This window comes from Rhea pennata, chromosome 5 (genome assembly GCF_028389875.1).
Source record: "Rhea pennata isolate bPtePen1 chromosome 5, bPtePen1.pri, whole genome shotgun sequence".
NCBI classification, from domain to species: domain Eukaryota; kingdom Metazoa; phylum Chordata; class Aves; order Rheiformes; family Rheidae; genus Rhea; species Rhea pennata.
This window is the reverse complement of record NC_084667.1, coordinates 61,155,089-61,299,267: the sequence shown is the minus strand read 5'-3', so window position 1 is coordinate 61,299,267 and position 144,179 is coordinate 61,155,089. Positions and strand designations below refer to the sequence as shown.

At 42.0% G+C, this 144,179-nt stretch overlaps 1 protein-coding gene across 1 annotated transcript; it reads left to right on the top strand.

Moving 5' to 3' along the window:
• The first annotated feature begins 24,284 nt into the window (after positions 1-24,284).
• On the top strand, positions 24,285-93,416 carry JAG2 (jagged canonical Notch ligand 2). The gene is given in 27 exon segments (XM_062577132.1): positions 24,285-24,389; positions 24,392-24,607; positions 24,938-25,261; positions 50,991-51,045; positions 56,705-56,959; positions 58,098-58,158; positions 68,562-68,692; positions 69,081-69,200; positions 71,323-71,436; positions 72,319-72,432; positions 73,028-73,141; positions 73,638-73,684; positions 73,970-74,143; positions 76,467-76,617; positions 76,916-77,080; positions 77,681-77,794; positions 79,281-79,394; positions 79,784-79,897; positions 80,891-81,007; positions 82,026-82,053; positions 83,103-83,188; positions 84,408-84,521; positions 84,694-84,809; positions 86,531-86,776; positions 87,219-87,350; positions 88,333-88,489; positions 91,111-93,416. Coding segments are annotated over 27 exon segments (3,957 nt in total). The 3' UTR covers positions 91,584-93,416.
• Positions 93,417-144,179: the final 50,763 nt, after the last annotated feature.

The window sequence follows — 144,179 nt, the reverse complement described above, 5'->3', positions numbered from 1 at the left end:
ATGAGTTGTTTCTCCCATTTGCTCCTTTCTTTCATCTCTCCCAATTCTCCCCATTGCCCCCAACACTCCATACTCCTGCCATGCTGCAGTCTCCTTCATTCAGTGCTCTTTCACCTGCCCTTTTAAGGAATGTCAGCGCTCCTCCTCTCGTGTCAACTGCTGCTCCTGCTACTTTGCCTGCTAGAAGCAGGAAGGTCACAGACACACCAGAAACACCCATCTCTCCCATCGATGATGGGATCTGAAGAACTTGACCTGACCTGTTGCCCTCTTTGTGCCTCCTGAGAGCTTGCCAGTAGGGGCTGAGAGCAACAAAACAGCTCTTGCCAGCAGAGAAGTTGAAAAGACTCAGTGCCTGTAAAACTGGGGAAGACCTTGGTTGAAAACCAAAAAAAAAAAAAAAAAAAAAAAAAGAAAGAAGAAAATCTTTCTGAAGAAAATCGTATCTGCAGCTTTTCTCAGTCTCTCCATGGCAACGTAGGATATCACAGAAACCAGCACAAGCTTCATCAGGGCTTGTGCTTGAAGAGCCGCTGATCATGGTGCTTGCAGACCACCCAAAGCCGGTGGTACTGCCCTGAGAGAGAGACACCAGGCCACCTCACTGTGGCCTTGCAGGAAACGTCCTACCTGAAACATGACAGTGCTATGATTATCCGTTATCTGAATAGTGCCTGCTAATATTTGAGTCAGGGTGTTGGCCATTCGCTACATAAATAATTTTGCTTAAACAAACAGCATCTAGCTCATTGTACTCATTATAGGAAATATCTTGAATAAGGCAAATACTGAGGTTATCTGAGTAGATATGTCTTATCTAAGGCAAATGGCTATTTTTAGGGGGGTCATCATTGTTGACTGATTAAAAACAATTCTGATGGGATGTCTGGTGTGTACTTATCCACAGAAAGGCCTCACTTTTCTGGGGAGCCTTTGAGAGCAAAACCCCACTTTCCTGGTCTCTTGCCCAACTTCTATCTCCCATGCAACTAACTGTTATCTCAAAGCAAATGTAAAACAAAGGTGGAGAACCAACAAGAACCTTGCAAAATGGGGTGCTGAATCACAACCAGGCCTCTAGTCATTACAGCGATACAAATAAGTGTGCATAGCCAAACTTACTTGCTATCTTACCATCCTGGCAATTTTCCATCTTTATTTTACATTCTGCGATGTTACTGTGTCCATTTTAAGATGTAACTCACGTTAAAGCTAGCAAATCTTTCAAGTCAACAAACCTTTATTTTAACTGACTTTGTACTTTATAGTATCAAGCTGAAGTTGTGGTTTGAACATAATGACTTTGTGCCAGCTGTGGTTGCTCATCTCCTCCTTGTGTCCTGACACTCCTATTGAACCCAAGCCAATTAATTGGCACCTCTCAACCCCTTTTCCCCTCCTGGCCCCAGTGCACATGTACATGCACACTCAGCAACCCCGAGAAGTGGCACGGCTGTCTCAAGCAGAAAGTAACTAATGCAATAATCCCATCAAGACTTGATGTCAGGGGACTTCACTTCTGCTCTCCACTTCATGTGGAATGCATTCAGGTGCTTTAAAGGTTGGTGATAAAGTATCAGATTAAGATTAATGAGTATCTCACACTGGATAGCCAGAAAATGAGTAGCACACAGTAAAAAAATGCATAAAAGTAATTTGACACACACGCTTCATGTAGACTGAGCTATGGTGGGGGCAGGGAAAGAAATTGATTCTCCAGTCTGGCTTTCAAACACCTTCCTTCTCAGACTGTCTTTTCTCCTCCATGGTCTGACTCACCACCTGCCTCTAACTTAAGCAGCCAATGCAACATCCCTCCAGCAAGCCCCCAGCCCTGATGATGGCAGCCCTCTGCCTCTCCTGGACTTCAGGAGGGAGGTTGTATGCAGGATAGGAGGGCAAGACTCTCGCTGCTTGTATTATGGTCAACTGAGCCTCAAACTGGCAGAGACTGATATTCAGTTTTATGCACATGAGCACCGCTCTCTCCTGTGTAGCTGCTCAGAGAGGTAATACTGTGGACATGCATAAGGATCTCCTCAAGGTTACTTCTTCAGGGCAAAGACCAGTATAAGGTCCTTCACCAAGACTGTGAGCCACCTCCAGCCCAGAGACCCACAAACCACATCAGCAGAGCTCTCAGTCCAATGAGCCTTCCTGAAAGGTAAGACCCCATTAGCCAGGCAAGAGCACTGGGCTACTGTGGCCACTTGCCTTCTGGGCTGGAACTGCCCAGGAGTTGAGGAAAGAAACTCACATCTGCCATGGCCAACGAGACAGATGCACCCAGCTTGGCTGCCCAGCCTTAGAAGTCATCAAGTTGTTCCCAACAGTGAAGGGATATAAGCTGCTCAGGGAACATCTCAGCTGCATGCCAGCCTTGGCCAGATGGTGCAGGGTCTTGACTACAGTCAGTCATTGAATTTAGTTAAGGAGATTGTTTTCAATTAAATGGACATTTTCTAAGCTGATGAGTAATTTGAAGGTGATTTCTGTTTTTGATGTCTTAGTACATAGTGCAGTTAGCTTGTTTAAATGACTATTTTTTTAAATCACTGAAGTAAGACTATTCACACTGTTTCTTCTCTGCTTTCAGCACTACCATTCTTTCATGGCTACATTATTTTTATCTGATTACTGCTTATTTTGCCTGCCCCAGCCTGATCAGAATCCCCTGGAGTAACAGCATGCACACATTCATCCTTGGCTTTGTAGCAGAAAGGTTCAGATCTAGAACAGGGGGTAAAGACTTTCTTTCTCAGAGTATATAAAAAAAGAAGTTCATAGAAAAGGTAATGATAAGGACTTAAAAATCTAAAATACTTGTCATTTTACCTTCCCAAGGTGAGATTTTCTGCCACAGGTGATTCAACACAATTCAACATAAACTTAGGGACCTGACTCCAGTTTCATTCACCTCATTAGAAAACAGAATAAATTCATTCTATTCAGAGGAATTAAAGCATTTCAAAAGGGATTGGAGGTCACCAGTAGGCGTATGAAATCTAGGCAAATTTACATGATGTAGGAGTCCCCAGCTTTTCAGCCACAGTGTAGCTACTAAGTGAATGATCAGCAGTTCATTATATTAGTGTTGGCACGCAGCATGATATACCAGATGACTGAGTAACACATTTTAAATGATTACTGTGAATTAGATTTAGCTCACACTCTCACTGAGGGCTGCTCACCATTATCTTCTACAGAGATCTTTTCTCACATTAGCTTCAGGAGACAGTGTACTGAAATGATCTCTCCCCGTAGATGGATAGATGTAGAGAGAGAAGGAGAAGTGGACAGATAATCCATGCCGAGCAAGGCCAAGTTGGGCACTGGAGAAAACAGCTCCTACGTAGACTGGCAGCGTTTCAATGTCTCTTTGCAGCATCTCCTACCAAGGGAGGAAACTGCTGCCTGTCTCTGGGCTCCCAGGTTAGTTCATCCTGGGACACTGCAAATGAGTAACTGCTGCCTACATTTTCACCTCCTCCTAACATCAGGAGAGTTTGGGGGTCTATTTTGCTGTTGTGTACCATGTTTGTGAGGTGCATTCCCTCGCTTCCTGCTCTCATGGTTTTACCCTTTCATGTACTGATTATGTGAATATTGCCTTACCTTTATCCTAGCCAAACGTTTTTTTCTGGACTCTAGTGTATATCACTTAATAGCATCCCCACACAGCCATGTGGCAGCTGAACACATGGCTCATGAAATGAAGGCAGTAAAGAAATGGAAAGATGCTCTAGGCTGTGGTCACATCTCCCACCCGAGGAGACTTAGACACTTATAAACAGAAGTTCATGCCAGATCCTATACAGTCAAGGCACTGAAAACATACCAAAACCCAGAGAGCCTAGGCTGATTTTTCTGATTTTTCTCTGTTTCTCATTACTGGCTCAAAATAGCATTTTTCTCACAGATGACACTAGTATGAGTTCTCCACACGAGTAAAGACCCAGAGCACAAGCTAGCAGGATCTCTAGCCGAGATAAGAATTCACAGCTCTGTACATCAAAACAGCTAGCTCTCAGATACCAGGCTCATCTAGATCTGCACAAACCACTCTCCTAAATACTCATAGAGAAAGAGCAGCATCTGTGACACAGCAGTCTGCTGCGGAGGAGAATTGCTAATGGGCTTCTTTATCTCTTGGCAAAAGCTGCTGGTGATCATGATTTCCATTTCCACCAATTGCTACCTCCCATTAGACCAATCTGCCTCCTGCAGCAAAGTAGACAAGATATTTGCAGTGCTGGTACACTCAGTCACCTCGGTGGCCTAGCTGGGTCAGCTGTATGGTGCAATTTATCAGAGAAAGCTCTGCAAAGAAAGGTAAAAAAAAACATGATTAGAAAGCCAGCATTATGATTTATAGATATTTTTGTGTTTTCTTGGCTTTTTCCTCATACCTTCTTTATCCCTCAGTTTCTTGCTTTGTGCCCCTCCTCCCAGTTGTGCCTGGCTTGTTGCTAAGCTCTGAGTCGAAACCTGTGCAGCTCCTGGGACAACGTGCACCATTTGCGATTGATCTGATGGTCACAAGGCTCCCTCCAGATCCACAGAAGGACTTGGAAACACCTTAAATTTTACTGCATCCAGTATTCAGGCCTCTTTTTCAGAATCAGAATTTACAGCTCCAAATTGGGCACTTACCCCCTCCCAACTGTGTTCTGACCTGTTCCTGTTTGCAGACCCTTCCTTCCCAGGAGGCATCCTGGAGGAAAATTCAAGCCTGCTGGCAACAAGATTGCATTTCTTAAGCTACAGATTCACATCCATTTTGTTTGGCAGTGAAGTCAGCTGGGTCAGTCCAGCTGATGGATGGGATGTTCAGGGTATGGGAGCCTCAGGGGAAGGGTGGACTCTTTAAGGTGATCATGTTGTCATCTACGTCACCAGATGAGCCCCAGCTGCAGATCCAGCCATGCACCACGTGTCTTTTACCCACACAAAAGCTGAGTGTGAAAGACCACTCTCCCGAGAAAATTGCACTGCTCCTTGGTTTTCGCTTTCCATGCTTGGCTGTGACTAGTGAGAAAGGGCAATAGAGGATGGGGTCCTGAAGAAGTCAGCTCTTCTGCAGAACCAGGCTTTGAAGAACCTCAAATGTCAGTGGTGTTTAGATCTAGGGACCTACTTCAGTCTCTTATGAAGACAGAGACTGTTTGCAAGTCTCGACTGAAAAATCCCAAAGTTAAGACTTTCTGTGTTTTAGGTTTTCATTCTGGAAGGAGTTTAGCTCTTAATCTTTCCTTATTGAGCAAGAAGAGCCATGATCAGTCCCTTCTCCTTTGCTCCTATTGTATATTTTCCTTGGAAAAATAGTGATCTCCTCTTGACGTTTAGATATAATGGTGACCAGCACATCACGAAGCCCTTAGAAAAATAAATTCACTTTGACTATGGTAAACTAATTGGGAAGCTGATTTATTTTCTTTAAAGCTTGAGGCCCCGCCTATCTGGTGTCTGGGTTGGTTTGAATAGGATTCAGGGCCCAACATTCAACCTGTGCTTTGAAAAGGTTCCCACAGAGCATTTGCTTCGTTCAGACTCTGAATGTGATGGCCAGTTACCAATAAGTGAGTCAGTGAGGTTCTGTGAATCTGTTTATCAGACAGTAACAATCATTTGTGGAAATGTCTTTTGTAGCAACAGAAGAGTCTATTTGATGGTAGCACTGACTAATGTAAATGAGGATTAATTAATGTTTTCCTGCAGTGATGTTGGCACTGATAGTGCCTTATTCATGTAATTTAATTTCTATTGACAGGCTGCTAATGGAAATGGATAGCAATGGGTGTCTCTTCCATCAGGCATGCTCTGCCACAAAAATAATTCTCCAAACTGACAGTTGGACTTGTTCATTGCGGGAAACGTGAGGCAGTAAAAGGGGACTATTTGGAAACTGGAAACAAAGGAACTTATTGTCTGATTCATAGCAATTGTCTCCCAGGTATTTGTACTAGGGAGAATTTGGGTGTTCAGGTCTTATTTGGGCTCATCTGTGACCAAAGCTTAGGTTTAATTCTGCCCCAAATTGTTCCTTTACAGGTTCACACTGGGAAGGAGCTGTTTAAAAATGGGAAGGGTGATGCATAGGCAGGCTCAGGGCTCCAGAAGGGGAGAGCTTTGGCTCCTATCTTCTGCCTCTCTCTTTCCACAGCCTGGCCTCACAGTGTGCATCTGGTCTGGGGCAGAGAGGGGCTCAATGCCCAGGAGATGCCCAGGCTGTGCAAGAAGAAGGAAGGGTGTAGCTGGGAGAGACCAGAGTTAATATGCACTAAGTTAAGTCCTTCCTGCACCATAGATAAATCCTGCCCTTACAAATACACAGAAGTCTATGCAATGAGCAATGAGATACACAGGTGGGATTGCTAGGAGTTTCCTCCTGGATAGTGGAGCTGGGCAGGTACTTAGAGGGCACTGGTGACAGAAAAAGCATTTAGTTCTCCAATATGAGAGAGCAGGAATCAGAAACACGGCTTCTCCTGCCGTGAGGAGCTCTTCCGCCAGAGAGCCCTCCAGGCAGGGTGTTAAGTCCCCACTTTGAACAGGTCTCCAGTTTTCAGTTCAAGAGATATTCTAAACTAATAACCAGAAATAACTAGTGTTTAGAGATGTTTTGAGTTCAGCAAAAGACTTCAAGTTGAGGTCCTCCTATGGACGGAGAAAAACGAATCAGTTTTCTTGTGTTCAGGATTCAAGTCAACTTAAACTTTGCAACTGCTTTTCTTATGTTTTGAAGTACAGTTGAAAAAGGAGTCATATTTCAGTGATCTGAGGGAACTGCAGCTCAACAGAAATTATGGAAGCAGAAAGATAGATGGAAATAAACCCATGAAAAATGTATTCCCTCCAACCTAGCTAATTCATGCACAAAATTCACATACAAAATAATGATTTCTGTTTTACATAACTTATTACTTCTTGAGCAAAGATACAATTTCTAAGTGTCCTTTTGGCTACAGGAACTGCCAGTGAATTTCCAAAGGACCATGATTTTATGCTGTATCCAGAAAGTCCCATACAAAGCTGACTGAAAGGTCAGTGGGGAATTACCGCCACATCAGAGGGATTTCTACTGGAAGTAGGACTGGAGAGTCCTACATATGCCACCATTGGTCTCCTTGAGCAATTAAATAGCAGGAAAACATCTTTAAATGTCTCCATATCTTTAAACAGAACCACACATCTAACACTGAAGAAGGTTTAGCTGTGATGGTCTTTCATATGGTCACCCTGAAATACTTAAGGTCACTTTTTGGATCATATTCCTGCTCATATGACAGCCAATAGAATAATACCTCAACATGTGAAATATGCCTGGTCATAATAACAACTGGGAAGGGTGGAAAAAGAGCAACATACTAAGTTGCCAAAACCAACCTTGAAACAAGACACAGCAGCACCTTCTGTGAGAAGCACGAGCGGTACAAGGCAGGAACACCATAGCCTGTAACTGCCCTGGGTAATTCTGCTTGTCCTCACATGTAATGGGGCCTGCAGCTCTCCTCCTAATCTGATCACTCATTTACGTGTTCCCCATTAGCATTTGCTTAATCCTCATATCTTCATTGCTGTCCTTTCAAAGGGAGAGCAAGAATCTCTCCCCTCCAGGTATGCTGCTGATATCCCCATTTTCTAACCAAACCAAAGTCTCTAATCTGATGCTTGTTGTGCTTTGCCTGCATTTCAGCGAGAACTAGCAAAGTTCAGCATCTCTGAAAATGCTTTGCCATCTAAGCTCAGGCACCCAGAACTGGAGGATAATGAAGGCATAAGAGACCATGCAGTTCAAATGGACCAAACTGTGTTACCCCACATATGAAAATTTGGGACTGAGTGGGATCAGCTGTGTTCAGAGCTGTGATGACACCATCTACAGGCATACTGCACCCTGTTTAACCCTTTACCTCGGTGGTAGTAGCCAAGCTGGGGCAGCCCAGCCACGTTCTTGGTAGGTGAAGCTGTTGCTGCTGCAGCTTCAATCTTATAGGAATTTATTCCCAGTAGCTTTCTTGGATATCTCCTTGCTGCTGGGGGTGTTGGACCCCGATTCCTACTGTAGCCACACTAAGTGAGGGAGGCAGAGGGATGAGGCCCGTTCCGCTGCACGGTGTGGAGGCAGAGCGGTGAGCACCCAAGGAACGCATGCTCTGACCCATCTGCTGCCAAGCTCAGGGCTCCCATTTCTCAGGGTAAGGTCCAGCCATTAAACAACAGGCAGCCTGGACTGAGGGAGGGAAAGATGTTCTTCATCCCTCCTCCAACTGATGCCAAATCAAAAATAACTGAGGCTCCTGTGGCCGGCAGGAGATAAGAACGGAAATGGCTCCCTAGCCTAGTGGTTATGGCATCCATAAGGAAAGCACATTGCATCCAAAATTAAACAGCTGCTAAGAGGGTTCAGGGAACAGGAACAAGAGTGCAGGGCTTTCCTCTCCTAGGTGAGTGCTCCAGCCACTAAGCAAGGCCAGGTTTGTATGAAGAAATAATAACTCTCATTAGACAAGCTCACACAGCTAGTGAAAACAGGCAGGTTTCCAGGCCTAAAAGCCCTTTTTGGGTCTAAAAGAGAAGCAGCAGTTTCAGGCTAAGTATATTTGAGAACAATTGCTGGCGTTTAATTAGGTTAATTACTTAAACAAGGTAAGTGAAAAGGGTTAGCACCCGCAGTGAAGAGAGGACTATTAGCAGAGTGATAAGATTAGAAGACAAAGAGCAAGAATTACTGCCAAAGGAATAGAAAGTAGCTAGCTTAAGGTAAGGGCTCAGGTAAAATGTTAATGAAAGCCTACTAAAAGCCTACTGAGTCCATGGCTTTTTGCATTCAGCAGAGTTATGAATTCCAGTTTGAGGCCCGTCTTTGTCACAAAGGTATTTCTCTCCTTTGTCCTCCCGTCCTGCAGGCATCTGCCTTCTTGCACACAGTCCTAAGCATCTAGTCTGTGATGCTATATAGGTACAGTGCCCCCTCCCAAAAGGCAAAGGGAAGGAGTCCTGAACTGTCTCTTCTTATAGAAATGCCCTAATTAGGTGATGACAGAAAAAGTGGCTCACTTCACCTCCCTTTTTTTCCCTGCCTAGTGTGAGAAGCTGAGCAGCAGCCCTGGTCCCTTTTAATGAGGCAGGTAGAGGTGGTTGTACAGCAAAGTTTTTCTTTCCTTTTTGCTTTTTCAGCATGCTCCAGATGCACACTGGAGCTGCCATCTGCATTGGGCCCCTCGATCATCCTAAACATCCGCGAGGCTTAGGCAGCAGACAGGCAAGTGTGGCCTGGAGTGCTTAAAAACAAGCAGAAATGCCCAGCGGGGCTGCGGGCGTGCAGGGGATGTGTAGGAGCGGGCAGCCTGTCTGGGTGCCTGGTAGAAAACACAGTTGTGTTTTCCGAGAGCCTTGATGATCCTCGTGTGCTCTGGCCATGGCAGTTTTGTGGTACACCCGGAGGGCTGCCCTGGGGCTTTCCTGCAGCATTGCCAGGGTGCCCAGACAGGAGCTCGTGTGTGGCAGCTCTGTCCTTCCCCGTGGGATGGTCACAGCTCCAAGCACTTGCTCAGAGGCTGGGTACCCAACTGCTCGGTGGTGCGCCCTGCATCACAACCGTGTGGCCTTGAAACTCATCACACAGATGGTGGGGGAGGGAGGTCAGGCAGTTCTTTGATCGTGTGGAGGAGTTTGGGAGTTTGTTTGTTTGTTTGTTTGTTTTTTGCATTGCAGATTTGACCTTGGGTGCTTCCTCCAACATCCTATTTTTAGCATCTATATCCTTTGCTGAACGTAGCTGCAGAGGCACTTGCAGCAGTCCTGCACTAGGTTACGACTTGTGGAAATTGTGGCTGCGTTGAGGCTGCCAGATGCCTCTTACTGAAACAGTTGCTCCAATGATGGGAGGTGCTTTGTGCAAATGGCTTTTGTGCTGCTGCAAAAGTCTGCATTTTGGGCTTTGACAAACAGCTTACAAACCTTTTCCGTATGATTGACTCCTGGGAGGTGGAGAGCTGAGCTTCTACTTGCATGCCTGCCTGCTCACAGTGTGCTGGGGTATCAACAATTTCTTTTTTTTACCCAAGCCTTTAGTGCTTGCTAGGCCAATGAACTGACCTTTGCAAATTCTTTCAATGAGGTATCTGTTGAGATGTGACCTGCAGAGCTCCTCACTTCCGGCTGGATCTGGCAGGAGCACTCAGTAGCATCTGAAAAGCATGCTTGCTGATCTTATTGCAGTAACAGAGTGTCACCGAACATCTTCAACACTCCTACCCCACGTAGACTCCGTATCTGTTTCATTTGCAGAGCACAATAATTGTATGTTTTGCATGTGAAGATACCAAAGGGAGCCTGGCACTGTTCAGCTTGCAGTGTTTCACTGCAGGTTTTTATTCAACTCTTCCATCCCGGGAGGTAAACAAACAGCCTATTTAATAAGTAGCAAAATTCTGTCAATACTGGTAGTTGCTATGGTGAGAATTCCCGGCGCTGCGCTGTGCGCCGTGGTCACTATAGGCAGACAAATGTGGGCGTCTCGGATCACAACACTCTGTTTACCAAGGCAGGTTCGAAATGCATCGGAGGGCAGGAGCGGAGATTGCTGGGACGCACAGCCTGCCAGGGAAACTGTCAGAAACAAACACGCACGGACCAGATGCGGTCCCTGCCAGACCTAGGAATGATCAGAAAAATAGCTCAGGGTGGCAGCACCAGGTTCATCACTGATAGCTTTTTGGTGGCCTTTCCCCTGTATGGGTGTCTTGGGGGCAATTCGCAGCTACCTGGGATCCAGAGCACAAAACCTCTCAGCAGAGGAGCCAGCAAAGGGGCTAAAGGCCAGCAGCAGATGCAGCAATATCTGCTCTTCCAGCCCGGGGAGGGGGGAAGGTGGTACGGTAGAGATGCAAAGGCTGATACCGAGGCGAGGTGCTTGCTCTGCCTGCTGCATCCTCTCCATGCAAGGAAGGTTTCAGTCTCCAGGGCTGTCAAACCATCAGCTTGCACTTGGTTTGACAACAAACTTGCTTAACATATACGGTTGCATTTAAAGAAAATAAGAGATTAAAAAATGTATATATAAAGCTGTTGGAGCAAGTAATGTCCACAGATGCTTCCTAGAAGTAAAATGTTATTTTGTGATCTGGCACCAATGCTTTAGAAGCCTATAAAAGGTAAAGTTGGTACTACAGCCAGCCGTTTGTACTGTACAAATAAGAGCTGTGAATATATTCTGGAAGTAATGTCAAAGAGGACCAGATGGGAAATGAGCAGCATTCATTCTAATTTAACAAAGACAGCTAACCCAGAATGTGCATTAACATTTAGCATTTTTAGTCTGCCTCCATTCAGAAGAGATTCTCAATATTTCCAGGCAAAGGGAGTTGAAGCAATACTATCATCTCCTTTGTGAATTACTGTTCTTTCATAATTGGGCAGGTCTGGCATTCAAAGCTAGGTGTAAGATGTTTTGCCTGGAAATACATGCACGGACACAGCACACCCACAAAACGCTGCATTTGGGCATGCAGCCAGCTGTACGCGTGTTGGTCCGTGTAGGACGGATCCCAGGGTTTTGGAGGCCCTGGGCCCGTTGCTTGTCTGCAGGGGGGTGAGACACCCCTCATATGGGTCAGTGGTGAGAGAAGACTCTGCTAGATGTACAGCTGCTCTGACATGGGAGCTTCTGTGCCCTGGCTGGGGGATGTCTTTCTAGACCGGGGCTCAGTTTGCACATTAAAGTAATGGCAGGTCCAATTTCCTCTTTCTATGCATAGATGCATAATAGTTTTTGTCACACATTACTTTGAGGACTAAAATTGAAGGATGTTATAAGGCCACTAAATCCTAGCTGTAAATTTTAAAAATAAAAACTCTTGGTTTTTGGCTCTTCTAGGACTGTAAGACAAGTAGGACAAGTCTGTGTCAGGAAAGGGAGCAATGTGTATAGAAAACTAGGATTTTTTTTCATGTGTTTAGTAAAACTTCTTATCCTGTTGTTAAAGCACTATTTCCACTCTTTTTCTTTTTTCTTCTCTTAAAATATATAGAGGGGATTAATTACAAACTACATCCTGAACTTTATTCAACTTGAATTCTTTCTATTTATTTGAAATTTTTCATTAATGGAACCTCTCTCAACTTCCAGGCTCCTCATATAACTTTTGGGGGGTTTTTTGAAGTCCCAAACTGCAAAAGCTCTGTGAACTCCCAAATTCAGCCACATCAAAGAGCCAAAGTTTTGCAACATTTTGCTCAGTGGAGCTTTGCATTCAGTTATGAAGGCAGTAGTGCAACTTCAACATGCCATTAACAACCAGGCAGTCACTCGACTCCAGAAAGCTCTTTCTTTGTCAGGGAGAAATGTATGGACACAACCTGTACTGATTCCCACTGCTTTTTTGCTGCATTTTTTTTTTTTTTTTTTTTTTTTTGAAGCCCTGCTTCAGAGCTTCCCTTTTAAAAACACCAAAATGAGAGAAAGCCTGAAAATGATTTGAGGTCAGATGAGACCACCATCAGCATTCTTTCTGACCTTGAAAATCTGTGAATCTCTTCAAAATGCACAGCTCTAACTGTGAGCTGGCATCACACACAAATGTTTCTTGTATGATAAGCATCTGATTTAATGGATCCTTTCGGTCCCTTCACTTTTTTTATGTGGAACCACATTTGGAGCTGCTACATGTTACTCTTGGCCAGTGATCTGTGTCTGCAGGGCACAAATCCTCTTTATGTCTCTCTCAGTATATGCACAATACATCCAGCTGGTATGTGAGGAAGCCACTTTCAGAAGCAGAATGGGATCTCCAACTTTCCAGGCGAATGCTCTGCCCTTGATCTCAGGGAGCAGCTGTGCTAGCCCGGCTCCACGGGGAACTCTGTTGCACTGGGGGCATGTGAAACCCAGCAGCATTCCCAGGCTAATGCCTGCAGCCAGCGCAGATCTCTCCCGGAAGATTTACCCAAATCCTCTCTCTTCCCAACTCTGCAATCCTGCCCCATGGGTCCCTGTACCACTTCCTACAGGGTTGCTGTGCTAACATATATTTGCTTTATAATTCACCTGACTTTCTCAGCACCCCTGCGCACAGTGAATATAATGCAATGAAGCCTGCTGGAATTGGTGTTACCCTGTTTCACTACTTGCTTCGTCACTATTTGAAGTGCTGAGCAATTGGGTGCGAAGGTAGCTATTGCGAGTGAAGTGAGGCACTTGCTTTGAGGTTTGCATGTTCACGGCGTTGTGAGCCTATAAAGCAGTTTTGAACAACGTGAGCCTGCTGCTCTGTGAACATGCTAGGGATTATCATGGCCAGAAACAAAAATCTAGGGTGGAAAAATCACTGAATCCTCTACCACCTGCAACCCCCTGTTCCACACTGTCAGCCTCTGCAGAATGAAGGTGCTAATATTCATTATAGCTGGAGTAATGACTTATGATGGCTCCTGAAATCACTACCCTTGCTGGCTAGGGCAAAGAAATCTTTACAGGCAAGAAAGACTAATAATCTCTTTCCCTTCTTCCTTCCTCTAAAATCCTCCCTCACTCCTCCTCTCATGGAACATACACACTTTTAAAAAGGCTTTTAAATAATCTCTTGTCCCTTAACAAAATTACAGAAGCAGTTTCCTTTAATAGCACTCTTCTTCTTGGTAATCTTGTTTTAGCTACAGGTTTGGATGTGAGAGCACTGGCAGATGAATCATCTGTCACTCCTCCTGGTTATTTTGCCTGGCTCCAGGAAGAAAAAATTCTGTTTGGGCACAAGGTCTCCTGTTCGGAAGATGTATGCTTTTAACTAGGAGTGATAAAAAATTTATTTGAATGGTTAATCAGGACATAAACAGATGAATTGTGAATGTGCTTCTGATTCAAGACAAAGGATTGTATGATCCTGGCTCAGAGTCACTTACTTCAAATGAATTGAGCTGTCTTCTGCAAGCTAGGGATCTGCTTCTGCCATCACCTTCATGCAAAAAGCACTGGATGGCACCAGCCAAAAGAAAGGTCAAAGACCGATCCAGATGCAAGCGTTACTGGGGACAGAGCGCGTAAGTATTTCAATCTGAGAGCTCTGCAGTGGTTAGTCACTTCTCTGATAACCATGGTTATACAAAAAAAAAAAAAAAAAAAAAAAAAAAAAAAAAAAATCAAGACTTTCAACTATAGCCATTTCTGTATCTGGTCACTTTTAGAAGTGTGGTTTTGCCCCATAATGTAACTGTGAAGAAGTGGTACCCCACTCTCACCAGCGCTCCAGACCTCCCAATCCACATGCTCTGAAAAAGGAGTGGGGCCGTAGCTGCAGGCCTTTGGTGACAGAAGTGTTTACTTCAGCTGGCTCGTCACACCCACATGAGCTACTTTCTCTGCTTTCTTGTGCATCAGCTACAGAATTTTATCCTGTTCCCATCTGTTTGTAGCCTCTCATGACACTAGTTTGCCTAACCCAAGAGCTTATTCCCACAAGGAGTAGTGTGGTCCATGGGAAATTTTTGTGTCAGTGCCAATGCACAAGATATAAAGAGCACTGCTGGCAGACCTGGCAGTTTTTAAGTCTTTTTCCTTGTAAACCGAGCATTTCATGCAGAAGTCACCTACATACAATGAACACACAGAATGAAAATTTTATTTATCAAAATAAAAGAGGCTGGAGGTGTCCATGAGGGAGGAGATAGATCACATACATGCACACATCAGATCAAATTATGCACCAAGCAGCAATTCAGATAAACACATTAGTAACCAGAAAAAAAAATCTATAGGAATGGCATAGCTGTTGGTCATCAGTTTTATCACTGTTACTGTGTATGCACGTTATGGGGCCTTTGGTCTAGAAGAGCTTCTCCTATGCAGCTCCTCCATCGGCAGCACGACCTGCCTGATGCACATCCTCAGACCCCATTGGTGAGGTCCCCCCAGCTTCCTGGTGCTGGCTGAACACGTCTCGGCTGTAACTGCACCTCTGCCATCCATGGCTCTACCTGCTTCAAAACAGCATGGAAGCACGTCCCTGTAGCGCCTTCAGTGCCATGACAAACACTTCTCTCAGCATTGCTTGTTCTCTCATTTTCTCCAATACCTGCCTGTGCAGAAGCGTGTTATGTTTTGACAGAGCATCTTAAGATGCATTTGGATTTTTCCACATCCATGCTGCCTTTTGCACACTCAAAGTGGTAGTCTGGAGAACTGAAAAAAGCCCAAGGCCCCATCCTTTGGCCTTGTATGAGTCCCAGGCAACATCACCCTTGCAGCAGGAGGCTCTGCTGGGCCTGAAGCGAGGAGCTATAAGCCACAGTCCTTTCTGCTATCCTCTGGGCAACCTGGATCTCTAGACTGGACATTCAGAGCCAGTGTCTTCCAAGAAGTCACTACAGAGAGCAGAGGCTAAGGTTAAGATCCTTGCTAGGCCTCAGTCTGCTGCAGGTACCTTTTAGCAGTGCCACATGCAAATCTGCATTTCCTTAGGTCCAGTTGCTTTACTTTCAAGCATACTGTTGTTTCACAGTGTTCCCGACGTGACAAAGTACCACAACAAAGAACAAGCACTCCTGCTCTAGCATGGGGTAGATCTTCCAGATGACTAGAAGCAGTGGACAACATCAGCTGAGGACGCTGCTGTGCAAGACTCGTATCAGTGAGGAACGTGTGACCACTACTCCACTGAACAGAGTGCCTGTGGAAATGAGGCTTTCAACCAATCAAGACTGAGCTGTAACTTTAAATGTCTCCTATTTTTCTTCTGCCAGTTATTCTACTTTCCAAGTTACTCACATTTAACTTTAACAAGCTGTGAGCTGATCATGGCCAATCCCACATCGCTAATGTGGTGAAAGGAGTATCTCTGTATGTAGAGAAATATATCATTCTATTTATGCACATACATCCCATAACTGAATCTGTTGCATCTATTCACTGAATATGTACATGTCTGTCTGCATCTCTACTCATTGAATATATTCATTCTGAACAGACTTGCATATTATATTGCATTTTTCCCGAGTTCTGCTATCTCCCTTTGGCAACACAACAGTATTTCATGGTCAACACAGTCTGTTCTGCCAAGGGGTCCAGATGCATGAGAGAGATGTCAGGCCTCCATCTTCTGACAGTAGACAATCCAAGACGATGTTAAAGAAGTATCTATCTGAATCTAGACTGAGTCTCAATTAAATAATCTTCTAACTGCATCTTGGATAATTTACCTATGAATTTTCCATGGGGATTAGAGATTCAATATGAGTTGGCTAGAACCAATATATCCAGAGTCGGTTTTCTTAGCATTGGTCAGATGATTTCATATCTGAAAGGAGGAAGAGAAAATTCCTCCCATGCATAAAGTATTGGCTATTTTGGGCACAAGTGGCATGAGTTACTTATACCTTTTTTACTGCAAATGATTACATGTCTGTGTAGGTGGTATCACTGTGAAGTTTTTGACTTTCTTGACCTTGGGTGGATGTTCCAAGATAAAGGGCTGGTCAATAGAGCTAACATCCAACTCATAAAACAGAAAAACCATCTCCTGTGCCCTGACCTGCTGAATTTATGCAACTAGAATCTACAAGGACTGGTTTCAAAAGCAAGCAGGTAAATACAAGCATCAAATACTTGGACAAAGACTTACAAACTAGTGGAAATACATTATTCACAAGAAAGTCATAGGAAGGATGAGAAGAGGATAAAGGATCTCTTGATGAAGTTATACACACAGCATAAGGGATATATAAGAAGAGATTAACACCATAATACATAATCAAAATGAGAACTGATTCTGATTCTAACCAAAGAGAAGGAACTGCTTATAACATGCAAGTGGAATGCAGCTTGGGTGAGAATGACCATGAAACAACAGAGTTCATGAGTTGCAGGAAAGGAAGGAAGGAGAACAGCAAAATAAATACAATGGACTTCCAGAAAGCATATTTCAAAAGACTCATAGAACTGATAATCATGAGAAACAAGTCTAAGAGAAAAGGAAATTCAGGAAAGTTGGCAGCACCTTAAAGAAACAATGGTAAGGACACCATTCAAACAACTCCAGCAGATGAGGGAAAGCAACTGTCATAAGAAACAATTCCCTTAAGTCATGATCACTTCACTGACCTCTAACACAAAAGTGCCTTCAGAAAATGGAAATTACATTCACTTGTATGTAAATATGAAAGAACAGCCTGGAGATGTAAGGACAAAAATCAGAAAAGTCAAGATATAACAAGAGATACAAGATCATAAGGGCAAAAACATAAATAAATTAGTAGTGACATGAAAACCATGGGAAGAACTACCCAAAAGGGAAGGACAGCTATGAGCAAATGAAGTGAAAGTATTCATAGTCTTTTTTACTTCAGTATGCAGTAAAAAGATCACTTGCACCCAAACAGTTAATGGTTAGTACCACAGATGACAGAGAAAGAACTCAGTCTAGAGAGGAGAAAGAACAAGCAAAGAGTATTTAGTTGGATTAAATATTATGTGCTTAGCCTGCTTGTTGAAGCAATCGAGAGCAGCTCTCTGAGAGCTCACAGTGTACCAGCAAGGTGTCATAAAACAGGAAAAGGGAGATGTAATGTCTTTTTTGAAAAGGGAGGAGCTGAAGAATAATGCACAAGCCAACTTAATTTGAATTCCCAGAGAGAACTGGAACAAATAAAGAAATGTTCTCTAAGCATCTGGAAAATAACAAGGAAATAAGAAACAGCTAACACGGTTTGTTAAATGACCAGATATTTTTCCATCACTTGGGTAGCAGGGTAGGCAAGAAGCAGGAGATGCAATATGTCTATCCTTTATTAGAGGTTCTGACATTCACATGATGTTTTCGTAAGTAAACTAAAAAACATGGCCTAAAAGGTCAAAAAAAAAAAAGAAGAAAAAAAAGAAAAAAAAAAAGCCAGAAAAACTGTCAGACTGTAAGGAGGTATGAAATAGGATCTATGAGGTCTGTCTCCAGTCCAGAACTACTCAATATTTTCTTTACCATTTTAGCTTATGGAGTACAGTCCATACTTATTGATTCAGCTGGTTCTCCAGTGCCTGAAGAAGCTGCATGCATGTTGGGGGACTGAACCAGAATTCAGAGTGATCTTCACAACCTCAGAAAAGATTGGCTGGGGAGAGGGGGGAATGAGAAGGGGGTGGGCAGAAGGATGCTATCCATTAGGGATAAATGCAAAATTAATTTAGAAAAAAGGTCAACATGCAGGACAGGAAACTACATTCTTGGGAACACCTCAATGGATAGTAAATGAAACAAGTCAACAATATCAAGCTTATGACAAGAAGAAAAGAAGAAGAAAGGAAGTGTTACACTTGGCTGTATAGCCAACAGTGACTTCTGTCTGGTCTTTGATGTATTCGTCTCAGCTCACCCAGCACTGCTAAGATCTCACTGGAACTCTGTGTCTAATTTTGGGCACTGCATCTTTAAAAAGTTGTAAAACAACTACATAGACTGCAGTAGGACCACAAGAATGATCAAGGGTCTAGAAAACACAATCTACCAAAAAAGACCGAAGAAGTAGCTTTTTTTCCAGTGTAAAAAAGAGACAACAGAGGGAGACATAGTAATAGTCTTCAAATAAGGGGTAGCCACAAAGAGTAAGGGAATATGCTGTGCTCCAAATCCACTGCACATAAGAAAACGTGTGATCAAAGTGCAACAATACAAGGTGGACAGCAGCATACATTTTCTGAAGGTAGGCCACTAAAACAGATTACCTCAGCTAGGAATTTTCTATCCAGGGATGCTTTTAAGAAGAGGTTGGATACCCATCTCTTAAGAAAGAGGCAACTACTGTTTCTCCTGCCTTGTGGAATGGGATAAACTAGATGATCTCTACACATCCCTTCTAACCTTATTTTCTATGATTCAGAAATTCAGCACCCACTTAGAACTGGGCAAATAGAGACATACGAAAGGGCAGTGCCAAGTACCCAACTCATTTCCTGGCACAGATTCCATCCAGCATAGCTTTACTATTAGTAGCCCAGAAGGAAGACATACACATGCACCACCCTATACCTTCTCCACCTTGTCTTCTCTTAGACTATACCAGCAGTTAATCCTAAGTGAAATAATTCCCAGGTCTTGTATTAGAAGGCATTTTAAAACAACATCTTTGCACTCCAAGTCTACTTTGCTTCCATGAAGAATCCACATATGCACATATACACTCATTAAACAGATTACATAGGCCATACAAATCCAATAGGACTCTCTTCAATCAAAATGAAGAGAGGAGACATAGCCTTCTTCTGCCAAGTCCACAACAAAGCTCAAAATACCTTTCTCCAGTCAAGTTTCATAAAGAAGAAGAGATAAAGAAAATCCTTCACTGGTTACCCTCCAGCTCTCTTCCTGAGGAGACTTCTCCATTCATAGTATCAGCCCATAACAGGCTTCTCATGGAGGATGCAAGAGAGAAATTAATTCTTCACAGCTGGTTCTGTCCTGCAAAGCCTTGCACTCAGGACAGGCAGCTGTAGCCTTTCTAGCCAGAAAGGGAGGGTTAACTCCTACCCTGCCAAGTTGCAGATGGAAAATATCCAAATTTTGCCTTTAACTTTCCCAAGTGGACACATTCTGTCCTGGGTAAATCACACACATATATATATGTTTACATATACACACACTGACAAAATTCATCCATATACCTCTGAAGTCTCTAAGGCATGGGGACAAACTCAGTCTCTTCCTAGCTACTAAGCCTCTCCAGGGATATTTTATGCAAAGAGTTTAACCTTACTTCCAAAGGATTTGCATACAGGCATAAACCTTACACAAGCACACAGGCAGAGATCGAAAGCAAAAATCCCAGCCCCAAGGGCTGGGAATAAGGAGGTGCAGGATGCAGGTGCTCCACCCTGCCTCGGGAATGGCCATGAGTGAGGTCCTCCCCTGCCAGAGGGACTGGTGTTCTCCAGTCGCATCCCTTGCACAGAACAAGCAACTGCTGACTGCAGGCTTAAACCCCGCTGGAGGTGAAGCAGGAGCTTTCCCAGCCCTATTTGGAGCAAGGGGGCTGCAGCAGGTCGGGAGAGCGCCTGGCCAGATGCAGGAGGAGCAGGCAGGGTGGTGGGGGTGGCTGACAGGCAGGCTGGGCTGCAGGTGTGGGTGTAACAGGAGACACTTGGCAGCCCTGGGCCTGGAGCAGGCCTTGGAGAGCGCAGCTGATCGCTAATGAGCTATGGAGCCTTTGGCCGCTACGGCGCTCGTTTGGCATAGGGGGAGCCTGCGGCTGCCCCGTAGCAACCCGCGGGAGCAGCATCCGAGTCCAGAGCCCTGGAAAAAACACGACCAAGAGGTGGGAAAATCCTGCAATTGTGCCCCTGGAAGCACAACAGCTCGGTGACTTGTTTTAAGCATCCAAGGCAACCCAAGAGCTGTGCAATACCTTTTGCTCTCATCTAACTTCACCTCCCCCAAAATCCAAGCAGAAGAGGCAGCCCCAGTAGCAGGCCGAGGCGGGGTTGGACAACCTCCCTTTCGAGCGGGTCCCCTGGGACGGTCTGACGCACGTTGTACGAGCTGCAAGGGAAGGCTCCTCTTAGGCTTGCGCACAATTCAGCTCTGGATCTGGCAATCAGGCTTGTTTAAAAGCTGTAAGTTCATATGTTAAGAAATATTTTTGCTACGTTTCCTGAAAACTGTCACTATCTGTGCATAACTATAATGAAACAACTTTGCATATCTGCAGAAGAAAAGAGTGAGATTCCATGGCACTAGAGAAATAATATTAACTACAGCAAAACACAGCAAGGGAACTACCGAGCTCGGACTGAAAACAGGGTTGCAATAGCAAGAGGAATAAAATGAAAATCTGCTTAAGCAGAATGAGAGAGCTGGCCTGGAAATAGCTGCACCTTCCCTCTCTCTGCTCCTGTTACACTGAGAAAAGACATATTAAAATTGGCATCAGAGTTTTCGAGTGAAATATTTGCAAAGGAGAAAGCAAAGCACAAAAGGAATATGCAGCTTGCTCAAGATAACAAAGAAATTCTGTGATACAGCAGGTAACCGAGCTTGGCTCTGTCGAGACCTAGCATATGCTGTAACTACTGGATCATCTTTCTTCTGTATTACATTTGCTTAGCTTAGTGATAAAAACACACGTCTTCCTCCGCAGGCATATTGACCGCATAATGCTGAATGCAGATTATGAGGCTTTATGTTTGTTTATGACGATACCTGCAAACAAAATACCTGTCTTGCAAAATGTTTTGGCTGCTCTCCATTGCTAAATAATCATTAGGCAGATAGTCTAAGAAACTCCTTCCCTTCAGCCACCAAAAAAAAAGTAATTAAAAACTAAAGAGCATTTGCCCGTCCATTTGGAAGCCAGAAAGAAGCGCAGCTCAGCCAGCATATGGGCCCAGTAGAGCTTCTGATTAGAAAAATATAGCAACTTTAAAATATCACATCAGACCAACACGCTCACCCTCCTTCAGCTCCCCCTGCTTTCTCTCTGCCTTTTCCTAAAGGCAGTTATACCACAGGTTATCTCGACCAAAAAAATGCTTGAATGCAGCTATGTTGGGAGGCACAGTTTCAGAAGGACGCAATTAAAAGCAATATTCACAGCGGCACTTCAGAGAGCTCCTGTCTGAGCTGAGGAGGGATAGCAGGGAAAGTAAAGGATGCTTCCCAAGGAGCGAGCGAGGCGCGTAAGGACGCCGGAGGGGTAGGCTCGGGACAGTCAGGAGATAGGAAACCGGAGCAGATTGCGGCAAGTGGGAAACGTGGGTGGAAAGGGAGAAGCAGGTCTGTAGGTGGGGAAGCAGGGAAGCAACAGCAAGGGGAGCAGGGCGGACAAGAGGATTTTGGAGCGCAGCTAGCCAGCTGGCACGTATATAGCAGCTGCTGCTGTGTCAGCCTAGGAGAGTAGCTGCAGCTGCACACTGGCCATGAATAGCAGAGGAGCAGCGTGCCGGCTGGCTGCTGGAGGGACGGGAGGCAGCCGGGCGCTGAAAGGCAAGGGGGAGGCTCGCTGAAAGGTTTTCAGCGCAGGAGAACATGACAGCCCTTTGATTTCCGAGAGGTTTGTTCTCCAATTGTCCACCCCGCTGGATGAGCAGTACTAAGGAGTTAAAATGGGGTGGGGAAAAGGGGGCAGGGAGAGAAAGAGAAGAAAAACTTAGGTCCTAAGCGCTGATCTGGGCTTTGATAGCATATCCGTAGCATGCAGTTGTCTGGATGTATAGCTTTCATAGTTGTCAGCAAGGATCAAAATCACAGGGTGCTTAAACTAAGGGAAAAATCTCTGCTCCATTACTCTCATAGTTGCTTGAACCACCACTGGAGGAGGACATGATCCTACCACTTGGCCATCTGCTCTGCATATTGCATATGTAACTGAGAACGCTCTATAAGCAATCCTGTGGGTACTCCTTCGTGGCTGTGTGTCCAGCACGCTGTGTGCTGCTACAGGAGTGTGGGTGCATGCACCCTGCACGCTCCTCCACCACCTGTGCTGGGCATGCTCCTCCACGGCAGTGGCGACACTCATGCCATGTGCTCCTGCACAGCTGTGGGTGCATACATACGTGGCTCTGGGTTCTCCTGCCATGCATGTTCCTCCGTTGCTGTGTGTGCATGCACCATGCATGCTTCCACGTAGCTGAGTGCATGCCTACGTGGCTGTGGGTGCTCCAAACCTATGTGCTCCTCCACAGCTGTGTAAGCATGCACCACGCACACTCCTGCCTGGCTGTGGATGCCCCCGTGCTGTGTCCTCCTGCATGGCTGTGGGTGCCAAGATCATATGTGCTCCCACACGTTTGTGAGTGCAAGTCTACGTGGAGTGAGCACTTCCAATCCACACGCCTCTCTGCTGCTGTGAGTGCTCAGACTGCGTGCTCTTCCACGGCTGTGGGCGCTCTCACCCCATGTGCTCCTCTACAGCTGTGGGTGCCCCCACCCCCTGTGCTTCCTCCACGGCCATGGGTGAACGCTCCCTGTGTGCTGCCACACAGCTATGGGTGCTCCCACTCCACGTGCTTCCTCCAGGGCTGTGGGTGCAAACCCCCCAGGCGCCGCCGCACAGCTGTGGGTTCTCACACCCCACAAGCTTCTCTGAAGCCATGGGCACTCCTACCCCACATGCTTTCTCCATGACTGTGGGTGCACACTCCCTGTGTGCTGCCACACAGCTGCAGGTGCTCCCACCTCATGTGCTTCTTCCAGGGCTGTGGGTGCACACTCCCCGGGTGCCGCTGCACACCCGTGGGCTCTCCCATCCCATGAGCTCCTCTGTAGCTGTGGGTGCACACTCCCCAGGCGCTGCTGCACACCCGTGGGCGCTCCCACCCCATGTGCTTTCTGCACGCTCCCGGAGCTCTGCCGCACATCCGTGGTCGCTCCCACCCCATGTGCTTTCTGCACGCTCCCCGGGTGCCGCCGCACACCCGTGGGCGCTCCCACCCCTCGTGCTTTCTGCAAGCTCCCCGGGCGCCGCCGCACACCCGTGGGCGCTCCCACCCCTCGTGCTTTCTGCACGCTCCGCGGGCGCCGCTGCACACCCGTGGGCGCTCCCACCCCTCGTGCTTTCTGCACGCTCCCGGGGCACTGCCGCACACCCGTGGGCGCTCCCACCCCTCGTGCTTTCTGCAAGCTCCCCGGGCGCCGCCGCACACCCGTGGGCGCTCCCACCCCTCGTGCTTTCTGCACGCTCCCGGGGCGCCGCCGCACACCCGTGGGCGCTCCCACCCCTCGTGCTTTCTGCACGCTCCCCTGGCGCCGCCGCACACCCGTGGGCGCTCCCACCCCTCGTGCTTTCTGCACGCTCCCCGGGCGCCGCCGCACACCCGTGGGCGCTCCCACCCCTCGTGCTTTCTGCACGCCCACGGGGCACTGCCGCACACCCGTGGGCGCTCCCACCTCATGTGCTTTCTGCACGCTCCCCGGGTGCCGCCGCACACCCGTGGGCGCTCCCACCCCTCGTGCTTTCTGCACGCTCCCGGGGCGCCGCCGCACACCCGTGGGCGCTCCCACCCCTCGTGCTTTCTGCACGCTCCCGGGGCGCCGCCGCACACCCGTGGGCGCTCCCACCCCTCGTGCTTTCTGCACGCTCCCCGGGCGCCGCCGCACACCCGTGGGCGCTCCCACCCCACGAGCTCCCCGCGGCGGCCCCGTTAGCGGCCGCCGCGGGCGCGGAGCGGCGCTGGGGGGGAGGCGCCGCCGCCGCCGCCGCCCTTTCGGAGCCGGAGCCGGAGCCGGCGCGGGAGCGGCCCCACCCGCCGGCGCGGGGTCGGGCCGCCCCCCTCATTAATATGAAGGCGGCGGCGGCGGTGACTAATGGGCAACGAAGCTGTCACTCCGGCACCTACTTGTTGGGTGTCCGCGGAGCCGCGGCGCGCAGAGGGCGAGCGGAGCCGGCGGCGGGCAGCGCAGCGCGGCGCCGCGGCGGCGGAGGAGCGCTCCGGGCGGCCCCGGCGGCAGCCCATGCCCTGCGGCTCCCCCGCCGCCCATGCCGCGAGCGGCCGCCGGTCCGCGGCCGGTGCTGGGCTCGTGTGAGGCGGCCGCGCGGAGCTGCAGGCATGCGGGGCGCCGGGCGGCGGCCGCGGAGCCCCCGCGCCGCCGCGCTCAGCCTGGCGCTGCTGCTGGCCGCCTGCGCGCAGGTAGGGGCGGGCGGCGCGGCCGCGGGGCCACCCGTCCGGCTGATTATTTATTCCCTTTTCTCCACCCCGCTCTCCTCGACCCCCCCCCCCCCCCCCGCAACACGCGGTTTTTCAAAAAAAAAAAAATCTTTTTTTTTAATGCATATATTTTTAATGCATTTTGCCGCTCGCCTTCGTGCGGCCGGCGCGATTAAATTCGCCGCGGGTTAAAGTTCCCACGGCGGAGCGCCGTCCTCCTGGAGGCGAGCCGCCTCGCCGTAACGCGGCGGCGGAGGGGCTCCGCGGCGCTCCAATAACGAGGCTGTCTCCCCTTTTGATTTTTATTTTTAGGTGTCCCAATCCACGGGCTATTTCGAGCTGCAGCTTAACTCGGTGAGGAATGTAAACGGAGAATTGTTCAATGGGGAATGTTGTGATGGCATGAAAAGCCCCCAGAACCTGGACTGTACCCGGGACGAGTGCGATACTTACGTGAAAGTCTGCCTAAAGGAATATCAGGCCAAGATCACTCCGGTTGGACCCTGCAACTACGGATTCGGATCTACCCCCGTTCTTGGCGGAAATATTTTTTATTTGAACAGCAACAAATATTCCCATCAAGGCAAAAACCCCGAGACGGGCAGGATTGTTATACCTTTTCAGTTTGCATGGCCGGTAGGTTGATTTATAATAATTATTTTGTTCCCCTCTGCTCCCCGCCTCGCCTGGAGAGGGAGCGAGCAGAGCTGCGGCCGCCCTGCCCGGCGGGGCACGGCCGGCCGCGCCGCCCGCCCCGTCCTCCGCGGCCGCTGCGCGGGGAGCGGGCGGCGGCGCCGAGCTCGCCCCGCGGTCGCGGAGGCAGCCTTGCAACAGGTTGCAGCCTGCGGGCGCCGGGCGGTCGCGGGGTCCGGCGGGCAGGAGCCGGCGCGGAGGCAGAGCCGCGCCGCCCGCGCGGGGGGAGGCGGCGTTAATAGCGCCGGGAAGGGGCTCGGGGGGTGTCGGCGCTCGCGGGAGCGGCGGAGGGCGGACAGAGCGCAGCCGGGGAGCGGATTGCGTGGCAGGTTCGCTCGTAAGGCTGCAGGTGTGGAAGGACGCTATGCGCAAAAAAAAAAAAAAAAAAAAGGAGTATAATAATAATAACAATTATTATTATTTTAGAGAAAGCGGGGGCGCGGTGCCTCCGCGGCCGCAGCGCCCGCGCGCCGCCCGGGCCCGCGGCGCGGGGCGGCCGCCGGCAGGGGGCGCCGCGGGGCGGCGCGGGGCGGGGCGGCGCGCGCCGCAGGTGGGGCGCGGGGCGCGTGCCGCGGCTCGCGAAGGGCGCGAGCTGCCGCTCGCCTCCCGGGGCGCGGGCGGGGCCGCCCGGCGGGGCGTGGTGCGCGCGCGCGCCCGCGGCGACCGTTGGAGCGGGGGTGGGAGGGGCGGGAGCCGCCGCCAGGCGTGTGGGCGCGAGTGGGGGGCCTCCCGCCTCCTTCCCCCCTGGTCCCAAACAGAGCGCCCACACCTGTGTGGGGCCGAGAGAGGCTTCCTGCGGCCCTCGGATCCTTGGAGGGAGGCTGGAAGCTGCGCACCCCCCTCCCCCCCCCCCCAAACGCGCACATATAAGGAGGGGAGGAAGAAAGTGTCCAAAGCTCTGCTGTGATCCTGGCAGAAACCTGATCTGGGGCTGTGCGCGGGGCGGGGGAGCGAGAGTGGCAGGAGCTGCTTGCCTCTGCGCCGGGGGTACTCATCCTGCCCCCGCCGCCCTCTCCCCTTCCCTCCTCTCCCCCCGGGATTTGGGGTTTCTGCGTCCTCGCAGCCGTAAATAAGCTCAGCTTGTGTCTGCCTGCGCGCTCGCCGAGGTAGACCCGAAGGGGGTGCAGACAGAGCTTGGTAAACCTGTCCGCGGAGGGCAGGGATGTGGTTGCCCCTTGGGGGTGTCCGGGGAAGGCGGGCGGGAGGCAAGGCCACAGGCAGGTACGGTCCTGCAGGCAGTTCGACAGCTGTTGCTGTCGGCCCTTCCAAGTGGGCCACGGGGTGGAAACTGGCAAGTTCGGAGGCGCAGAGGAATGAGGATGGTGCAATGCCCTAGTTAAGGAGGGAGCCGAGCGTTGGAGCTCCCTGCTACCAGGCGATCCTCTTTGGTGCCTCAGGAGGAACAAACGAGTTGGTCTTAACCTGTCTCTATGCAAAATACATAGCTCGCAGGATCTTTGTTACTTTGAAAATCGCTGCTAGGGATGGCTGAGGAACAAAATTTTTCACTTGTGTTTCTCGCTTAAAGGAAACCCCTCTTGTAAAACAATCTTCCTGTGCTGCTAGAGACCCTCCATCCTGATGTTCACGCACCTCAAATTAAGAACAGACCTGTCATTTGAAGGTAGTTTTGTTAGACACTTAATAAATGTGTAGAAAGGATAAATTTCTGTTTACATTCTGACTGCCAAGTTGGAGTGTATTTGATTGTGTTTGTTTGTCCTGTGGCCTGTTGAACTTGCAAAGGTTCCTGTTAACAGGAATAGTCAATACTGTAAAAACACAGTATTTAGAACTGTCTTAATTTCCCTTTGATCTTTTAACTTAAGTTCCCCCTCTCCCCTTTGTTGATCATGTAATACAGGCTTGGTGAAATCATAAACTTCTCTTCTTAAGCAAGAGACTTCGGTAACACTAGCATCTCAAACTTTATCTGCATGAGGAAGTGGAGGTAACTTTAATCACACTATTATTTTGCCAGTTTCTGGTATTGTTACTTGAAACAAGAGGAGAGTTTGATAATCCTTACAATACAGGTCCCTAAGCCTGGCCGACTTGGGTTTTCTCTGTTGGAATAAGCACATTCCTACCTTGCAGCTGCCGGATATTGTTGTTTTATGCTCATCAAGTCCTAAAAAAGGCCTGTTTGACCTACCTTTTGCAGGTAAATTACCACAGTGTCTCTAGTGTACAATACTGTCTGCTGCTCTTCTTGTTTCATTGCCCCCAGCATTTTAAAAGATAGTTAAAGTCTTTGGTATCTTTCTTTTTACCATTTTTTTGAAGCTGTTGAAAAGCAACCTGTGATTTTTTTAGTGTGACTGCAGTTTAGTGGGTGGCTGGCTGGTTTTTTTTGTTGTTTTTTTGTTTTTTGAGGGTTTACTGAATACTCTCCCTGCCCACCCTGATTCTAAAAATAAATTACAGTGTAGTTGTACTGTGACTTTAAAAACAGGCCATGTATTGCACTCTTCAGATGAATTTATGGAGAGAAGTCCCTCTTGTATGTTGTAGTTTTATCTTGAACTCTGAATGTTCAGTGTACTGATGGGAAATGCAGCATCATTGTCACAACTGCATATGAGACATACGAGCTCTGCAAGTAGAGGCTCAACTGTAATGCTAATCTAACATAGCTTGCTTTTTTGTGGATTGTGTTTCAAGGTCTACTTTCAACTTCTTGAGGAAATTTTAAAGTTCTCAAATAGATCACTCTAACCAAATTTGTAAGCAAGAAGCAACAGTATGGACATAATGTTTTCGTAAGGCCTTTCTTTTCCTATGAAACAGTAGTGAAATTGATACTGCTTATTGAATATGCTGAGAGACAAAACTAGAGAGTCAGAAAGCACGTCCTTCACTCATGAAGCAAATTTGCTGCGATGCTGACAGTGAGCAAAGAACTGCAGCATTTTTGGATTTGAATTTCTCAATGTTAAAAAGACAATCTTAATGAAAGCCATCATTGGCATACATGGACTTCTTCTGGAGCCTTATCTCAACATTGACTCTGCAACCTAAGGAGACTAATTTACAGAAAATCTTAAGCAGTTCATATGTTATGTTCTTTTGTTACTGTGATGTCCTAAGCTAATGATGGCTGTAATGCAAGCTTTACTTCAAAAGGTGTTTGTTTGTCTTGATTTCTTTTCAGTAAGTGTTTTAAAGTATTATAAAACATAGCAAGTTATGTACTTGGTTGTTTTTTTTTAATCTTACATGATAGATGCTCTGAAAGTAAGACAAGCATCCATTCTATAAAGCTAAAATACCCAACTTAAGTGACTTCTATAGTTGAATCTGCAGCATCAGTTATGCAGCTCATTCCTCTTTCCTGGTGTGTGGTGTATCCTTTTTTTGTAATCATTAGTCTGATCTCCAGTTTGCAAGGGGAGGTTGGGATATTGCCAGAAAGTTCTCAAAATTGCTACCTTGGGATACATCAGCCGCAGAAATCTGGCAGTGGGAGAAGTTGAGAAACAGCTAGAACAATGTAGCTGTCTCTTTACCCACCTACCTCAAATTTTTCCTTTGCCTCCTGCTGTAAAAATTGCAGAGCCTAGCACTAGTTTGAGATTGTTAACAAATACTGTAATTAAAGTTTGTGCAACTTCAAAACAAAAAGTAGACAGAAGAATGCCGGTATCTTTGAAGCCTTAATTCTAATCATTCATACAATTTAGATTGTAAGTCCTGAGCATTTTTTTCTAACCCTAAGCTTTTTATTCAGGTACTAAAGCTTCAGGTGCCTACTCCTGACCAAGTCAGGAACACTTCACACAGCAGTATTTATCAATAGCCATTAGGTTATTAGCAGTATGTTAGATTCTGGTTTAGTAAAAAAGTGATTACTTTGAAGGCTGCTTCTGAAGAAAATGTTTTAAAGATAAATGCATTCTTCTGGATGTATTATGGGGAACCGTTCTTGCATACTTTACAAGATGGCATGAAATGGAGTTATCATATGTATACATGTGTGTGGGTTTGTTTTTGTTTTTTCTTTCCTCCGCTATACCCTGTTCCTTCCCTCAGGGAATTCACAGCTTTTCCTTTATATGACTAATTAACTGAAGTAATGGATGCCATGCAGGAGTTGTTCTGACTAGTTGTGGATGTTGAAATCATGTATTACAGTATGCATAGTTACCTTGCCTCAACCATCTCCCCTTGGTTTTTGAGATTATAGTGTCACAGACAATGTGGAGTGTATTAGTGCAAAATATGTTGAACTCTGCAGATGAGGATGCTGGGCTTTGGAGATAAGTAGTTGAACTCCAGTGATTTCACTTCACTTTCTCCTTGCTGCTCATCTGACCTTTGTTTATGACTATGTGCACCTACCTGAGAAGGAGTGCTAGGGGTGCACACTGCCCTCAAGTTGTTGGAGTAAAGGATCCTGTCCCCACTAGAATGTGACTTGTTTATTGCTTTTGTAAGCACTGATCTCAAATTTTTTCCTTTTTAGACTGCAACTGTAGCATGAATCTCTAAATTTCTGAAGTGCTGTTGACTTTCAGGTAGTTTAAAATGTGTGAATATATGTGAATTTAATATCCAGGCTCTGTTTGGATTTCATTATGTGCTGTCCATGTTTTGGTCTCATCCAAATGCTGGCAGTATTCAGTTTTGAGCTAAAACAAACCAGGTTATGAACTGTCAAATACATAAAGGTATTGAAAGGATGACTTGGCTGCAGCAGTAAATGCTGAACTTCTTAGAAAGCACCCCCCCCCCCCACACACACACACACAAAACAAAGCCTAGGGAGGAATACTTGACCTTACAGCTTTTGTTAAGAAATAAGTGGGTTATTCTGGGATTTTTAGATGTTGCCTACTTCAATATAATCCTCTCCATCCTTCAGTTAGAAGGATCTGAGTTAGAACTATCAAGGCAAAGTTAGGCCCTGGAAGGCATTTGGCATTCAGTGAGAACATTGTTTGGGATCCTTGGTTTCGTTAGGTAGTTTAACTGTGGAAAATGTTGTCTTCTGTTTGATTGGAAGATACACAGTTGGTCTCCTCTCTGCATTAACAGAAAAACTACTACTTTCTGATCAGGATTTTGATGCTTTGTGATGAAAACATCATGGATTAGATTCTTCCATGCAACCTGATAGAGTGAATATGCCATCTGCCACTTTGAATGATGACCCATCATGACAGTTATCCTTAAACTAGGGAAGTTAGACCACATAGTACTCAAAGCAGTACTTGTCCACAGCTGTGTCCAGTAAGTGTTGTACATACCTTTCTTTTTCAAAAGATTAGAATTTCACAAGTGAAGCATCTTTTAAGTGATAAACACTGAGCTTTTCCTCTGACTCAATTTTTTCCTCCATTGAAACACCCTTTAAAAGTACATGCAGACACGTGATCCAAAGCAAGACCTAAAGAGAGGGAAGTGAGAACATCATCTCATGGCAAAATGTGAAGTTCATGTGGTTCAGTGATGTGTGATTTAAGTGCATTATAACCCCTTATTAGAAAGGGAAGTCAATGTGGAAAAATAATATAGCTGATAGCTGTATATTAATGAACTACATAAACGTTTCATATGTAGCTTGCCAGCAGTCAAACTCTCTCTTTTTCCCAAATGGAAGTCTGATAGCGCAATTTCCTTTTTAATATTTAACTTCTGTGCCTCCCTACCCCTGCCTCCCTGGCCAAGATCTTGCTTCTGGCTTATTGACTCTGCCAGATTGGCTTGTTAGTAGAGTCTAGGACTGATGTGGTAACTGCCATAGCAAATTGTTTCTTATTTGAACAAAACACCTGCAGTAATCCTGCAGTAAAACCTTCCCTTGCCTGTTACAATTCAGGGACAGACATACTATGGATCAGAGACTATGACTCTTCTCAGTTCTAGAGAAGCAGTCCAGAGAATTGTATGCTTTCACCTGCTTCATGCTGTGTTTGCCTTCAAACTCATTTTTTGATTAGAAATGAGTGATATTGGGGAGATGTTTTGTTATATAAACAATATTGTCTTTAGTTTCAAGTTACATAGATGCAAAAAGTATCTTGCAGGCTTTGTTTTGCAGCTTTTCTTAAGCAAAGATAATCAGGTGATGTTTTAGGGACTGACTTCAGCAATGCTGCATAGTGACAACTGTGGTTGACTTCAATAGCAGCTGCAGGTGTCACCTCTAAAAGGAATCAAGGCCTTAGTGGTGAGCACTTCAGAACCACTCTTTGAAAAAGGGATTTATTATTGGCATGCTGTGTGTGCCAACAACTATTTGCAGCTTGCCGAGAATAGAAAGCCTAAAGACTTAAGTTTCATATAACTGTATAAAACCTGTCTTCTAATTTTAAGCAGAAATATTTTTTGCACTCTTAATCTTTCATACATTGATGTCACTGAATCTGGAACTTCTATGTCTTTTTGAAATAAATGTGCATCAGAGGATAATATTCTGCTAATTATTTAAGCTTTTACACCCCCCAAAAAAAGTTTGGTAGGGTTTTGAATGTCATATATAGATGGTCAGATAGTAAAGAACCTTCCTATTTATACTCCTTGAAAGCTTCCTTAAATAACTCTTGCTTTTTTTTTTATTAGAAATACTGAGGCTGAACAGACTTGCAAACAAATAACCTTCCCTCCCAGATACTATGAAGGGTATGATTATACGCCTTTTGTCAACTTTCTCATCTTTATTCCAGAAAATACTCCAGGCAGGCTCTCAGTGAAGTGCTACATTCTTAGCCACAGAGTTGGTACAGATGTTAATCTTTTGAAAATGGAACGTGTATTAAAATAGTCAAGCTACCTTTACATGAAAGGCTGTGAGCTGGAGAGGAGGGTGAGGTAGGAACAGGCAGGGTAAATTTCCATTTACTTTGACAGTGATGGAAGCTGTGAAGCACTATCTTTGGGTTATTTGAAAACATTCCAGATACTACTTTTTCAAGAAAATAGCACAAGTACTTCTGGCTTTAATGTCAGTTAAGTTTATTTTTAATTTGGTTTGGCTAAAACCGTAACTGGTTGTGTTTGTATCAGACTTGCAACAGTGGGCCCAGTTCCTTGGGGGTGTGTTGCTGTTGTAGTGTACACTTTCTGAGAGATCCTGTGAAGATCAAGAATATTCAAACCAGAATGGCGTACATCCTATTTAGGTATTGAAAAGCCTTCTGGGTTTCATACTACTGCTTGTATTCCTTGTGCTAGTCCATCTCACTTTGAGTTACTGTTAGAATTCACTGTCTGCCAACACAAAAACTGCAAAATTAATTTTTTATGAAACCATCTCTTATGCATAACAACTGAATTTTTTGGATGTAAAGAACACTTGGGAGTTTAGTGTACTACTTAAATTTTGTGAAAACTCAATCATGACAAAAAAGTTCTTAGGTGAAGTGGATTGTACTTAGGGCAGGAGTTTTTTTTCAAGGTAAGAGACGATTTTTGACCTGTTAAATGAATGACTCTCTCAATACTACCCAGTAAGATAATGGCTGTCCATCCCCCTTTATTGAGCAACACTGCAGATTCACTACATGTATGTGATGAGAGAAACTTAGCTTTTTGTGTAGACTGATTCCTTCACTTGTTTTCCCCTGCATGTTTTGTTTTGTGTAGGTTTGGACTCTGAAATGTGTGTTACAAACATACTGCGTTCTTATGTTCATAAAGCAACCATGACCACATCATACACCCAGCCATCTGCAGAAGCTCTAGATTACTGTGTGCCCAAAAGCTTCCCTCCCTTCTTTTCTGAAAACAAAGCCAATGTTTTGTGTCAACTCTGTGTGGGTCCTGTTTGCATTGCTTGCTTTACTTCAGAGCTTTTCAGTTAGCCTGCTGAGACTAAAAAGGGAGTTTGCTTTCCTCCTAGTGCATCAATTTACTTTCCTTTGAGCCACTCCACTTCTAGATACTAGTAATTCTCTGATCTAGAAGAATGAGTGGTGAGTTGAGGAAGAGCTGCTTCAAGAAGCAAGGAATAAGGGTGTATGGACATTGCTTCTGGCTGCTTCGTGCTTAGCCAAATACTTATCCAAAGGACGATTGCTCTTGTTTTCTGAGATTAATCTTAGCTTCCTCTTCTGATATGCCCTTGTTGGGCCTCTTGTCAGAAAGCTTCTGGCTCATGGTTAGCAGGTATCTAAATTTGGTCGGTCTTTGGCTAGCAGTGACCAGTGGCAGTGCTGTCTGCCATATTCAGTTGGTGGCTTTTGAACTGCATGTTTAGCTTTTGTGCTGGGACTGTCATGCAAATAGAATAGACTGGCATGTAATATAAGCCCCTTTGCCCCAGCCCCCAGGCTGGGGAATGAACTAGTATGGGTGACTGGGACCAGCCATGATCAGACTCCTGCTAAGCTTCCACCCTAAGTGGGGTGGTGTAACCCTCTGAGCTGCTGTCATCCCCCGATGTATGCTTGTGGGGAGGAAAAGTGCTGGAAGAGCGTGTTTGACTGTGGCTGTGTGATGTCTTGTGTGTAGTCTTGTGTCAGGGAGTGGCCCTCTCTGCTATAATTGGTGAACTTCACTTACTATATGGGGAAAAATACTGGATATAAAACTCTGTTCTCTAGCAGTCTTAACATCAACAGATATAAAACAGTTTCTACTTAAGAATAGCAATGTGGTTAGACCGGAACTGAAAGTTAAATTTCTTTTTTAATTACTTAGATACTTTTGGCATTTTTAATTGGATCTGGTGGCCAAAGTTTTGCTCATAATGACATTCATTAATAGAAATGCACTGTGTTCAACACAAGTAGATGCATTTCAGCTTCTCCCAAGACTAAATCCCATCTAGCATTGTGAGATAAACACTTGCTCTTTATGAGAAATGTCTTTACTGTAGCTTTTGGTATTGAGCCACTTTTCTTACTACATTCAGAGAATATTTTACCATTATGGAACATATATATTTTACCATTACAAAATGTTGATTTTTTTAGTTGAACTTTAGCTTGTGCTCGTTTAGTCAACTTGTTTCCTGAGGGCAGCTTCTTAGCATTGTAATTTGCCCTTATTTTGTATAGAATGGAGGAAAATAAATTGATAACTGTTTCAGATACTGACTAAATGAAGCTTAAAAAGCATATTTTTTGTGAAGATCTTCTCTGATAGCTAAGCGTTATGAGGAACTCTCTGATGAAACATGGTAAGCATGGATTTTATCTGTGCTTAAAATTACTGTTTGTTCCTTAATAGTAGCTAGAATGCTGTATTAGATGGAAGGAGCATGGCATTTCAAGGCTAAATGACAATCTTAGTCTTACTTGATTAGAGCTTGCAGAGGTTGCTAAGAAACAGCCTAATAGTCCTTGAGTAACCAATTATATGCCCCTTGGACAGATGCACAGGTGCTCATTCTCTGAAGTTTTTTTTTTTTTTTTTGGTTTTTAAATCTGAGATAAGACTGGAGCATTAGTACATAAACTGCAATCTGTTTACGTCCTGCTTCAGGCTTTTAAAATCCTGATTATATATATCTTGTTTTCAGCCGGATGTATTCTGCTATATTTTTGACAGTCTATTACCATTTGATTAATATTACACTGAAATTTTTCCTGCAGTGTCTCTTCTACCTCCTAAAGTACTCTAGTGCTTTAGTTTCTTCTTGGCTTTCTAGGACTCTGAACATGTCTGCTGGAATAACTTCAAGCATTTAACATTTGAATTGGATAAATCTTAACATTTTCATATTTTCAGTGAGTAGGCAGTATTAATATTGATGTGAACTTCTACAATTGGTAGAACTAGTGTTCTTTTCTCCTTCTAAAACAAATCTGTACATGCAAACTGTAGTGAAATAGCCTATGAGCTGTTACCTAAAGTGTCAAATGGGATTTTTTTTCTTTTCTGAATAAACATGTATAATTCTGCTTATAGCATTATAAAGCTGAAATTTCTACCTTAAAACAGTCTACTTTGTTTGTTTTCCTAACACTATAGAAAAAGTTCAGGATTCCAAGTGGAGAACTTGATTTCTAATGAGGGAGCTTCATACTTCCAAGATTCAACAGACATGCTTTAAGCAGCAAGTTTAGAAATGCAGAAATAGCTCAGTGATCTTAACTAATAGAGACTGAAATAGTCTTTGAAAGATGTGCAGTTTTGGGTACTGTTTGTTAGTTTTTCTATTGATTGAAGAAAATTTTACTACTACTAGTCTGGTAAGCTTTACTGCTGCTTAATAGGTTTTGGTGATAGTTCCTTCAGCTTGCACAATGTGTAGAAAGGTTCATTGTTGTGCTTGATAGTTCTGGCATCTTTTATAATAACATGATTTTCTTTATAGCAAAATGGAGTTTTTACTGTAAGTGGCTGTATGTAATCAGTAAATGTAATCAGTGAAGTCTAGAAGTGAGAGAGTATTAATTGTTAAGAGCAAGAATAGCCATCTGCCATCCCTTGACGATGACTGTTTTGCAGCATTTCCCAATAACAGCACCTTTTCTGGTTAAGGATTGTTGTTTACACTATTGTTTATATGTAGGCTTAAGGTATAGTAGTGTTGTATTTGGTTTTTAGAGAACTTTGTAGAACTGAATTTTGTTTCCCTGGCTGATCACCACTGGTGTGGTGAAAGCACACACCAGTGCTTTCTTCTGTTAGAAGATGGGGAAAGGAAGGAGGTAGAGAAACGTGCTGGACTTGTATGCATATTTAATACATTAGTTGTCAAATGCTTTGTGCTCCTGTAGTGTCTTTTGATGTTTGCTGTTCAGCTTTGAGAACTTCAGGGTTGTGTCGTTTGTCTCTTTTAGTCAAATTGTGTAGTTGTTTGTTTGTCTCTTTTAGTCAAATTGTGTAGTTGTTTGTTTGTCTCTTTTAGTCAAATTGTGTAGTCGTTTTACCTCTTATCTTTTACTGTAAAGTGATTGCTCAAATTTCATTGGTGGCAGTTCTCAAGACAGACTAATTTCCAGAATTCAGATCCCTTTTCTCTAACACTTAATGCTGCTGACTTAAATAACTACGCTCTCAGAACATAGTTGTCATAGGTCTTAGGAGAACAAGCTATTGCAGATCAGCTGATGTGCTCTAATGGTTCACATCTACTCCTAGATCACAGCAAATGCAGGATAAATTAAATTAGTTTTAGCTGGCAGGAAATGATCATCTGACTGGGACAGCTTGCTATCAGTGATAACTTGTTTGTCCCTAAGCCCTTAGGTTGCATCTTCAGAAGATTTGGTAGTCTGTACTTCAGCTTGCAAAGGAACCTGGAGAAGGTTGGACAGCTAAAGATTCAGTGACAAATGAAATACTAATAAAGTGTGTACACTCCCACCCCCCAAAAAATCCTCCGAAGCCACAACAGACTGGAAAGTCCCCACTTGTACCTGTTTTTTAAATTATGAATCCAGCTTTGGACTAGCAAAGTTACATCTTTAAATTGTTCTTATGAAAAGTTGTTGAAGTCATCTTTACATGGCTTTGTTCTGTTCTCCATGGATATCATCCGTACAAGAAAAGCAGTAACAGTGGCACACCTGAAAAGTACCTAGATGTCAAAATTGAAATAAAGTTGAGGACTTTCCGAGCTAATCTATACCTTCTATAACTTCCAGATTCATATCAATGGGAGGAGGAGAGGACCAAAAAAAAAAAAGAGCACTCTTAATTCACTTGTTTGAATTAAATTTGTAGAACAAGTGGCCAGCTTTCTTAATTTCTTCAAGGTATCCTTTGCTATGCCAGTTAGGAAGCTTTTCTTCCAAAGGCATGTCAATTCTTGTTTTTTGTCTGACTTACAATGACATAACTGTATCAAATCTTCCAGCTTGCTTTAATCTGAAAGGTAGGATTTGGTATCAAGTTCATTTATAGATACTGCCTTAATTATTACAGTAAGACTTGATCGACTCATGCTGGTTGCCCTGTATTCAGATAGATATCTTGGAGCTTATACTCTGTATGCTGTGATATGCTCTGTTAGCTGCAGTGAGCAGCAAGGTTTTACTACTAATTAAATAGAGCACAATGCTAGGTGCAAAAAAACCATGACAGACTTACTGTAGCCACATAGTACCGTTCAGAAAATTTAGTCTTGCCATTTGAATATGAACAAAGCATTTGTTTCATCAACATGCTTACAAACTTTGTAAATATATGTGAAGATGCAAGAGTTTTGTTGTGGGGAAAATAGATGGGGAGGGTGCATGTTTGTGGAAAGGCTGGCTTGGTCCTTCTTTCAAGTTCCTTGCATTCCTCCTGTTCTTAACTTGTTTCTGTAAGTTTATGGAGAACAGTGAGGGATGGATATAGCCTTGACTGTCTGCTGTGTCCTGACTCAGAGAGCTGAGAAACTTGCAATGGAAAGAGAGCGGCTACTTACACAGCTGAAGTAAGGTTTTCTGGTTCATTTTGTTTCTCTACCAGCCTCTTTAGTAAGCAGAAAGATCAAACTTGAGATGGTGTTCAATTTGGGACCTAAATGAAAGACCACCTAGGTTATTGTCCCTTTTTCTGGATTCAGAATATTTTCATTGCTGGCTGTGAGAACGTCTACATTATTTATTGGACTTACGTGCAAATATAGTTTTGAATTGACTTAAACCTCTTCTGCAGCTCATGGAACCATAAAACCTTAGACTTGTGTTCTCTGCAGCGAAGAGGCCTATGACAATCTCTCTGCTGCTTGAGGGGAGTGCCGTGGGAGAAAAGTGATGTGTCTTGTAGCTGGCTTGAAGCTATATGAATGATGTCTGGCCAGTCAGGAGTGCCGAATAAGTAGGCCTTTGCCTCTCGTGTCCTCTTTCAAATGTGATTGATGTTGTCCAAGTAACCCAAAAGATATTGGGACTTAGTTGACTAGGATTGCTGGGAGAGTTGGAGAGGATTTGGAAAAGCAGTACCCTTGTCTCTGTGCTGGCTTCTCTTCTTAGACTCTTCAGCTTGAACTGATGATGTGGGCATTTGCCTCCCTTGCCACCCTCTAGGTTGCAGTGCTGCCAGCAACTGACACTATTTAAAAGGACTCAGATTAAAATACTACTCTTCATTCCTTGGGACTTTGCATATATAGAACTTGGAGGCATATCTATTTCTTTTCTATATTTGTGTGCTTTTTTAGTATGCCTATTTTCAATACAAAAGAGAATGCAGGTGTTTTGTTTAGAACAGTAATTAAGGTATGTTATTATATAGCTAGTTTAATTCCCACTGGACTTCATGTTGAAATTATAATGATGTGTGGCTTAAAGTGCCCACAGAACACTTAATATCCATGCCACACAGAGCTTAGGCAGGAGGGTAAGAACAGTATTAATTACTTATTCATCTTTTAATCAAGTCTTGCACTAACCATTAATGGGTCTTCATGATTGTTACATGCACTTCAAGAGAGACAACTAGCAGCACTTTGCATTTATGCAACAAGAAAGAGTACGTGTAATGGGCTTAATTTATCTTGGACTTCTTCCAGAACTTTAAGAAAGGAGTAGGACTTGAATGCTTGGTTAGTATCAAATTTGTCTGAAACAGTTCAAGCCTGGTAACAAGACTGAAAGCTTCAGCTTAAATCTAATAAAATGATGTTAACGTGGTACCCAGTTGGCTGCAATTTGCTGGATTTGGACATGCCTTTTTCTAAAAGGCTTTTTCTTCTTTCTCTAATTTCATCAGTGTCTCAATCCATGCTGTAGTATTGGATTAGGATTGGTTCAGTGGATTCTTGGAAACTTCTAGTGCTTGTTTCAGCTGTGGTGGAGAGGACTATGTCTTAGTAACTCAAGTTGTAAAAGCATTTATGAAAGTATGATGCAAATAGCTTAAAGGTGCTTCCTTTTATGTGACAAACTTGTGCACTTGTCCACTAATCAGACACTAGCATGAAACATCCACTGTAGTTCTTACTCTTTTCGCCTCTTTAATTTCTGATTTAATTTCTGTTAATTTCTAACCTCGGTTTAAAATTTGCACCCAGCATTCTCCCTAAACAAGACGAAAGAGAAAGGTATTGCTGAAGGCTCTGGCATTTGTGTGCAAGATAGATCCACATGGCATTAGTGGATCTTCCTACTTCTGTGTTGTAGAACTGTCACAAAAATGAAATCCAGCGAGGTTTTATTATGTTTTCCCATTTGTGAGAGACAGTTACAGTGCAAACTGTACACTTGTATGAGTACCCTCAAGTAAAAAAATCAGGATGTCACTTCTTTGGTATGATTGTAGTACAGGATACCAAACTATTGTTTTGGTGACTTGCTGGCACTTCTACTATTTGATTTCTTCTAAAATAAAGTAAGAAAGCTTGCTGACTCTACTTTATATCCTAATTTTCTTCCCAGAAAACATCATTGGAACAGATATGCAAACACTCATATCAAAGAATATTTAAAAATTGGTTGACTTCTAATCAGACTGTCTAAAGGTCTAATATAAAATACAAATAGTGTTAGCTAAATTAACTAGTACAAGGAAGCTATGACAGCAGTAAGGATGGTTAACAATTCATCTGAACGTAAGTATTTACTGCTTGCATTAGCTCCTTCCTGTTCTGTGCTTATCAGGTTAATTCTTATCAGCTATTGAAACAAAGCCAGGCAACAGCATGATCATTTACTAAGTCTCCATTTTTAGGGTGGATTTTGCTTTGTGTACGTATTATCTTAGTTTATGAAAACATTGTTCTTCCACAGCTGTTAAGTATGAACAGAGCACTGCACTTGCTCCACCATCTGTGGAAGAGATGGCGATTGAGAAGCTGTCTTTTGTATGAGGCTTGTCTTCCTCATGCCTAAAGTTTCTTGTGGGATGCCAGTCCTGTCTACTTGATCCAAAGATCACCTTTAAGATGCAGGCAAAACCTGTCAAATGCTTTCTGCTGCTGACAGGAATGTCTGTGGTAGGGTAGGCTTCCTTTCTCTAGAAGAAAAGATGGTACTACTGCATTCTCTTCTTCCAGCATTGAAGTACTACCATTCTTCTGTCTTACTAGTTGGTATTGGCAGACTATCACAGATGCTCATGCTTTCACAGCTAACTCACCAATATTGCTCATCTAATCTTCCTTCTTTGTGTTCTTAATTCTCCCGTGCACCTGGAATACAGATGTTTCAAAAACAGTTTTGTTTTTTCTTAGAGTTTGGTTCCTGAGTGACAGAGAAGTTTTTTTTTTTAAACAGGGAAGGTATTTCTCACTCTTCAGGTAGTGTGAAAGAATGTGTCTGTCTGGAACTGATATTTAACTGAGCAAAGTATATAGAAAGTGTAGAATCACTTAGAATCACAGAATCAGTAAGGTTGGAAGGGACCTCTGGAGATCATCTAGTCCAACCCCCCCCTGCTCAGCAGGGTCACCTAGAGCATGCCAGACAGGGTTGCATCCAGGCAGGTCTTGAATATCTCCAGAGGAGGAGACTCCACAGCCTCTCTGGGCAGCCTGTTTCAGTGCTCTGTCACTCTCACAGTCAAGAAATTCCCCCTCATGTTCAGGTGGAATCTCCTGTGGTTCAATTTCTGCCCATTGCCTCTTGTCCTGTGTAAGTGACTAGAAATGGCACCAGCCTTCATCTCTGTTCAGCAGAGGCTGGTAAGAATGCTTCCCTGCCACCCTGAGTTGAATAGCTGAAGCCTGAAGATCAGTTAGCCAAATATTTCAGTTACCTTTCTGTGTAAACCTCAGTTTAGTCTTCCGTGAGACAAATACTATTTTTTTAATAGTTAACAGGAGTTTAATCATAAATATGCTGGCAATTTTTTGTGTGAAAGGTTACTATAAAATCAGTATTTCACCTGACACTTCTCAATCTTCTGCTGGTTAATAAATTGTAAGTGTGCCTGGCATTTGCATTTCTTTTATCTTCTCTTGGATGACAGTATATTCTGCTTTGTATCACCAAACTTAGCCTTTAATCACTCTTTAAAGTCCTTTTTCCTTAGAAGAACTTTCAGAAGCCTTTCTCAGACCTCTTTCAAGAATCACAGAATAAGTGAGGTTGGAAGGGACCTCTGGAGATCATCTAGTCCAACCCCCCTGCTCAGCAGGGTCACCTAGAGCGTGATTGCTCTAGGCATTTTTTTTTCAACTTTTTCCAGACAACTTTTTCAGAAGAAAAGTATTTATTCCAAACAGCAAGATCTCCTGAATAACAGCATTTTTAAGGTGTGAGTTGGTGTGTTTGCCTTGTTATGATATTAGGACGTCATCCTGACCCCTTTGTGGCATCTTCCAAATTGCAGTGAATGGTGTAGATAGATTTTCAATTTTGTCACATCTGTTGCATACATATCTTGAACTTTGCAGTTATTTTATTTATAGTAATATTTCAGAAGTGAGTAATCTTGCTTAGTTTCTATTGTTTTATGACTTTTTCAGATGTCACAGCTTTCAAGGAGGAGGGTAGAGGTAGTTACAAATCTAATTCAAAACTGCTTCTCCTGTTTTCCCCCTTGCTTTTCCTCAAACATTCCTTGGTTGTGACTTTGATTACAACCGAATAAATACTAATGGCTTGGGCAGACCTGCAGGATTCTACATGTTTATATTCAGTAGTCTGTTGTTTTAATGCCAGCCATCAAAAACAGTGAAATACTTTGCCTGAGAAGAATACCTATACTTGTTAAAATCCAGAAGGAAACAAGTATGGAAGATTGAGACAGAGTAATTCTCCCTGGCTCTGTTTTCAAAATGGGGAACTTCTTGAAATAGGTGTAGCTGGTCTCTTCCAAGTATTTGTTCTAGTCTCCCCTTTAGCCCCCAAAGTTTTTGCAACTGCATCATCCTTAGGCAGCCTGCGTAGCATTGTGCCATGAAGTGCCATCTTCTCTCTCTCTCTCTCTCTCTCTCTCTCTCTTTTTTTTTTTTTTTTTTTTTTTTTTTTTTTAAATCATTGGTTCCTATTAGCTTAATTTGGCATGTGGTTCTTGTTAAGGACAGGAAAATGGACCATCTGCTCCTAACGATCACCTGAACCTCTTATGAGTTTGTAGACTTCCCTTACAGGCTCAGGAGGTCTGACCTACTCTTCCATTCCTCATATGAAAACCTTCTCTGTTCTTTATTCCTTCTTGTTAGTTTTCTCTGAACCTTTCAGACTTGTAATATTTCTCCCCGTTGGAGGTAGAGCAGACTAGAACTGAGCAGTGTTTTGCTGCACCTTGAGCTGCAGAATCATCTAATGGCATAATACTGCATGTCTTCTGTTCTTTTAGCCTCCCTCTTTATCCAAAGTGCAATTTCCTAATTACTCTGAGTATTAAGCAGTCATGACTTGGGTAAGAGTGGGAAGCAAATCTCTTACTATGATGTGATCAATGAATCTGTGTTGAGCTTGTGAACACAACTTGTTCATCTAGAAACAAGTTGAGTTTGGGTTGAATGAACAGCTGTTTATGGAATTTAGAAGTAAAGACATATGTATTGATAAATATCTTAATTTGCTCAGAAGGAAGAACAAATCAGAGGTGTGCCTAACTTGGGATTATATGAGGCTCTGGAAACTAAATTTTCATTCAGCAAAGTTGGAAGCTTAAATGACAAGGTTCAAAATACTTTACTCATTTTGATACTTGAATTAGAGTCTACATTTTTTTAAAGATACCGTGGAAACAAATTGTGAGGAAAATAAATTGTTTATGTGATGGTTTGAGAACTGTTTTTAAGACTGACATTATAGTTGCCCTCATAATTCACTCTAGGATCATATTGTATGTTTTCAGTGCTCAGCCAGTTAACAAAATAAGTTTTTCTTCCATATCGCTGATGTATTAATTGATGTTTTACAAACCAATACTTTTGTTGTGAATTGTGGTACACAGGAAGTACATAAAGGTGTTACGGGTGGAAGGCATTTGTTTTAATCTGCAGTGAAATTGAAATGTTTCAATAAAATAGATAAATGTGGTTAGATGTTAGCTTAGGCTGGTATTAAACATAAATATCTTCTCTCATTTCTTGATGGAAAACCTCTGCAGAGGCAAGTGACCATAGGGCTCATCATACCTGCCTAGGTAAGTGTATACTGGTACTTTTTTTTTGGCGTGGTTCTGTAAGTCTAAGGAAAATGCATGGTTTGGAAGCCAAAATGGAAAATACATGCTTTGGATGTTCAAATTTAAGTGTGCGTAGCTTGGACTTCAGAGTTTGAACTGAGTCTCCTCAAGTACAGGAGATGTGTACCTTGCTGGATTGAGGGGGCAGAGGAGGATGGAATACAGTGGGCATAAACACCAGATCTGTAGGAAATAGCAGATGACTATAAAAAGTAGAGGTAAGAGTTAGTTCTGTTACACAAGACTAGCACTGCTGCTGTACACGTAACTGTGAAAGGCACTGATATAAAATAGGCACTGGCGCCTCTTTTAGAATCTTCAGAGTGCCATGTGAGCTAAAGAGTAGCAGATCAGCTTTTCTGAAAAGTCCTGTGAACTTTTTCAAATAAGGAGCTAGTGACTGGCTTCTGGCACTGTGAAAACTGTTAGCAAGGCACATGCTTCCTATATACTAGAGAAGGATGTTGCTCTGTCTTGTAGCAGCCTTCAGGCAGAAGTTCAGGACTCATACTGGGGTATTATGGAAAAAATACTGTAGCTTTTAACCTTGTGACAGATGACAAGTCTTAATTAGCTGAGATTTTTTTGAGTTTGTATCTAGGGTACTAAGTTACCAGAAGTATGTGGATTTTTTTTTTTCTTCTGATGATTTAGCTTGTCTCATGTAGATGCCTTTACAGAAAGCTTTTTCATTGCCATGTATATGATGTGGAGTGATTGCATTAACATTGTCCTTCTGGGAACTCTAGTCAGAAATGTATGGTGTTTTGGCTGCTTGTGAACTAGCTGGAAATGGATCACTTTAGTTTCACCTGAGGCCTGTAGATAATGTGATTTCAGATGCTTTTAGAACCCTGCAGCTAAAAAGTTCTCTGCCCCGTGATACATTAAGATCCCATCTTCTAGGGAGAGATCCCTGTTGCATTCTGCCTCTTTCACCATCTCTAGCAGAATTGGAGTATCTTATAATCTTCACTTGAAGATCTTGATATTTCATCTGATAACATGCCGTGATTAAGTAGTTAGAGAAACATGCTATGCTTTTATTCCACAAAGCACTGGACACTGCCAAATATATGTTATAATACCCTTCTGAGTTCCTCCTTGAAGTCATTTCACCTTTAACATGTATGCAGCTGGTTGTTGGTAGGATTATTCTACCCCTTAGCTGGCTAACATTTTTTTAACTGAATGTGAATCTTTGCCTGAATGCTGAATTCAATATATTAACTCCAAGGCTGACTGTAACTCTAATATTCATCTGTTGTCTTCATTTGTTCCCTTTGTCCACTGAAATGAATCTTAATAGTCTAGGCATCTTGTTTGCCACCCCCAGCCAGCTCTCCAGTTTTGACTTTGCTTGCTTAGTATGGGGGAAGAGTGGAATGACGTGTTAGAGCTACTGTAGGTGGAAGTGTCAGGCTAGCTGTTGTGGCAAAAATATCCTCCCCCCCCCCCCACCTTCCAAGAGGACGTTGAAGACTTCCTAAAGACTGTCAAGTGGGGCCAATCCATAAACAATTCCCCCTCAAATAACAGTAGAGTTCCAAATTCTGTGAACATCATCCTGCTTTTGTGACTTGGCCAAGAGGAGTGTAACTGCAGTAATTGCTCTCACCTACAAGACTTAAATGTGCTCAACTACCTCTGCTATTAGCTGCTGATGCTTACAATTACTTCAACTTGGCCTTCCACAGCATACTTAAAATATGATTGTCTCTAGTTTTCAAAGGGAAGACTTTTGTTTAGAAGTCACCATGCTAATGATACTTTTGAAATGAAAAGTGGAGAGTTAAAGGGTGGGTGCTCTTATGTAAGCATAAGTCACAGGCAAGAGGTGGTCTGCTCAAGACAAATGCTATTTCAAGTGTTTGTCTTGAGCAGACCAGCTCTTGCCTGTGACTGGCTGAAATGTCAAGGATGTTTCAAAAGCCACCCCTCACACACCTAAGAAATAAGGTTTTGTATCAGTGAGGAACATATTTTTTTATATATTCTTTTAGAGAAAGTCTTTGCTATGTCTTTGCCTCTCAAAGATCAGCTTGCAGGCTTGTTCATCTTTTGGCTCTTAAACTTAATTTGGAGTTAAGTTTTGGATCTTTTCAGAATTTCTTTACTTTCTTACTTGTTTGCAGTTTTGGCTTACTCATAGTGAAGATGTAAGAGCTTTCATAGTTGTAGAGACTCTGGAAGGAAGCTGCCTTAAAGTCTGCTTTTTGCATGGTAAGCAGGGTGCACAGGACTAAAACAAGACCTACAGTTGGATTTGTCTCACTTCTCTAGGAGGCTCTTAGAAAAGCAAATTTGGAAGTTGGCTATGCTGGTCAAGACTTAAGGGGTTTGATGAGGAAGAAACATTGATTGCTTAATACTAGTCTGCTAACTTTTTGTACTTCTGGAGTAAGAATAATGTTTTGTTACTATACTTGACCTGTTACTTTTACAATTAAAATGTTCAGATAAAAACACTGCTTATCTTTGAGCTTTTAAAGGAAATGGTACCGACTAGTGATGAGACTTTGCATTTAGTGAACACTGGTGTGACTACGTAATAGTTAACGGAACAGGAAGATAATATAGACTCTGGATTTGTTTAGAAGCAACACTTTATTCTAATTCATAGTTAATTCCTGGTTTCCTCCAGGGTGTTTATTTGCCTGTCTGAAACTCCAGTCAAAATGTGTGGTTTTTTTTTTTGGGGGGGAGAAATTTCAGGTGAAACTTAAAATTTCTTATCTGTTAAAAGTTACTGTATATTAAAATGCTTTAATGGAAATTGATGCAGAAAATGAGATGTCAAGTGTTGCTTTCAGCTCAGTCTTAATGTTTTGGATTTTTTTAAATTCTGAGCTACAGAGTACAAATTCTGTACCTGACAAAGTGCTATCAGCAAATTAGTCATTCATCTTGGGCTGAGAAACCTGACATAATGTGTGTCTAACTCTTCCAAAAACATATTTTTGAATGTTGATTTGCAAATGCTAAGATAATAGTTCATTAAAAGGCAATGTCAGAGCAATATTACTGGGTTTGTTTTCCCCTGTCCCCAGAGTAGCTCTCTGGGATAGTGCCTGAGTTTTATTTAGTGTAAACAATAGAGTAATGCTTTGAAGTTGCTTTTGTGAACACCTATCCTGAGAATAACACAACTGAAGCAGAATAACCAGGATAGCTTTACAGGCTTAATGTATATCTTTCCAAACTGCTTAGTGCATCTGTTTAACTCTCTGAAATGATTCTTAAAGCTGTATGTTCTTATAGAAATGTGCTGATGTTTCTTTTCCAGATGCCAGCCTTAACATCTTCATCAGTTTTTGGTTTGATAAGTGCAAATACTGCCTTCTGTTGAGTAATTCTTTCTAGAAGATGAACCTAGGCATCAAAGTTAATAGAAGCAAGTTATTTTCAGTGTTGCATGTCTTCCCCCTCTCTACCCTTCCCAAATCCTTGGGGGAAATATACCTTCTAATGACTATTTCTGGTTGAAATGAATAATAAATACTTCTTGTAGAGCTTTTGTTTTTAACATATAAAAACCACCTGAAATGTTTGTCCTGTTATAGTAAGTGAAGTGCTAGTTGTGTATCAAACTCTAATACAAACTGTGTGCAAGTTGGAAAAGAAGCAGGGGTGGTGGTTTGTGTGTATCTACCTAAAATACTTTTACTCACGAATTTGCAGCATTGTTAGTATCCTTATTAGAATACGAGATCTCTCTGCCAAATTTATGGAAGAACTCAAACATTTATGTGACTAGATGATAGCCTTTGTGAGACCTTTGCATCTTAAATATCTCTAAAGCTAATCTTTACCTAGTGATTAAATTCTGAAGAGCCAAATTTAGCCTGCTGGATGATGTGAGTTTAAAGAATCTAATTCTAAATAGAGCCTTGACTCTAGGAAGAGCAGCATTACTACAAGTTATGTAATTCTTCTCTGGAAGCACAATTTAGGAAAGAAAGGCATTGTCTGGTGGAAGTATCTTGTGCTATGGAAGAATTTCCTGAGTTGGTGGCAGCTGAAGTTCTGCTAGACAGTCCATGCCAGAATTCTTATGGAAGAGTGTAGATACCACAAATGCAAACCTTGAGCTTTTATAAAATGGCATGTTATAGTTTAAACTAAAAGTACTCTGAAAAACTTGCATCACTAGGTCTTACTCAGCCTGTAGCATTTACTCTGCTTATCGGGCATTAGGGTTACAATATGGATCATATGACTATTGAAATTTTCACTAACGAATGTTTTTGATAGTTGAGTCGTAATTGGAAGGGTCTCAGTGTAATATATCATAAACATATTCAAGTGGATGTATCTTTGAACATTTCAGCTTGTTTTACTACTTTTGAATCTTGTATTTCATTTTAAAACAAGTCTGATACAAAACTTGAGAAATGGGAGCTTTTTGAACTGGAAGATAGGGAGCTGCTTCCTGTTTCTGAGGTGTAATAATTGTAACATGACAATCCATTGCCCTAGAACAGAAAGGAATTCTCTTTAATGCTACTGACTAGCTGACGGTGAGGAAGAGAGCACAAGCTGAGTTGATAATTTTATTTGGTTCATCTCTTCTACAGATAGAATAGCCATTTGGGTCAGTTAACTTTCTGGATGCATGCTTAACATGCTTAGGTCCATTCAGGATCTTTAAAGGGTGACTTCTGCAACTGAGTAGAAAGCAGGAAGTTGTGGAAGTGAGAACAGTTCTAGCTAAATTTTTTTTTCAAGTAAACATGCATTTGACTAATACAGTTTTATTACAACTTGAATAACATCATGTCTTACAAGTGTAACAAGAAATCCTCCTAAAATATAACACTTGGTGTTCATGTGTAAATAGCCAGGTGCCTGCATTGTAAGCCTATTAACCCAAAACTGGATATGGGGAAACTGAGAATATAGGATGCTAGCAAGTGAAAGAATTTAATAGTCTGGGTCTTGTCCTTGTCATGTATGCTCTCTCTATGCTTTATACACAGACGGGTAGCTGCTAACTGTCACTGGTGGAAGGCTAAAAGTATTTGGAAACAGGCTTGCGCAACATGCATCTTGTAGAGCTCTGTCCCTGCCTTGCCAGCCACCAGGAGGCAGCACAAGCTGTGGGGAATGCAGAGGTCAATTATTTGGCTGCATAATTTGCTGTATATGCCAGAAATTCAGTTGTTCCGCATATTGGAAGAAGAGTTGTGTTCCAGAATCGTAGTTGCTAGTAATGTAGTGTTTTCAGTAAGGTGGTGGTGGAATGTTGTATTCAACTCCAAAGAGTATGCCAGTTCAGATGTTCAGATTTGCCACTTGAGCTTTAGGATTCCTTATTTTTGGTATCTTAAAACCAATAGAATGCCTCCTATCTCCACTCACACCTTAAAGTGCATACATGCTTAAACCCTGTTGTATGGAGCTCCCTTTATCCACAAAAATTTGCTACCTTGGCAAAGATACAAATCTGCTTTCTAGTTGATTGAAGAGAAGACACTCCAGTTCTTTGCTTGAGTCAGTGAGTCCACCTTCATTTTTACTGCCTCAGAATTTGTAGGCAGTCAGATACAATGGCCAATTTGTACTAGAAAAGACTAGCAATTATGAAAAATGAGTAAGTGGACATCTGGAAGCACTTGATCACTTGTATACTTCTAATACAAATGAGTGGAACACCGGAGAAATTCTGAGGGAGACATTACAAGATTAGTTGTAAAAAGCATGGAGGTGAATTAATAGAACCTTGATCATGTGCCCATTCACAGAATTCTGCACATAGTATCTTTAATCTAGCACTCCCAAAGAAATAGACTTGCAATTACCAGAAGGCAACATTGCAGGAATACCATACAGTTGTACTGTTTTTCTGATACTATTCACTTTGTTATTCAAGAGAGGCATCTGGTAGTGTTTTTAGAATACAGTAGAGTCCTATCCAGGTTCCCAATTTCCTCAAATTTGGGAGGAGAGGGGGGCAGAATATGAAGCTACTGAAATGGTCCTACAGCATGTGTTTAAACAAATGTTAATGAATTGTGCTATGTTAAAGCCCTCTACTTCTGATGTATGTTATCATCTCAGCTGATCTTCCTCATTAGTTGGCCTTTTTCAAAGGCAGTTCTAGCTTAAGCATGCCTCTGCCCAGTGTAGTCACTATAGACCTACTGCTTCCCCCCCCCTTTAGCCTGAGTGTGCCGTAACTATTTACTGCTAAATCTTTACCCATTTTTCAGTGCTATAGTTTCTAGTTTATATGCTAATGTAACTATGCAATGGAAAAAAAAATGCACACACACAAGTGCTTTTCTGAATGGATTCTGATGCTTTGCTGCAGTCATGAAGGATCTCAGACAAAGAATACCTTTACTTGAGGTGCTGCTTGTTTGTTTTTGTGGGTTGTTTCTTCCCCTCCCCTCTGGTTTGGTTGTAAAGTAGGGAGATTTTGGTGTTATGAACTCTTGTGTTGGCAGAGCACATGTACAAAACACTTGTGAGCTATCACAAAATATAAGTGTGCATCTCTTGATATGACAGTAAAATAGTCTTAAGTACCCTACTAAATAGCTGAATTTTTACAAAATGCTATTCCTAAGAGAGGTGTTCTCATTTCCTCACTGAACTTCCCCAGGTTCCTTCTGTGATTCTGTGGTTTGCTAGCCTGTGAATTCTGCACACACTAAGGCTTGGTTCTGCCTTATTAATGAGGGTTCAATTTTCAGTGAGGCTTGCCCTTAAGCGTGAGGGTGTACATGGCAGGGTTTGAGGACAGTACTACAATAACTGTTTTGATTCTTGGTTGTTTTTTTCTTGGTTTAAATGTGTGTGAGAATCTCAATTTTTGACTTAGACAAGTTGGAAAATACAAAAGCTGAAGTGCTTGACAGCTATTTCTCTTGAACTTAAAAATAGCTAAACATCACATCTGTGCATAAGGTATTTTTTTCTGAAGAAGGTTTTTACTTTAATGTCAACATTTATCCTACATATTGTCATAAACCCACCAAAGGTGCCCGATGCAAGGTTTTTCATAGGCTTTAGTGAAGTAAAGCCTTCATGTTTTCTCCAAATCATTTCAAAACTGTCTGGAGTCCTGCTTTTTCCTTGCCTTCAAGTAAAAAGTACAAACCGAGCATGTATTCTTTAAAAAATATCTGTTTCTGCCTTAGCTGTTTTTTCAGGTCTGTTCCTGACTTTTCTCCTTTATTTAGGAAGAGTATAGACTTTTCTCACAAGAGGGGGAATTTTGTTGTTGTTTACTAGAAAAGCTTATATCTAAACTGATCTGTTGTGTAGACTTCCTGAAAGATGGCTTTGTGCTTTATTTTTTATTATTATTTGGTTGGTTAAATCTTAAATACCCTATTTCTCATAGTTCAGAACCTTTCAATTCAGCAAAAATGGTAAGTTTTGAATAAAACTTCTGTGGATAAGCAAAGCTGCAAAATACATGTGGGAGGATGATGATAATTCAGTCTTTTGTGAGGGGAAGGGATGGAGGCAACATCTTCTCTTTTGCTGTTAGCTTGCCTTGCCCCACAATTTTTAATGCTTTATACTTGGTACTTTTGAGAAGATCCCTTCAAGGGCTTTCACATGACAGCAGAGAAGTGAAGTTGAGACTCCTTTGAGTTGGCGTTCTTGTACCAGCAATATCTGCATGTTTCAAGTGTCTGCATTGGTAGATTTTTTTTTTATTATTATTAATTGGTGTCTTGTTTCTTTTCAGAGATCATTCACATTAATAATAGAAGCATGGGATTGGGATAACGATACAAAAACTGGTGAGTATTTATAGAACTTGCAGATTTCACTTTTTCTGTTGCATGAACACAGTTTAGGAACAACAATGATATCCTACTGAAACTGGACAGCCTACCAAATCAGTCTGAATGCAAGCCTGCTAGCAAAGTAAAGAGTATGCACAAATAGAAGTGGGGAGTATTGGATTAGGAAATGTCTGAAAATTTTAATATGTGACTGCTAATAAATGAGGTTTAAACATTGTTTAAACCTTATCTTGAGCACTATGCTGTTGCTAAGGGGATGTTGTCTAAGCTGTAGAATTGTACTTGAAATTTTCTTTAGTTTACCTATAGTTGGCTTCTGGGATAATTGTAACAAGCATTTTTACTCCCCATAAAGAAACCATGTTTGTTTTTATCATGAAAGAATTGTAAACAATGGTAAGATTACTTCAACTGCTTCTTCTCTAGTACTGAAATTCTCATGCTTTTCTCTAGATGCTAATGCTACAGAGCAGGGCTATCTATGTTCTGAAGGGAAAGCAAGGATATACTATAAGAACTTTAAAATCATATGAAGGTGTTGGTTGCCATGTTATTGATAATGTAGGACTTAACTTGAACATACTTCTTGGTAATGGTCTGCAAACTGGTTTTTCAACATAAACATAACTGGAGACTTCCTACAATGGACTGGAGTAGAAGGGGCTGAACCTGAAGAGCTTATCCTGCAAAAAAAGATGTCTGTTCATTTAACTGAAATTGTTTTTAATAAACTAGTTGATAAACATCATGCTTTGAATTTGCTATGCTTACATCTTAAACTGCAGAATCCTCTTGTAAATTTATAGCTTTAAAATCAAAATTTCTTTCTAAATAAGCTTGGCAAGAGAAGGATCACTAGGTTTGTGTGAAGCTTTTTTTCTTTGCTTTTTAGTTTTTTGGTTTTTTTTTTTTTGATGGTTTTGTTAGAGTAGTCTTGCTTGCGTTGATGTAGGGCTTTTTTCCCTGAACTTCAGGACAATGCAATTAAAAAATAATGCTTTTTTGGAAGCCCAGTGGATTGTGTCCTTCAATTAACATTTTCCATGAATTAAAGACAACTGCCTCAGTTTCAGATTACAATGTGTGTGTGTGTTGGGGGGGGGTGTTTAAAACACTCTTGACAGGGAGACCTGCAATAGAGTTTTTCCATGTGAATTTTTGACAAGGTAAAAGGGCGCAAGGACACTTCACTGTGCTTCTCCAAGGAGTGCTAAACTTGGTCCTATGCCAAACAGAAGAAATGAGTATGTCAGAGTAGGAAAGGGACTATATGGCATCTTTTTCAGAGGAGAAAACACTACCTGCATCTTGCAGCAGTGAAGAGAATAGCTGTTGAAAGCTGAACTCCCCACCATATACTGAACACTAAGCTGATTTCTGGCTCAGGTTACATGTGTCTTGCTTCTGTTGCTACTGTAAGAAAATTTAATCAAAGTAATTGCCAACATCTGTTTATAAAATGATTAACTAGTTCAAAGTCAGGTTTTGCTCTCCTTTAATGGAGATAAGTGAGGTACAAAATATGCACAAGCTCTGGTCACTTCTGGATTTACTAGCAAGCATTAAAAAAAAAAAGTTTCCAATGAGCACCTTGGAGGTTTTAGGAGATTTTAGGAGGTTTTAGAACAGTTGTTACTCTCCTCTCTGTATGTACTAGCATCCTGTTTTCTTTCTTGTACCCATTGAAAGCAGGTAGTTGTTCTTAAGAGATAGGTACTTCACAGATGTGCTCTGAGAACTATGTCAAATTTCTCCTGTATTTGTCTCAAAGTACAAAAGTAAGAGGGAGTTTAAGACTGAGTTATAAACTCCTGTGCTTTCTCCCTCCTCTGCAGCTGAGTTGGCAGGACACAACTGAGCCATCAGCTTGAAGGGAAGCTTGTGGCAGTATAATGTTACCAGTTGTTTGTTTTGTGAGGGTGGAGGAGGAGGAAAGGAGACTGGCTTAGATGCAAAATCACTGTAAAGGGCCTGTTCTCTGTCATCTGTCACAATAGTTCATACTACTTTCCAGGTAAGTCATTTGACTTAGCAGACTGTTAGCCATACAGTAGAGGTCTTGGCATTGTCTCACCCAGTGCTGCCATTAGGAAGCAAGCGGGTATTTTCATGCATAAAGTAACTTTGCTTTTGGTTATTTGTGTGCTGCAAGGATGTTGTGATTACTGCCTTCTTTCATGTAAGTGTGTAGGAGACTAAAGTCATCTTGTGGCCTTAAGGTGGTTGCTTTGAAGATGTTAAATACAGTGTACTTCCTGAGATAGACACCTACTATCTACTTGGACATGAAGTTTTTATGCTACTGAGTGTGTCACCTTGCAAATAGCTATCAGCATTGCCTTTTGTATTGCCCTGTATAAAGCTTTTTAGGAATGTCTGACCTCTACTAAAAACTTAATGAGCTGATGTATAGTGTACTTATTTGAATAAATGGGGTTGTAGCTCCTGGACGCAGACTTTACGGTTACAACTCTTCAGATGTGAATTCCTCTCCCAAAGATGAGATGTGTTGAGAAGTTCAACTTAAGAAATGCTTAGCCATCATCTACTTTCTTCTCTTTTGGAGAGGCTTATAGAAAAGGCTTATAGAAGACTTCCTAGTAATCAGGGCAAAGAAGCCTTATGGCTTCTGAAGGAAGGAAAGAAAAAAGGTACCGTGTGCTGCCTCTTCTGTCTACTGAATTCAGTAGTCTTGCTCACTGCCTTCATTGAGTGCTGAAAGTACCATTGTGTGAGTTGCAAAGGTGAATTTTGCTGGTAAACCAGATGCAGGAAGCAAACCTGTTTTATCAAGATGTGAATGAGCAGTGGTCATCTAAAGCACTTCGACATTGTGGAGGGAGAGGAGGAGGCTTGGCAAACATGTTCCTCGCTACAGTTACAGGTATCTTTGGAGATGAACCTTATATTTGGGGTTAAACTTGAAGTAAAACAGAATCTTTAATAATAATTCTAGTATTAATCTAGTATTGGAAACTGTATGGCTGAGGCTTGATATTCCTGATACCTTTTGTGATTCAGAATAAATTGTCTTGCTTATTTGGGCTATTAATTCCTACTTTTACTGACAAGCTAGAGGAAGTGCTCTGAAGAATTGGAATACATTCTTTCCAAAGGAGTTTGGCAAAATGAAGTTTGAGCAGTAACTTTTGGGTTATTTCCTCCCTTTTTCATCTCAGATACCAAGGTGATTGTTCTGCCTGAGTGTATTTGCAATAGTTGTAATGCTTATTTCTATTGTTCAGCTGGGTCTGATGACTCTGCATTGGCCTTGATGCTTGATAAGATTTATATGCCAATCCTTTAATCTCAGAACTTGTTCTTCAGTCTAACTGATGCACTTTGAGGAAAACTTTCTGGAGTGTATAGCAGCAACTGTCGGTGGCCTTTTTCATGAGCCTGTGTTGCTTGCATCTGGAAAATGGTTCTATAATGCACATTTATCACTTGTTCAAATTCTTTAACCTTCCTGTGATTCAGCATTTTTCATTAGTTTTTCATCAAGATTTTCAGGTCAATAATCAGTAGAGTAGGATTGGATTATAAAAGGATGTTGAATCTAATCATGAAGCTCAAAGTTATCTGGTATTATGATTGGTATCCTGTTCAGTTAAAAAATGAAATGCAGACAGATTTCTCTAGCTTTCAGGCTGCTTGTTTACTCTGTTACTGACCATGTGCTGCTGGATAACAGGAGTTAACATAATAGTTACAGGTTAAAGAACAGGAATAGAGACTCTAATGTACATGTCTAGCCATAAAATGCATTTGCAAACTAGTCTGGGCAAGCATAAATTGCAGTCTCTGCATAGATACTACCACTTAAAGCAGAGATACTTTCTTTTAAGTGGAGAACCTTTCAGTGCTTAATTAAAACACAATCTTTTTTGTTCAGTATTCTTTAATTTTGAGGAAAACACTTTTACAGTAGCAGCAAACTTGAAATATAATGCTAAGAAATGAAATGTGTTGCAGAGCCCACAATATTTCTGTAGCTTTCATTTTTCTTTGTTGGAATGACTGAAAATGGTCACTTAAACTTTTATTTACTGAAGGAAGTACAGCTTTGGTAGCAGATGCACAGGATACCTCTGTGCTATCTCTAACTTTCATAGATATGAAAGTCACTGTTTTCAGTCTTATCTTCTAAAACTGTTAGGTTGATGAGGTTTAGAAAGTAAATGTACACTGTAGTGTACTTGCTGAAATCTGTTATGATAATCTAGTATTGCTTCCTACCAGTTTGGCCTATGATGTATTATTAATAATCTGAAACTGAGACTGCATCTCACTATCATTGCAACCCCTTGCTGTGTGCAAGTCTCTGGTGCTTTGTTTCTTTCAGCAGGCATTTTTAAGAATGGTTATTAGCTAAAGAAAACAGCTGCTAAAGCTGTTAGCTGGCAATACGATAGCTATTTCTTAAATGGGTATGAAATCAGTGTATGCAGTTGGAGTTTCTGTACCCTTTTGTTGCCCTAAATAGCACTTGGAGTTCCAGCTGCAGCTTGCAGAGTCACCTGGAAGAGCACTTTCATAGGATTTTACAATGTCTGAATAATGACTTGAGAATTCTCACTTGAATTCTTATCACTGAGATTGCTCACTGTCTACAATTAAGAATGAACAAAGCACAGTAAGTGTAAATTTTATTCAAGTACTTGTATAATCCTATTGTGGTGACTATAATTGTCTCTAATCTGCAGTACTGAAATTTCTGTATCAAGAATAATACGTACAAATACAAAAACGGATATTCACAAAAATTACAGTCACTTCTGTAATCTTGTATCTTTGAATCCTTTCATCTGCCGTGACTGCTAAGTTCAGCTGTGTTTGCCAGTAGCTCTGCTGCTCTTTTTCTGTGGGTGCAAGGCGGGAAGGTCTTTGCAGAATATACTGGAGCAGTGGTTGTGGTTAGCAGTAGTTCCACTGGAAGCATGGATAAGGAGAATACAGAGCTGGGAATGGACCTTGGATAATCCTGTGCTTGCTTGTATTTGGTGTTTTGTCTGAGAAGTATACCAGAAGTGTTTGATCAACTACTTTGTTTAGAGATACCTTGCCCTTAACTTTAGAGACAGTAAGAAAGTGGTGAATAAGCTGGTTTATGTATATAGTGTAAGCCTATTTGAGCATTTATTATTGCATAGTAATTTTGCAACAAATTACTTACTGAAGTTTAACTATGTGATCTTTGCTTTATTTCTAAAGCATACTTGCCACCAGAGAACTCCTAATTCTAGAGAACTAATATTTTTAACTACTAGATTATGCAGATTTTGCAATTTTATGAGAACAAAAAGGGAGCAAAAAGCTTCAGATCAAGATAAATCTGTTGGTTGTCAGCGTATGGGTGTGGTGCATTTGGCTGCCTTAAAAAATAAGCTATTTCCTATGGATTATGTTCCAGGTTTTTCTCATATTTCCTTTGGGACACTTTTTTTTTTTTAATTGGCCTTCCTGTAATGAACTTTGCAAGACAGAGGAAAATTTCGTTTTACAGTAGATCTTTATCATCTTAACATTTTCTTTACTATGCTTTCCTCTTAACCAGCTGAATGCTTTTTGTTTGAATTGACATATTCTTGCATGGTATCAATCTGTTTAGTATCAAAACCTATTGAAATCATCTTTTCTATTTTTAAAAAAGGTGAAGATTTGTTAATCGAACGGGTGGCATATGCTGGCATGATCAACCCAGAAGATCGATGGAAGACACTACAGTTCAATGGCCCCGTTGCCCATTTTGAAGTACAAATAAGAGTGAAATGTGATGAAAACTACTATAGTGCTCTGTGCAATAAATTTTGTGGACCTCGGGACGATTTTGTTGGTCACTATACATGTGACCAAAACGGAAACAAAGCCTGCATGGAAGGTTGGATGGGAGAAGAATGTAAACAAGGTAGTATTATCTGCTTCATTTTAGATTAGCTGTGGTATTAATATAATAGATATAACAGTGCTGTCAGTATTTCTGTAGTGTTGGTGCTATAACACCAAACTTAATTTTAACATATACACGAATCTCATCCTTTAAACACAGGACTTTGACAAAGCATAGTTATAGCTGAACTTTTTATATTGTTACTTCATCTTATAGTAAGTCTTAAAAGTGATATTTAAACAGCTAAATACTCCACCAACATAGAAGAAATTCATCCTCTGTTAAGAGTGAAACCCAGGGCAGAGTACAGTACTGTTCCTGATGACCACAGTGGGGAACAAGCAACAAATTTATGAAATGAAATAGTGAAACATCCTTCAACTAATTAACTTTATTTAAGGCTGTTGTTTCTTCAAAGCAAAATGATGTATTTTGGCTACTGATGTAAGATTTTATTGAGCAGTTATGAGATCAGTAATTATCTAGATTTTTAATCCTGTAGAAATATTCTTGTAGCACAACTAAAAACGAAAAGTTGTCTAATGTATGCAAAGTTGAAAGCTTTTTGATAACTATTAATATGAACAGAAGTTCAAGTGCAGTGTTCTTTTCAGTGTACCAGTAATCTCCTATCAAATCTCTTTATATTTTGTCATCAGTCTCCCAGTGAGTAATTAGTGCTGAAATTACTTGATATACTCCTCTTTGTTTTGAGGGTTTCTTGTTTTTGTTCAGTTTCTTTTCCTCTTCAATAAAAAGCCTGTTAATGACAAAGGAAAACATTTTAGGGCTTAGTCAAGCTTTTTTATATTCTGGAGCTTGAGATTTCTATCTTTAATCTGATCAGTTTAAAAAAAAAACTATGCCTGAAAAACATTTCAATATTGATAGTCTTACTACAGTAACTTACTTGCTAGCAACTTTTTTCATTGAGAAATTACTTTAAATTATTTTCATAAACTGTAATGGGGGTTGTGATTTGCAAAATAGCTGGTAAGAAGCTATGGCTATTGGAACATGCTGAAAGACAACTATGCACAATCAGTGTGTGGGTTACTCCACAAAAGTCCTAATTGAAGAGATTCAAATGGTTGATGTACTAACAGATACTTAACTGCCTAGACCAGCTGAAGTCTAATCCTTTTTCTGTTTACAGCTGTATGTAAACAAGGATGTAATTTGCTCCATGGGGGTTGCAGTACACCTGGGGAATGCAAGTAAGTCTGCATGCTTTATTTTTTTCTTTTTAAATGAGTGCCGATCTTTCTAGAGTTTTTCCATATATGTTGCTACTTCTAAAAGGTCTCTCTTTAAAATTGAAGTAGTCTATGTAAAAACATATTTGGAAATAGATGTGAGGTGTTTTTGACATGAGACAGTTGTGTATGCTTCATATTGTTTCATAATCCTCTTCTACTTTTGTGCTTATATATAATGGAACAGATTTGCTTCATATAATCCAAAATTAAGCCTTTACCAAATGAGAGCAATCACTTTTTTTTTTTTTTTTACAATATATTCTCAGTACCTAAGGATTTTGAATTTTTAAAATCTTGCTTATGTTTTCTCTTCTATTTGCTTACCTTAACAAAAAAAATCCCTTATTTCAGGAGTGGGCTGTTGTGAATAGGAAATGCTCACTGTTACTGAATGCCCAATAGGCATAATATCAAAATACAATTAAGTAAGCTTGAAAATGTTTTCATGGAGTAGCTTACCTAGTAGCAGTGGAGATAACAGTAGTGATATCAGGCTTAACATTCCCCCAAGTGAATATTTTGGGGCCTTTTCTTCCAGTCCCAAAGCATGACAGAATGAAATGTTCCTTAAAGTCTGTGATGGAGTAGCCTCTGTGATAGCAAAGAGGAGTTGATCTTCACTTTCTTACAGAAGTTCTGGTTTCTAACACACTAGGTCGGGGGAAATGGCATTATTTCTGTGTTAGCTCTTGAAGAAATGGAACAAGTCTGCTTGCAAATATGTGCAAGTTTGACCCTTGTGCAAGTCCTTTTTTCGTTCGTGAGTGTTTTAGTTTTAAGTGCATCAACGTAAGAGTGGATTTGTACAATGGCTTCTTAATAAGTTGTATTGAATCTACTATCCTGTGATTGTGAAACTTTTCTGGCTGTCAGAACCCTAGGAGTTGGCAAATATCCTTTGACAAGTCAAGCTGTAAAACTTTAAGGTAATTCTGCTTCATCTTTTTACAAGACTACCACCACCATCACAGGAGTGGCAGAAATGGTATGCAGGTCACTTAGCTTCTTCAGCTAGGCTCTGAATTAAGTCTGCTGTGAAACACTGATTTGTGAGCTGTGGCAGCTGAGATGTAAACAAGTCCCATTCTGTGGGAGAGTCAGAAGTTTCTAGTAGAAAATACTAGAAAAAAATCTTATTACATCAGTGTTTTGTGTGTTAATGGCCCTGAAATTTCAGATGTTTCTAAGTTGTAGAAGATGTAGATTTTGTAGCTCAAATCTGATAAACTCTTCTGTGTTAATTTCAATGTATGAAAAACAGCAGTAAAGCAGGTACAGTTTCATGTCTAAGAGCTCTAAAACCTCCCTTAAAATCTTTAAGGGAGATATTTATCTAAACCTTGACTTCCCTTTTCTGAGAGATGAAGTTTTTAAATGATTTTTTTTTGGGGGGGATCTTTTCAGATCATTAAAAGCTTTGCTTATGGTTTTTAAGTATTGTATGCATTTACTACTGTCAGTGATTTCTAGGTTGCAAGAAGAGATAGTGACTGAGAGCTGGGCAAGTATTCCTTCCTTTGAGCCTTCCAGGAACCCTCTTTATCCTCCCATTGAGAAGCTACTCTGCTAAATTTTGGTTCATGTTGGAGTTTCTGGAGTCCTGTAGATACCTAGGGAGTGTCCTGGGATCACGTGGATGTGTGCTTCTGGAATTTAAGGAGATTGAGTTAGAGGAAAGAATAAGTTAACTTAATTTTCCAGATGAATTGTATGCTGCATGCCCTGTTTCTTGAATATTAGAGTCCTGAAGTGGTAGATCAGCAATCAGCAAGTATAAGGAAAAGACTGATTTCTTTATATGGGATATTCTGGATTCCACTATTCCAAAGGTTCTCAACCGTGTCTTTAACTGTGGCTTTGTTAGCTTGAACTTGGATGGTGATGGTACAGATATCTTTAGCTTGCATCCTGTAATAGCTATTAGGTTATGTTATAAATGGAGCTTTTAGCCCAAATGGCCAATATTTTTCTGAAGAAAAATGATGCTGAACTAAAAATAAACAAGGCTTATAGGAATGACCATTATTCTTATTAGTACAAGGGAAGCTTTTATTTAGAATAACTGCTGTTTGGTGCTACTGAATTATAATGCAGATCTCTTCATTCTGGTTTTTGGACTGTTGCCACTGTCATTTAACAAGTGAAAGCAATGCCCCCTACTCTCCCTTAATTCAGAAGGAAAGTGTAAACATGAGGCAAAATGAGTGTGAGATGTATGGAAATCTGCTGGTGCCAATAGCCTGTTTGGTTGCCCAACTCTACAATTGCATTTATACATAGAAGAGCTGGAAAACTGTTTCCGTCTTAACTTGTATGAACATGCAGATGACTTAAAGTGGTTCTGAGTCAGGCTGCAGCCTGACTCTGGTAGCAGAAGTCTACTCTATATGCACTGGCATTCCAGACTAATTTAGAGCTGGTTTTGGGTTAAATGCTCTACCAAAAGCAGAGCATAACCTTAGCTAAATGACTGCAGACTGCTAATAGCTGATTATGTCATTAGCTGTAACTGGAATGTATTTGCTGTTGTGCCTCTTGTTTTGAGGAAGCTATGATGGTGTGAAATTTGTGCTGTTTCCTTTGAGTTTTTATGGTAGAAATAAAAATTAGATTTCAAGACAACCTGATTCAGGAAATAATTTTTGTTGTATTTCTGTATCTAGAGCTGGTAGAATTCTTTATAATGGTGGAGGAAGGTCAAAAGAATTAACCTTGAATTTAAAAAATCACATCCTGGAGGGGGAAAAAGCAGCTTGGATGTATCTTGCAAAGATGGGGAAATTGATGTCTGTGTGGCTTTTTAAATATTTAGAAATAAATTAACACCCAAATCCAGGCTTGAATCCCTGTAGGCTTTTTCACCTGAAATGGCAGACTTGGTGGTCTTGTTGACTTCAGGCCAGAAAGATTTTCAAGAACTACTATGCTGTAGTGAGTGGTGCTTTTCGGAACATTTTGGCATCTTTTGAGCTACTTCATTAAATTCCATTGAGCTATAAAGAGCAGCATGAAGGTTGATCTGTCTTACAAGCAGCTTAGGCTCGTTCATCTTATGAAAGTATCGTAGTGAGCATAGAGAAAGCCACAAGTGACCATCTCCTCCTTTGATTAAAATTGCTGACTGGGTATGTTTGGTACCACTTTAAGTTGTCAGTAAGCATAACTGCTTGTTCTTTTGCTTCCATGTGATCCTGTGGGATGAGTGTGGCAAAAGTGCACATATGCCTTGTATCTGTAATACATTGTTGCATTCTTACCAGGGTGGTGGTGTTTTCAAAGTCTATTTACTTTTACGTTTATCTTTCCTTGAATTTTCCCCCAAATGAAATAAAGGGGCCAAATTCCTAATACAGCTCAGCTTGTTCAGCTGCATCTTTGGACCTGTGGTAAGTTCTAACTTACATCCTGGGAAATTTCAAGATTTGTTTCACCCCAGTGTGACACTGTTTCTATAGAATATGTAGACTAACTGAAATGGGTTAGAAATGGGACTTCTAAGTCTTCTAGTTGAATTTGTTCAAATTGAACAAAACCAGCATGTGGTTTAAGACTTCTAAAGTAAATCAATTCTTTAATCTCTATTCTGGTTTTAAACTACCTTGCTCTGGTAATCACTTGAACTACTGAGGACAAAATTTTGGTTTTACAGCGTTGACAGTTTTGTAACTTTCATTTTGTTGCTTATCCTAGGCTAAGGCTCAAACCTTAAAAATAAAGCTTTTTCTTCTCCTGTGTTAGGAGACTGCTTAAAATCCCTATCCTGTATTCCTTGTGTAGTTCTTGTATTCCAGTTCAGCCCTGCTTGCCAGGCTGAATTCTCTTATCCAATAGTGTCTGCAAGTGCTGAGGCCTCATCCCAGGTATTCTTACGCTTATCTGCCAATCCAAGGGTAGGAACAAGCTCGACTGTTACTCTGTACTTTCTAACAGAGATGCAAGCACAAAAGTGTGTGTTGTAAAATGCACTTAAAACTCTGGGTTGGATAAGAGTAATAGCATTCTAGAAATCCTTCATATTTGTCTTCCACTAAAGAGAAGACTTTCACAGCTTGTTGTCTGGTTAGATACCTTTTGTTTTTGTCTTCATTGACAGCGACAGTTAGGTGGATACCCAGCCACCAATATCAGAGAACTTGGTTTAAAATACAAGAAAAAAAAGTCTAAAAAAAAGTCTTAGAGGACTGAAAAAAAGGAGGAAGTGTAATGCTTGCTTCTAAAAATAGAGTAGAGAATAAGGTAGAAAGTAGGGAACTTCCATACTATTTAGCTCAGAATCAAATCCCAGAAGAATTTTGAAACAAATATTACATTTCTAAACATCTGGAAGATGCTCACAGATGAATTACTGTTTAACTAGGACCTGTCAAGAGCAGATATAAAACAACATGGTGGCTTTTCACAGCTGCTCCAGAATGAATAGTTGTTGAGAAGCTGCATAAGCTAATCTGAACAGTGAACTGGAAGAGGCTTTTGTCTGAGCAGTGTACTATCTCCTGTCACTTCTGATCATTTCAGTTCTTACTATCTTAGACTAGCTGTGATCCCTAAAGAGTTCAGGGCTATTGTTTGGCCCTGCAGGAGTGTACTTGATATCAGTATCTGTGTATCGTCATCTTTCGTGTCCTCTTTTGCACAAGATAATCTTATCCAAGCTTCCAGTTTTAAAGAGCTTGCAAAACTATTGTATTTCTTGTGTGTCTCAGCATAATAAACTGTCTATTGCCTATTATGACCAGCATGATCATCTTATCCCTGTCTTGTCTTGGTGAAAATCCACGTGAGATTATTGACAAATATTTTTGTGAATAGACATCATAAGTTAAAAATGAATCCAACACTTTATTGGTCAAGGAACTGAGGCACAGAATGTGAATGGGTACTGGACAGAAAGACAGAACATAATCTAACAGATACTGCTTCCAGAAGAATGAATTGGTGCATAGGAAATAAATAAAAATAAAAAAGTAGTATTTTAACCTGCATTTATACAAGTGGTTAGTGCAGACAAATAAGAACTGTAGATCAAAACCAGTTGGTGTTGACAACCTGATGTAAACACTAAAAACACTTCAGGATTTTTTTGTTTTAAACTAGTTCTGATCTGGTCATATGGAATGAATGCCTGTTTGCAGCTGGAAGACATTAGGTGTGCTCTTGGCATTACATCAGCTTAGGTTAGCTTAGCTTAATGTAAAAGGAATCAAGTTCCTGTGTTCCAGAACAGCTCTCTGAAGTGAACCAACACATCATAAACAGGAATAAGTAGGAACTTTACTTCAAAAGCATGCTTCTGATCTGAGCTAATGCAATGTAGACATACCCTAGAGCTGCAAGTTAACAAGCAACCCTAACGCATATGTTCTGGGTAAACAATCTTGAACCATCCCTCCAAATCATCTCCTCCACAAAACTCAAAATAGAGTAAGTATTAGAGCAAAAATTGTGGCTTCCTTTATTAGAAGAGAAACAAATTTGTAGGGAGAGTCTTGTGTCTTTTGGTCTAGCAAGAACTTTGGGCAGTGGGAAGAAAAGCAGACAAGCTTTCAGGTAATTGAATAATTTGAGTTCATTAGTGAATCTTTTTTTCTTTTTCTTTCTTTTTTTTCCCCTATTCAGCAAATGGCTATTTCAAAGGTAGGAAAGTGGAAAAAGCATTTCTGTGACCTTATATTAGCTGTGAGATTGAATTTGGGTGCTCAGAATCTTTGGATCTTCTTCTGAAAGTTTGACCCTATTGCTGCCTACTATGCAACAATTAAACTCTTAAAAGATTAAACAGACTTTTTTATAGCTATTTTAAGTAAATAGCTAATATAAAGCTATTGTTTGGGCCTATGCAACACCATCCTGTGCACGTCATCAGAAAATTTAGTAGTTTTCCATTTAAGAGTGCTATTTCTCCCCCACCCCTGAATGATGCATTTTGCTTCTGTTCTTAATGTCACTGTTTTGCTTCATTTTCCTGTGTTGAGAATTTTGGCTACAGCTTGTAATTGAAGTTGATGCAGAAGAAGCTCCCTCCAAGAAAGCCTGCTTAAAGATTGTATGTGTAAATAGCATAGCACAGTGATATTTACTCCTACCTTAGCAGGATGTATAAGATCTGCAGTAAGGTGTAGGCTGTGGTAGTTAGACTGGTACCAGCTTGCTATCTTCTCTCTAGGATTTTTTTTTTCTTTTTATTCGTAGACTTCATGTTTTGACCCAGACTTCAGGAGTAGTTTTGATTTCCATCAGGCTTTTGGTGGTTTAGGGTCTACTTCTGCATTAATTACCAGCAAAACTCTGTAGTTAGAATGCATTTAGGTATCCTCTAGCATTGTTGCATACTATGAGCCTTTTGGTAAGGTTAGCCTGACTTAGATTAGTGGTTAGAGACCTGTGATACATAGTGCCTCAGGTGAACTTTCTGCACAGAAAGTTCAGTACTCCAAAATAACAAGAAGTGATTCAATGAAGAGAATAAACCACATGTCAAGGCTGTGTAAAACAGCTGAGATAATAAAAGTTGGCTATTGAGAGCAGTATAAATTCTTGGTATGTAACTGGTGCCTTTCTTTTGAAGGAAAGGTGCTCATAAAAGGTGCTGAGACCCTAATTTCAGACTATAAGGAACTGAGTACACTTGATCTTTCCAGATCACTTCCATGACTGCCACTGTAGGATTTATCATACAATCACACAGACTGGAAAGGACCTACAGAGGTCATTTAGTCTCACCTTTTACCTGACATAGGTTTAGCTAAACCAGATTGTTCGGTGCCTTATGCTTACATACACTATTAACATACCAGTTTACACACAGCAGTATAGGATCTTTTGAATACTTTGTTATCTGATTTTTAAAAGCCAAATTTAAGCCTAGCTATCACTATATAACCTAACACAAACATTCTTGTAGGGAAACAAGGATCAATGTTGTTTTTTCCTTAATTTATACCTCTTCTAGAAGAGCATAGAGAATATAAAATGCCTTAAAATAATTTTGTTCTTATAGAACTGTGCCAGTACTGCTTCAACAGTATTCAAATACCAATTTGAAAACAAGTAAGGAAAACAAGCCCTGTGCTATTTTTGTTTGCTTTTTGCCCCAACACTCCAGCTCTAAATACCTGTGTATCATTGGACTGTACATAACAGCAGGCACTTCTGTTGGACTTCTCGATACTGGATTTTCTTCATAAACACTCTGATGTTCACTTTCATAGCTATAGAAGCATCTTGTTTCTCTTGGAATACAGCTGTTTCTAGCTACACTTGCTTGTTGTAACCAGGTACACATTGTGAATTATTGCAGTCTATCTAATTGTTGATGGAAAAGTGGTCTTTTCTGCGCAGCGGCTGTAATCTCAAAACTGAAATGTTATCTAGAAACTTTGCCAATGTTAATACCTGCTATCTTCTCTGTACCCAGCCTGGTATTTCAATTCTAGTTATTTTATTGCCATCAGACTATCTCTTTCCAAAAAAATGGAAGGCTGTGAAGCCTATTTGTAGAATTATTATGATTTTTTTCTTCAAATTTTTCAGTTGGAAATGACTAGTAGTTGTTCCTCTTTCTAATGCACTCCCTTTATGTTAACCCTGACCTGAAGGGACGATTTGGTCTGAGAGCAGATGCCTGCTTATACTTCAACTTTCTGTGAGGAAGTTACCAAACTGTAACAATCTATTTATGGTAGCTCCTTTTGTACTGCTAGTAACTCGGTAAAGGCTAAGATTAAGCATCTCTGATTTTGTTTTGCATTTGTGGTTGTAAAGATGAGTTAGAGGCGGTGAAGTCAGAGGGGAAGGGCAAAGGAAGTAGAATCTTGATTTCTGTAAGAATTTTCTTTGTTCATGAACAATGGGGATCTTTCATATGAATGCTCTAAATTTGGCTTTCTTATTTTTTAGATCTGAGAAATCTGGGATTGTAGAAACATCCAACAAATTATTCTCCATGAGTGGGAGGGAGGAGTAACTGTAGCTTACCATTAGCTGCAACAGCAGTTTCCTTTTTGCTTTTAGGCATGCAGTTATTATTTAAAAAGGCACTCTATTTTCTAAATTTCATTCCCTTTGTGCCCATAGCTTCTGAGCTTCTCATTCTGGATTTTTTTTTCTCTTTTGTTTTGACTTGATTTTTCTTCTAAGCTATAAAATGCATATTCCTAGATTGGTTGTACTTTGATCACATCTTACTCCGAAGAGTGAGCAGAGATCCATGTAAACATTATCTTTCAAGAAGGAAGTGGAATTAAAGCTGTTCTAGCACCTGCTAATGTAGGATGCGACCAGACTTCCTGTTCAGGAGGAAATCCTAATTTACTCTTCCTTGTAAATTGAAGGCTGATCAGCTTACCACATAGTAACCTTTTGACTTGTAAACACTGTGTTCCTTTGGTTGGACTGCTTTTAGCCTCTAGAAGAAATTGCCCTAGGGCTTATTGGTAACTTTATTTTAACTGTAAACTTTCTTTCCATTGAATATCATGAAAATGCAGCAACTCTTTTCTGCTAAACAAATTTTAATGCATGTTCAAGCAAACTTTCAGATTCAAGTGGGTGCTAAAATGCCTGTAAGTTTTGAGCAGGTACCTGCATTGCTTTCTTTAAACTTGTAATCACCAATGCAATTTTAAAGAAACTTGTTACCATTTGATACGGAAAACAAATTGAGTATTGTGATTATCTGCTTTGTGATGCAAGCTTTTCAGGCCTTGAAAATGTTTGTTTTATGTGGGTGAGGAATTAGCTTTGGCTGGGATAGTCATGGTGAATCACTGGCATTTAGTGTGAAGCTTGGCATGGCTGGATATTTGGGCTGGGGCCAGTAACAGTGAGTTACAGTCATTCTTAATGTTCAATACCATTCTCTGAGAAGGAAGGAAGGTAACACACTTAGCAGTATTTGTTTTCTCTTACTGCTAATACAGCAAGAGAAAGCGGCTCCTGGAGTAGGCATGTTCTGCAGGCTGTACTGTCTGGATCTGAGCTCTGAGATTTTTGAATAAGCGAGAGAGACTAAGAATTCAAAGTAGTTTACATAGAAAATAATCTTGTTGCAAGCACGGTGTCTGGATTTGTTCTGGTGAAATGAAGAGCAGAAATTTAAGGGATTTTTCAATTTTGATAATGTGCTGCCAGCATAAGCTCTTCTCTTCTGGGAACTGATACTGCTTACCAAAATAGTGAAAATGGATTAATTCACAAGGAATCAGAATTCCTAGTTTATATTCTGTTTTTTCCTTCTCTCTTTCCACTCCCCAAAGACTTCAGAATTCACTTGTCTTTCACTGTATTCAACATGTGCTAGTTATATAATATCAACATTCTTTTAACAAGTACAGTTTACTTTAATGCTTCTGTTCTAGGCATTTAGGCTTATCTCCATAGCATGTATACATCCATCCCACCTTCAGTGCATTTTCTTGCATCTCTTTGTTTCTAGTATCTCTCTTAATAAGAGATACTCTTCAAAGAGCAAGCAAAACTTTTTTCTTTTTGAGCTGATGATAGCCTAACAAAGCAAGCTTGCTTACTATTTTTGGTTAAAATGTGCGCATGAAACGTAGTCCTTTTATTTTTCTATTTTTTTAACTATAGACTTAATGCTTTTCCTGTAGCACGCACAGTTGCTTTTGCCAACAGAATTCTGGGGACTGTTACAGATAACCTAATCTCAAGATGCTGGTCTCTGAAGAAATCTTGTGACACAGTATCAACCCTTTTTAAAACAAGTGGATTATTAATGGCTTTTGTTTCTGTTCTCTCCTTCTTTCCTCCAAAGAATATTTTTTTTTTCCCACAAATGCCACTAAAGAACACTGAGAATATAATAGGCAATCTCTAAAAAGAGTTCTTAAAACAACTCTTGAGAATATTGAGAAGACAGCTGCATCTCTGGCTATCCTGGTCTTCCACGAATTGTAGTACTCTAGAACAAATTGGCTATTCTCTTGAAAATTCATAGGAAAAAGCTAAGATGCTTAATTCAGTAAGTCTATAATTTCCTTTTCAAAAGTAGTTTTTTCTTTAATCTCAATCACCTTTCTTGTCCTAGTGCGAGGTGATTGTTTATGTGAGGATTGAATTCCTTGTGAAAGGATGACTTTGTAGAGTTCTTGCAACATGTACTGTTTGGTGTAGCTTGTTGCCATGTGTATAATACAGTTAAGCAAGACAAGTTCTAATAAGGATACTCAAACAGGACTAGTATGTCCCTTCTAAATGGTAAAAATAAAGTAAGTTTGGTATCTGTTGCACATTGAACGCCTGACCTTGTTCTTAAGAATGGTAAGTATAGCATTCTAAATACCTGTAATGCTGATAATTAAGCATCATGTTGCTAACTTTTAACATGTGAACTTACATCTTAGGTGTCATTATGGTTGGCAAGGACAGTTCTGTGATGAGTGTGTCCGCTACCCAGGCTGTGCTCATGGGAGCTGTAATGAACCATGGCAGTGTAATTGTGAAACCAACTGGGGTGGCCTGCTCTGTAACAAAGGTACTTAACATTAATTTACAGGAAAAATGAATAAAGTTGCATGATTAACTGATAACTCATTAACCCTTTTTTTCCTGCTAGTGTGCAATTATTTGAGTATCTCTGTCCCTAATTCTTTTATGGCAGCGGGTGCTTAAATATTGTAAGTATAAGAAGTTTAAGGCAAGAAGCTTGGAATGATCCTGACCCTTCTAACTCGAGCAGTTGTCTCTTGTTCATCCTTATCTGTTCTGTGGATGGTAATGAGAGGACAAGTTAGCTAATGGAATACAGAGGTTACGGGTGAATGATGTTAAAGCCAGAAGAGGATTTGTACATCTGACTAAGAATTGAAGTAATAGCACTGAGTGTTTTCCCTGTCGATTTGATGTTTCTTTTATCTGCCTAGATCTGAATTACTGTGGAAATCATCATCCCTGCCTGAATGGAGGAACCTGTATGAATACTGAACCAGATGAATATCGCTGTGCTTGCCCTGATGGCTATTCTGGAAAGACCTGTGAAATTGGTACTTCTGGATATTGCATGTATCTTGTGGAATGGGAAACTATTTCAAGCTGGACTTTGTTCTAGACTAGTGGCTTTTTTTATGCTCATTGTTGTATTTTTGTGGAATGGAGAGGATTGTTTTCTTTCTCAAAGCTTTTGGCATCTGAGAACTGAGATGTCAGAAATGATGGCATGCAACTTACCCATTTTTCTTGACAAATTTAGCTTTATTTTGTGTGAGAGTGGAGCTGTGCCAGCTCTTTTCCTCCTCCTCCTATCTGCCCTCTTAAGTTGACTAGTCAAAAAGTCACTGACTGCAGCAGAAATGCTACTAGTCTCCCTTGGATTTAAATCAGGCCAGGAATATTTTTCCTTCAGTTTAAGCTGTCTAACTCAAACATGCAATTGAAATAGTCTCCTGGAAATGGGACACAGGTGCACCTTTGTGGTACCTTTCTGCAAGCTACCTATTTCCTTATCTCTTACTGACTTGCATGTAAATGTGCACTTGCATCCTCATATACTAGCTGAAGACTAAGGAAGATAGTTATAGTTACTCTACAGGGATTTTGATCTAGTTTCTAGCTGCAGAGATGTATTAATTTTTTCCTTCTCGATTTACACACTTCATTTTTAAGTCAGCTTTTAATGAGACTTGCAATACATTTGAATTGACAGTACAAATGTTAACTGCCATGGAAGTGTGCTCAAGCTGTCTTAGTCACCTTGAGCATAGTTTAAACAGTCAGTTGAAAATGTGGCCTCCCTACTTGTGTCACCAAAATGGAGGAAAGCATTTAGACTATACTTCTGTTGAAGTATGCCTTTCTGACTGCAGTCTGACAGACGTGTCTATCCAACACAGTAGTATGGGAGAACTACTTCCTATCTTACCTCATTATAAGAATAGTGTATGACTTTCACATATACATATGTAGTTGTGTTATATGTAAGGCCCAAGTTTTTATGTACCTGAGATTATTTTTGTGTTTAAAGACTTTCTTGACCCTTCTACCCTCTAATCAGATTATTGTACGTTTGCCCCTTTATCTCTGTCTTTTCCATTTTGTGAAAAGGGTGTAATTGTTGGAGAGGAATAAAAATTTTGAATGACCTTGTTTACCTTAGGATATCTTTCAGTTCATTTTTTACACTCATAGTATTCAATTGGGTATTCTGCAATCTTACTCCTTGAAATTCTTTTTTTTTTTTTTTTTAACGTAGTGTTTCCAGTTGTCTTGCTCATGATTATGAAAGTAAAATTCAAAGTGTGGATGAAAGGAACCCTTTTTTAACTTCTGCTTACCTGTTTAGGTTCTAAATTCACTAAACTGCATTTTCTGTAGAGCATTTCACATTTATCAGTGTGTAAATCTTTATAGAAGTTCAATTAAGTGTTGTATGATTACAGCACTTGATTTGATTGATGCTATCAAAGCTTGAATTTTGCTTCAGCTGATATTTTACCCAAACATTTGTAGCGTAATATGGATGAAACATTGACCTGGCTTACCCATATAGTTGTAGGGGAAACAACTTGGCTCTCTAGATGAGGAGATGAGGATAAAGTGAGTCATACATTTGACAAGTTCTATTTTGAATGTTAGCCAAAGATTGCTTTATGATCAGTTTTCATCACTAGCATCTAACATCCAAGGCAACATAACATAAGTGCTGTTTACAGACTAAATAACATCCCTGAAAGAAAGATTTCAAAATATAAATGCTAGCAACAATTGAAGTCTTACCTAGGAAAACCTAAAGCTTGAACATCTGCAATCTTAAAGCACTATATGGAGTGACCCTGGGCAGTATGGCTTATAAAATGCAAGCAGCTCTATTTGCTGTTTCCAAGGAACAGTATTAGAATTCGGCTAAATAGACCTTTGTTACTTAAACTTCTGCTGCTATTCAAGACCTCTTATACAGCAAATGTGTTTTCCCTTGTTGAAGAGGAGGAGGAGGGAAAGAGACAAGGGGGAAAAAATTGCTGGAATCTGAATTTCTGTGCAGGCACCTCTTCACTCCTGATGCTTGTGGTCACTTTTAATCAGAATTTGTTTTCTTACCATGTAAGTTCTCCTTACTTGATGTTGGAAGACTATTTACCAAGAATTTCTTTCCCTCTTCTCTTTCTTCAGCTGAGCACGCTTGTGTATCTAATCCCTGTGCTAATGGTGGAATTTGTCATGAAATTTCATCAAGCTTCAAGTGTCACTGCCCACCAGGGTGGAGTGGACCAACCTGTGCAATTGGTGGGTATGCATTGACTGATGACTCTGACCACTTGGGTTGGGAGGACTGGTACAGCTGGCTTTTAATTATGCTTTGTGGTTATGGAATTTGTAATTTTCTAGGCTTTGGATTTTAACAGTTGTGTTGGAAGACTCCAAAAAGACTAATGGTACTGTGGAGCTTATGGTATTAAAAGCAGCACGTAATTGTTACAGTTTATGTCTGAAAGTTAGCAACAGCCTAAATAGATCATTACTGACTTCAAGCTTTTGCTAGACCTATGTAAAGAAATGCCCTCTATGTTGTCAAAGCTTATAGTACAATTTTTAACTACTTAGCTGGACTAAAGTAAAGTATAATGTGGATTCATTTTAAGAAATGTAAATACAAATGTGAAAGGTTCTCTACTTCTCAAAATATTTGAAGACGATTTTTCACTTAAACATTTTAAAGTCGTTGGTTAGGAAGACAGAGGAACAGTCCAAATTCTGTATGGATGGATATAATACTTAAACTACTAGTAGGTACCTTGGTTGGTTTGCATGCTGTCTGTGATTTAGAACAGAGGATTTTTTTCTTCTTTTTTTTTTTTCCAACAGCAGCTATCTCCAGAAAATTATTGGTTAAACTTATCTCTGTTATCATCTAGGAACATGGCTTTCAATGAACGTGTTAATTGCTAGAAGATTTATTGAATCTTCTTGCTTACTTGCAAGTAGAAAATTGCAAAACTCCTCTCTCCTTAATTATATTTGAAAGATGTGAGAATAGTCTAGGTAAAATTTGGATTAGAAATTTTATTTTGTTAATAAGCTTATTAGAACCTCCCCCTCTACCTCAAAATGACTTAACTCGAGCCAAATTTTGGACCATTATATGGAAGGCACATTCTGATTTCACAGATATTGATGAATGCGCATCTAACCCTTGTGCTCAAGGAGGGACCTGTATTGATGGTATTAACGCGTTTGAGTGTATATGTCCACAGCAGTGGATTGGAGCAACATGTCAGCTTGGTAAGCAATTGCTTTCTGTAATCTGAATACTGTTGGAGTCTTATTCCAAAGTAATGAATAATTCTATTCAGTGCATTTCGATCATAATAGTTATTGAAGTAGACATCTAAGGTGTGTGTTATAGGTGTCTTACTGCTTCTTTAATATAGTAATCTTAAAAATATAACTTAGAAGTACGTCTGTAACCATAAAAGCGCTAGCTTATGCTTAGTTATGATAGTTCTTCTAGAGTGCTTAGTAACCTTTTCTGTTTCCAAATACAGCATTGGTGATGGTAGCTCCTACTTAATGGTGGCAGTACAGTGACTGACTTTATACTTGGGGTAACCATCAGCTTAGGGAGACAAGGGAGGGATTTGCCCTGACTAACACTTACCTCTTGAGTTTTGGCAAAGGGAGAAAGTAAAATAACATGCATGTGCAGGTATGGATAACTGTGCGTTGAAAATCAATGATAAGTAAGGGTTTCAGTGGCTTACCAAAACGTAATATGAGCTTCTGATGCTTGGATTGCATGGAAACTTTGCGTGGTGCTGGGGTAATCTGTTTCTGGGTTTGTTCTTTATTCTCTTCTTTCTTTTATCTTCTTTCACAGATGCTAATGAGTGTGAGGGGAAACCCTGTGTTAATGCTTACTCTTGCAAAAATCTCATTGGTGGATATTACTGTGACTGCATTCCAGGATGGACAGGAGTAAATTGTCATATCAGTTAGTATTTCTTTAGTATGTATGCTAATGATAGGATGTTTTATTTTTAATAAAAATAAAAGTACGGTGAATAGTAGTATAGATGCTTGCACAAGGGAAAAATACTTACTGTCAGGATTTTCCTAACTTCCAGCAAAGCAAATCACGAAATACTGTGTGAAGATTTATTTAGAGGAGCAATTGGTATTAAAATGGACTTACACTCTTGTAACTTCTGTAGTTCTTTCCCTGGAGCAGAACTACTCATGCCAGACTCTGAACGATATCTTTTTATCTAAAACATTAGATGTGAAAGTAGCTGATACTATTTGATATAACTTCTATTCCCCTAAGTTCCAAATTCTTTAAAATGAGAATTACTTAAGAAATCAAGCATCCTTGTTTTCCCCTGAATTTTTTTTAAAAATCCTCTCTGAAAATAATTTGTTCTGCCTTTTATTCTTCAAGGGTTAATATGCTACTATAAATTCTAATGCCTTGTGTATTTTATCCATAGATATTAATGACTGTCATGGACAATGTCAACATGGAGGGACTTGTAAGGTAACTCTTGTCAATAATATTTTGTATGGAAGTTAAAACTTTGCTCTGACTGGTTATGATTTCTATAATTTGCATTACAGATTGGTTAAATGAGATTGCAAAGTGAAATGTGTTTAAGTCTAGTGCTGTACTTTTAGACTCCTGCTCCCTTTCTTAAAAATAGCTTTTTGTAGTTCTGCTGTTTGTTCATATATGCAGAACATGCAAATACTTCAAATTCTTGTATACAGGTTTTATTAATAAACAAGTTTGTCCACTCTTGCTTTTTCTTTCTCTCCTGTGTAGGATGAAGTGAATGGTTACCATTGCTTATGTCCTCGTGGTTTCACAGGAAAAAACTGTGAGAGAGAAATAATTGAGTGTGAAAGCAATCCATGCCAAAATGGAGGACGTTGCAAAGACCTAGTGAATGGATTCACTTGTCTCTGTTCACAGGGCTTCTCAGGAGTCTTCTGTGAGGTGAGGGCAGTGGTGACATTACTGCAATAGCTTTCATGGATGGAATTCTAGAAAGAAACATGTCTCTGGTTTAAACTAGAGTAACCCAAAGCTAAAGCTGGCTAACATAGCTGTTACTTGACACTCTGAATAAGCAAATGTGTTGTACAGTGGTGTCATGGCACCTGTAACACTTAAAGCTGCAGCCTAATGTACTGTAAATTGCTGTGCATGTGTACTGGCTCTCCTAAATGTTTTAAGGCTGCAAGTACCTTTTAAGCTTGAAACATTTTCTTTTGCAATTTTTAGGATCTATGTCCTTTTGTTATGGTAAAATGTGTTAGGCCTTCATCATACTAACTCTGAAGTATATAATTGAATCAACTTTCAAGTAATCCCATTGCTCTTAGTAGGAGCATCCACATAATTAAAGGCAGGTGGATGTGTAAGTATTGGCTCTGGGAACCAGTGTAGTGTTGTTACTTAACTAATAATTCAGATCTGAATTACTGAAGTGCTGGTGATAGCTTGTAATTAAAATACTTCAAGGTAATGAAGATCTGCCCCATCTAAGGAGGATATTTGACTTTTCTTTTCGCTGTAAGATGATGATGCCTTAAATATGCAGTTTTTGGCTTTTATTTTCCTGACAGCCAAATTCACCGAAGTGTTGTAACTAGCAAGACAACATCACCTGGGAACACTGAGTTAGAAATTTGTGTTGAAGTTCCTTCAGAATTTTTCAAGGAGGACATTGGAGTGGTCTCTTAAAAGCTGAAGTAATTTGATTGTAAAGCATCTGCATTGTTAAAGAAACAATGATCTACTATTTAAAATTAAAAAGATTAGCAGATAATGACCAGTTATTAAACTGCTACAGTAGCTCATAGATCCTATGCCATTTCTACTTAAGGATCATACCTTGAATGCTTTACTCCTGTCCGGAACCTCCTATACTGTATAATTAAAGTTTTAGTAAATCTGTTTGAAAGGGGAGGAAGGGGAAAGGAGGAGTTGGCCATGTGCCTTTTCTGTTGCAAGAAGTATCTACCACTGATTCCAAATGCTAAAGTACCAGCTACTGGACCTGCACTGGAGGCAGTGCAGGGAAAATTTACACTGATGGAAGGAAACAAATGGAGACATCTGATAGAGGAGATCTGAGAAGCTTTCTCAGATCTTATTTAAAGTAGATTATAAAAAATAATTGTTAAATAGCTTTCTCTCTGCAGGTATAATTGTACATGCTGCACTAAATTCAAACAAGTTTATGCTATTTAAGTTCCTTCTGTTTTGGTTGGTTTTTAAATTTTTTTATCCTTTTTAGCTATAGCTTTTTAGCTATGGAGCTATTAAACGTCCTGATCAAATCCACTATTGGAGATTTTATCTCTGTAAGACTGAGAAAGTCCTTCCTCACAAGGAGGATCATGGAACAGATTTACTTAGCAGACTGGAAGGGAAACAATCCTTAAGAATAAAAATTTGTAGGAAAGATACCATGATGGAATAACTATAACTTTTGAGCCTGCTTTGAGGATTTTGAAGCTGATTTTAGAGCATCACCAGTCAGTGATCTTCTGTGGCTTAGATTTATGTCAGTTAAAGACATAGAAGAAGCTGAATTGCTTTCTTGCAATGGTGTGTCTGTGTTAAACCTAGCTTTTATAGTATAACCTTTAAGTTTTGCTTTTGAACCAGGTGGTAAGAATTGTTCGTGTGTGTGTGTGTGTGTGTGTAAATTGACATACTGATAGTATTGGAAAGGGTTAAGGGCCTGAGCAATTTGGTCTAACTAGACCTGCTTTGAGCAGGAGGTGGGACTAGCTGACTTTGGGTGGTCCCTTCTAAACTGTGTGGTTCTATGACAAATCCTGTGCCTCTGTTAGGATGGAGAGAGAAATAAATTGCCATGGAGCATAGCTCTTTAAGGTTGTATATATTTCAGAATCTTGCAGGTGTGGCATTGACAAATGCATCAGTAACTAACTGGCCTCCTAGCACTTTGTATGTAGGTGTGGAGGAATGATCTCAAATAGTCACAGTACAGTATCTCTTAGCTTCTCATGTGTTTTTGCAAAGTTACTGCAAACGTGCTTACTCAGCCTTCTGCAAAGGGATATCTTTACAGTGGTATCAGAAACGCTTTGTATGAGGACTGACTGAAGTTACTTGAAGTTTATATCCGCATTGCAGAATGGAGTGCAACGTAGACAACTCATAAATGTACATTAAACTTGAGTTTCCTTGTAAATTAGTTTTATCTGTGTCTATGGCAACATAGATAAAGCTGATTACTCCTGGGAAATCAAGCAGCTGCTGCTAACTATGGTCTTTCTTACAGATGGATATTGATTTCTGTGAACCTAACCCTTGCCAAAACGGGGCTAAATGCTATGATCTGGGAGGAGATTATTACTGTGCCTGCCCTGATGACTATGATGGAAAGAATTGTTCACATCTCAAGGACCACTGCAAGAACAATTCTTGTAAAGGTACCTGCTGATGTCCAGAAAGTTGTCTTAATGTATTGGTGATATCTTAAAAATGAGAGCACAATAGTATATTTGGTAATATCTACCAGTGGTAGCATAATACCAAAAGACTATTTGCTTGAACCTTATGAAATAGAAGTGGGGCAGTGGGGCCTTCTGTTTATAAAGGGATAGTTGGTAAATTACAGTTAATATAAGAACTTTAAGGTTGTAAGCAGTCTTAATCTTTGAATAACTTTAAAAACTATAAACTGATGCAGATCATTAGTATAACTGGTGGTATGCTTCTCATTCTTAGTAATAGACAGCTGTACAATAGAAGTCTTCACTAATGCTACCCAAGGAGGAATTCGTTTCATTTCATCTAACGTTTGTGGGCCTCATGGACGGTGTATTAGTCAACCAGGAGGGAATTTTACTTGTGCTTGTGAAAGAGGTTTTACTGGAATATACTGTCATGAAAGTAAGTGTGAATTTCTTACAAATGACTTTGCTAATCTAAGCCTTCCTTAAGAAACTTTTTGTTTTGAAATATTAAAACATAAAATATGAAATTAGAATTTTAATAAAGGTACATAAAGCACTGTTTGCAGTGCCTTGGTTCAAGTCCAGTTTCTTCTGGCAACAGTTGTCTCTGTAGTAGTTCACTTTTTCTCTGTGAAAGACAACCGATTTCAGTCAAACTTAAATGGAAGTGTGTCTATGCCTGCCACCTTTGTGGACAGTCATCTCACAAGGAGGCATGGATTCCCACAACATGAGAATGGTAAAGAAGGGACAGACCTGTTGACAGTACAACTTAGGAGCTTGTGCATTGCTGCTTCAGGTGTTTTTTGAACATGGGCTATTTTTCTCAGGCAAGATGGATGTTCTGGTTTGTTTTGATATATGAGAGAATACATCTAAAACCCTTACCAAGGTTGAAAACATACACAGAAACAGCTCATAATGTGTGCAAGTGGAGTATAGCTTTGTGTTGTTGAACCTAGAGACTTAAATCTAAAACATTCATATGCATAGATGAAGACGGCCTTGAGCAGTTCTATTGACTTTGTTGTTGTAGATATCAATGATTGTCTTGGGAAGCCTTGCAAGAATGGTGGAACATGCATTGATGAAGTTGACTCATTTAGGTGTTTCTGCTCAAGTGGCTGGGAAGGAGAGTTGTGTGACACAAGTAAGTACTGCTAAGCATTTCCATGTTGAATGTTACAGCTTTGCAAGAGCAGTTAACGATGGCTGGTATACAGTTAATAATGATGTAGGATTTCTCTGTTCCATAGTAACCTTCTACTCAGTGTTGTTTGTCCAAGTATTTTCAAGTTTTTTGGACAGCAGCTCCAAAGGGTTCAGTTACTTTAATAGGAGCAAAACCTGTCTGTCTGCAATAGTGCAGGATGTTTCTCAGAAGGAGAAAACCTCCTGTGTGAAGACTTATTTAGAGGAACAATTGGTATTAAAATGTGCTTATACTCTTGTAACTTCTGTAATTCTTTCCCTAGAGCAGAAGGTGAAGGTGGCAGATTCTGTTAAAAAGATTCATTATATTCCTTTTATCACTATAAGCTTAGGTACCTTTTAGCACTTAATATACATAAAAGCTTGTCCCTTGCCTAATTTTTTTTTTGCTAGTGTGTGTGTGTGATGGGTTATGGTGGCTTTTTTTCTTGAAACTGGCTCAAGCTATAATGTGCTTCCACCTTATCAAAGAAATCATATATTTAATGTCTAATTCAATGGTAAAAAAACGGCAAGTCTGAAGTTTTAGTCAATAAATATCATGAGGACTTAAAGCAACTTGTATTCTGGGTTCAGTGGGAGCAGGCTTTTACTCTTGCTGCACTGGCTTAAGACTTCTTAGGCCTTGGTTAAGACAAGGCAGTGTGCTAGGCCAGTTTACAGTCAGGTTACCTCAAAGGGAACTGTAGTTGCTGCTGTACTAGACGTGCTACTATAAATGAAGCCACTTCTAAAATGTGAGGGTAAGATCTTAGAGATTTGTTACAGGATTTATACTGAATGAGATACGAAATAAAAAGGTTAAGAAGCCTTTGATAGAAATCTCTTGACAGTGAAGGCTATGTGGTCTACATGAAGTTTAGTCTGAAATACTTATGTTCTGCCTGTTAAAACTTCTGTCATAAGTGAAAAGAATTCTCTGCCTCTGTTCTAAAATTCATGTGTATATAGAGGTTGTGTATGTAGAGGTAAGGCTATCTAAAGGCTTTAATTCTTTGTATTTTGAGACAGGAAGCAGGAGAAGGAGCCTTAACTATCTCATGAAGATGTCCTAGGTTGAGAATTCTTTCAAGGACATTGTGGGTCTTGCTTCAAGGCAAATACTAGAAAGCTTTCTCTGAAGTTCAGAATGTAGTTGGTTGGTAGGAAAGGTTAAACTACGTTGGCTCCCTTAAGTACTTTATACTGCTGATTTCTGAATTATATTTTTCTCTTAAGCTATTAGAAAAGCTTTCATAGTTTCCACTGTTCAAAAATCAGAGCTTTTCATTGCTTGTGTGAAGGTAGCAGCCTTTTAACAATTTGGAACTCACTCTTTTTAAACACGGTGCAATTTTTCTTTCATCTTCATACTAAAGAAATATTTTGTGCTCTTTCATGGTCTTGGCAGGGCTAGATCATTTAATTAATAATTATTTTTCTAGATTTCAATGACTGTTCTCCTAACCCATGTCATAATGGTGGCCGATGCATTGATTTGGTGAATGACTTCTATTGTGAGTGTAAGAATGACTGGAAAGGCAAAACTTGCCATTCACGTAAGTTTTCTTTTACTTTGATCTTTAGTTTATCCAAAGATTTGTTTTCTTTCTTCTTATGAGACTGGAGTTCTTGAAACTTTAAAATTAAGTAATTGTAATGAAAAAATAGGTATACTTTCATTACCTCTTCCAGTTTCCCAGCAATAAAGTTGAACATTTTAAAATAAATCATTAGGTTAGTGTCTTAAGAGATGCTCTTTAACTTCAGCTGTTTTGGTTTGTTTACAGTAATATAGCACATAGAACTGTTTCTAGTGCTGTTAAATTTAAGTATAAAGTCATCCTTTGGTTAAAAGTAATTTTGTGACAAAGTATTTTTATTCTTTTTTATTTCTCTTGGTCCAGACTTGCTGTATTTCTAATTATTACTGTATTGTGACATGTAGGTGAATACCAGTGTGATGCAAATACTTGCAGCAATGGTGGAACTTGCTATGATGATGGAGATACGTTCCGCTGTTCGTGTCCTCCAGAATGGATAGGAAGTACCTGCAACATTGGTAAGCGTCTGAATTGCCTATGGAAAAGAACAGGACCGAGCAGAAAAGAGTTAAGATAATACTTAACTATTTGCTCATCGGTAAACCTGTCTCCTCTGGCTGTTTCAAAGCCGTTCCTGTTAGTTGGTGACTGAAGTTTTGAGTATCTTCTTCCACTGTCTAGAAAAATAGTCATCAGCTACCAACAGCATTCACATCCTGGGCAGGTGGTTTGTCACCCAGCACTAGATACTGATTCTTAAGGACCTGTTCTACTTTGCTGCTTACATTGTCTTTTCTGTAGCTCCTCCAAAGGCTGGTTTGGAATGCTCACAGTCTTGCACTGAATTGTGTACTAGTCTAAAGACACCCCGTATGAAGGTTTTCAGGGAAATTAGTCCTCAGCTTTACTCTAAAGGTCATAATGTGGGTAACTTTGTGACCAAGGAAACAAGAGACATATCCAGGAAAAACAGAATGAAGAAGCTGTTCTTTCTGAGTGATAGCATGCTACTGTAGAAAATACTTGTGATATTCTGGAGATTGAACAAATTAAGGGCTTCAATCTCTGTGATATATTTTTTTTATGAATACTAAACTTGCATTAGGACCAGAAAGTTGGATGAAAGTAACTCAGTATAGGTTTTCTACTTGTTAGATATAATTACAGCTTTAATTAAAATCTACATTTTTAGTGTCTTATGCAGTGTGCCTGATGACCTGTGTAACTTGCTATCAGAGTAGGAAATAAGAAATATTTGAAGCATGCTTCATACAAATGGGGGGAAAACAGGTAATGATTGAACCATGAAGGCTTATTTTTTTAAAAAAAAAGGGGGGGGAGGGAGGGAGGAGAAGGTGATAATGAAGGTAGGAAAAAGATTGTCATACATAAGATTCTTTTAGAATCTTTCAACTTTCCTGTAAATCTTAAGGTGTTGAATGAAACACTGTTCGGGTGGCGATATTGGCCTGTCCATTGAAATTGGACATTTTTTTTTTTTTAAATCAAAGCTAAAAACAGCAGCTGTATTCCAAACCCTTGCATGAATGGTGGAACATGTGTTGGCAGTGGAGATTCCTTTTCTTGTATCTGCAAAGAAGGATGGGAAGGACGCACTTGCACACAAAGTAAGCCTTTTCTCTTTTTTCCCCTCTGTGTTCCCCTGGGATATTAGAAGTGTCTGGCTCAGAGCAGCTAACTGAGACAAAGCAAGTTTATAGAGTTCACGGGCCAAAAATATCTGAATCATTCAGGGTGGGAGGTAGGTAAAGATGATGCTTGTCTAATGAATGAAGAAATTGTCTTTTTTTTTTTTTTTGCACCAAGTCTGCCAAAATAAGCCTTCAGTTTCCTATAGAAAAATAATCTTTGGGAACACATTTTTGTGAGGATTGTTTTGCTCAGCATATTAATTTTAGTAATGAAAGGTATGTGGGAAGGAAGGCTGTAGTTTGTATTCTATCATTTACAGCTGTTTTCTCTGAGGATACCAGTTAATTACTTTGATGTATCATCACAATGAATTGATTAGGTGCAGTAAAGCCTGCATTAGTGTTTCTTTTTTTTTTTTTTTTTTTTTTTTCCCTGGGGGGGTGGGGGGGAAGGGAAAAAAACACACAGTACTCTGAAATTACTCTTGTGTTGATATATGCCCTAAAAGCTTTTTAAAACTGACTATAGTAGTGTAAATGCTAACAAATAATTCGAATGTTTTTATAATGGGAAAGATTTGCTTAAGAAATCTAGTAGTGTAGCTATTTGCATGCATGTGAAATACTAAAGAGATGGTGATCCTTTAAAAAGCTTTTAGAGCCTATTTGAATTGACCACCAGCAATGCCACTGATATCTTTACTCTGTGTTGCTGCCATGCTGCATTTCAGTTTGTCTTGTATGTTTTGAGCTATCAACAAAAGTTATTAAAATTCCGTGTTTGTCACTTGGTTCATAAGATTTAAGGTATCCCTTTGGTCTCAAGTTTAACTGAATTTTTGCTGCAAGTGTATGAGGGGGAGAAAACAGCAGTCTGTTCTGTATTATTAATGTTCTTTGCTCCTTATAATGGTATAGATGGGTTTGACGTGTTATGCAGTAGAAAACAAACATGCCAAACAAGTTGCAGTAGTTTGCTTTCTTCTTTTTATAGATACCAATGACTGCAATCCTCATCCATGGTAAGTATGAGAACTCCAGTTCTCTAATTATTGTGGAAAAAAAAGCAAGCATAGTAAAAGCAATTTCCATTACAGATTAGAATTGATTCTACCCTAGAAACAATTGAAGCAAGCCTTTGTAAAATAATTTTAAGCAGTTTTCTACTTTTCAGGCATGCCTTATCTGTTCTTTGACAGTAAAGATGATCACAAAGCAGTCCTGAGCTGCCAAATACACGCACAGATAAAATATTAGTGTGGTTGTAATGCCAGAACTGTCTATTGAATTATTATAGTATGCAATTAATCAGACTCAGGATAACATTTCAAATATCTACAATCGAATTTTAGAATAAAAAATGTGAGAAATAACGTTATTTTAAAATAGATAATTTAGATGAATATGAAAACATCCAGTTAGATCAAGTACTCTGAATAAATGTTTTAAAATAAATTTTGTAAAAGATGCAAAAATACTATGTTAAATAGAAGGTTATACTTCTGGCTGTAGGGAAAAAGTACTGATATGGATTAAGCAAACATCTGCCTTATCTTTTCCTGTTGCTGACTTCTGATTCAATAGCATATACTTCATGTATTTTAAAAATATTTTTAAAACCTCATCTTTCCTTTTGTATTTACTTCACAGTGCTGCTTTCTCTCCCTGAGTTCTGTTAATATACTTCCCTCTACCACACACACGTTTTTGTAGGATGTTGCTGTTTTAACTGGTGATTTACTGAGCAATATTATTTATTTAACGGTATGCTTTCTCTGTTGATAGGAATAGCTCATGTCCCTCAATAGCAGCAGAAGGTTTAATTAACAAAGCTTTAATTAGAGAGTTCAATGAAACAATGCAGATGGCTTATTAAGCAGACTTGTATTATGAGTTATCAGGGACTTTTTAATTTTGTATTGTTGAATAGTGGGAAGGTACTCTGAATAGGGACAATAGAAATTTGCATTTGAACAGGCTGTATGAGACACCTATGGTTTTTGCTCATCTTTAGGCTTGTGAATCTGCCCTGAGAAAGAATGTTATAATGGTAGGTTTATTATTTTTACAGTTACAATGGAGGCATCTGTGTTGATGGTGTGAATTGGTTTCGATGTGAATGTGCACCTGGGTTTGCTGGTCCTGACTGCAGAATTAGTAAGTACCTGCATGGGTAAAGAACTAAGATTGTACCATTCTGACAAAAAACACAGAGACCATCCTTTGACCCTTTATGCCTTAGGTCAGCTGCAATTCCAAATAATGAAGCAGAATCCAGCTGACCATTCAGGCACTGATTCTCACTTTGTAAATAATGGAACTTTTGTTCCTTTCTTCATTTCATTAAATGCAACTACAATGATTTGGCTTAAATTGTACTGCAAGCGTCAGTTGCAGGAATTTGTCAGACACTTCTGAAGCTTCATTATGAGCTTCATACCTCAAACATAACAAGCTGTTATTTTCTTGGTAAGCAACTTTGTGTGTTAAAGATGATTTGTTTCGTTAGACTTTTCATGTAACATTATAAATAGAAATCTACTGAGACATCATTAATGAAAACAACATCAGGAATGTAGTGCTGGCACATTTAGTGACTCACTGCATTTTGCAAGTCTTTCAAAGCTATAAAACCAACCTATTACACTGCAAGTAGCTTCAAGGACAGAGAAACTGAAAAGAGGGAAAAGGACCATAAAATTGCATTTGAATATTGTAGAGCAGTTTGTGTGTGTGTGTGTGTGTTTTTTTTTTTTTTTTTTTTTTGTTTTTTTTTTTTTTAATTAATGGTGGATTTGGGATTTTGTTCTGTTTGGGAGGATTTTCTCCTGCTCCCCCCTGTTTATAATAGAACATTACCCTCTATGTCTGAATATGATGCACTCCATTTTTACACAGCTTGTCCAGCACTTTGGTAGATCAGACGGAGATTTTGTGAGCTCAGGGCTGTTGGACCTTTCTTGCCTTTTTTTCAGTGATTTTTTTTTTTTCTGGCTAAGCTTCTGAGCTTTTTAAGGTTGTTTCTTTTCTTGGGGGGATGGGGGTTGTTTTGTGGATTTTTTTTTTTTTTAAGAGAAGCTTTTGTGCTAAGTCCATATGTGTTAAATGGAATCTACTCACACTTTGAAACTCGTTAAGAGTTATGCTCTGTGAGTCAGCATAACTACTGCTTTGATCAATAGAACTTCAGTTAGGATACAATTCTGAGAAATCTGTTAGCAGTTACTCCTGAAGCAGTAGTATCATCTAAGAGACTAGTACTGAAGCCAAACTCTTGCATGTCAGGAAAGCAAGCATTGCAAGGTTACATCTCAGTAAATGTCTAAGAACAATGTTCTATATCTTTGCCATTGAGTTTAACCTATTTTCTTGCTAGATATTGATGAATGCCAGTCTTCCCCTTGTGGATATGGCGCCACTTGTATAGATGAAATAAATGGATACCGATGCACTTGTCCACCTGGAAGAGTTGGTCCTAGATGCCAAGAAGGTATTTCTATATTTCCTATCAACCTTTATGCAAAACCCAGTCAGGTACAGTGTAGCCAGAATAGAGCTGATATACAGTAGTCTGTGTAAGGAGCAGTAAGCTGTAGTCTTTTAAGTTTTTGTAGCTTCAGAAACTCCAAAAGGTGAAATGTTTGCATATGGTTTTTACTTAGTGATTGGAATTGGAAAGCCTTGCTGGCTTAAGGGAATGACCTTTCCTCATGGCAGCAGGTGGGATCAAGAATGCAACAACTGCCACTGTTTGGATGGCCGTATTGACTGCACCAAGGTAAACACTTTGAATTTTTAAGTGCTTCTATCTGAAATGTACTTACGGTTCTTCGTGCACAAGCTTCTTTGCTTCTTTTCCTTCTCTGTTTTTGCATAGGTCACCTCCAAACTGCTTTTGTTTGATTAAAGAGTCAACTTTACAACTTCCTGTAAAAATACTTACAGAATTGTCTTTGTAATTGTAAGATAATGTTTTGCTCTCTGCCTTCTAGAACAAGCTGTCTAGAGACAGAAGGGCCCTTTTTGCAGAAAAGTAAATATGAATTGGAATGGAATAATGACCCTTAAAAGGATATATAAGTCATTTTAACACTTTTACAAACAGTTTTAGGGCTTCTAATTCTGTGGAACACTAATTCTAAGGTAAAGGACATGTAGGAAGAAAATACTGTTCCTTCAGTTGGTAATGCTTGCCTTTGTGTTGTCTTTCAGTAAGTTTAAGAATTGACAAATTGAAACCTTTGTATATGTAAAAACCTTTGTATTTATAATATGGAATATGTGCCAGTAGTTGTGATTTATAAAATGTAAGACTAGCATAAGTGCAACTTGATTAAGCTAGTGTATTATGTTCTAAGCCTTTCAGTACCTGCTGTGATGAGGCTTTTGTACATAGTATTTCTTAGTGGATTTGTGGCACCTGTGCAGCTTAATGTCACAGCTGGAAAGAGACAAAAATCACTACTGCTCACAAATTGTAGGGGATGTGGATAGTTCCAGATGAGCACTAATAACACTTATAACATTGTCTTACCCTATAGTCTGCCACATGCCTGATTGGAAGCACTAGTTTAAAAACCTCTGGCTCTTACTGTCATGGCACTTTCAACCTTCATGGCACTTTGTTTAGTTAGATGTGTCCTCTAGGCAAAGAAAGAGCTAGATCTTGCACTTACATATGCCAGTTTTAGTTTCTTCATAATGTAATTTTGAAGTTTGAGATGCCTTCATGATTTTTCAAAGGTAACAACATGGTGGTAGCTGGAATCTCAGAAATCTTGTATTTTTGATTGTAAAGGCAGGGCTACGAGTGTGCAGAAGGGTAACATGTAGCTCTGAGGTCATCAGAAGTGATGCTGTAATACAGCCTATTACAATGTATTACGTTTGGCTTTTCCATACCTAACAGAACAAATACGCTTTCCTATTGACAAAGGTGCTTTAAGAAATCGATATTTTCCTAACCTCTGATACCTGTACATAGAATCTACAGAGGTGCATCATAAAATGGAGTTGTGTTTGGAAGACTTGCTGTACCTCAATAACTTGGGTGTATTGGTCTTTTGGAAGTAAGTGTGGTTGAGGTGACCATGCTTATCACCTCTTGTCACGCTTAACATCCTGAGCATTTTGTGGCAAGGAGTTTTAGCATATCTCAGTAAAAATATCTAAGGGATGTGAATCATTGTGGAGGTGTTTAAAGGCTGCCTTAAAATAGGTGTTTGAACTTCTTTTATGGCTCGAAGTTAGGTGGGATGAATCTGTAAACTCTTCAGGTGGTATCTCCTTTCACCAGTGTCTTGGGTAATCTGTACTCAGTTGACTTTCTTGTCAACACAAATGTCCTCATTTTGTAAAAGAGCAACTCCTGCTGCTAAAATGTCAGCACTGCAGACGTTTTTGCAGTAAGTTGATCGTGTATGTCTTATGTGAATTGCTTTTTTGATTTGATGCATAAAAGCAATTAACCTTACCAATATTTTGTTCTTTAATTTTTAGGTGTGGTGTGGGAAGAAACCTTGTCTGTTACAAAAGCACTGGGATAATGCAAATAACCAGTGTCCGATGGGTCAGGAATGCCAGGAGAAGTATATGAAATGCTTTCAGCCACCATGCACTGACTGGGGAGAATGCAGTGCCTCTGAACCTCTGCCTGCCAATATCAAGTGTCTGCCTAATTCTGGATACTTGGACAATGATTGTGCTAGAATTACTTTAATTTTTAATGGAGACAAAGTCCCCCAGGTGAGAACAGAAATTAATAATGAAGTATGGCAATATATGTAGGACTATATTCCATGTCGGGGCATAGGAAATTAATACTTCTAACAGTGACTCTTTGTGTCAGCAACTTGCAAAATTTACTACTGGGCTCCTGCCACTGTAAGTTGCCCTGTGCCTTAAAGGTGAAAGATTTGTGGTGTTCTTTCAAATCTTCTAACTGAATTATTTCTAACAGTTCAAGATTAGTTCAAGATGTTTTTGAGTTGATGCTCAAGATGCTACTATAGCATAGTCCTCCCTCCCACTTGAATCCAAACCTCTTTCCTCACTTTTCTGCTCTCTCTTCATGCCCTCTTTGTCTTCTTCATCAGGTCTCAGGAACAGCAAAAATTCTAAAGCTATATGCTTTTAAATACTATTTTGAGTTGAACTAAATTCATGGAATTTCCCTTGCTTCTAACAGGGCACTACAACTGAAAATATTTGCTCTGAAATTCGATATTTACCATCTACTAGAATTGTTTCTAGGGACAGAACTTTGATAATATTATGTGACCTATCATACTCCACAGAGAATGCAGTGGAAGTTGCTATTGTAAGTATGAGATCTGTACTAATGTGTGCAGGAAAATATTTTCCTATTGTAAGCATGGGAAGAGGTTGTTTAAACGTTTTTGACTAATGTAGATACTGCAATCCTTCATTTTTGACTGTAAAGTGATTTTTTTTTTTTTTTTTTTGATCTTATGGAATTGCCTAGGTGGCTAGATAGTTTTGAACTGTGAATTTTACTAATGACCGAAGGCTACCACTATCTTACTGATAAATCACTTAAGAGACAAATTCCATCCAAATTAGTGAGCAGGTGCCTATCTGTTCTGTCAGGAATCCTGGGCTATTGACCTTCTGTATACATTGATATGTCTGCGAGTGATTGGATTGAATCTTGGCAGCATAAAGAAGTTTGGCTGCTGTGCATCTGTTATGGCTGCTTTAGGACATTGAGTAAACACAAGTCTTAAGTGGGAAGGTGGAGAGATGGCAGTAACTTGCTCTACAAAGCTAAAAACTTGCTTTAGAAGCATGCATAGCCCAGTCAGTCAACGCTTGTGAATTGCTTAATTTTCATGGTAAAATACTTGTCTAGGCAGAAGCTGGACTATCTTTGCTTACTAATACTATAAAGAACATGCTGAGCTGTGATGCAAGGAGCAGGAGTGTATGATTTAAATATAGTAGACTGTTAATAGTCCAAGCTTGTATCTAGATAATCTGCATGTCTTCAAGTGCTTCAAGCTATGACTAAGTTTAGCTCAGTAGCGTAAGTAACGTGGAAGTTAACTGCCTCTTATTTGAGGTATGCTACACTAGCAAGTAGGCATGTTGTCCACTAAGTGTGATAGCATGCTGGTTCAATCTGCACTGCACAGACTATTACTACAGTAAACGTTTAGGGTACTGTTTGTAACTGTCAGGTAAACTTACAGAGCTCAGTTAAGATGTAACTGGATTTAGAAAGAGTTCCACAGTGAGGTGATGGCAATAATTATTTTTCTCCTTCCCTCCACTCCCTTTAGTCTTTTGTCCCACATCAAGATGAACAAGATAATAGTCTCATACAGAATGCTGCTAATACAATAGTAAATGCAATCACCAAGCGGCAAAACAGCACTGTTATGTTGGCAGTAACTGAAGTCAAAGTAGAGACCATAGTTGTTGGGAATTCATCATCAGGTAAGATTCCCAATACGTTTCTTTTTTAAGCATGTACTGTGCCTCTACTGTCGGTTTCTTGTCTGTCTTAACATAAGTGGTAGATCGGGTTGTTACTTTTAACTCTTTAATTGCTATCTCTAACTGAACAGAAAGTTTCTTAAAAGCAAGAACCTGTGTTTGTGTGCTAGTTTAAACATCATATCCTACCCTTCTACACTATTTGACTCTAATTTTCAATCACATTCTCCAGTGTAAACATACCTCTATCTAATTAAGGAGTTTTTATCATTAATGCATTGTTCACATCCTTTCTGATTCTCCCAAATTAACTTTACCCAAGCCCCAGTGCTCAACGCTGCTGAGAAAGACGGGAGGAGGTAGAAACATAGTGTGACACCTAGTCTTTTCTAAGAGAAAGTCTTGTGGATTATGCCAGTAGGCTCCAGTTCAAATAAGAAGCCCTATAGTGGAAATCTTACAATGGTAGGAGACTTGCAAATTTTTTTTTTTTCAGATCTCCCCCAACATAACCTTCTGGAAGGTCTTCTACCCATAGTCCAAACAATGAGCAAATTGCCTGGTTCTACTTCCCTTGCCTTTCACTTCTAGGGGAGCGTCTTTAATCTATTAAAATCTTGGCAAATAGACAATTTCCTCAACTCACCTGAGAAAGGAGTGCATCAGGTTTGTTGGTGTATTGAACAAAAATTAATTACATAGATGAGAGTTGAGCCAACATTTTGACATACTTCTGCCTCTACATTAAATTCTGGGAGAAGAGGAATGGGATTACTTTGCTGCCCACCTCAGTAAGACTCTAAAAGACTCTCTAAGGAAGTAAATTTCATTGATCTTATAGCTAATGCCAGAAAATAGTAGGTTTCAAGACTCCTTTCAATATGAATGCCTAGTATTGAGCAGATGCTCTTGACTTCTTAAATGGACTCGAAGTAAACGATAATCTGAATTTTCATGAATTTTTCTTTTATTTGATTTCTTTTATTTTTATCCTTTAATTAGCTCTCAAATGTAACACAATGTTGGTATAACCTCCTGCATCTGTGAGAATCTGAACCTGATTTTTCTGGGATGGACAAATTCCTGGAGAGATCACTTCATATGGGTCCCAGATGAAGAATATTTTGCTCTCTTAAAACTAGAGGAAAAGTGAAGAAGTATTTAAATGGCTAACTCCTTGTATAAGAATCTTGCCGGTTTGGATTCAGTCATTAGATTAGTGGGTGTGGTTGCCATAAGAATGCAAGCTTTGTATTGTAATCTTGGAGAGGCTTGTATGAAAAACTCCTCTAAAGTATTTTTCCCCAAAATTCATAGTTTGATACTAGACCCTCTCTGAAAAATGAGGGAAGGATAGCAGTTATTTCCAGGAGTACTGTCCTTTCCCAAACTGCTAAAATACAAGTTTAGATACCTTAAGACCGACCATATTCCTAGTGGATTCACCCTTTACTAGAATGAAGTGTTTGAGAATGTGTTAGATTCTACATGCACAAAATTTTCACACAAGATTATGTTCAGAGGCACTTTAAAGGTGGAATAAATCACCATGGTGCTGAAGCTGTTGCAGTCATTTTTGTATGGCAGACTATTTGCCAAACAGTTGACTTAAAACTACAGAGGGAATTTACACTTGGATTAGAGGCTAGAGTAGTAGGTTGACAGCTTTTTTCTGTGGAATTTTGAGCAATCCTTTTGACCCTGCAGAAAGCAAAGCATCTCATGTTTTATTTCCTCTTACCACATGCAACTTCAGAGAGTAGAAAAACAGGCTGTTCTTCTGTCACAGCAAAAGAAGTAGAAGCAAATGTCCAGTGTGCATAACTTCTTGGGGGATTACTTATTATAGAAATCTAGGTTGATGTGGCTGAGATGGCACTAGTGGGGCTTGTGTGATAGTTGCTTTTCCTCAATGTTTCTCTATCTCAGCTACTTTTGTTTTTTCATTTAGCAGTGAAGAGTAGTATATCTAGTGACAGAATTCTGTTTTACCAAATAATTAGCACAAGAAGCTAAGAATTTTACTCTGAGGTAAAACTGGCAAGCCCTAAGGAGTGCTTGTTTGATACGGTTAAGTATCACAATATTGATACTAAAAACAGTTAAGGTAAGAGGTAGGTGGTGCATAAATGCCTGGACTTGGCAGGAAAGGATTTTTCTGCCTGATAGTAAATGCAGCATGTGTTTCATCATGCAGACACCAGTCCTTACTCTGGAGGGATAGTAGTCCTTCCAACCTGCTTCCTAAAAGGATAAGGGTTGGTTTGTTTGCTGAAGTCATTACTAAGGTTTTGTGGGGCAGCTTGGCTTAACTGCTTCAGAAAGAGATGCTGTTTATATAGTCATTTTCTCCATTGGGGGCGAAAAAAGGAAATCATTGCAGATACGGTGTTTTTCCTGCTTAATGATGGGGGGGGGGGAAATGCTAACTTAGCTTAAAATAGTAAAAAGCACTTCTGGACAGACTGGTGCACTGTGATAAGTGTGTAGCAGTGATGCTTTATTTTCTCATCTTAAAATCCTTTCAGGGTTAACCTGTACCTGCACATGGATACTTTTTTGCAGCTGTTCAGTCTGTACGTCTAGTTCCGTTAACACAACTTTGTTCGTTTGCCCTCCAGATTATTTGGTTCCAATTCTTTGTGCGGTGTTCAGCATTGTGTGGCTGACTTGTATAATCATCTGTGTGTGGTGGACTCGGAAGAGAAGAAAAGAGAGAGAAAGAAGTCGTCCTCCTAGAGAAGAGGGTGCTAATAACCAGTGGGCACCTTTAAATCCCATAAGAAATCCTATAGACAGATCTTACAGTAACAAAGACATTCGTTATGAATGCAAAAACTTCATATCTCCTCAAAAAAGAACTTGTGATGCAGTAGAGGAGTATGTAGAGTATGAGGAAGAGGAGGATGAAGATGAGGAAAGAGATGAGGAAATGGACAAATTCCTCTCTCACAAACTCGCAAAGCCTTTGCCAACAAAGGCATCTGACACATCAGAGAGCAGTCCAGTAAAGAAAACCCATCAAATAGGCAAAATGGACAACAGATCTGTAAAAAATGTGAATGCATCAAACTTTGAAGGCAGTAGAGACTAATCCATATTTGGAAATGTAGGCACACTGCGCCTACCCTTACTGGGGAGGGGAAAAATTGACATCTCCACTTTGCATCAAGGACTAAAAATATCTGGAGTCAAATGTTCATAGTTTCTTTATTTTGCGTAAAAAAATTAAATAAAAATAATAAATAAAATTTATTTTGTTTCTTTAGCCTTGTATAAATTATTCAATGACTGTCAGATGAAAAAAATGAGTAATCTTTGATAGTTGCTATTTTTGTAAAGTTTACTTATAATACACTCGCTGTGTGGCAAAGGAGAGGTATTTTCAATATGTGTAAAGTTTATTACAAAAGACTGTACACTGTTTACAGAATGTATTTCTTTTTATTACTTGTTCTAATTTAATGGTGGCTTTAAAACCTCCTGGTTGAGGAAATTGTGTGAACTTTAAGCTGTTTTCTTGACTTTGAATCTATTAATGGCAGCTCACTGCACTTGTTACGTCAGTAGCTTCGGTAAGATTTTTTCCAAATTTGCCTTACACACTTTGTAATAGGAACAAAAAAAATTATAGAGATCTTTCAACTGTGGTTTAAAAGTGGCCTTTTTATTTCTGTTTTAATTACTTTAGAATTGCAGTATTGAAGCATGTGACAAGTGCCTTGAGATTAAACTTTTTCTATAGCAACTGTCAAAGACTGCCATATCAATATAGTTAAATTGTGAGAACTCTAGGTTCCCCAACTGACACAATTTATTTTCTAATAGTGAAAGTGCTTTTTTGTAAATATGTATATATTAAATGAATCACTCTGTATATTTGATTTAATAACTTAAATATTTTGGTCTTTTTTTTTACATGTCATTCCTTTTAATTTATGTTGCAGAAAAGGAGGTTTTATGGCAGTTTATAAGACTTTTTTGGTATTATGTCCAGATTAGAAAACAATGTTAATGCAATCAATGTTAGGAATCTGTTGGTCATTTGTATTTACATAGGAGCTTAACCACTTACATGTAAATAGATCCAGAAATGTTTGTTTATCCCCATGTTCAGCCCATCTCAAGAACACTAACGGGTGCATCTACTGTACAGTACCAATATAGCGAGGCATTGTTTTTTCTTTTGTGAATATGTTAATTACATGTGGTATTACTTTTTTGCGTTTAAATACAGGCCTAATGAAGGGAACAATATTTTCCTCAATCTTGTTTCTGTTGTGCTTTATTCATCTTTCGCTCTAAAGGAGGAAGAAAAAAGAAAAGGCTGGCAAGCTGAGAAGCTGGGAGTACCTCATTAGAAATGATTATTTGTAATGGAAAATGGAAGACTTAAGGGTTTTTGGTTTTTTGGGATTTTTTTTAAGGCTTTATTATTGCTATTAACTGGGCAAACTAAGTTTATTTTAATTACTGAAGAAGCATAACACTACATACATCTAGTTAACCCTACCAGTGAGAAGAGCAGATGTTTATTTGAGAACATAAACTCTGGCCCATGAACAATGTAAACGTGAATGTTTTGAAAGCAGTTATTTTATACATGAACACAGGAATTGCTTTGCAGGATCTTCTGTTTTAGTAGATTTTTGTTTGACATGTTCTTAAACTTTCAGAAAAAACTATTTATTAAAGCATTTTATAATGTTTGTTGTAACTTTTTTACTTGTGCTAAATATTCAAAACTTATTTTGATAACCTGGTTAGGAGTTAGTTTAGAAAAGGGTACTATCCTTCTCATGTTCCCCAGTATAATCCTAAGTATTTAAACCAAAAACACTTTTTTTCTGCTACTCTTGTAACTTTTTTGTACTGTAATGCTGCTGTCTTCCATAATCTAATAAAATGATTCCCTCATTGTGTGTAAGATACTTCAGATTGTGTGTGTTTTCTGAGTACCTGAAGATAAGATGAGAAGATGAACAAGGAGTGAAAGTCCTGATTTAAATACACAGTGCTTCCTGTAACTGTGGCCTTATGTAAGTGCTGATACTTCTTGAGCCCACTTAGGAGTGTTGTCGTTCGCCTGCTTACTGCGCCCACTGAGTGAAGGTAGCTTCCCTATGCTGTCTAGGGGCACAGGCACCTTGAGTACTCAAACTGGGAGTCTCTGCCCTACCTCCCTTGTGAAGTACAAGGGCTGTTTTTAGCTGGCGATTTGTTGACGGTGTTTAACGTACTGGTTTTGAAGTGGTTTTCATCCCAGCTGTTGAGCACTGGCTTGTCTAGCAGTATCATTTTGCTTCCCTGGGTGGTAAGAGGATGGTTTCAAGCATGAGGGGGCTCCAAGTACTCTTGCGAATAGAGTTGAATTTTGCTGTTTTAAAACAATCTTCCCTTCTTTCTGCAGCTATTTGGGCCTTGTCACTTGATGTGCTCTAATTTGATGTGTCTATACCTTTTTCTTATGGTGACTTATATGGTTCTTTTATGGAATATTTTCTGTAGTAAAGGGTGAGCTCTTCTGTAAAGAAATACAGGATATGAGAGTAATTTTTCTAGTAGCTGCCAACTAGTAAAGCTGAATCCTAGAGCCTAGCAGCCGGAATTTTTACTCCAGTCCTCATACGGTTTAGTGCATTATCATTTTCCTTGGAGTATTAGCTCATCTTTATCTTGCCAAGAGCTTTTTCTAAGTCACTTCCCAAAATCTATTGCTGTCTTTGATTTGTATTTCAAATATCTGCTGCTGCCCTTGAAGAAATGCTGATGAGGATGGGAGAATCCAAAGCTAAGACAAAGGACCAGCACTAAAAAAAAAAAAAATATCTCAAAATCGGCTCCATAGTGTCTTGGAAAAGCCTACTAACTGTTACTAACTCCTCAGCAATAGTAGGAGAAGTGCTAGTTACTCAAGACAGTGTCAGGTTAAATATATATTCATTTTGTAAGATTGCTCTCCCAGCCTGGAGAGTTTGTGAGTACCTGCTGCACAGGAAAGAATTTCTGATGCTTGCCACATTCTTTGAAGTGTGAGTTTGGAGAGGATGCTTCTCGGTGGATGTTCTGCATAAACACAAATATAGTGGGTGTTACTGATATCAGAAAAGATGCATTTTTTGAGGCTGGCTCAATAGGCTCGAAGACATTAGTTTTGCTTCAAGTAACTGAAGCAGCAGGCAAAGTCAGTGGTAATAATTTGACCTGTAGTTAGCTCATTACCCAGTATTCTAGGCTCAGCATGTTACTCCATGTGGTGTTCTCAGGTAGCTGATACGGCCCTCACAGAACTGTGTGGGCAAATACTTCATGTAGAGCATAGTCAGCCCTGTCAAAGACCTGTTCTCGTGTGGATTCATGGCAGAATGTCTCTAGCTAAGCAACCTAAATAAGTGTTGTACTTGATAGTGCTGTTCACCCACCAGAAGCAAAAGAATTATTCCATGCTACCTTCATGTAGTGACCAGGCCCAGTTATGTAAACGAAGTTCTATAATAAGATGGTCAGAAAGGAGAAAAGCAGGATGAACAGAAACTACATTTTTCTTTGACTTACATAGTTGTGCCTGATCCGTTTTATACGGATCTTATTCTATGTTGCTTTTATACTTGCATCTATCCCCCTGTTCTCTGCTTTTTATTCTGTAGTTTTGTTTTGTTCTGAGTCTTTTATCTAAAACGTTGAATTCATATGCATCCAACTTCTTGCTGGTGCAGATACTTGTGTATGGGCTAAGTGTAACATTACTTGCTGAAGCATAGCTGTTAAAAGAACTGTCATGATGAAGTTGTGTATTACCTAAGCTTAACTCCTAAGAGTGCTTGGAAGGAGATCTTAATAAGTGGGGCTCTTCTTTGGGATTTTCTGAGAAGCATAAGTGAAAATTCTGAGTTCATTTTTCTGCTCCAGTGCTCTTGTTAAGGTTCTGTGCTAACCTGAAACACATCCCGAGCTTGATTCTTTTGGATATTTGCCATTGTCTATTTTGTTCTCCAGTAGACCAGGTAACTAGTCCTCTTGAGATCAAAATGTGCTTGAATGGAAAGTTCATATAGCAAAATAACCTGGAAGTTGAAAGGCATTTCAATAAACTGCCTTGAAAGCTGCAGAGAACATTAACAATTGTTGTAAAGCCATTTGGGCCATGAGGGGTTATGGGTAGCATGACTTTAACTTGCACAGGAATTTGGATTGTTCCAATTTGGTTCCCCAAACATGTTTGCACTGTCGTTGCTCTTGATCGCTGGTGGATTATCATGGTTCTTGGTGTGCTACCAGAGAACGGATGAGCCTGAGGAAGAACTTTCAGGTGTGGTGGTCCGACAGTGGCCTGTGAACCTTCTTAGGGAGCTAGGCTCCTAATGGAAGGGAAGCTAATTAAGACCTTTCTATTAAGTTTATTTGGGGGGAAGAGAGTAGTAGTTTGCTTTACTCTTGGTTTTTGTCCTCTCAGCAGCAGTGTAATGGGAGTGAGTCCTACTTGGCAGGAATCACAGACTTGCTTTGTGTAGTGCTGCAACCTAGTCCCATTCTAACTAGCCTCTAGTCCTTATTTTATCACAGGTCTAGAAATACAGAATAGACTTGTAAAACAGCAAAGGAATGAAGGGTCACCTTGGGAATGAGAAGTAACTTTATCTTTTCCATATTCATCTCATTTATAGAAATACTGTGTGGATAAGAAAGGGTGTATAAAGAATGTATTTTTTTCTTTTGCTTTTTGTAGGTGATTTCTTTCAGTATAACAGACTTAAAGTGAAAAAAAATCTATTATTTCCCTCTCTTGTCCTTCAAGCTTGTTTGTTTTGATATTACAATCATAAGTTTATAAATGAAAATGTCATAGGTAATTGTCCTAAATACAATATCTTTTTCTGCAAGTATCACTAAGCTTTATAGCCTGGTAGGTCGACTTCTCCCTGATGGAGGATAAGTCTAGTACAGTCTGGATATGTGAATCTCCCTTTTACACTGTGTACACTGGTTCTGTGACAAGAGAGCACAGACACTACGGAGGCTAATGCCTGTATTCATAGCACGAAGTCTATTTTACAATTAATTTTAGTCAAAGTGAATAGTGATCCAACTCTCTTGTTGCTTGCAATGGGGTGCAGGGTAGGGAGAAGAGGCCTCAATGTAACAAACCAGGATATTTGAAGAGACTTGGCAGAATTAGCACAAGGCAGTAGTTTCCCAAATGATTGAACAATGTTATCTGATGCCTCCTGAAGCCAGTATCAAGTCCCACAGTTCATACCAACAACCTGTTCCTCCAACTGTGAAGAATGTAGCCTATGCTTCTCAAAAGGTACCTTGCAATACCTCTATGAAAGAAGTATGTAAGTCAGCTATCTTCAGTGATCTAGTGTTTTATGAAATCAGGTGGCAAACCTTTTAGCTTTTTTCTCTAGAGTGATCTTAAAGTAATTCCTTCAAAGTTTTCTTGGTGGGGAAAAAAATCATGAAAACCTTAAGTAGGCTGAATTTAGGAGGCCTTACATTCTTTCTGTATTACTCTTTGTAACCACAAAGAGAGACAAAGAATGATGTTTGCTTTTCTGATACCAACCGAAGCTTTCCAGTGCAGGGTAAGGCAGAACCATTGCTTCACCACAGGTGTAAATATGACAATTCTGTAAGCATTCAAGGCCATGACTAGGAAGCCATGCTCAGTTTTCTTACCTTGGATTCCCAAGAGACTCTCTTTCAAATGTTCTTTTTTTTAAAAAAAAAAAAAAAAAAAAAAAAAAAAAAAAAAAAAAAGGCAAATCCTTCTGTCCTACCAGTTTCCCTTCCATCTGCAGGGAAAGCCTTGATAACTTGCTGATCTTTCTGATTTATCTTTCTGCTATCCTATCTTTTCTCCCACTCATGTGAAGGAGGCTTGGGTTAAAGGGGACTTCTCCATGTGGCAGTTTTGCTATGTTGATAGTCTGCATATTAAAGAAGGTTGAGCTGGGAGCTGTGGAGCAGGTTTGGAAGCTGCTGTGGCAGCAGCATGCATAAGGCCCTTTGAAGGTCAGGCCATGTGTCTGCAGGCATAACTCTAGGCGTAGCCCCACCTACTAGTTAATGAAGCCTTACCTGTCGATGGAAGCTAGTTATAACAACAACAGTACTGGTGCAGATCAAAGGTTTGGCTAGTCTAGTATCCTGTCTCCTGCAGTGGCCAGCAGAAGATGCTTAGGGAAAGAAAAAGAATGCAGCAAATGCAGCCTGAGCCCTTCTCATCCCTTTCCAGCTTCTGGTAATCAGTGGTTTAGGGGTTTCTTAAGCCAAAAGTTGTGCCTAATAGCCACATCTTCTCCATGGCATCATCTCATCTCTCTTATATTTTAGGCCTCCATAACATTCTGTGGCAATGAGCTTCACAACTGAAAAGTGAGTTGTGTGGGGGAAAAAGTACTCCCTTCCGTTTATTATGAACGTGTTCTCTGATAACGTACTGTGAATGTAGTGAGCAGTTGTTCTCTGCCTGCCCCCTCTACAACCTTTGAGAGTTACAGCGCAGTCACTACTCCCTCCCCAGATCTTTCTCAGGGTTCAGAGTTCCAGTCTGTTCGGTCTCTATTTGCAGAGATACTTTTCCGTACTTCCAGCCATTTCTCCTGTAAACACCCCATGCCTTTTCAAATGCCGTGCTCTCTCTTTAGAGACAGTGTGCCCGGAACTGAACAGCATCCAATATGTGGGCACCCCACACAGAGCAGCACTGTTCTCCACTTCATTTGGACTTTTTCCTAATAGTCCCTGGTAGGACGTTTATCTTTTAACTCCCTCTGGCTATTCAGATGATTTTTTTTTTCGGAGCTCAGCTCTTCACTGATGCCCAGACCTCTTTCTCAGGTGATACTAACTAACCTGTCTGCCTTTCTTTGTCTCCTATCTGCGTACTACATCTGGCCAAGTTTCCCCAACCTCTGTGCAAGTGCTGGGGCAGAAAGGCATAGAACATCCCCAGCAGCAGACAAGGTACCAGCTCAAGGCCTCAGCAACCCTAACAGCTTCAGAAAAGGCTATTTCAGGGACCAGAAAATAGCTTTGGCAGGAGGTCTTTCATGATAACTCTTTGTACTTGCAGGAGCCATGGGGAAATGATATAGCAGAGGTAGAGGTAAATCTCTATGTTGGAAAGGCAAAGCTCAGTTTGGCATGCTGCACCCTTGACCTGATGTCCCTCCTCTCCAACTCTTCACAGCCCTCTCCCAGCTCCTCAGACTTCCTCCAGCTATAAATGGCTACTGCTGAGGCATAATCATGCCTGTCCCCCTGTGGCACTCCAATTCAAAGTGGTGGCGAAGTGTGTTTGTTCCTTCAGCAGCCTATCTCTGCTGAAGCCCTGTAGCTCACGAGTGATAGGTAAGAGACCTACTAGTGACTCTGCTGAAATCTCAACATATTCGAGACTGATCAGGAATTAGAGACATTCAAATGTTTCATGCTTTGTCTGCCTCAGCATATGCCTAGTTTGTGGTAGAGCGAGGGTGGGTTGTTTTGAAGCTCTCTGCAGAGCTGTCTGAATCTATTTGCCCCTGATGCTGGGCATCCCTGGAGAGGATTGCTCCTCTCTGAACATCTACAAGGAGCAATGCTGGTAAGTAGACTGAAGGGTCAGTGCAAGACTTCAGCTTTGAGATCTCATTTCTATAAGGGGTAGGAGTATGAATGCTGATGCCTAAGACTTCTGCTAGAAAGGCCCTGGAGGCGTTAATCCTGCAGCCTTCTCTGCAGGGAAGAGGCTGAAAAAGATACGGCATCAGGGACTGCAGAAAATGACGGCATTGAACTGGGAGGCTGCATTTGGGGGAATGCTACATCAATAAGATCCAGAGATGGGAGCCGTGTAGGTGCCACAGAAAAAGAAAATCCTGCGTGTGTCTATCCACCTTTGATTTCTCTGCTGCCTAGGTGCTATGCAAGAAGTCACAGCTGACGATCTCTCACAGATGTTGTGTCCACAGTTGTCTCCAAGTTCAACACAAATGTCTTCAAGCAGAAAGAACAACATGTTTGTATGCACACGCACTGCACCACCAGCATTCATGGTTTGGCATTGGAGAAGGAGAGGATATGCTTGACTTCAATGAGAAAAAAGAAAAGTTGTCTGTGTGCCATCCCCAGCAAAAATAAGTTTTTTTCAAAAAGGGAAGAGATTCTGAGCAATTTTTCTACTCCGTTTTCAGGCACAGAGCTGTGGCTCCTGTTAATGACTGTGCTATCTGTTATTAAAAGTTTGCCTGCTTCTAAGAACTGCTACAGACAGCTTGTTATTTTAGGAACAGAGGAAATACTCCAGCACGGCTCTCCTAGGTCCTAGTACCTGCCAGTGCTGTTAAAGGCAGCAACATTCACAACTCTGTTCAAAAATGGCTTAAGCTCAAAATTATAGTTTTGTATATTTAGCAGCTGTTGTTTAATATAATATTATAAACATTATATACTTTATAAATGTTATAAACATTATATACTTTATAAATGTTATAGCTGTTACGGGGCAGAAGGGGAGTGTTTCCACTTTTCTCCTGTTATTAGTTGCAGTCCCCAGAACCTGACCTAACTACAGATTAGAAAAGTCAGGGTCAGTTTGTACCTATTTCTCCTTTTGCCACATGGTTTAACTAATTCTTTCTTCTTTGGGCTCATTTTGGTGATATATGTCTGTGTGGTTGGGCTATACTCCAGAGTCTTCCATGCATTACTTACAAAGTAAGTTAATGGGAATGAGAAAAGGCTTTATGGTGCTGAACCCAAGTCAGGCTGCAAAGGAGACTTCCAAGCCTCCCCTTGCCCTGGCCAAGGTTTGCATACCTGGCCTGGCTTATCTTTTCCTCCTGGGCTTCAGGGCTGAAACTCCCACCATGTTCCTGTAGCCAGGGCTGACACTGCTGCAGGACGCTGAAGAGTTCAAACGCATTTTCTAATCTCCCCTTCCAAAAAGACAAAGCAAATGGTAAAGGCAACAGCTTTTTTGATAGGAGACAAAATAAAGCACTACTGGAGCTGAACATTTGGGCAAGTTAAATGGTGACTGCAGATCAGCAATCTCCCTTTTCTCCGTTCCTCTCCCTCACCTCCCGCTATATTAAGGAAATAAAAGCCAAAAAGAACAGCTGTCAAAAGTCAGTAGCAAACAACTCAGCTCTCTTGATGCTGCCTTGAGCATGTACTGTGAAGCAGACAGTGCTGCTCGGTCTTCCTTGGACTCCGGTGGGCTCCTGCGAGGCACCTGGAAGAAAACCTCAGCCCTGCTGAGGCCCCCAGCACAGCTGCGCAGAGGCGACCATCACGCGTGCAGGCATTCCTCGCACACAGCCCGCAAGACGCCACCAACGCGCCTGATTTGCGAGGAGGTGTTCTGACAGCCCGCTGACATTGCTTTCAATGCAGATAAACTGGTGAGGTTATCTCAAGTGCAGCAATATCCTCTAAAAAAGTGAGGAGGAGAACCTACTTTGCACTGTGTCACCATGGATAAAAACCTGTTAATGAGCAGCAGTGCTGGCAGTGGTGGGACCAAAGAGCCAGCACCTTCTACGGGCATCAAGCAGGAGCAGGCTGCACAGCTTGAGAGGATGCGTCCCGTAGTGAAATGCAGTGGAGGGACTACATGGCCAACATTTTCCAGCCTGGGTGTTTAAATTTTGCTCTATATTTAGTCCCCAAATGAGTGCTTTGATTTGCAGTGTTTCCAAGCACCTGCTGCTTCCATTGACTCTGGTGGTCTATATGGCTCCCAGCAATCCTCAGAATTAAGCTGCTCTATCCACATGCCTAAATTTGGGTACTTGGATTGGGAGCTGCGGGTGCTATATTCTGCTTGGGTTTGCGTTTCTCCTGTAGGGTATGATGCTAAACCAGGTTTTGCTGGCAAAGTGTTTTCAAAACACGGCCTGCTTTGATCAGCCAATTTCTGGTTCAGGCTCATATGTGGACAATATTAATTATTTATTAAAGCAGCAAATGATTAAAACTTTTGGAAAGAAGAAACTGAAAGAAGATGGACTACATCTTTGCAGTAACAGGTGCTTGATGCGTGCACAGATCCACCACTTAAGCCAATCTTTCTTGTACTGGGAATGTTATTCATGGTCTGTCCCCTGCGGACCTGAGACACACTGGGGGAGCAGCAGAAGTGCTAAGCTCTACGCCTGAATGCAACCATCCCACTGTCAAAAAGTGCAGCTGATTGTGACACCTCCGTGGGGCACAGCTACCAGCAGAGACAGCACTTGCTTTTTAAGGAACTCTGGTCTGGAACAGGGCATAAATGGTTCTTTCATGGTCCTTTCCGGTGCAGGTAATTTATGTATGTAGGTAAGCACTGGCAGCTCTGTCCATATTTCTGTCCCTTTGTCATATCCTGTTGTTGCTTTTCAGAGAAAAATACCAGTAGATGTTCAAGGTTACTTCTTTGGCATGGTTTGTGTGTTTTCAGCCTGATTATATCTGCACTACTTAGACATTTCCTGACGTGCTCTGTCTCCCCTGCTCTTGCATCATAGCGTGAGCATTAACTTTGCATGCTTTACTGCAATAGACTTTTCTTTCCTGACCATGGCCTTGATTATATTTCAGAGATTTGTTTCCAGCCGTGTTCCCTCCTTTCTGCTACTCCCACTTACCCAGATTGCTCCTCAGATACTTCCTCATGGTGCTTGATAGACATTGGATACCGAGATAGGTCTTCATCCAGAGCAAGAGATGCACATTGAATGCAGCAAGGATTGAATGTCCATACAAACACAAGACTTGGAAAGGGCCCTAAACTCTCTTGCTCCAAAGTCAATGACATCTCTCAAAGGTGATTTTAACAAGTGACTCTTTCATTGGTTGACTGCCTCAAAGCTCCAGAGGACACTCCTCTGTTTTGCTTTAGCAAGCGGGTGAGATAGAGCAAAGACCGGGTTAGACCCAGCATCCTTGCATGCTTGCTTCATTGACCTGATGCTGGTTCTAGTTTTTCTAATCTAGCCATTAAGTGGTTCAACTTTGCTGTTTGTCATTGCTCCAGCATGCTTCTGCCTTGAAATTCGTTAAGGAGATTAGAGCCTATACTAATCTCCATTCCCAGGCTGATGCTTCAGCAGCATGGTCCAACCCCCAGTGCAAACTGTGTGTTCTGCACGACGTTGCAGATGAAAGCTATCGTTTGTTTACAAGCTTTAATCAATTAGAACTCACTTGCTGCTCACATACTATATTTAAAAGCTTATGTTTAAATTAGAGCTGGTGATTTAAGAGTGCCTGTTTTGTTTCTTTCACTGATACATATGGTAATTCCTCCACCTGCTAAAAATCTGTTACTAATATTTGCAGTCTCTCTCCCCCCCTCCCCCCAGGATAGTCAGAGGCCTGCAAGTGTTGATTTAAACTGTAGCTGTTTATTTCTTATGAATTTCCCTGTCTGCAAATCCATTTAGGATCACCCAGAAAAATGCTTTGTGATCAAGCTGGGTTTGACAAAAACAACTCGAAACTTTCAAATCTAGTGTTTTGGCAGCATGGGGACTCCACTCCCTTCAGAGCCTCTCTCTTGGTGTGACTTCCCAGCACGTGCATGCCGTGCCCCAGACCTGCAGGAGGCAGAAGCTCACGGCCCATCCTCGTGTGGCTGCGTAAGCTGGTGTCGATAAGGCAGAGCTAGGCCACAGCTCCCTTCTGGCAGACGTACAGCCCGATGCATGCCTTCTCTGCCTCTCCCTCCGATTTTGTCAGAGTTTGTCAGTTTGGTGCTATTCTGCCTGTTGGACATTTCTCCCAGGAGCTGGAGGAGCATTGCATACACTGCTGTGTGCACGGAGGGCAAAAAGGTCCACGTGCTCCGCGTTGAGCTGTGCTCCCTTGCCCTCAGCCGCGGCGCAGCCCAATGCCCGTGCTGTGGGCGACTTGTGGTTGACGTAGTCTTTTAGCCTCGATTGTTGCAGGTCGGCTAAGTGTGGAGAAATCTGATTTGATTTTTTTTTTTTTTTTGCTATTTTCTCAAGCTAGGGTTTTTGCAACTTTCCTATCATGTTCTTTCCATTCTGTTTTTCCTCCATTATGCTTTTTTTTGCTAATTTGTTACAAACTAATTGCCTGATGTCAGTGTTTATGTTTCTCAGAAGATCAGCTCACTCAGAAGATCAAATTTGCCTATAGGAGGATAAATTCAGTTTTTTGAGAACAATATTGAGAAGACTCAAAGCACTTACCATAAAAATCATCATGTATTGTGTGTATTTCTTTTGTTTAGTCTTCCCATGTGTGAAACTTGTGAGACCTTCTTAGCCAATGATGTCCAATTTAAACTTAGGAAACTCCAAGTAAGCCCAAGACAAGAAGACAGGCTGACTAACTGTAAAAGTGAACTGATCTAACAGGCTCCAGAGAGTAGGAGCACAGCCAGCACGCTGTGCTGGTGGTCACGCTATTGGTGGTCAGTTCTGCTACATGGCTCTGTGTCAGCTGAAAGTCTGGCTGTGTGAACACAACACTAAGGTCTGACAAATAATAGGCTTTGAATTTTGTCAGTCAGTTGTTCTAACTAAACTCATCCTGCCACAGTCTTGTTTACAGCCTTTTCTATTTTAACTTTTTTTCTGTCCATCTACTGAATTTTTATGACATTGAATGTTTGCACAGACCAAGATGGATATTCCAGTAAGCTACAAACTGGGATCCCAATAGAAATTTTCCTATGTAGATGTTTGACTAGATCATGGCATTTCTTTCTTCCATGGCCATGGATCTCTGCTATACTTCATGTCACAGCCAAGGCCCAAATGCTGTCCTCCATTACTTACTGCTACCCTATGGAAGTCAGCAGAATCATTCTGGATTTTCTACGGTGTCTGTGAGAACTTTTTTTTTTTTTTTTTTTTTTTTTTTGTTCCTTTGTAATTTTTATAACTCTAATGACTTTGGAGGTGCAGTCAGGAAACATAATCTTTAGTAAGACAGAAACAACAAAGCTTAGTCCTTATTGTATCTTCCATACTATTTCCATCTCCAGTGTATTTCCTCCCTCTCATATTGCTTCTCTCCAGAGTCACACTCTGCCAGAGATAACTAGGTGGCAGTGAGTGAAGAAAGGAACGTCGTTGTCTACAGCTTTGAACCATGAATAGCCCTTGGAAAAACAGCACCAGAAAAAGATAGGAGTTCATGTTGATAAAGTAGGTTGCCAAGTGACAAAAGGTTTGATCCTATTTCACTAAAGTCAGTGGTAAACTCCCACGGACATCACTTTGCCTTATCATTTCTCCCAACCCATCTGGGGGACCTTACACCACCGCACTGTCAAAAGCCTGGCCTGACAGAGCGCGGGCAGAGCGTGGCCATGGCTATTTCTGTCAGGAGACAAGATGTGCTTGGTCCACACCCCAAACCAGGTGGGTGCAAGTCAGTGCCAAGCTGGAAGTCCTAATGCTGCAGCCAGATTAATAAGCACCGGTGAGAACGTAGATTAGCTGAAATTCAGCATTGTGTTAATATTATGCAGTGTCTTTTGTCTCTGCATAGCTGAAGTGAGCCCATGTATGTATATATATATATATATACATATTTACATGTATCAGGGCCAAATTAGCCCTCAGTTTGCAAGGTTGCAAAATATTCTCTGGAAAGCATCTGTTGCTGTTTACTGTACTGATTGATGAAGATTGAGGCCATTAGCTCCGCTAATATAAAAATTGATCCCCAGTTCTGGCTCCATCTATAAAAAAACAGTCACACTAACAACAAAAGCCACATCTGACTTTGTCTGTCCAAGCTCTGGTGTGTTCCTCGGATGACACAACGCTCCAAGCCCAGACTAACTGTTCACCTCCATGGGTCTATGACCTGATCTGCATCTGCGGGTTCACCAGGTGACAGAAGGAGACAAAGCAATTTAATGCTGTTTCAATAGCTGCCTGTTTTCATACCATCCTGTTCCGCTTGCTTGGACCACATGACATTAAACATTCAACAGCCCTGCAGCATGGTCACTTACTGCTGTCACTTAGACCATTTGTCAAAGCCCTGTGTAATGTCAGCCGACAAAGGGAAACCATTTTATTTTGGTGCCTCCAAGGGGGCTAGATGAATAGCTGAGCTGCAATAGCCTAATGGATTTTGAGGAGGGGGGAAACGAGACGGGACGCAGTAACAATTCTCTCCGAGGCGTTTGGGGAAATGTTGTTCCAGAGATGAGGAGTGTGAGATGGAGTAACAATGGCTCCAGTTTACATTGTGCTTTACAGGCTCTATGATCTGCTGCCAAGATCAACCCGGGAGAGAGGAACTGAAAAATAACACGAATAGTGTGGCAAGAGAGATACCCTACAGCATATCCTGCTCACTCTGAGTTCGCCTTTGAATAAAGAGTGAAATATTAACGCTATTGTGATGAAGTGAGACTTAAAAATAGAAGGAAAAATTGCTGTTTTTTTTTCCAAGGGGTCATTAATTGTTTTCAAGTTGTGCTACTTCTAATTTGAGTCAGAAGGAAAACACTTCAAGGCATTGAAAGGGCTAGAAAACATTTCACTCACCAGCTGTGATGTGAGGGCTGTACCTTATCGCCACTGCCATAGTGATGCTGCTGCTCTGGTTACTCTCGCTGATGGGTTTTGTGCTGCTCCCCACGTTACAGGCCATGCAGGCTAGGTAACTTCCCTCGATGTCCTTTCAAAGGAGGCCTGGTTAAGACCATGAGTCCTGCAAAAGACTAACAGATAGGCTTAGCTGTGGGCCTGGGTTAGCACTTCTGGTTGCATCTGTGCGCTGTGCGGGGGGGCTGGTGCCAGGGACTTTCTGCACAGGAGATGAAGTCGTTTTCCATTCAAATGGTGCCAAAGATAGAAATTGTCCTGGATCTGGCCTGTATTTCTTGAGTCAAAAAGCTCCTGGTGCTTGTAGTGTTTTAACTGTCTAGGTTTTTTTGGTATCAGGGCAATCAGTATGGGTACAGGTGTCTGGGCTTACACAGAATTGCATTTACATGAACGACAGATGAAGCAGACCTTCATCAGATCCAGTCACAGCAATACGGACAGTATTTATTTAGCACATTCAGAAACAACATGCTTCCTTAGCATTAGGCTCCTGCCTGGGCCCCACGAGCTGCCTGCTGATGGGTTGCCTCTCTGGGCTCAGCAATGCTGCTGTGAGTGCACAAAATCTTTCCTCCCCGCCGCCAAATTTCTCCAAGAGGAGAGAGGCTGGTCCGGCATGCAGCAGGCCCTCCTGCACCGCTGTTCCTCAGGTGTCCTCAGTAGGTCTGTCAGAAGTTGGTGATCTCTTCCTCATCCTCAGTAGCCAACTCCCCCCCCCCCCCCATGCAGTTTCTACACCTTCGGGATGCTCAACGGTTATCACGGCAGGCCAGGCCTCTGAGCCAGCTGCAGAGTGTGAAAAGGAGCAGGGTCTCGGTCTATAAGGAGACCAAGGGAGCTAACGTTGCCTTTGCTCTGGGACACAGCCGTGGACAGCTCTCCCAGCACTTCTGGAGGCAGCCACCGATCCCCAGGGATGCACTGCTACCCTTCAATGAGTGACTGCTGCCACAAACAGGGAGAGAGCTGCTCCCATACAAGGAGACAGCTTCCCTGGCTGAATAAATATAGCACATCACATTTTTGTCTGAGCTTACCAAAATCAGCCCTTTCCCACTGGTAAGCTGTGAGAACCAGAAGGTCCATAGCTTTTATGGCCAGAAGGAAGTGCTAAATCTAGATTAACCCAGATACGAGATCACTGAGCTCAATAACTCAAACTCAGTAACTTGTTTCACTACAGTCTACATTGCTCTGAAGACACCAAGAAATGGAGTATCCATTTCTCTTATGAGTTTCTCCTAGTAATTTGTCACCATCATTGTTCAGTTGTGTGCTTTTCTTCTGCTTAAATATGCTTGACCTGACACTCTAACACCACTGCTACTTGTCTTTGGTAATGTTAAAGATCCCATTAGTACTCAACATTTTCATGCCCTGAAAGTAAGTGTATGGTATAGTAAAGTTGTCTCTCAGTCCTCTCTTCTAAAACTAAGGAGAAACTGAGCTCCTAAAGAGATGGCCCATAACGTCTGCCCTCCTTCCCGTTCTTATATTGCTCCTGTGCCTCTTACACCCATCTCAGATAATTTATATCCCTGACATTCTGCATGGAAAATCTGGTCTTTCACAAACAGTTTCCAAAGTGGAGCATGTTCCATTTTCCTTTGGGCTCTGGAAGAGGCCTTGTGACAAAACCACGTGCTGTGGGATGAGTTTAATTAAAGACTCCTCTGTGGCTGAGATCCTCTCACCAGCAGGTACCGGGAAATCACCTCCACTGACGGCAGCTGCTGCAGAACAAGCAGCTAATTGTTTCCAGGGGACAAGTGGAAAGATCCAAGGCTGGATCTTGCACAAGCATGTGGCTGTTCAAGAAGCTTAGATCCATGGTCCTATTCGAAAGCCCATTCCTGCAGAAGATTATATCAGCAAAAGGAAGTGAATAAAGAGTAAACAACAGATTTTTTAAAAGAAGGAATAACAACCTCCTATCAACGTGAAGCCTGACAAAAAATCCAGATGCTGTTTAGAGATGACACAATATGATAAAGGTGATGAAAACACAATATGGGGGCAGAGAGGCATCTCAAGGCCTGGTTCAGCACTGGACATGTCAGTTAGCATTCCTGCTGGGATCCCCAACCAGCCAGGCCAGATGGGACACGTCTGACGATAACACCAGGAGGAATGCGCTGAGGAGGTGGTCACTGGTATTTTGATGGAGAAGTATCAACTCAAAAGCTGAAAGAAGAACAAATTCAAGTGTTTATAATAAAAGCAGTTCAAATGCCCTTAGAAAGAAAAGGAAAAACCCACTAATAGCACCTGAATGCTGGAGAAAAGTGAGGCACTGTGTGAAATCTGGATTATTCATGCCAGATTCTAGCAATTCTTTTAGACCCCAAAGCCCCAAAGCATTTAGAGAAGTGCTTAGTCCATCCTTAGTCAGCAGTGCCCATAAGCCCATGCCACGCTGTGAGCACGTGGGAAAGCTAAGGCTGAAAATTAGCTTTATAATGCTTTGTTGGCTGGGGTCAAACCACTGAACCTGGGCCCAAATCACAGCAAAACAGCATACACTGGAGTTGCCCCCAGAGGCCAAGGTCCGGAGCAAGGAAGCCCAGGGAGGTAGGGCCTTGACTGCCAGAGATGCTCACTGGATAAAGAGGTCGCCTTTCAACAGTGCATTTTTTAGCTGGAAGGGGCTCAAAGACCAAAGAAAGTCTCTCATGCACCCCTCTCTCTTGTGCAGCCCATGATGCGTAGTGTGGACAGCCAGCCTTCCTCCCAGCTCAAAGCCCAAGAGCTTCCCTCACCCCACTGTGCTGGTCCTTGACTTTGCCCTAGATTGGAGAAGAACCCTGAGCACCTGTGGTTAACACTGGGGCAGGGCAGAAAAGCCCACTAGTCCCCTGGCTAGAGAGTACCAGGCCAAGGTACCAGCTGGGACAGAAAAATCAAGAAGTTGAAAGGGACCCCAGACCCAGTTTGAGCTCAAGTCTTGACCAAACATACAAAGTAGGCCTCCTCTCAGGTTTTGGGTATAAGAATCCAGGCAAATATAACAGTAGTTTTGTACTGCAGCCACACCTCTGGAATTGTCTTTTCTACAGAAACAACTATCCGGCCACAACTTCTTCCCAGTCTCATGCTTAATTCATCACAGGACAGAAACATGCCCCACAGTCTGCCTACCTCGTTAAGATTCACTTGAATTTAGCCTGGTGGGTTTTGATCACTTGTTATGCTTTTTTAGTCTGCTTTTTTTTCCCCTTAACCTCCAAGCAAGATAATGGCACAGCATCATGTTCTCTCAAAGCCTTAAGTGGCTGTGAATTGGAAAACCCGACATCTTAGTATCCTGGAGCAATGACTTGTTAACGTCCTGGAGCCAGAAGTAAGGACCAAATCCTAGCCTGAGCCATGGTAATGTTTATTCGGTCACAGGATCACGAGGCAGATCAAACTCATAGCTTGTCACTTTTGGCACTGGACAGAGTGACTTCATATAAACACACAGGATTATTTGAAAAATTACTGTTTTTTTTTTAATTCTTTCACATGGATTCCTAAGTAATGTAGTTCAGCCAGGAAGAATAATTTTTTTTCTACCCCCTAGGCCCAATTATTGAGCCCCACTGAACTGTCCTACCTTCTACAGAAAGTCCTATCCAAATGCAGATCCTTTCCAGAGTATTATCCAATCTGTCAGGTGACAGAAACATAAGCCACAGCTGGCATTTCCCATCAAAATTCACCAAAAAGAAAATTCCTATACCTTGATCAGTAATTTTGAGGAATTCATAGGCCATTCTCCTAGGTGAATTACTAGCTCAGTTGGAAGTAAGTGTTTTCTTGCCCTCTGTGCAGTGTTACGTCTCACATGCCAATTTAAGAAACATTTGCCCACAGCTGACTGACCGCAGAGGTGAGCAATTTACCATTTCATCTGCCTCTCTACACAGCAGTGGGAATGTCACTTAGAGAGGTCACAAAGAGGGGTCTGTCTCCTCCTTTAAAAAGCAAAGCCTTTGCACTCACCACAACTAGTTACACTTTTCTATTAACCTGCCATAAATTTTCCAATCATCAGAAGAAGGAATATTTAATATTTCTTCTCTTATTTGTTTTCTTAATCTGGACAGGAGATCACGTGATGCAGTCTTCTCCTGCAAAGCTAATTGAATACCACAGATCAGTTCATAGCTTGTAAACATGAGAAACTTGCCCTCCTTATGAGGAATAAATAATAAAAGAAGCCAGAGGAGTGCAGTGATTCAGCAAATGCTTCAGCAATGGCCTAGATGAAATTAATCAGCTCTTGTGTCTAAAATGATTTGTGCAGTTGTCTTACAAATCAAGTTTGTTACTGTCTGCAAGGAAAAGGAACGCAATGACAGCAGCTTCTGCACACCTCTGAGTCAGCTGCGATTTTGAAACCCTGAGGTGCCAAATTTCCCAAGCGACCTCAAGGTGATTTCCAAAATGGGGTGTAAAAAGTGTGGAGTGTTTGGAGCCCACACATCTGCAATAAGAATGACCCCACTACCCATCTGTGACTCTACAAGAGAGTAAGCCACCACAGAGTAAGGGCTGATTGTGTAGGAGCTCATGTGAAAGGGAGTATTTATAGGAGAGGAAAATGTACAAAAAAAAAAAAAAAAAAAGGAGTTACATGAGGCCATTCTTTAGTGCAACTTCTTCCTGCCTTGTCCCCCTGTGTATTCAGAAGTTAAATTACTTGCTAGAAAGTCAATGAGATTTTCTGGGAGCACCTGCTTGGCTGTCCCTCATACACAGGGATGTTCTCAAGCTAACTCCTTGGTCTGAGCTCCTGTTTGGGCCTGGAGCCAGCCCTGGGTGATGGACACCAGCCTGCTTTTGGTATCAGAGCATGCTCAGCTGCCTAGCTCAGGGTTGCTCTTGTGGGACTGGCCCTGGCACTGCACTCAAGAGGTAGATGAGCTGCACTGAACCATGCTAAGCCATCTGCTGTGCTTGTGGGTTGGCTTATAACCCACAGCCGAAAGTGAGACTCTAGGAGTATTTTTAGGATTTCCTTTAGAAAGCAGCATCAGTTTCCAGAAGCTTTGTGGTGTCCCTGAATCTGTGCAGCCACCATATCCACAGAAGCCAGGACCAACAGGTCGAAACAGTAATGAGGTCCCTGGAGAGACATCACTCTGGACAAGTAACATCTCAGCAGCTGACAGCTGGCCCTTAGATTTTGGTGGTGTAGTTGAGAGAACTTGTTTGGTAGGTGCTCCAAGGCATAGGAATTTAGATCCCCTCTAATCTGATCTTCTCTGCACGCCTCCACTAGTCCTCTGACTGCTAACCCCTCTGCAGAGAGTCCCTTTTCTTGCACTGTTTTTCCCACCACAGTGTGTCGAGAAGCTGAATATCTCCTGGACTCTGTCTTCATCCCTCTCCTATTCCAGTGCTCTGTGTTTCCATTTCCTTGCACACCCACAGGGACTGCAGCCCGTCCGTCCAGCCAACCCGTGTTGTGGTCACGCTGTGGTCTCTCCTTTCAAAGGCCAGGAAGAGGTAGGGTTAACAGAGCCACAAATCTGCAGTGCAGCCCTCCTAAGAGCCCCGTTCTTAACCGGTATTGGGCATTACTTGAGCAGATGCTGAAAAGGCTCTTGCCATGTTCCTTGGAGCAACCCTGCCTCACGGATGGGGTTAACTGGGTTGCTGCAGCCTGCTGCCTTGCATGCTCCTGACAGAGGTGCTCTGGGAAATCTTCTCCGCAGTCATTTGGTGGCTAAGTCAAATGGAGATATTGCTATATTTGCACTAGGAAGAGAATCCCTGTGCTCTGTATTTGGATTCCAGCCACGTTTTAAGAAAGTCCATATTTTGAGGTGTTTGACAACTTTTCCTGCAGGCTCATTTCCAACAGGCCTTAAATGGATTTCTGTCAGCTACGCAGTTCCCTCTTCCTTCACCTATTAGCATCACTGATGAGACATTTCTTAGGTCTGTGAGGGAAATGAGTAAAGCTGCATAGGAAGAGAATTTCTTCTAGGGGGGAATTATATGATTTTGAAACTTAACTGACTTCTTTGAAATACGAGTTTCAAACTGGACTAAAAAAAAAATGTCTGAAACACCCTTCCAAAACAAAAAAATAATACTTCAGATGTCAGAAGAAAATTCTTCATCGACAATGCTTTGCGTCCCAGTTTCAGGTTTCTCTAAACTTCACTGTTGTCTGTAATAGAATATGCATTAAAAATAAATGAAAAGTTGCTCTGAAAAAAAAAAAGAAAAGAAAAGAAAAGGAAAGAGGGTTTCAGAAAAGGCCAAGAGAATATCTTGACCTTGGCAGGAAAGTGCCAGTGGAACCTCTTGCAAAGTGACTTTGTGTTGAAAGCTCTCTGTTCCCATAGAAAGTTTCCATTTTTTGAAGAAAAAGCACTTTTTTTTTTTTTTTTTTTTTTCTGGCAGGAAAGGATTCAACCTGAATATTCGCAAGCAGCTGTCTAAATAAGCTATGTCAAAAATGTCTTCTGGTAACACTGAAGAACGAGCAAAAGTATTTTGGTCACTGAAATGAATGTACTTGGTATCCCACGTTTTCCCCCCACTGTTTGTCAGACGTGTTTCCCGAAGCGAGAGAGCCCTTCCTCCTCCGCAGGCTGCTGCTGAGTCCTGCTGTTTCGCTTCACGGCTACGGTGGGAGCAGAGGCGCTTTGCTGTGGGCCCTCTTTTTGGCAGCCTAGGTGTCTCCGATGCCTGCTCTCACCCACTCGACCGCTCTAGGGCTTGCAGGGTGCATTGAAGGCCCTGGTAAATTTTACAACCCTAAATCCCCACTGAGATGCCTCAATCCTGCATTGCATCTGCTACTGCTATCTCTTACGCAAAAGAGCCTGGAGAGAGAGCAGATGAGAATATTCCTTTCTTTCCCCTGCAGTTTGCCCTCTGCGGTGAGTAAGAGCATCCCAGATGCTTTTTTTAAAAAAAAAAAAAATGAAATATCTGTGTGGGAGAGTAGCCACTTTCCCAAGATTTGCACACATTTGTACGTCAGGCATTAGCAAATGGAAGGTGATTTTTTTTCCAGCAAAGCTGCTGGGCTTGCGTGTATGCAAGGGAGAAACTGCAGGGAGGCCTGACAGCGAGGGGCGGGATGCCTTGCCCCGCGAATGGCCTTTCCTGGAGGAGGAGGAGGAGGAGGGAGGCGAGGAGGAAGCCAGTGTAACTAGAGTGCCCTTTCTCTTTCTGCGGCGAGGAAAGGCAAACGCCATTCCCAAATGAAGCTGTGAGTGTGGGGAAATCCTGCGTTCGTTTCCGAAGATACTGCAGATCCGGCGGTAGAATGACATAAGCCCCGCTGCTGGGATGGATTTTCTCCCCAGCTCTGTGCAAACAGCCTGTCACTTGCTCGCCGCCTCCCCCACAACTCAGCCGCAATTACAGGGCTCGGGGATTGCTTTCTTCTGAGTAAATGACTTATGCGTGAACGCAGCATGACAAAGGAACCTTGTAAAACCAGGAGCAGAGACAACGTTTGGCCCTGCGACCCCCCCTGATCCTGCAACAATTTAGTTAATGATTTGGGTTATCAGATATACTGGCTCAGCAGTGCATCCATCAAGAAGTTGACAAGGATTCAGTCCTACAAGGGGCGGGAATGTGCAAACACATTCAATCCTCGCCTGTCCAGCCCCCAGCGTGCCTCCCCCCTAGGTCCAAGAGCAAACAGAGTGTTTCAATCGGGTGAAGATCTGCTGTGATTTATTGGGAAATAATATACAGAAAGGGCCTGCAGGACCTGGACCTGCCTCATGTGCAGATTGAACCCACGAGATGCTGCTAGCTGCCAGCGCTCCTTAGAGCGTGTCAAGGGAAAGCAGCAAACAGTTGCACTTTACCTTACACGACGGCCTTTGCCTGTTTCTCTGTAATATTTTAATTGTGCTGGGTTAAATCCGGTGGCCCAAGTACCTCACTGAAATCAGCAGCCTGCTGTGCTGAGCCTAAGGCTTATACCTTGCATCCGTACTATTTCTATGTCCCGGCTCTCCGCACTCTTGCCCCTTGTCAATTATTTATTTTCAGCCCCTGCCGAGGACACTGTGACCTCCACTGCCCTAGATACTGTCCAGTTCCTCCACCCCCTTTCTGTAGATTATCCTGCAATAAATCACAACAATATCTTCACATGGTGAAAAAGCTCTGTTTGTTCTTGGATTTGGGGAACATTAGTAAAAATGCTCTCAGGCAGAGCAGCTCCAAGGACACCAAAATAAGGAAGACAGAACTGGTCCTGCAATAACAAGAGCCCAGGATTGCCCAGACCTGGACCTGACCCAGACTCCCAAGGTTTGCAATGGATGGCTTGCCCCTGTGTTCTTGGGTTTCATGGTGTTTTCATGCTTGACCAAGGCCTGAAGCAAACTGCTGAAATACGGCTGGTCAGCTCACCAGCTTTTTTTATGCTTAACAGACTTGGAAAAGTCTGGAAATGCTTCCTCTGAACAGGCAGTTCAGAAATTAGCTTGAACTCAAAGTCTCTAAAGATCTGTCCTTCCTTCTGTTCAAATCCGGTCATAAATTCCCATTTCATTTTCTTGCCTCGTTATGTCATGACGGTGCCGACACGAAGGAGCAGCCAAACGGCAGATTGCTCCAAAGCCTGCTGGTGCCAAGGCCAGGCTGCGCGCACCACGCTGGCAGGCAAGCGGCGCCGAGGCTCGGGGAACCTCTCAGGTCTGCAAACTTTTGGCTCTCTGTCTCGAAGAAATACTTCCAGAAGATGGGCTAACACGTCCTAGAGGCTGAGCTGACGCTGTCTAACACCAGCTATCAGAGAGAACCAGGAGACAACAGACTGCAGAGTGAGGCGTGCATTAACCAGCCCAATGCACATCTCCTTTGCATAGCAATTATCTCAAATAAGGCAAGAGTTAATTAACTGCTCCTAGTCACCACTGCCTGTAACAGGCCACCCTCTGTGTAAGAAGAGGCTGCAGCGCAGCCTGGACCGAGGCTGCAGGGCAGGTCTCCTGCTGTCCCTGGCTATTCCTGCTTGCCCATGCTGCTGCAGTTTTCTCCATCCCTAATTGCACCCTGAATCTGACCACCCTCATCTTGCTGCTGGGGATTATTTGTGGAGGTTAAGTGCATGTGGCCAGAGTAGGGCTGTGATGGTTTCTCTTGGGTAGATCTGCATGGTGGCAGTGGGTTTAACCACTGTACTTGGGTGATGTCTGCCCAAGCCATCCATGTCCATTGGTGTCCCTTTGAGTGGTCATGTCACCCAGGAGCTAGTAGAGGGTAGTGAGAAACACATATAATTTAGACCTTGCTCTGGGTCCCTCATTCACCCAGCCCTCCAGCTCAACCTCCTTAATGTTGAGTCTTGCATGGGTAATGCAAGTGCGAGGGAAACCTGGCTGTCCCAGGCTAATGCAGTGCATGCACAGTGGGCACCTCCTGGCTGGTGGGTGGTGTGTGGCTCTCTAAAGTGCTTGACACCAAGGGGTTTGTACCGGAGGCTCTGATCCCCCCATACGGGCACGTGCACTGGCTGGGTGCACCACCTGTGTACAGTGATGCTGGCAGTGGGAGGCTGGTCTGAGTCTCGGAGCAGCATCTCGGGCGGTAACCTGGGGAAACGCTGCCATGAATGCACAAATGGGCAGATTTCCCTCTCTACTCTCTCCTGTCCCTCTATGCTCTTATACGATCCTGGAGGAAGGGGCTTGGGGCTTGGATGCTGCAGCATTACCCAGATATCACTTCCTGCTGTGCAGCAGGCCAATGTGCTGGCGATGTTTGCACTGGACGAGCTTCAGAGGGAACGGCACGCTAGAAGAGTCACGCTGCAGCACTGCGTGATAACGGCAGATAAGAGCCTTCCCTCTGCGATTACAGCATGACCAAACAAGTTTCCCGATCCTGTACCTATGCCTGCCACTCCTTGAGACAACACTGTCATCCCTGGCGGGAATGTGTGGGCAAGCAGGAGCAAATCAACGCCGTAAGCCCTGCTACCGTGAGGAAAATAAACATTGCCAGGTACCTTATTCTAAGCAAGGAGTGGCTCAGGGAGCTTGGGATGGGGAGGTCTCCCGAGGAAACATCCTGGCGGGGCCGAGCATCCTGACTGCATTGGCTCAGAGGGACGGGGAGCAGGAGCTCAAAGCATAGTGAAAAGAGACCAGGAGTGAAAAGGACCAGACGCTCAGCCAGCAGCCAGATGACCGTGTCTGCCATGGACACACAAGGCCCTGCCACGTCCCACCACTGGCTGTAGGGCTTCGTCACAGCAAGGCTCTACTAGCCACTATGGAGAGCAGGAGGGAACGGCCAACCTGTCCAGCTCACCAGTGTTTTGCTGCACCGGGACCTGACTCACAGAGTCTTGCCTGCTTTATAAGTCATTGAGGGATTATTTTCCTTCAGAGAGAGACGAGGGCTTTCTGGTGCTGTATGGTTCGCTCCCCTCCTGACCCAGCAGCAGACCAAAGAGGAGAGCTTTAGGCTCACTGAGGGCTGCACCCCTTTCTTCTCTTCTATGCAGTTGCTTGGAGAAAACATGCTTATTTTCAGAAGCACACATATATGCAAGTCCTACCATAAGCATATAGACTCCATACGATTCTTACATTGTTTATATGGCAGAGAAGTCATGGGGGTTAAGCCAGTGGAAAACAAGTGCGAATAAAATCAAGGAAAGGCCTGTACCCGTATAAGCTGATGTATAGCTGGAAGTGGTTTCTGAACCTCTTGTTTCTGCAAGCTCAGTGCGTCTGTGCTCATTTAATTTTAGTGCCTAACCTGCAGTCTGGATAAAGAGCATAACGTCATGCAAGGTATGCATTCAGCATGTACAGTCAGCATAAAGGAGGAAGTAATGGCCCTTTTGACCAAGGTATTTAGCAAAGCCCACAAGAAAGAGCTTTCCATTTATCTCAGAGGGCTTATTTGCATTGAGAGAGCCAGTTTGCTTCTTGGCCAAGCACTTCTTGGTCAACCTGAACAGTGCCACTCCAACAGCTTTCAAGAAACATTTTAATAGGTACCACTGGATACAACTCTGTAGCTGCAAATCAGAAATGCTACCAGAAAAAAATACTCTGCAGTTCTTATTTCCTCATTAAGAGTTAATTTTCATAAATATAGAGGGATCACCAGGATGTTTTGCTGTCATTTTTTCGGGACAGTTTCTGCAAAGGAGCCACAAGGCAGAGTCAGTACCTCCCCCTCAACATTTTGTGCTCGTAAATACCTCCTTGATTTCTGGAGTTGTCCTGAGGTGGTTGGACATAGGCTTTTTCATGCATTTCTCTGGTGTGCTCAGTCCTGCCAAGGCCTGATGGGTCAGCTACCTCCTTTTACCCTGAGAGTAGAGTCAGTAGTTGTGGTGGATCATTTATTGGTGTTTGCATCTCAGGAAATTGGGCCTGGCAATTGGGCTGGGAGTTCAGAAGGAGAAGATACTGTGCATGTAGTTGTACATGCCATTTGGCCAGCTCAGATCCAGGAAATTAAAAGGTGTGGGGAAATAAAACAGATTAATATTAGAATCAGACACTGGCAGTAATTTCTACTTCACTGAGGAATCAGCTGGCAAGTCTCCTGTTCTCCACTACTGCTCAGCAGATAGACAACTCCAGTGTCAGAATAGCAATGATATTATGTCATGACTAAAGATGCAATAGGTCTCTCTAGATGTAATTGGGTGTTCTCTGAAAGGAAGAAACTATAGTTTAGCCTTGCAGGCCTGTTTATCCGGCTGCAGAGGGCCCTCATCAGGACATTCAGTGCTAATATATTACCACCGATGATAACAGCCAACAGTTTTTTCTCCACATGAATTACAATTACACATTTTCACTTGGCTGGACAGGAAAATTTTTCCTTCATGTAGGACAACAACCTACAGGTTTTTCCTTTCTATATTTCTTTCTTGGACTCTCTGTTTTCATCTGCTAATTGGGTTTAAATTGTTTCCATCATTATTAGATTGGTATGAATGATCACCCACTACTTTTCTACAAGTCTCCGTGTGTCATCAGATGCTCCACATTCTTAAAGTTAGCCCGAAGGCAATATTTGCTCTCTCAAACCAGCTATCACAACAGTGTTTGCCAACCTTTATTTCCCCATCAAACACTTTCAAAGTCTGGTGTTTGGCACCTGAACTAAGTATTCATCTTGCCTCAAGTTCACCTTTGCAAACATTTCTTCTATAACAAGCGTATTTTAAGGACCACTGCCTCTGATGTCCTACACTGTGTCCTGTGCTTAACAGAACAGATCATTGTATTAAGATCATAAAAGGCAGAAGTAGCTTCGCAGGAAGATGCAGTCCAATGGTGTCTAGAGATGGCTACAGACAGCAGGGATATTATAAGACAGCCTCCAAAAGCAGGGCTGCTTTGGAGATCCTGAAAGGTCAGATAACAGCACCAGTGCTTCTAACAGGCACTATTGTGAAGGGAGCCAGAGAAGTATTTCAGCTACACCCCCAAACAGGTGCAATGAGCCAAGAAGGAGGCAGTGGGAAAGCCTGACGCTATCTGAAGGGAAAGCCGTGGCAATCTCAACAGCCTCTGATGGGCTATGGGCAGCGCTGCTGTTCAGAGAGGCTGTGATGAGTGGGAAGGTTGCACTGTCTGGGCTGAAACCACTTCCCCAGCTCTGGGAAAGCCCAGCAGCTCTGTGAATCATATCCTGATGCGTGCAGACCAAAGTGTGGAGATGTCTGCTGCTGCATCCCTCTGTCTGGTTTGTTGGACTGCTCTTGCTAAAGGACAGGGTTTGTACTGCCTTGTTAAAGCTCCTACAGCTTGGTAATTCCCAGTCTATCAGCTGCCATGGTCTGCTCTTCTCCTTCCTAGCGCAGAAGATAAAGCCCAGCAACACCCATTTGGTTCAATATCACTGTCCTTGCTATTGAAATTTCTTCTTAAAGAGATCTGTCTCCATACATCTGCAATATTGTCTCCTGGAATAGTAGGCTTGCTCTGGGGTGCTGCTCCATTGCTTATCCATCTCCTGCAGGATGGAGATGCTCTCTCGCAGTGCCAACATTTTCTTCTACCATGATGCACTGTTTTGCAGAGGAGTCCACTCTTAAGCTTATTGGCTATTCATGGATGCTAATTCTAGGGCCTCTTACATCAAACCATCTTGTTTCTTTCTGTCTTCCCTTATTGAATTGTTTGGCCAAAATCTACTTCATTTCCCAAAAGAAGGAGTTATATCAATGCCTGCAGGAAAGACATTTCTTTCTTTGAAGTGTCCTGGCTGGTGACAGTTCTCTAGACCCCAGGGAATACACTCTGGAGAGATCAGAAAGTGCTAACCATTGCCACGGTTGCAAGTTCTGCAACCATTTAACTCACTGGCTCCTGCCCAGGATGCCCAGGAGTGAGCTGGCTACTTCAAACAGCCTCTCCTCCATGATGCTAGAGGAGATTGCATCCAGTTATTCTGTCTTACCAGTCCAAGGGATTGTGCCTTGAAACTGCACACATATACTCACTGCCTAACCAAAGAGAAAGCTGCTGTCTTAAATTAGGCCTGGAGCTACATGTTTCAGTTTGAGGTGCCTGTTCTACCAAAAAAAAAAAAAAAAAAAAAAAAAAAAAATTACAGGGAAAGAACATTGGACCCACAACTTGTTTTACCCCCTGAACTCAGATCCCATTTTTATGTATTGTGGAGAGCTCAAACTCAGCTTTGAGAGCAGACTGAAGTTTCTGAATGCACCAACATCCCAAGCTCGTGCTGCAGTCCTAGCTTCTAGCTCTAGCTTCTGCTCAGTGTGACGCCTCTAGGCTCTGATGACTTTCCTTCATCCCACTAAGTACCTGCTTTTCTAGCACTATCATTAGGAGCTGAGCTTTGCTATGCAGTCCCTGATTAATATCCCTCTGCAGCTGCTTCCTAATGTCATTCACAGTCACTTTACTCCACTGAAATCTGTGGGCAGCTTTCCATTGATTTCAGCTGGGGAATTAGAGTTGACCCTCAGAAATCAGGGCGTTGCAATTGGTGGGTTTCGTCGCCTGCAGAATGGACCAAAATGCCACACAAGTTTATTCTTCAAGTTCTCCCTTGGGTCAAAAGTTCTGTTTCAGCTCACACAGCCCTGTGCCTGCACAGATCTTGTTGTACCGAGCTGTTGCCTCCTTCCCACCCGGGTGAGACATGGCGCAGAAGCTGCGGCACCTTGGAATTTCATTCATGCATCTGCTGTTGCACCACTGCTGCCAATCCAACCAAGGCTTTAGGAGAGGAGAACATGATCACTGTACAGGGCGCTGGTGGAATCACCGCACAAGCGGAGAAGACCATCTAATCCTCACATTCCATGCAGGAAAGAAAGCCCCCAGTGAGCTAAACATAAATGGCCAATGGTGTGTGTTATTTTAAGTTTGAAAGCCTAAAGGCAAGGTTTAAAGGAGAGTCTAATGGAATTTTTTTCATGAGCCTTAAGTCTCCTTGTCTCTCGCCTGGATTGCGTCAGCCGGCACTGACATATTTTGGTGCAGGACCGGTCTCTGCTCCTGTTCTTATTGCACTTTAAGCCTCTGCATGCGGCAGGACCAGGCAAACTGAGACACAGAGCAAATGCTGGCTTCCATCTACATATCCTGTCATCCAGGATTGACAGAGAGCACAAAGTGGCCTCACAAAGGGATAAAGTCAAACGATACGCCTGCCTGATGTCTCGTGCTACACCACGTCTCTCCTCCTTGGAGCCAAGGGAAGAGCTAATAATGCCCTGCAGTGATTTCCCTGCCGGCTGTCTGTCTGTCATGGACCGCTCGCTGCAAGGGAAAGGCCCTATGAGAATTCATGTTGCACTGCATCACCTCCTCGCAGGCACTGAGAGTAGGGAATGAGATGTACTAAAGCCCCACATGCATCCACCTTCCCCTGCTTTCTGCCTTGGCCCCCGTGCAGGGCACCCTGCACCCAGCTGCACACCCTCAGTGCTCCTGTGCGCCCCGAGACCATCGCTTGGCAGCATCGTCTCTTCCTTATGCTCCTTTCCCACTGCTATTAAATCATTATCCTTGCCCCAGTCAAGACAAAAATCTATGATGTTACATTGGGGGTGTATTTAGCTCCCATATTTAGCCACTTTGTCCCTGGGTGCAAGTGTGCTAGGAGATGAAAGGAGGATCACAAGTGCAGAAGCCAGGACCATAACATGCGCTTTCTAGATAGTCCCAGAGGTTGGCACCTGACTGAGGATGGTGGCCCAGGGCAGAAACCCAATGTGCCCTAGCAAATCAGCCCCACGTTCACTGTGTTTATGCTGCAGTAACTGAGTAGCCTGGGTTTCTGTGTACACACTGATACTGCATGATATTAAATAATGTGTTCCTATTTAACATTTTTCTCCACAGGAAATAACTTAAGAGGTATTTGAATGGTCCCCAAAACTCCACAGTATCTGCCGGACTTACATTTCCATATTCCAGCAATGATTTCCAATAAAAATGGCATTTTTGTGAGAGTTCTCCAGCCAGCTCTGTAATAACTACAAAATATAGCCAGCTTCAACTTTTGTAATGTTTTATAACCCAAAATCATGCTGAATATTTTTGCTATGATACAGATGGTTCTCCCTGAAACAATCAACCTTTCGATCTGGGAGGAAATCTGGAAGATAGCGGTGGGGAGGGGGGGAGTTTCCAGGAAGAAAGCTGACTCCTGGGGACAAAGCAGCCCAGGTCTTTCCCCGACAGGATGGACCCAGGCCAGCCGTGGGGGTGCTACGCAGTGCGTAACTGGCCTGGTGGAGGACAGTTGGACAGGCCCCAGGGCTGAAGCGTGGATTTCAGCCCATCTTCCAGGATTGCCTCACTTGTGCATACACCAGCAAGGGCTGACATTTGAGCGCAAAAACCTTGGCCTGGGCATCCTGCTGCTCCCATCCATCCTTTTCTGCATAGACATATGGAGTCATATGTCACAGAAGACAACGACCGGCACTTTGTTTTCTGAGCACAACACCCTTTCCAATGACCTGTCCTTTTCTGATGTTTTTCAGCCTCGGCAGCTACACAGTTCACTGTCGTCACAGCCCCTCTCTTCCATAATCTCACCTGCCTTTTCGCTCTTTCTAGCCCAGGCTTTCCTGTCCTTTTTTCTTTTCTTTTTCTGTTGCTTGAAGAGCATGGCCTTCACAGATAGCACAGATAAGGAAAAGCAGAAAAATAGCTGACAAGATTGACTTTCTTTCCCTGAAATGGCTCATCTAGCTTTCAGAATTCCCTTTTCTACTCAACTGCTCCACGCTAGCATCCGGGGGTTATTAGATACAAATTGGACTGTTCAGAAAGGAAAGTCCCTTTGATGAACAGGAGAAGTGACTTATGATTTAGTCCCTTCAAGCGAGTACAGCAGAAAGTCTTATTAGGATTGAAAAGGACCTTGAGCATGGTGGTCTGCTCACAGCACCCCACCATAACATCATTCAGGCTATGCAAAAAGTGTCCCTGTTTGTATTTAACATCTGTCCAGGCTCACGGGCCTCTGATGTAAGGTGTGTTAGGCAGTGAAAAGAGATGAGTCTGATAGGGTCTATAGACTCTACAGACCATGAGCACACTGCTTTCCAGCAGGACAAACAGAGACTAGCCCTGTCTGTTCTGCTGCAGAGACCAGGGAGGGAGAAGAGGAGAACTGACCCACACGAGGCCAAGAGATCTGCCCTGGTCTGCCAACAGGGCAGTAGCAAAGCTGCATGTGCTCCAGCCTCAGCTGCTCCACTCGTGCATGGAGAGTGGATGCGAATGGTTGGCTCTGCCCCTGCATCTTGAGCTTCTTTCCAGGCAGACAAAATCAGACAATTTTAAGCTATGGCGCAGGAGATAGCTGGGCCTAGTTCTCAGATGTGGTCCACAGTTTCAGGACCATTAAAGCTAACTGGGACTTGTGGCGATCAAATATTTCTGGAAAGCAGGCCCCAAATCTGTCGAAGTGAGTGTCTGAAAGCAGCCGTCACTCAGGGTAGGCAGTGTGGCTCGGGAGCGCAAGCTTCGACTCCAGAGTGTAGCCCGGTCTGCTGAGGGAGTCTGGACTGACCTTGGTATTTAGGCATCCTCTTCAGACTCTCTGGGAGCTGAGGACTTTTCCTGACTTGATGCAGAAATATCAAAGGAAAAAAAAAAAAAAAAAAAAAAAACACCCAGCATCGGTTTGTGAAAGATGAAAGTTGGGTCCAATGGTTCTCGCTCAATTTCCCTTAGTAGCACTGGAGAAAATAAAGCAAACTGGAGAGGCTCATGAGAAATGTAGCAGGAAACCTCTCTGTTTCTCTAAAACTAGTTGGTTCATGACAGTGAAAATGAAATCAGTTAAAAAAAAAAACAAAAATGATCTTATTAGCAATAGGATTGTAAATGTGCTGGCTTACCAGCCAGAGGAAAGGGCCACATCCATAATAGCTTAATTAAAATAATGTCTTCCACCTGCCCCCTGGCTCTCACCATAGATCCTCCCTCTCCCATGCTGGCGACTGTGCTGGGATATGCCCCTGATAATCTTCTTCTATACTGAGAGCCCTTGGAGGCAGGAGTGACATGGAAAGAATCCCAGCATTTCCATCTGTCGAATTCCCAAGTGGCAGTAACCTGACCCCGACCGGAGTGGATATGCGCTCCATTATTACTGGTGCAGCGGAGCAAACAGCCTGCACTCCTCGTCATGCATTATTAAGTGAGCTCGGAGAGAGGGAAAGAAACCAATGAGAGAGCGAGTGAACCTGAAAAGTGGAAAAGTCAAATCTAGCCTCGTAAAAAAGCAGCAAGCCAACCCCAGCCCCGAACAGCCTCGGTAATCAATGAAGCAGCTGCTTTCCTGGGCAGAGCTGAACAGGCACGAGACAAAGACTTGACAGCCGTGCTGATGATTTGGGGCAAGAGTGTTTTTTTTTTTTTTTTTTTTTTTTTTTTCCACAGTACTTCCTAGAAAGGAAAGGAGCCTACGTGAAAAATCAGGCAGTAAATGTTAAAACCCTTGCCGCTCTTGCTTCTGTCCTGGCTAGCTCAGGAGGTCAGGGACTGGGGATATTTTGTCGTTGTGTGAGCAGCCACAGAGCCAGGTGATGTAACCTCACATGGGGACCTGAGCCAGCTGCCAGCCCAGCCGAGCGCTCCTGGGATGGATTCACTGCCTGGGCAACCCCACGACTAGTGCAAATCAGCTTGGCTGTAAATCAAGACCTACGGAGGGCCAGACACTAGGGCAAGAGCACTCCTGAGCCATCTGTCAAGGTCACCTGTGCCCCAAATTTAGCTGCGAAGTTTGCATCCCCGCAAGCTCACCTAGCCAGCCAAACCACCACGTCGTGAAACTTCAAGTCTTGAAATACGTCTTCAACAAGGGAAGAGTATGGGTACAGGGTTTATCCTTTGGTCTCTCTCACTTACAGATGTGGGTGGGATTTTGGTAGCTCTCCAGGCAATGGTAGAGCCTGGAGATCACCTACCAGCGCCCAATCAGTCAGCATGCCAGCAACATGGGGAGGATCTCAGGCAGCAAATAATATTGAGCTCACGTTCAGGAAAGGCCATCCCCCAGGTGAGGTTCAGGACTGGAGTTGTAAACCTGACTAAATATGCAATTCCTACTCAATCTTTTCTTGAGACTCTTTAATGATGCTTTTATGGATGCTTTTGCCAAATTCCCAGCCCAGTGGCAACTATTGCTTATATGGAAAAACAAGAGCGCAGAGGATCTTAATGTATTTCTAGCTGCTTTTAATGAAATTTAATAACTTGAACAAAGAGAAGAAACCAGTCCTATGGGATCAGCTAATTCCTTGTGAACCTAGAGCCTGTAGTCTGAAAGCCTGGCTCAGGCAGAGTGAAAATGGACACTCCTGTTATTTGCAGAAGAGGCATAATTGCAAAGGGCCAAGTATTGCAAAACCCCAGGCTCTGCAGAAGGCTTTGCAGGGTGATTTATCATTACCTGCAAAGACGTGACTAAGGAGCTCAGGAATCCTGAGCCGAACAACGGCCCATTGATAAGCCGCATGAAACTGCGGTCCAAACTCTTGGCTACCCCCCAGCTGACCCCTGGAGGTGTCCTGGGCTCGCCCATAAGGCGAATGTGCGCAGGTGAAAGGTATCTGGAAGCACAGCAGCCCACCGCTGCAGGCCAGAGGCTCTACACACGCAAGCTCGTTCGCTTTTGGCAGCAGCAATTGGGCCAAATCCTTAGCTAGAGGCAGGCAGCTTCATCGCCGTAAAGAGGCTGAGGGTCACACCTCTGCTAACAGGCTTTTTTTTTTTTTTCCGGTATGTTTTCTTGCCACTTGTGCTCCTGGAAATGCAAAGCGCACAAATAGAAAAGGACAAATCAATAAGCATTTATGAGCCCTGAAAAAACTTCCTTCTTGCTCAGGTAAAATCTTAGTTATGCTTTTTTGTGGCTGGGATGATTCATTATACTGTCCTCTCCCCCACCCACAGGCAAGCAGCCATAAAAAGGAATATTTTCCAAATTCAAGAGGGATACCTCCTCATACACCCCACTATTAGCATATTTTTCACCAGGCAGCTCAATTTGTTCTCTCTGGATAAATGCAGACTCCTGGTCATGCCTGGTTTGCTGCAGCATAGGCCGGTGTACAGGTGACCGGTTTTCCTGGGCATTGACACGTGCTTGATAGACAGCTCATTTCCATGTGTGCCAGAAAACTCTTCAGATCCTCTGAGCTCGGCATTTGCTGTCACTGAAGTCAGAGAGCAAAACTTCCACTGGCTCCAGCAGGAGAAGGAGCCAGTTTCACACAGCAAATCCATGTGTGTTGCCATATGCTGCTTTCTCTCCTCATTCTATTTTCCTTTCATCTCTGACTGCTTCATCAAAGAAATGGAGCTGATCATTGCAGTCACTCGAGGTGTTTACACAAAGGCAGTAACTCAAGCCCTGGAGTGTGCTGTTTTGGCAGCGTAGTCTAGGCACCGCTTGTTGTTTCAGCTGACCTCTTCCATAGCTTCTGCCCTGGCCTCGCACTACCTGCAGGTGGGTCTAATGCAAGCCTTTCTTCTGGTCCATTTTCTAAAACCATTTTCCTTTGACTGGCTCGTGTATTCAAGCTGCTCATTTCCTACATAGCAGAATATCTGAAGGAGTTCATTTGAAGGCCTTTCCACTAGGAAATCTGCACGCTCCATTATTTTCATGGCTCTGCAGGGCCAAGAGAGGCTCATGAATGGGAGCAGTGCCCATCATGACCCTTGGAATGGAAGCTGCTGAGCTTCAGTGCTGGTGATACAGCTTTCTTCCAGCAGGATAGTCCCATGCCACTCTCCATCCTGCCTCACTCGAGCGCCTAGATTACCCATGCTGGACCCAGCGCTGGGCTGCAGCCTCAAAAGAAATTATGACATTCTTTCATATAACCATATCCTTTGGAAACGAACTCTCGTGCTGAGGGAGACACCAAAGGAATTCAGTTCTTCTTTGCAGTGGTCTGGACAGATATGCCGTAATTATTACTTTGTAAGGACTTTATTTCAAACCTGATACCATTGACCAAAATCTTTGTAACGAGTTCACTGGGCCCCGATGGGTTTGGAGAAGGTAAGGAATGAAATTCCCTTTCACTGCATTTCTCAGTTCTGCTTCCCCACTGAGTGAAATTCCAGGATGGAGAACAGCTAGATCAAAGAGAGCCAATCCCAGCTGAAACATGTACAATTTGCATATTCCATTAAAAAAAAATCAAAGGGGAGGGTGTGTAAAATATTTGCACCCTGGAGCATATAACAACGTATGCCCCAACAAGATGCTCCATGTAGGGCTTATGCTTATTTACTCTGGTGCCTAATAACCAAAAAAAAAGAAAAAAAGAAAAAAAGAAAAAAAAAAAGAAAAAAGAGAGAAAGAAAAAGAAAAAGAAAAAGATACTGCTGTAATTTTCACATCCCAAAGTATTCTGGCTCATCCGATACACAGACCATCTCCTAGAAGAAACAGATACCCCTAAAAAGACTGGGCTGACTTTTGGCAAATTACATATTTTTGAAGGTCAAACTAAATAGATTTCTTGTGCAGCAGGAGGTCCTCCATTGATATAAATCTTTATTGCTCTAGTTCTGCTACTTCGTTTAGCATTTGATAGGCCCCAAATATATGAGAGGTGAATGGAGGATACACTCATCTTTCTCTGCCAAATTTTGGAATTGCATTGTTAAAAATCTAAATAGCAAAACTGAATTTGCTTTAGATTTATAAAAGCATGGGATGTGAATTTAATTCTGCTGCTGGCTCAGTTGCCAGCCAGCTGGATGACAGTGACAAAGTCACAGCACTGTGCCATGGTCTCTTCATCTATAAAATTTGTTATTGATCCCTTTTTAGTGTATTTTGAGATCTACTGATGGAAAAAGTGCTGTCTAATCTCTAATATATATATTGCTGTTGTTAGCATTAGCATTCTTACCAGTTTTTATTACTACTGTGGTTGTTATTAACATTACTGTTGCAGTCTCCTAATGGCACACACCTGGATGGGAGGACATCACAAGCAAGGGCAGAGCATCTCCTCTCACTCGAGGCTGCCCTGGTCCTTCCCAGACAGAGGAGCAACTTTCTGGTGGCCTCAATAGAGTTATGGGTTGGAGATGTTCTCCTCATTCAGGGTTTCATTAGTAAAGCCCTCCTGTGCGAATGCCCCATGCCTGCCTGAACACCAGACCAGCAGCATATCTCACAAGGCCTTCTGTGCCTTGCTCTGCCCTCCCTCCCCCTCAAAGGCTCGTTCCCACTTCCAGGTGCAGTGGCCAAGTTACGTAATTCTCTAAGACACTATTTTTTCCCCATTGAGTCTTCCTCACTGTTGGCTCACCACAGTACTGTATTGATTTACTTAAAGGCAATGGCTGAGTCCCTCATAATTTATTGAAAACCAGCCGGGTGTTTTTTTGCTGACTCCCACTCCTTATGTAGCTCACATAATAGCAACCTAGTGCCAGCAATGGGACCTTTTTAAGAATACAATCCCTCTCACAGAGCATCTTTCAAAAAAAAAAAAAAAATACACAGGAAGAATGCACCTTGAGACATCAAGAGTTTTAGCCTAGGTTTGTTTGCTTTTCCCCAACAGCCTGCCTTTAAGGTACATCATTTCTGGCATCAGGTTTCCTCACGTAGAGACCATTTAAGTACTTAAGGTGCTCTCTATGTACTCAGCCAAATGTTTTGCCAAGAAACCTAGAATTTCTTTGCTTTAAAGGCATAAAGTTTTCCATCTGAGTCTTAATTATAGGGTTGAATACACAATGAAACTGCAGCTAAGCCCCTACATGTATGGAATGTAACACCAATTCACTGCACCTCACCTGAAAGACAACTTGTAAAAAAGCCACAGATGAATAATAAACTGGAAGGACACTAATAAGAAAAGAGAAAAGATTAAGAAAAAGAACACCCTCCAGTAAATAATTAGCCTTTTTCAGATTACGCTTCTCCTGATAAAAGAGAAAAAGCTCTGTCAGGAAGTGACTCCATCTGAGAACCTGACTTCCAGAAAATGTGGTTTTAGTGGTCTAGACCATCTGCTTATAACCACAGAAAGGGTGGGTCCGAACCCAGTCTGGATTCAAGCTCTTCTGATTTGAGCACTCCCAAATCACGCGACCGCATCTACTGTGCCACTCCTGGCCCCAGGTGAGTGTCCCAGGGCAGACTCCAGGGATCATGGTGTCCCAAACCATCCTCAGGAAGAATAAGCCAAAAAGCTTTTGCTGCAGAGATACATTGTTGGTGTTGTTCAAGATTTGCAATGCTGAAGTCAAAGGGAAATTTGCCCCAGCTTTCTGTGGGCACAAGGTGAAGCCCACCTGAAAGGCTGCAGATGCACTTCTCACTCACTTCTTGCATTTGGGCAGGGGACAAGGTGTCTCTGGGGGGCTTTGGGACATGCAGCACATGGGAACCCCTTGGGGCTGGTCTCACTGTGCTCAGGCTCCCAGAAACACAGCAAAATGGTGGGCAGTGGTTGCCCAGCAGCTCTTGGGCCAGCCTTAGGGGCTGCAGGGATGCTAGAAGGACCTGCTGGTTCTGCGGCCACTAAGACCTTGCTCCTCTCTCCTTGACACACCATTACTGCTGCCGGAGCTGTGCCACAGGCACAAACTAGAACATGCTACCTGGCTCCTGGATCTCCTTCCTAGGAAGGACAGGCTGAGGTGGGAGGATGCCCAGGACAGAAAGCCCTGGAGAGGCGGGTTTGCTGTTGATGCTTTTTCTTTGTGCCACACAGGAAGAAGAGCCTGAAAGATGGAGTGAGATGTCCCTGATAAATCCCTGCCTTGACTGACAGCAATCAAAGATTGGGTTATCTGCATGGAGACAGAGGCAGGAGGATAAAGAATAACTAGATGAAGTTAGTGGTGCTGTTACTTCAAGAGAAACATGCACTGTATTTTGTAGCAGTGGAAGCAGTCTCATCAAAGCATACCTGAAAGGAGGGAGCATTCTTCACCCAGAGCATATAATCTTCATTTTTAACCTGTAATTTTTTTTTCCATTGAAATATCAAATAAGCTGCTTTAGCTCCATCCCTAATTAAATGTCTTTCTTTTCTCCCTTTTTCCAAATGGCAAATTCCTGCAAATTCAAACAAGTTATATCAGCCAGTAGAATTAATTTTTAGTCAGGACATGCCTGTCATTCCAAACAAATTAGATATCTGAAGGGGTGGGTTTAGTCACATTTCTGCAAACTAACAAAACCAAGTGACTGTGATCTACACGGGGCCAAAAGCAGTGTTCTTCAGGCAATAGCAGCCCCTATGCATACCAGCACCTCTCTGTGAATCAAAGAGTAAACACCTATTGTACCAGGGCCCAGTCATATGCTGCTGTGGGTCTCTGAACCCGATGTTTAATGACCTTGTCAGGGAGTGTGTGCGCTGTACTCTTACATTTTTAAGAAGGTATAATAGAGCTTTTGTCTTCTGTTTTTTCCTGTGTGGCAAGTTGCAGCTAGTCTTCAAACTCAGCTTAAAAACTTATTACTTCTGGACAATTCTCTTGCCAGTTCTATATGTTTTGTTTTGCTTTGTGTTTTTTTTTTTTTTTTTTTCCTCTTCAGCTGGGTGTCTCAGCAGATATTGAACTTCTTTTTTAGTGCAGTAATTGATAGTTTGCAAACCATTTGTTTGTGTGTGTGTGTGTGTGTGTATTTGCAGACTCACAGTCTCCAGTTCATTGAACAACCATATGGCAAGAGCATAACTCCTGTCTGAAGTTCTAAAATAAAGTGTAATGCTCCATTCAAAAGGCCCTGAGTTTAGTCCCTCCTGATTCAGCAGGGAAGTTTACTACATGCCCAGCTTTCAGCACATGCTGAAATGCTGCTGAATGAAAGACCCTGTGAGTATTTAAGTGCAGTGCTGTCTGGAAATGGAAGCCAAGGTACACCAAACCCCTTTTCTCTCTCGAAGCTTTTGTAGACAATGAAAACAGTGAAAATGCAGAATTTAAGACTGAGGTGAAAGTTTCATTCCTTTCCACTTGGAAACTTTCAGGAGAACTTAGAGATCATCTTGCCCTATATTTTTCTTGGTGAGGGTCTGGGTGTGCAAACCACATGTAGAGTATCAATCTGCAGTAAATTCACAGTTACAAAATTGGAACTCTGCCGTTTCCATGATCTAAAACATCAGATCAGCTACACAAATGGACACTTCAGTACAGGTAAGATAACAAATTGTGCACACACACCCCAGAAGGTTGATACAGAAGCTTCATATAATTTTGGGGAGCCTGAGTTCAGGATTTGATGGCTCAAAGAAGATGTTTGGAAGTGATATGAACTACTCAGAGCATTTAGAAGGAGTTCAGGGCTTTGGATAACTGTTTCAGAGCAGCTGTGGATTTTTCTTAATTCCTTACATTTTTCTTTGAAAGTAACTTTAAATAACTGCAGCACAATCTTCTGGCCCAAAGAGCAGGATTCATCTCACCACACTTTAGATATATACAGTGCTGATGTCTTATCACAACCAGTTACTCCCAGCTCCCTTCACAGTCGCATAAGCCGTTCTCAGGGAAGATTCATCTAATTTATTTTAGTCATATTTGAATCACGTTTGAGCCACTGACTATAAAGGGAGGACAACAGGCTAGACGGTAACCATCTAGATGAAAATATCTGAAGTTAGGGAGAAGAATTTCATCCTAAGTACCATTTCAGTATTGAACTGGTCTACCAGCCAACTGCTTTTGCTGCAAAATTTGTAGGAGAATTAGTCAGAGAGCTGGAGGAATCTGGCTCTAGGCAAGGAACATTATCATCTCCTGGCATAAGAAAAGGGACTGGGAAATGAACAATTAGGAAAGAGTATGAATATTAAAATCTTAATGGTTCCTGAGGTGCTTCTTAACCCTGCTAATACCTGAATGGGATGAAAGACACACAATGGGCCTTCCGAAAGAAGTTGAATATGATGATGTACAGAGCCTTTGATAAACTGATTTTATTTCATACTTTCTAATGCCTTTCAGAGGCTAGCATCAAGCTGTGTGGCAGCAGAAAAGCAAGAGGTGTAGAGCTCTTGATCTCAGTCAGGGAAAGCTACTCTTCCAAAACTACCTCAGAACTTTCTGAAGTTCATGTTGATCTAAGGGGAGACCCGGAGAACCCCCCTAAATATTACAAGATTTGGTCCAATGAGTCTTGAAGAAGCAAGCTTGGAAGGCAGCAGATAGGCTTTTGCTCCTGTTGCCTGAAGGAGGAGGTGAGGAACCAGAAAGGTGAGGTGAAAGACGAGATTCTGTCCCTATTGCTGTGCCACATGCCACAGATGCAGGTGCAGAACAGAAGCAACTCTGCAAGGTGGACGCTGGGAACAGATGGGAAGAAGAACAGAAGGACGTGAAGGTTTCTACGAGGGTGGGAATGAGGCCCTGAGCTGGTAGGTGGTTTCCTGGGTACATGCTGGAAACCTGAGGCAGGGAAGGGGACTGACTCTCCTCACTCCTGTCTCAGCTGAATGCTTCACTCAGAAGGAGTACTCTTCCCTCTGAATCGGGAGCTGCTGACCTCATACACCACATACAAGCATCTCTATGCTGTCCAGATTCACAAAGTACCATGTGCCCCTGGGGCATGTGAGAACAGTGCTCTGATGCACCCACCAGGACACCATGCCAGAGTCCAGGGTCAGCCATGTAGCTGAGACCCAGGACAACCAGGAGATGACAAATCAACAGGATGTGTCCCTTCCCCTGGTAGGATGTAAGTGGTTCAGCAGACCCCCCGCACCACACGATCCATTGCTGACAGTCCTGTGGAAACCCAGCACAGGAGCACACACACTGCACAGGACTCCCTGCCCCAAAATGACCCATGCACACGTGTGCCATCTTCCAGGAGCCTATAAGACACCAGACTGTGCAAGCTGCATGTGAACACACATTTACATACCTATCTCTAGACAGAGTTTTAGAGGTTTATGAATACCGAATGCTTCTAAGTATTTTCTGCAGTGCTAGAGAAGACCATCATGTATTACGTGGTAGCACTGGGCCTGGCACAGATGCCCAGTGAGAACATAGCACTTCCTGTCCCAAAGTGCTAGACAAGGGGCAACAGGTGGACCCAGACACACAGACTGGAAGAGAGCACGCAGCAAAAAAAAAAAAAAAAAAAAAAGAAACACAGAAATGCATGCAACACTTATGGAACTGCACTATATTTTTTTTGAGATGATTTTATTCCTTTCCTTCCAAGTATCGCTTCAAAAGATTCACATGCTTGATGCTGGGATAAAAGATTGTGCTGTGCAGATAACATTGGAGGCAGACATCAGCCATAAGCATACATCTATTACTGACAAATGCTAGCAACTCATAGGAGCTTCTGCTCTATACAGGAGATCCCAAATTAGATTTTTTTTTGTTTAAATGACATTACTGCCCTTACAGCTTTTCTTACCAGCTGTCCTATGGAGTAATATGTTCTATATTCGTCTGTTTACCTAGTCTGCTGTAGGAACGGTTCCTATGACAGTTTCTATTAGAGGGAGCACCTGCAAGTAGAGCTTGAAACTCAGTGCTTCTTGTTTCAGAAATTAATTGTTCATCTTGATAAGCGGAAATCTGAATCATTAAAAAAAGGACAAATAAGAGTTTCAAGTCAGCACCTAGAGTTGCATATATGGAGTAGCCTGTAGGACAGCAGAACTTGGGAAAACAATTTCCAAAATTCCCCTGTTAGTTTGTTACGTGATGGATTTAAAATCCTGTAAAGCCTGTAGTTGCCTTCCTTGGTTAACTACCTGTCTGATAACGTCTCTAGACCCCTTGGGCTTGCTGAGGCAGGTGCAAAACAAACATATATAGAAAGGACACAGTCCAGAGTCTAAAGGATCGTGACAGGCTGGGTTTTCTGTTTTTTCTGTGTTTTTTTTTTTTTTTTTTTTGGGGGGGGGTTGCTCGTAAATAAGAACTGGAAAAAAGGTTGTTTGCAGTTTCACAGTTCAAAATTAAAGGCTAAGTTCAGATTCAGGAAAACAAATCTGCCAATCTGATGATCCTTCTGCCCCTTTCAAATTAAACGGGGGTCGGGTATTAAGTTCAAATTTCAGCCCTCTGTAATGCAGTCTCAAAGGCAATTAAAGATGCCTGCACCCGCAAACTCTCCACTGGTGAGATCTAATAGTGGTATAAATTTGTTCAGTCACTGGAAAACTGCCAACTGACTGCACCATGAAGATGAAACTGGACTAAAGCATCTAAACTGGAAACACCGTTTAGCCCTTCTGTAGCTGGCAGAGGACTGTTCCTTGGGGTACTTTTGCCAGAAGTTTGGGCTGAGTGTCTAGCAAGGTTTTTTCCGCTACTTCTTCAAGAGACATTCCCACAATTCCCTGGAGTGCATAGTCAGAAAAAAAGACCATTTTTTTAACAGGATAAAGTATTTTTCTTTATCTGAGGGTCTCTTCACACAGCAGAATGAAGTGTGGCTGCTGCATGTATTAGCACACCGTACTAGCTTCATCTCTAGAAAGAAGGGTATGACACGAACTTCAGCAAGCACAAGTAACCAGAAAACAAACGCTCTAGGAACCTGAGTAACAGTCAGGAAAAGCAGGACACGGTGCTGTCATTGTCCCGTTCCTTTTGCTAGTTAGATGAAGACAGACTGGACATACTACAGTGACTGCCTTGCTCTGTGGCCTCAGCCAGGCTTTAATCTCTTTTTTGATAACCCTTCCTTACGAAGGGGTTTCTATGCTCCCAATTTGAGAGCTCTCCTCCAACAGCTGGATTCTTCTCTTTTGGCCCTGTGCTGATAGGATTCACTATACGTCTCCTCAGATTTGCTTCTGCAGCTGAGCAGCCAGACCCAGGGCTGACCTCAAGCACTTTGTGTTGGTGGGAGCAAACGAAACTTTGCAGACAAACTCTTCTCTCTTAATGGCACAAATCTAGGCACCTGGCTTAACATTTGGGCTCTTCAAGAAATATGATTGTGTCAAAGAAACATGAAACACCATGACAGCAGCTTGGGCTTTTGCTGGGGGACAAATTTCAAGAATGACCGAAGGAGAGCCCTTCAGCCCTATTCCCAAGGCCAACCTGGGAAATCAGAATCGTGTATCAGAGTCAGAATGACATACATGGACGGAAACAGCCGCCCAGCAAACTGCTAAAACTAACATTGGCAGCAGTATGCCTTGACCCACTCTACAACATGATACAACACAGCTCTTGTAACTGCTGCTTTGCAGGGCCGAGGAATCAATGAATTCTGCTGTTAACTAATTCTGGAGTTCAGACCCAGGAGCAAAGGTGAGAGGAGCTCACTGAGGAGAAAAACTTAATTTCCTTTAAAAATTAAACACCGTGTTCCATTGCTCTGAAACTAGGTAGCACTTTGCTCTGTGAAACACACATTAAAGGTGGTATTTTACATGTACAAATTCCCCCAGCTCTGGATGCCACTCGGCGGTGCTTGCCTGGCTCTGTCCGCAGTGGGCAGAGAGCAGGCACCCCCAGAGGAGCACACACCCCACAGTCCAAACATGTGGCTCCAGACAGGACAACCTCCTTCTTGGGGAGCCCTAGAGACAGGGTCAGCTTGAATATCAAAAATCACAGTTTCTGCCCACACACAGTAAAACTCTGCTCTGCTCAGATAGCTCCCTATTTTCAATTTTTCAATAATTTATTGGTACTTAACCCTATGAGAGGCACTTCCCTATCAAGCTAATTGGTTTGGGACTTTGTAGCTTTATGAAGCAAACAGTGCTGGAAATCTTGCAGCGCAGGGATGACAGACCACGGCTCACTCGGATCGGACAAGCGCAATACGTAAGTACAGGGTAGCTGCCCCTCTCCAGCCTTTCACAGGCTGCCACCTCACTGGGGTTATATTTAGTGAGGCATCTGCGGTGACAGTCATTTTTTCAGTATTTAGGAAATGCTAGTGCTGTCTTCTGGTTGGCTGCCAGGTGCTACTGGGAAACATTTGTTGGGATTATTTTTGGCGCTCCCACCACCAGAGTGCCCATCAATCACTCCCGTGGAACTGATTCAAGTCTGTCTGGACCACATCAGCCCTGCAAAGTCCTCCTGCTCCGGGGTGGGGGAAGTGTGAGCACGAGGAGGCTCAAGGGAGGCATTCAGATCATTTTTTTAGGAAATTCCTGTCACGCCAAGCTGAGCAGAACCCACCCAGGTCCTGCTCCAAAGTTCAGTGAAAATAGAGAAGTCGTCTCTCTTGATTTCAGCAGACTTTGGATCAGGCCCTCCAAATGTCAGCCTGCAGGAGCAGCGAGAGGTGACGTTTGAAAGCAGCAGGCCCAGGAGAGGATGGTGCTCCGAATTCATGGTGAAGGCATCTTCCAAAATGGTTCCCAGGAGGAGAAGCTGCACGGCTGAGCAAAATGCTCTCCTTCCCCCTATGCCAGCAGACTGTGTGGCAGCAGAATTTTTCAGAAGAGGGTTACTGTTTCATTTCATGCTGGCTTCTTCCAAGAAGCAGCTGCAGGGTTGCTTTTTGTGGGGGATGCTCTTCTTATTTAGAAAGCGGAACGCACTAAATAATAGTTCCCAATTAAGTGAGGCAACAGAGGCTAGTGGAGAGCGGAGAGCTTTATAAATGTTGTTTTTACTGAATTGATATGCACTGTTAAACCCTTTATTTTCTTTAAAATAGGATTTTTTTAAAAAAAAAAATATATATACTTTGGCCACAGCATCATTAAAGAACTGTGGCTCAAACAGACACTTCTGTTAGGCCTTGTTTCACTTTCTCCCAGGTTCTCCCCACTTGTATTTGTTGGGTCCAGACCTGTGTCCACACCTCATTTATAGATGTTTCCCACTGAGGCTCTTTTTTTGGCTCTTCGTGCTCCTGGATTTTCCTTTTCCACCTCTCTCCTCCCCTTCCTCATAGCTCTGCTTTCTTATCCTTTATGGTCTCCCATGCACATCTCTTTACCATGGGCTGACCGTACGCACGCAGGGCTCAGCGAGGGAATGTACCTCCGGGGAGGCCTTGTCAAGCTATCAGGTGCTGCGGTCAGGCCTGAGCAAGGTCCAGCTTGCAGAGGCCTCATTGCTGCTGGCAAGTAGTTACAGGTCAGGGCAAGGGGTTAGAGCTCAGCCCCAAACTAGAGAGTGTCCGATTTGCTCACGAAGAGCCGGCGGGAGCTGCAGTTGCCTCATCAGCACCACTCTGTGGTTTTATACCTGGTGTAGTGCAGGGCATTTGATGTAAACCTCTGGGAGAATGAGTTGTGGTGCAAAGTTCCTTGTTTTGGGGAAATCCACACATGAGGAAAAGGGGAGGGTTTCCCAGCCAGCTGAAAATGCCAAAGACCCGTCCTCAGCCCTGCACCCAAGCAGGGAGCACAGCCTGGGGCACCAGCTCCAAGGACTGTTGTGGACCTGGATCTGCAGTCAAAAGCAGTCGTGGAGGGTTTCTCCCTACCAGCAAGACTTTATCTCTTTGTACAGTTGAGGCTCAATATTTTCACACCTGCTTTTTAGCCTTCATGCTTCAGTGAGCTGCTCTTTTTTTTTTTTTTTTTTTTTTTCCCCCCCACTGGAATATATACATATATCAAACTGCTGGTAACAATAACAATATCTTGTGAATAATGTAATTAACAGTTACAAACAAATGGTTGCAAATTAAAAATGATTTACAGAGGAAATCTGGACACTGTTTAGAACAACTGATAAGATATGGAATTTTGCAATCAGTATGTGGACAATCTGAGGCAGAAAAAAAGACGTGAAATTTCCCAAATACATTGTAGATGATGGATGGATTCTTCACTCTCCTGTATTTTATCTCTTGTTTCAGCTTCTGCCTTTTGTGGGCTGAGAGAAGCATCTTTAAATGAAATTGCTTATAAAAGTTTTGAAATTTCCATAGGGGCGATGATTTGTTGATCCTCTGCATTATATATTATGGCAAAAGCAGATATGGGATGACTGGTTCAGTTGCTGGGTTTCGGGGGGTCCTGTTTGTGCCAAGAAAGACATTAGACGTAAATCCCCTGCAGCTGATGTTTTTATGATTCAAGTAGGTTTGCAGATGTCCTGTTAGCTACATGTGATATATACCATTGTCCCAAGCTCGTCTTGCTTTGTTACCCCTGGCAAAAATTGCTGAATCATCCAGTTGTTCTCTCTAAAACATCCATGCAAGCATTTGAGCAGAGTCCACGTCTCCTTTCCACACCTCATATTAACTCCTTGATCTCCCTTTTACTTTGTTCTCAAGGACAAATGCCACCAGCCCCATCTCTCCACAAAACGCTCCTTCTCCCACTAGGCAGGCAGAGGCATAGTGCAGAGTCAGGGACAACAGGCTCTGCCAGAAGGTGAATTTTCTACCTCTCTGCCACATCAGAAAAGCCAAGATCTCTTGAGGATGAAGGATGTGGTTGGGACCAGGCTACTGATAAGCATTTATCAGGAATGAGGGAAGGCTCAAGTTTAAAGTGAAGTTGCTCTTTCAGAAGGACTCTGAACAGAGTTTCTTCCTCTTCTTTCAGTTTAATTTTATTGCTAAGTAGAATTAAGAAAAAAAAAAAGATCACTTTTATTCTATCCAGAATAACTCTATGTACACAAACCCACTGAGTCTCTCTTCATTAATACCCTCTGCTGAGATTGCCACCAGGGCTGGTGGCAATGAAGAAGAGCTTCACTTCCCAGCAAGAGCTGCCTTAGGGCTGCACCAAATCTCTCTGTAGCTGAGAAGAAGGTTCATCCTTTTCAGCTTGAGATCAAAGCAGCAGTTCAAAGTAGAAGATAACAACAAAAGTAGGACAGGGAGGCATTTTGGACCATCCAGTCCAGCCCCCACAACCACGTGAACACCATTTAGGTCCTGTGCTGCCTCAGCCATACTGTGCAAGGTCAGGGCTGTCCTTAACACCCAAACCTTCTTTAAAATGGAAATCCAAAATCCAGAGAAAGGGAGTAAGAGGAAACAAGATGTCACCTCTGTCCTGCATATAGATAATAGGAGAGGTTTGAAGAGGTGGAAATGCCCCTTCTGAGCTACCATTACCAAATCTCAGACTACCCAGGTCCCTCCCTAGTTACCAGTGCTCCTGGGATTTTCACTTAATTAGCAAGAATACAGTTTCTTATCAGCACCTCCCCAAATGCAGAGTTCACGGAGATTGTCAGATTTCTTCCCAGGGTTTCCAGACAAAGGTGAGCAAGTGCTCTGCAGTACGTGCATGCTCTCACATAGGGTGCCCCACAGCACACTCAGGTTAGCATCCTCAGCATCCCACAGGTTTGCTTTGGTCATCTTCAAGCTATAACTGCAACATGTGCTGAATATGCTTAGTACACTCGGGGCACATTGGACCTACCATGAACAATGGCAGAGAAAATCCACATGTGACCAACCAGCTCCACGTATGCTGAAGACATCAAGTTTCATGCATGCACAGTCACCTTCATGGTGTGTGCTGGGGGAGCTTGGCATATCCCAGACCCCACATCTGTGCACTGCCTGTGCTGTGCAGTGGTGCTCTGCCTATACATTGTGTCTTGCCTGGGATCTTGCACGTTCTCAGCTAGGTCAGACCCACTGCCCTGACCAAGCCACAGGCCATCAGGAAACCCAACCAAAGGACCAACTCCTCTGTCCCTGTTCAGACATCATTTCTGCATGCAGAAAGCGTATGTAGCTAGATGGTGGCCTAATTTCATGCACCACTTTTGCTGCATGTTCTATGGAGATCCTACTGCTGTTATAAACTTGTTCACTACAATATTGATTATGCTTTGAGGTTAATGCCTGTGAGAAGCTGAAAATCAGAACAAATGGAAAGGATGGCCATGCAGGCAGAGCAGAGCAATCAGCCTTCATTTGTGCTGCTACTTATAGTCCCAGCCTCAGAGCAGCCAGGCTCTTCGTGTAAGTGCCAGCTGAAGAAGTGAATTTTTAAAGCCCCAAGAGATTTATTCTATTCTTGCAAGAGTGGAGAGAGCAGAAGCTCATTTCTAGCCCTCAGCCCTCCTGGTCCAACAATGCTCAGTGATGCTAAACAACCAGACACAGACAAAGCTATTACAGTTTTTCAGGCAGATCGGATGCAGAGTGATTTAAAATGAAAAAAAAAAAAAAAAAAAAAAAAGAAAAAAAAAATAACAAAAAAATAAACATCAGCAGGAGGGCCTGCCTAGCCCCAGCACAGCAGTGCAGGTGCCTGCATACTTTCTCCCTTCAAAACCACCCCAGTTCAGCTCTGCAGGGGAAAGCAGAGCATTCACTAACCTGGGAGCGATGTGCAGAAGCTAATGCTTGCTTGCTCTTGGGGTGCTCCACAGGTGGACAGCAGAGCCCTCATCACCATTAGTGTTATTAGCCTCATCCTTCAAGCACTGCCTTAGCAAAGAGTGAGTGAAAAGCTAAGGCACCTGATAACAAGCCACTGTGGACTCTGGAGACCTGGGCTTCACCAGGCTTCACCATGAGAGTCAAGGCCAGCAGCTGAGGCCCAGAATTACCAGTCCAACTGGGGCACTTAGCCAAGGCTCCTAAATGGGCAATTTGCTGTGGGGTACCTTGGAGCTCTGCAGTAAAAACTCCTACTCAGCTGAATTTTACCTTTTGGGGGAAATAGGCTGGAATACCTGTGCTCCAAGGTGCTTTCATGGTCCCACACACTGCCTCCCTGCTTCCTCCAGCATGGCACCCCTGCAGCCACTGCACCTGTAGTTGCCCCCGGTAGTGTTTAGAAGAAGGATCCTAGAGCAAATCAGCTTCAAGCAAAAGTAAATGTAGCTTTAGGATTATTAATGGTGATGGCCTTTTCTCCTGGCCCCTGATGTTGTACAGCTCTCCCAGCAAGGGCTGGGTGCAATCAGGGTCTCTTTGCTGGCTTGTAGCTCATTCACTGGCAAATTTGGTCCCTTGAGCTGCTTGTTATAGGTTAAATTTAAGAACATCTTTTTGCCTTCTCAGAATGCAAAGTATTTTTTTTCAATTAAGTTTTAAAGTTTTTGGTTTTTGTCAAAGAAATGTTTGAAATGAGATATCATTTAGGAAGTCAGTGTCACTATTGGCATAATAGAAACTGAAACATGAAAATTAAATGAAATATTCTGGCTTAGAGGCTTTGTAACATTAAATTTAAAGAAAAGTGTTCAAAGTGTTTTCAGAAGTCTTTTTCTAGCCAGGCACCCAGCCTCTTTGCGCAGTCCTGGGGGAAAGGAAGGATGGACATGGGGGCATAGTAACCTCCAATCCTCCATCTCTCAGCCATGGGGAGAGACTTGTCCTTCATATCATCCCTGTGCAATGCATACACGAGCCTTGTTAGAGCTCATACTTGCAGCTGAGAAACTGCATCACAAATTTGTCACTGACAAATCCATGAGCACAAAGTTTAGTATTAAAACCATTCAGCTGAAATATATCAGCATCATGGAGGAATTTTTCTGTCTTGCCGCATGGGATCGCTTAAATTACTGCTTCTCCCTACTGGCAAAACTTGAGGGGCTGCACAAGTTTCTCTACTGTGAGAAATCTCCCTACAGACATCAGTGGGACTTTCATATGGGTGAAAGTCCAGAATTCATCCATGGAGGTGAAAGAGATGATTCTTTTATTTAGTTCTCCAGATTTTACAAGAAAAAAAAGAGGAGTCAAAACTGGCTGACACATGAAATGATTTTTACTTGAGCTCTGCTGAGCTAGCTTCAACTCTGTGTGTGTGTGTGTGTGTTGTGTGTAACCCTGGTGACTGACTGCTCTGGAGCCTATACAAACGAAGACTTCAATCAAGATTAGTTAAAATGTAATAAATCTAAGTAGGCAGACATGGACTGCTCCAACTATTTATAGTAGGAGTGGGGAACTCAACAACTGCTGGTTGCTCTAAGGGCTTAAATGGATAAAATGGAACAGAAGGTATACGTTTTATTATAGGGTGTCACAGTGTTATCAGATGCGTGGAAATCATCCTTGCAATGCTACCGTGCCACTAAATCTTGTATGCAGGCTGAATGAAGAGGATTATTTCCAATATGCTTTTGCTCATGCTGCTGTCACAGCTTTTCCATATTTGACTTCGGGAAAAGAAGAAAAGAGTTTGCGAAATGAAGAGTCATGGCACCATGAGTGCTAGCACCAAATCATAGCAGTCATGAGCTGCTCTGGTCTGTACGTCAGAAGTTACTGAGCAAGCAGAGATGGCACCAGATACTTTGCAGGAGTCTGGTATTTGGTTTTATATCCATTTCAAAGGGAAGAAGATGTGGGATAAAGATCTTTCTGGCAGACGGATGTATAGCAGTTATGAATATAAGAGAATCGGCAATCTGGTCCAGGGTGATCGTCTCTTCTGTAGACCAGTGGGAATGCCCTATAGTGCGTACACTGTGCAGCGCTGGTTGACTGTCTTCTCTCCGGCCATCTGGAGTAGGAAAACTGGTGTAAAACATATGTGAAGGCAGACGATAACAGCTGAAGCTGGAAAAATGAAAGACTGAGGAAGCTGTCTGTGCTACTAGAAATTATTCTGCTATATACAGAGGTTTCATTTACTTATCAATAAATGTCAGATATCAGTAACAGCTAGGAATGAGCCCCAAAATGAGGAAGATATATCCATGAGAAATAGTGTTTTGTATTGTACAGTGAATTGCAATAATAATAATAATAATAATGTTTTAAAATATTGATATTGTTATACTAAAATATTTGAAATATATTATTTTCTTCCTTATTTTTCCAATTCTACTCTTCATTCCATGTCCTTTTGTGCCTCACTTGTCACTCAGTATCATGTAGATTTTATAATACCTGAGGTTGTGTTTTCTTTTTACCTTTCTTGCAATTTTCTGTTTGCCTGTGTTTCATTTCCCTTCTGGTCAGTATGAGTGCAAATCATCTTATCCAACTTCAGCCATTTGAGAGTGATATACTTAGTGTAACTAGTTTTCTGGGCTCATTTTACAGTGGTCAGAGAGAGGCTCAGCTGGCAGTTTATCCCACGCTCTCTAGGAAGGGGCAAAAGACTTAGCTTAGCTTACACTAGACATCTAACTCCAAGACCGCTAAGAAAGAGGGTGACAAGTCCTGTCACCTGTGACTTTCCAATAACTGCGTGTTACTGGGCTTGAAAGGGGGAGGGAAGAATGAAACGAAGACGAGCTACTTGAAAGAAAACGAGAAAACCCAAACTCCCCACTCTATAACTTTCCCCTGAAAAGAGATTTTTTGTTGTTGTTGTTGAGACATGGCAGTATTTACAAAAATTCAGAACTTTTGGAAAAAGTTCTGACTTTAGAAGAGAAAGGGTATTTTAAGCAAAAATGTATAAACCAGATTTAGTAAAATTGTTGATATTATTTCTCTAAAATTCCTCAAGTTGCAGTTAGATATCTTATGAAATATAAGAGGATGTTTTAAGCAGAAACAGCCTCTAAACAGTTAAGACTGAATTCGCTGCAGACCACAGAACGGATGTGTTCTATAATAGGACAGATACGCTATCGCAAAGGCTGTGTTAACTGCAACAACAACGTGAGAACCTGACATATGGATCACAAACACATTTTATCTAGAAGCCTGGTGCACGGGTTACAAAAACCAATACAACAAAACTAGTCCAGATATTAAGTTTATCATAGATTTATCAAAAAGGTGAAGAAAATTCCAATATCTTCCTTTTTCAAAGAGAGGGTAATTTGTATAATTATGCACGTGACTTTAACTGCCTTTATCTTCACTTCCCTGTCAGTCTCATACCATCATTTAGCATTTCTTCTTTTCTCCATATTCATCTTAATTAAAAGATGAAACATAATCTTCCAGCTGATTTTCCTTCCAGAATTTTTTAATTCAATTTTTCCAGTATCCTAATTAAAGCGCACCTCTCCACACATGCACACATTATTTAGTAAAGCTGAAAAAGAAAAAAAAAAGAAAAAAGAAAAAAAGAAAAAGGAAGAACAAGATAAGGTTAGAAACAAGCAAAACATTTCACAAGTGATGACTAACCAATGATGACTATTAGTGCTGCTTGCATTTCGATTCCACGCAGATGCTCCGTTCCACTAAGCCCTGCCCAGCCACGCTGCCCCTTCCGAAGGCCCTGGGATCGCTACAGCGTCGCACCGACGTCTGCACATGTCATTGCCAGGGAGGCGACAACCCAGCCGCGCTCAGTGCAGGCTGCTGCGGGTTGCCACCGTGACCATCAGTGCGGTCTGTAGGTGGTTGGAAGTCCCAGGGTGTTTGAGCCGGGGTTTTGGGGCCAGGCACCTTTCTGTTTTCCCCGGGCATTTCTGATCTGCAATAACCCTGAAGACTTGGAGAGGGGTCTCCCCGGAGCGGTGCTCTGTCTAACACCATCTTCCAGTTATTAGCTCGCCAGCTGAGCCCCAGCGTTAGTGAATAATTGCAGCGAATGGGAGCAACCTTCTCTCTCCTCATTTTGCTAGTGATTTATTCAATCAGAAACTGCCCAGGCTGGAAAATCAGTATGACCCTGGCTTATACAGACCTATGAATGTGCAGGCTCTTCTGCAAAGTTTTAATTTACTTCCTGATTGCCATCAACCACGGTGATATTAATTGCACCACTGTCCTATGTAATCCTTACTGCGGTCAGGCTTTAATGTTTGCACTGCCCTGCCGAGCACACAGGCATACTGCCTTTTGCCAGTGCA